The sequence below is a fragment of the Eumetopias jubatus genome, unplaced genomic scaffold (genome assembly GCF_037043125.1).
Source record: "Eumetopias jubatus isolate StellerSeaLion01/CBP00866 unplaced genomic scaffold, mEumJub1_p1.0 scaffold_3, whole genome shotgun sequence".
In the NCBI taxonomy this organism is placed as follows: domain Eukaryota; kingdom Metazoa; phylum Chordata; class Mammalia; order Carnivora; family Otariidae; genus Eumetopias; species Eumetopias jubatus.
In genome coordinates this window covers 82,280,595-82,424,773 of record NW_028274809.1, presented here as the reverse complement: position 1 = coordinate 82,424,773, position 144,179 = coordinate 82,280,595, and positions in this window count along the sequence as shown.

Below are 144,179 nucleotides of genomic sequence, written 5' to 3'. Positions count from 1 at the left end.
GAAACAAAAAAAAAAAAACCTCAAACATGTAACCTTATGACTAAAAGAACTAAAAAAAGAAAAAAAAAAACCCAAAGTTAGTAGAAGGAAGGAAATAATAAAGATCAGACCAGAAATAAATCGAGACTAAAAACAAAACAAAACAAAACAAAAAACAGAAAGAACAATGAAACCAAGAGCCTGGTTCTTTGAAAAGATAAACGATATATCAATAAAGATTTAGTGTGACTCATCAAGAAAAAAAGAGAGAAGACCCAAATAAAATTGGAAAATGAAATAAGAGAAGCAACAACTGACACCACTGAAATAAAAGGAACCATAAGAGACTACTATCAAAAATTATATGCCAAAATTGGAAATTTTAGATGAAATAGATAAATTTCTGGAAACATACAATCTTCCAAAATGGAATTTGGAGGAAAAAGAAATCTTAAATATTAATAAGTAGAAATGAAATGAAATCGGTAATCAAAAACCCAACAAACAAAAGTCTACAACCAAATAGGTTCACAGGTGAATTTTACCAAACACTTTAGAAGACTTAATATCCATTCTCTTCAAAATATTCCAAAACAATAGATGATGAATGAAAGCTTCAAAACATACACCATGAAGCCAGAATTACCCTGATACCAAAACAAGACATAGATAGCACAAAAAAAGAAAACTATAGGCCAATATCCTTGACCAACAAATATGCAAAAATCCTCAACAAAATATTAGCAAACTGAACGTAACAATACATTGTAAGGATCATTTAGCATGATCAAGTGGGATTTATTCTGGATATACAAGGATGGCTCAATATCCAAATCAACTTGACATACCACATTAACAAAAGGATAAAAATCATATTTCAATAGATGCAGAAAAAGCATTTGATGAAATTTAACATCTGCTCATGAGGAAAACTTCCAACAATATGGGTTTAAAGGAAACATACCTCAACATAATAAAGGCCATATATGACAAACCCACAGCTAACATCATACTCAAAGGTGAGAAATTGAAAGCTTTTATCATAATATCATAAAGAAGACAAGGATGCACACTCTTGCCACTTTTATTCAACATAGTACTGAAAGTCCTAGCCACAACGATCAGGAAAGGAAAAGAAAGAAAAGGCATCCAAACTGGGAGGGGAAAAGTAGAATTTTCACTATTTGCAGATAACATAATACTATACATAGAAACCCTAAAGACTCTACTAAAAAAACTATTAGAAGTAAAAAGTAAATTCAGGAAAGTTACAGGATAATAAATTAATATACAGAAACCTGTTGAATTTCTCTACAATAACAAAATAGCAGAAAGAGATATTAGGAAAACAATTCCCTTTACCTAGGAATAAATTTAACCAAGGAGGTGAAAGACCTGTACTCTGAATACTGTAAGACGCTGATGAAAAAAACTGAAGATGACACAAATAAAAACATATCATGCTTATGAATTGGAAGAATTAATATTGATAAATGTTTGTTTTACCCAAAACAATCTAGGAATTCAATGCAATCCTATCAAAATAACAATAGTACTTTTCAGAGAACTAGAATAATCCTAAAATTTGTATGGAACCACAAAAGACCATGAATAGAAAAATCAATCTTGAAGAGGAACAAAGCTCAAGGTATCACAATCCCATATTTCAAGATACACTATAAAGCTATAGTAATCAAGACTGTATGATAGTGGCACAAACATAGGCACATAAATCAATAGAATAGAATAGAGAGCCCAGGAATAAACCCACACTTATATGGTCAACTAATCTATGAGAAAGGAGGTAATAATATACAATGGGGAAAAAGCAGTCTTTTCAACAAAGGATGTTGGGAAAACTGGACAGCTACATGCAAAAGAATGAAACTGGACTATTTTCTTACACACACACAAAAATAAACTCAAGATGGATTAAAGACCTAAATGGGAGACCTGAAAACATAAAACACCTAGAAGAAAACATAGGCAGTAATTTCTTTGACATTGGCTGCAGAAACATTTTTCTAGACATGTCTCCTCTGGCAAGAGAAACAGAAGCAAAATTAAACTATGGAGATTACACCAAACTAAAAACAAAGCAAAGGAAACAATCAACAAATCAAAAAGGCAACCGACTGAATGGGAAAAGATATTCACAAATGATATATCTGGTAAGGGGTTAATATCCAAAATGTATAAAGAACTTATACAACACCAAAATAATAAAATCTGTTCCAAAATGGGCAGAGGACTTGAATAGACATTTTTCACATGACATTCAGATGGCCAACAAACATATGAAAATATGTTGTACATCACTAATAACCAGGGAAATCAGAACTCCAATGAGATTCACCTCACACCTGTCAGAATGGTTAGAATCAAAAAGAGAAGAAATAAATGCTAGCAAGGATGTGGAGAAAAAGGAACCCTTGTGCACTACTGATGGGAATGTAAATTGGTACAACTACTGTGGAAAAGAGTGTGGAGTAAAAAATAAAAATAGATATACCATATGATCAGTAAGTCCACTGATGGGTATTTACTCAAAACAAAAACTAATTGAAAAAGATATATGCACCCCTATGTCTATTGCAGCATTACTTACAATAGCCAAAATATGGAAGCAACCGAAGTGTCCACTGAGAGATGAATGGATAAAGAAGATATGGAATATATAACAATGCAATATTATTTAGTTATATAAGAGAAATCTTCCATTTGTGACATGGATGGACCTAGAGGGTATGCAGTAAGTGAAATAACGTGTGTTGAACATAGCTTAATGTATAAAGTTGTGGAATCACTTCACTGTACAGCTGAAACTGATGTAACATTATGTATCAACTATACTCAAAAAAATAGGTCAGAGAAGACAAATTCCATGATTTCACTTATATGTGGAATCTAAAAAACAAAAATCAAAAAGCAGAAACAAACTCAAATACTGGTGGTTGCTGTGGGGAGAGGGTTGGGGGGATGGGCAAAAAGTGGTGAAGGAGAGTGGTAGATAGAAGCTTCCAGTTAAGGAATGAATAAGTCATGGGGATGAGAGGTATAGCATGGGGAATATAGTAAATGGTATTGTAATAGTGTTGTATGGTGACAGAAGGTAGCTATACTTTTGGTGAACACAGCATAACCAATGGAGTTGTTCAATCACTATTTTGTATACCTGAAACTAATGTAACATTGTGTGTCAACTATATTTTAAATTAAAAAATTATTTAAAACATTAAAAGATTATTTTCCTTATAAAAGAGACCCAGAGAGCTCCTTCAACCCCTTATGTCATGTGAGGATACAATGAAAAGAGAGCAGTCTGTGAACCAGTAAGTGCTCTCTTCCCAACACCTAATCTGTAGGGACTTGATCTTAGATTTCCCAATCTTCATAACTGTGAGAACTAAATTTCTATCATTTATAAACCACCCAAACTATAGTATCTGTTATAGCAGCCCAAACAAAGACAGACTGGGTCAACTTTGTCCACCCAGAGAGGGTTCCTTAATTTCTAATCTCAAGGATAAGAATTGGGATCTTAGATTCATCCTTACCAGACCATATCCTGGCTTCTGGTCATCTTTCTCCCAAAAGATTTAACTCTGAAAACCAAGAGTCAGATGCTAAAAATGGTTCTTTTAAGAGATTTCCCCAGAACAATAGAACTTTTTTACCTTTCAACTGCTTACCTAAGAAGAATGACCTAAATAAATCCTCCCATAATGAGAGAACTCTTCTCTGAGATGACTTGCAATTTGTACCTCTGAACATAGAAGCTATTAACTTGTAACATATTGCTTTACCTATTGCAGTAATATACTCGAAAATAATTTTATATCATGATATATAAACATACATAATATATTATGTATTGTGAGATGTATTAGTTATTCAGTTTTCACACGCTGCTTACTGCACATGTGCTATCCCCTGGTTGGCAACCACGGACTTGGATCCTGTAGGTTAAAGACAGGTGACAATGATAAACATTTAAGTTGGCACTTCAGGGGGAAGCTCAGTCTGAGTTTTCTGCATATTTGACTAAAATAATAGGATGAGAAGGGTAAGTACAAAGAGGATTTATGAAAATATTATGAGACTGATGGGGCCAGCTACCAGCAATGTAGAGTAGGGGACTGGTAGTAGTGTTAGGGGGGAAAAAAGGAATATTCACTTACCTTTCACCACCTCTGCCATTCTGGACCCTCTACTATAGAGGAGAAGTAGCGTCTACCAAAAGGAGGGGAAAAGATAGTAGAATATGAGGAAAATCCAAAGAGAGTCCACCAACGTGGTAACTGTTTATCTAGAATAACAAAAACACATTAAAAACAGAATTAAGTGCTATTCATAGTTCTTATCAAAAGTTCAATAGAGAATGGAGAAATGTGTTGTTACTTCTCTCTCCCATAATTTTTGTTTCCCTCAGGTATTTCTTCTCCTTGCAAGTTTCCCAGTATTTTACAGAATAAGGTGGCATTTTATCTGAAAGCATTTGGTAAATGTTCTTTGAGTCTAGAAGGCCGCAATTTAACAAATGGCTTCCTCACACAAACTCTAAGCATGATACAGAATGATTGACACCTATGCCAGCATTTGAAAAGCAGCGAAGAGCTTTAAAGCATATAGTAGCTGAGACCAGGATGGAGTTTATCATCAGCCTTGAAGATTGTGGTTTATGTTGGCAATATAAAATATCTGTCATTTTAATACAGCTCTTACAGAGATTTTTAAACATGTCATTAAATAAACATACCAGAAAGATGGGCCCAGAGAAAACCAGTTTTAAGATAACAACAATAGAATCAAAATACATTATCACCAGATAATAGTCTCCTACTGTTTGATAAAGGACTCAGCTTCCAAAGCCAAAACAAACACAGTGGCACAGCAAAGATGTTTGTTTTAGAAGTAGAAGACACTGATCTTATGACACGTTTCTATTACAATGGTTTTATTTCTGTTACAGAGCAGGCTAAACTTAAAATTATTCTAAATTCCAAAGTGTTCAGAGAAAGTCAGTCAGTGCATCATAGCGTAGCTACCACCTGTATGCAGACATAGTGAGGTCCTCCCTCCCCTCCACCATTCATTACCCTTCCTAGTACTGCCCAAAATATGATCTGCACCATAGAGAGACTAAAACAATAGGAACATGAGTCAATAAGTACAGGAGATATATGAGGGGTGGGATAATGTTCAGAAGTGATATTTTTTTATTTACAGCATTTTGAAAACTCACATTCAAAGATAAAATCCTCTACCTATCTCTTTTGAAGAGCTCAGGACTTGCTTGGAGAGGTAATTAAAAGGTACTTAAAGCCATCTCCATTTCCATTGTTTTAATATTCAAGTGTCTTTATAGTATGGAAGAGACCTGGCCTGTGTGGTTGGGGGATAGGCATGAGAATAATGTATGAATAACAACGTGGACACTGAAGCTTCATTCTTGCTGTAATCCTGGAATAACACTCTTCTCTCATCCCTATACTTTACCCAATGTTATGATGGAAACGCAACTCCTCTCTTTCAACCAAACCTCAATGAGTTTTGCTTCTTCATGAAACTATACCTTCGTATCTTCCTAATTTGTTCATTCAGAGACCACCTGAAGAGTGGATAAGTAGCATTGTGGAAGAGCTGCTAGGAAAATGAACCTGCTCAAATTATCTCCCCAGTCTAACATTCCCACCACCTGTCAAGCTTTTGCACTTATTTAATTCATTCCTCCTATGTGATTAGCAGTAGGCCTCCCAAATCATCCAGTCTTCCAGCAGGTATCAGATAGCACCTCTATTTTCAGCATTACCATGGGCTAAGTATTGTAAAGACAACAATGATACAAAGATTAATGGATCAGAGATTCAGACATAAAGAAGCTCACCATTAAGGTAGGGAGACAGATAAACAGACAAACTAACAACTATGACAAATGCTAACACCACTCTCCTCGAGAGTGCTGAATTAAATTGAAAAGAAAAAGTCCCTCACAATGGCAATTAGATCTTTTTCTTTTAAGATTTTATTTATTTATTTGTCAGAGAGACAGAGTACAAGCAGGGGGAACAGCAGAGGGAGAAGCAGGCTCCCTGACAAGCAAGGAGCCCAATGTGGGACTTGATCCTAGGACCCTGGGATCATGATCTGAGCTAAAGGCAGATGCTTAACCAACTGAGCCACACAGGCATCTGAGCAATTAGATCTTAATGATGGCAACCTTAAAGAGAATAGTTTCAGGAGAGAAGATGAAAACCAGATTACTTTAGAGTTGTACTGACTGGGAGGTTGGTAGAAGAGACAACTGTTCTATTGTAAATTTCGCATAAAAATTGATCACCACTAGTTGGTAGCTAATGGGAACTCAGGTGTCAAGAGAGCATTTGTTTATTTAGTATAAAGATGGTAGAGTTGTACTATGAACTGGCTATTGTGAAGGAACTTTATGCCTCAAATCTCAGAAGTATGGGTAGCTTTTTTTGTTTGTTTGTTTTTTAGTCTTTAAGTCAACTTTTAAAATGCAAATACTACTGAGAAGAGTAGGCTCTTAGTAAAATCTGTCCGTTGTCAGTTAGCACCTTAGCAGGGCACAGGATGCTAGGGGGTGCCAAGAGCAGACAGGAGAAACGCTGCTCCTGACGAGGTGGGAGAGCACCCAATATCCGTTTCTTCACAGTTGCGCCTGGGAGTCAGCCAGAGAATCCCAGCTGGTCCTAGTTTGACAAACAATCCTCATTCTCATTCAATTGCCCAGAATATAGGAACATAAACAGGACTCAAATAAATGCTTTTGCAAAGTGCTCTTCCTTGCTGGGATTAGTTTTTAAGTCAATGAAAATACAGATTATAGGGAAGCTATAAGGGATTATATAAATATAATTTTGATTACTTCAAATAATACTAAAATGATGCATGCTTATGAAAAGTTAAAAAAATATAAAAGTTAGAATAAAAATGAAATCTGCCGTCATCTCCTCCCTACTTCATTATCCCCCAATGGTAATCACAGTTACCAGCTTGGTGAAGGGCCTTCTTCACTTGTACTGTGCATTTATAGCCACACACATACACATTATGTATAGGTCATCAGGTTGCCTGGCCCTCTTGCAGTTTTCCCTTGTCTAATTTATACCTGTCAGCAGGAATCTGATTTGGTAAGTTATCATCTATCCTTAATGATAATAATAGCAACTGTTAATATTTAATAGGTGCTCTCTATTCCAGATATGATACCAAGCACTTTATATTTTAGTTTTACAAATACTAATTACTTGACTGTATTCTCATAAATGGCCAAAAACCCACAAATAAGGCAAAAGTCCCCATAGTTAATCCTCCTAATCCCAGACCCTTCCTTTGACATAACCACTGTTGCCAGCTAGGTAGGTATCCTAGACATTTTTAAAACGTGTATACATACCTGTATGCATATGCAGAAATATAATTGGTTTGCTTTTTCTCTAACATCATTCCATAAATACTGTATACAACTTATATTTTCCATTTTAGTCATGGAGATCTTTCCATTTCAAACCGTGTAAATATAATTCATCTTTTTAAACATTTGCATAGAAGGCATGCTAATCCATTCTGTGGTTTCATCACAGATGAGCCAGTCATTCTTCTGGCCAGCATTGAGGTTGATCCCACTTTTTCACTGTAAGTAAGTGGCCTAATAAAAATCTCATACAGGTCTTTTAGACATATATGTCACTATTTCCTCTTATTAGTGAGAAGAGGAGTTGCAGGATGAAAAACAGAGAAGACATTTGCCTGGCATCCATTCCCACCTCCTCCATTTGCAATAGCCCTCATTTTCCATTCAAGCTTTTTTGGTGCTGGGGCATCAGACTGCAAAAGAAGTGGAGCTTAGGACTTAGGCTAAGGCAATGAGTCCATTTAATAACTCGGACCACAGCAATGATGAACATAGAGGATGGCACATGTCTTAGAACTGTTCTAATCAAAATGAAACTCAAGGATTTTGATAGGAATTCTGAGATACTTATTCTTTCTTACTGTACATATACAGGAATTATGTAGACCTGGGAGATGTTGGTGCCATCTGTATTTGTTTTGCTAGGGCTGCCATAACAAAGTGCCACAAACTGGGTGGCTTGAATACCAGAAATTTATTTTCTCACCAGTCTGAAGCCTAAAAGTCCCAGAGCAAGGTGTTAGCAAAGTTGGTTCCTTGTGAAGACTATGAAGGAAGAATCTGTCCCAGGCCTTTCTCCTTTGTTTATAGACAGCTATCCTCTCCCTGAGTCTTTACATTGTCTTCCTTCTGTGTGTTGTGTCCAAATTTTCACTTCTTGTAAGGATACCAGTCATAATGGATTGGGGCCCACTCTGAAGACTTCATGTTAACTAATTCTCCAAAGATCCTATCTCCAAATACAGTTACATTCTGAGATACTTACGGTTAGGACTTCCACATATAAATTTGGAGGATATAATTCAGCTTATAATACCATCTCAGGATAACAGTGGGAGGCAACCCTAGGACAGAAGGGAAAGCTGAGGATCAGTAGGAAATGGGTGCTTCCTGATTGAGCTTCACTTAAAGCTAATGTTCCTTCGCTGAATCCCTTTCAACTGAAGTTTTCAGTTGAAATAGTCAACAATTTGTTTGAACTGCATAAGCAAGTTTAAATAGGACTTGTTTCTTGTGACAAAAGGAATTGAGGGTTTAAAAATATATATATATATGTATGTGAAAGTCTGAAAGATACTGCTCAGTTAACCTCCTACAAGGCATTTTATTTTTTTAAAGATTTTATTTATTTATTTGACAGAGAAAGAGACAGCAAGAAAGGGAACACAAGCAGGGGGAGTGGGAGAGGGAGAAGCAGGCTCCCCATGGAGCAGGGAGCCCGATGCAGGGCTTGATCCCAGGACCCTGGAATCATGACCTGAGCTGAAGGCAAATGCTTTACCCACTGAGCCACCCAGGTGCCCCTTAAAAGGCATTTTAAACATACTTTCTCATCAACAGAACATAAAAGTTCCAGGTCCTTTCACTGTCATTAACAAGAATTGTTTATAAGCTTCTTTAAAAATTGCCATTCTTTTGAGTGGAAGCTGCTATCTTATCATTTTAATTCCCCCCCCCCCCGATTGTCAGGAAGTTGAATATCTTATCCTTTGTTTATTGGCCATTTCAGTTCTGGGAATTGTCAATTTATATCTTTTGCCAATTATTGTATTTGGCTAATTGGTAATTTTCTTATTAATTTGTGGAGTCCTATAGAAAAAGCTAATAGAAGAAAATGTTTTCTCCTGTCTTGTACCTGTTTTTAAAACTCCTTTTTTAGTGTTTCATGTTATACAGACATTTCTAAAATATTAGTTGGTTAGAATTTTTAGTCTTTGTAGTGTCTGGGTTGTGTCTTCCTTAGAAACACTGTTTCTATGCCAAGATTACAAAAACATTCTCCTATAATTTTATACATATAATACCTTTATTGTTAGTTTCCCTTATATTTAGATCTTAAGTATATTTGGAATCTCTTGTTGTGAATGTTGTGATATAGAAAATATAATTTATTGTTCTAAAGGATAGCCAATTGTCCCTGAATCTTTTAGTAAACTGTGTGTGTCTCTGGTGATTTGAATTATCTTCTTTATCAATTATTAAGTTATCATATTTATACTCTGTTTCTGAAAAATCAATTCTGTTCCATTGATCTGTTGTGCTTATTTCTCTACCCAAATCACACTGTTTAAGGTAGCTATATAACATAATAAAATATTATTTAAAACATAATAAGGTAACTTTTAATATAATGTTTGAAGGAAACTCTTACCTTACCTGCTCTTTTTAAAAAATTTTCTTGGCTAGTCTTTTTCATTTATAGGAAATCAAGTATTCTGGTTTCTGAAAAATCTTAGTAGAGTAATTCCAGCTTCCACCTGAGACACAGAAGTGAAAGGAGATCACACCCATACTTGCTACAAAAAAGAGCCAGATTAACTTCAATTTTATTACATTTTTTGAGCCCATCAGACAGCTGAGTTCCAATGAATAGTCCCAAATATCTAAGGAGAGATGGTGCCTGCAGGGAGACAGGAGAACAAGCATTCATCTTAGGTAGATAGAAACCAGATACAGTAATAAAAGTTAAGCTAGAATATTTGAAAAATTGGTAAGGGTGAGTGTTGGCTGGCAGAACAGTGTGAAACCAATAGAGACCATAGAAATTGTCTCTGTGCTATTGGAGGCTGTCTCTCCATGAACCTCATGGGGTGTACTCACAGAAAAGATTGAACCACGGGGCGCCTGGGTGGCTCAGTCATTGGGCATCTGCCTTCAGCTCAGGCCATGGTCTTGGGGTCCTGGCATCAAGCCCTGCATCCGGCTCCTTGCTCCGTGGGAGGCCTGCTTCTCCCTCTCCCACTCCCCCTGCTTGTATGCCCTTTCTCACTGTCTCTGTCAAATAAATAAATAAAATCTTTAAAGAAAAGATTGAACCAAGCCCTAAGAAGTGTGTATTGTAGGAAAAAGTAGCTGTGTGAGAAGGCAAGAAACTCTGAGCATTTTCTATCTACATTAAGAAACAAGAATAATCAACAATCACCAGAGAAAAGCTGCATGACATTGGGTTAGGCAAAGAAGTTTTATATATAACTTCAAAATTCCACAAAGGAAACAATAAATTGAACTTCTTTAAAATTAATTTTTTCTACATGGAAGATCCTATTAAGAAAATGAAATGACAAGCTATAGACTGGGAGCATATATCACAATTCTGAAAAGGACTTGTGTACAGAATATATAAAAGCCCTCAAAACTTAATAATGAAAAAAAATGGACAATCTAATAAAAAATGAGTAAAAGACTTAAACACATCCTTCATTAAGATAGCTGAGATGTTCAACATTAGTAAATAGGGAAATGTAAATTAATACTACAATGTGATAATACTTATTACACAATTATTACAATGTCTAAAAAAAGAAAAAATGAAACAAAAAATTTGTCATACCATGTGCTGAGAAGAATTTGGAACAATTGGAACTCTCATAGTTACTGTGGGAATTCAAAATGCTGGTCAATTTGGTAATATTATGTCAATTTCTTATGAACTTAATACGCAACTACCCCACTCCTAGTTATCTACCCATGAAGAAATAAAAACCATATTTATACAAAAAGCTGTATACAAATACTTACAGGAACTTTAGTCATAAGTACCAAAAACTGGGGGAAAAAATCCATATCTCGTTCAGCTGGTGAATAAACAATGTGTAAAATATCCATACAGTAGAATATTACTCAGTAATAAAAATAGCAAACTATGGATTCACATGACATGCATGAATCATAAAACATATCTTGCTAAATTAAAGAATTCAAACCCAAAAAGCTACATAGTGCATAATTCCATTTATGTGATACTCTGGAGAAGGCAAACATAGTTGCTGGGTTGGGGTTTAGGGAGAGGGTTTGTCTACATGAGAAAATTTTGAGGAACTGTGGTGATTACATGATTGTATACAATTTTCAGAGAAATACAAACCACAAAGGGTAAAGTTCATCGTATAAGAACTTTTAAAAAAGAAGTCAACCAGGATGTATGTGGGACTGGGGGGAGGAGAAAGACAGAATAAAAATTAATGAATCTAACTGTATTATAAATAAATAACACGATCATATTAAAAGAAATGGGAAGAAACAAGATAATTTAGAAAATAGTACTTTGGATACCATAATGCTAAAGATTAAAAAAAAAAAAAACCTGTACTCAAATACTGTAGTTGTTACATTGTTTTTCATAGAGATATGAGTTAGAAATTCTAATTCTACTTCATTTTTATACTTGGATAAACAAATAAATGTACTGTAGATAACAAGAGCCAGAGTAAGTAACTACAATTAAGGAAAGGAAGATAGTAGAATGAACCCTAGAGTGCTAGGTAAGAGACAAAGGTATCAACACAGATGTATGGTTAAAACATACACATAAGATAGGTGTGTGTGTGTGTGTGTGTGTGTGTGTGTGTGTGTGTGTGTGTGTGTGTGTGTGTCTCCTAGCTCTACTGACAGGACTAGAAGTAGTAACACCCCAGTAGCAATGAGTTTACTTGGCCCTCAGATCTTAGTTTCTAAAAACTATTCTCTAGTGAGAGAATTCTTTGGAGAACTGGTTTAGTCCAAAGTGAAGGAAGGCAAAATACAAGCTGAACCCAAAGCATCTTGTGGTGTCAGGAAGCAAGGAAGTGCTAAAAAAAGGAAAAAAATAAGTAGTGTATCAAAAGTCTACAGATCCCACCTGAAAACTTCCAATGGTCAACGGTCAAACATCTTGAGCAATAAAGTAAATAATTAAATTATAATATTGTATTATACACCAAATAATAAAATATTCATTAATCCATGCTATACAGATATAAATGAAAATGAAAAAATAAATAACTCTTCCTTAGGCAAATACCAATTGACAAATGCAGAAGAAATGGAGGCAACTGAAAATCACTGTTAGAATACCACAGTAATTACTTTAGGCAAGACCCACCAAAGGATTCCAAATTAATGGATGAAAGTTTAAGGAGAGACAAACTAAGTGTGTGAAGGAGAAAAAATGAGTCACATGATCATAATTAAATAACATTAAAGATCTGATTAAATAATGTGGGAAAACAATGTTTTTTTTAGTAGATATTGTAAAGCTTAAACAATACTCAAACGCTATACATAATAAATGTTTAATTACAAAGGGGTAAATAATTAGAGTTCAGAATCCTAGCAGATACCACTTAATCAAATGATCAAGGTTAATATAACTAGTGATATATATCAACCTCATGTACCTCTGAGATGATGCAGTGAAAAAGGCATATCACCTCTGTGGTATCCTTCCCAATAATGCAGAACCACAATCTAATGAAGAAAAAAATTCAGACAGACCCAGATTGAGGGACAGTCTACAAAATAATTGACTCTTCAAAGTGTCAAGGTCATGAAAGACAAGAAAAAAATGAGGGTCTTTCACAGATTAGAGAAGACTAAGGAGAAATGATAACTAAATTCAGTGTAGTATCCTGTATTAAACCCTGGAAGACAAAAATTATTCACAAAAAAAATCAGTGAAATCTAAGAAGTTCTCTATTTAAGTTACTGGTATATACTAAGGTTAATTTCTTACCTTTTTTTAGGGTGGGGAGGGGCAGAGGGACAGGAAGAGAGAGAATCTCAAGCAGGCTCTACACCCAGCATGGAGCCTGATGCAGGGCTTGATCTCACGATCCTGAGATCATGACTTGAGCTAAAATCAAGAGGTGGATGCTTAACTGCCTGAGCCACCCAGGTGCCCCTAATTTCTTACTTCTGATATAGATTCTAACTTTAAGTACATTAAGAGGCAACTGAGTGAAAAATATATGAGAAATCTGTATTATATTTGTAAACTCTTCTACATGTTTAAAATTATCTCAACAGGGGCACCTGAGTGGCTCAGTCAGTTAAGCGTCTGCCTTCGGCTCAGGTCATGATCCCAGGGTCCTGAGATTCAGCCCCGCATCGGGCTCCCTGCTCAGCAGGGAACCCGCTTCTCCCTCTCCCACTCTCTCTACTTGTGTTCCTTCTCTCGATGTGTCTCTCTCTGTCAAATAAATAAATAAATAAATAAATAAATAAATAAATAAATAATCTTTAAAAAATAAATAAAAATAAAATTATCTCAACATAAAGTAAATTAAAAAAAAGAAAACCCCCATTGCCCATGGGATGTTAATTGAAGCTAACTTGAAATCACAGATTAATTTGAGAACTGATATTTTTTAATAGTGAATCCTACCTCCAGATATCATGTTTCTTTCCATTAACTCAGTGTTTTCTGTTTTGTCTTTTTATCAGGCATAATGGATGACTTTAATATATATTATATTATATATTATATTATATTATATTTATTATATTATATTATATTATATTATATTATATTATATATATTACTTCTAGTAGGTTTTGGTGGAGTCTTTAGGGTTTTCTATGTAGAGTATCATGTCCCCTGCAAATAGTGAAAATTTTAGTTCTTCCCTACCAATTTGGAGGCCTTTTATTTCTTTTTCTTGTCTGACTGCTATAACCAGTACTATGTTGAATAAAAGTGGTGAGAGTGGACATCTTTATCTTATTCCTGGTCTTAGAGGAAAAGCTTTCAGTTTTCCACCACTGAGTACGATGGTAGTTGTGAGTTTTATATATGGCCCTTATTAGGTTGAGTTATATTCCCTCTAATCCCACTTTGTTGAGAATTTTCATCATGAACAGAGGTTGAATTCTGTCAAATACTTTTTCTTTATATATTGGAAATATCATATGATTTTTTTTCATTTTGTTAATGTGGTGTTTTACATTGATTGTGATATAGTGCATACACTGACCCATTCTTGCATCCTTGGAATAAATCCCACTTGACTGTGGTTAATAATACATTTAATGTATTGTTGAATTCACTTTGCTAATATTTTGTTGAGGATTTCTGGTCTACATTGATCAGAGACATTGGGCTGTAGTTTTCTTTTTTTGTAGTAATTATATCTGGTTTTGGTATCAGGATAATGCTGGCTTCAGAGAATGTATTTGGAAACTCCTTCCTCTTCTATTTTTCTGGAATAATTTCAGGAGAATAGGTATTAACTCTTCTTTAAATGTTTGATAGAATTCATGTGTGAAGCCATCTGGTCCTGGACTTGTGTTTGTTGGGAGTTTTTTTTTCTTTTTTTTTTATTACCAGTTCAATTTTTTTACTAGTAATCAGTCTACTTAGATTTTTTGTTTCTTCTTGATTCAGTTCTGGAATATTGTATGTTTCTAGTAATTTATCCATTTCTTCTAGGTTGTCCAATTTTTTGGCACATAATTTTTCATAGTAGGAAGATGGCAGAGTAGGAGGACCCTAAGCTTGTCTTGTTGCACAGATACAACTAGATAACAGTCACATCAGTGTAAATAACCCAGAGAATGTCATAAAGACAGGCAGAACAAACTCCATAACTAAAGAGAGAGAGGGCCACATCAAAGAAGGTAGGAAGGGTGAAGACATGGTTTGAGGGTGAAACAGACTGTGGCTGTCCACAGTTGTGAGGAAGCTGGGGGGTGCCGTGAAGGGTGAGAAGCAAACTGTTACACCCTAGGGCTCACAAAGAGAAGAGGAATCCCCATAACATTTGGCTTTGAAAGAGGGGCCAAATTTGTGAGTTCTTAAAACGAGCCGGATGTAAAGCCTGAAATTGTAAAAATCAGCAGGCTTGACTCTGGGAAAATCCCAAGGGCATTAGGAAATAGAGTCCATACCCTTAAAGAGACAGCATGAAAAACAGCCAGCAGAGATACAGCATAGAAACAGCAGTTTGAATAACGCTGAGGCCATAGGGGAGGGAGAGTTATTTACTCATCACAGAGTATAGTCTGGAGAGGCAGGGTCCTAGAAAGACCCCTCCAGGAGCAAAGGAATTGACAGACACCATTTCCCTCCCCAACCCCACAGCATAAATACACGGCCATCTGCAGGAACTAGCATAGTGCCAACACTTGCTACCTAACTTGCTTACACCAAACCCTGCCCCCCCATGCTTCAGTGGATCTGCCCTTTCCAGTCATCCTTGCCTCTGTCCCCATGATTGGGGTGCCCTCCCCCAGAAGACCCACCCAAACTTCACTAACACCTCATCTCACAACCAGTGCATTTTGTGGGACCTCAGTTCTGGCAGCAGCAGGAAGTCTCATTTCACAAGCAGAACAGTGCACACCTTGTTAAAATGCAGCTCACTCACCTAGGGACCAAACACTACCCACAACACGCAGAGATGCTCTTCAGACAACTGGACTGAAAGAAAAAATTCTCAGGCATCAACAGCAGGGCACATACCATGCACATAGGAGACACTCTGAAGCTCTAGGTCCTAGCGAACAGAGGACACTGTACTGCAGGGCACTACAGGAGCTCTTATTCATAAAGCCATCACTGTAAAGAGCAAGAGACATAGCTGACCTTTCTCATACAAAAGCAGACAGGCAGTCAAACAAAATGAGGACACAGAGGAATATATCCAAATGAAAGAAAAGGACAAAGCCATAGCAAGAGATGTAAGTAAATGGTTATAAGTAATATGCTGCATAGAGAATTTAAAGTAATGATTATAAAGATACTCACTGGACTTGAGAAAGGAATAGAGGACATCAGTGAGACCCTTAACAAAAAGATTTTAAAAAATCAGAGATGAAGAACACAATAAATGAAATTAAAAATAAACCAATCAGAATAAATAGCATGATGGAGAAAGCAGAGGAATGAATTAATTAATGGCCTGACAGATGTAGTAATGGAAAGTAATCAAGCTGTCCAAATGAAAGAACTAGAATTATGCAAAATGAGAATAGACTTAGGGAAATCAGTGACTCCATAAAGCATAATAACATTCGCATTATAGGGATCCCAAAAAGAGAAGAGAGAGAAGAGGTGGCAGAGAATTTATGTGAAGAAATAATAGCTGAAAACTTCCCTAATCTGAGGAAGGAAACAGATATCCAGATCCAAGAGACACAGAGATCCCCCAACAAAATCAACCCAAGGAAGTCCAACCAAGAAACATAGTAATTAAAATGGCGAAAAGTGGAGATAAAGAAAAAAAATTAAATGCAGCAAGAGCAAAGAAGATAGTTACATGCAAGGGAAAGGCCATAAGGCTGTGAGCAGATATTTCAGCAGAAACTTTGCAGGCCAGAAGAGAGTGGCATGGTATATTCAAAATGCTGAAAAAAAATCTGGAGTCAAAATACACTATCCAGCAAGGCTATCATTCAGCATTGAAGGAGAGAGAAATTTCTCAGACAAACAAAAATTAAAGGAGTTCATGACCACTAAGCCAGCCTTACAAGAAATATTAAAGGAACTCTTTGAGTGGAAAGGAAAGACCATATGTGAGAGTTTGAAAAGTTGGAGCACAAAAGCAGTAAACGTAAGTATATCTGTAAAAATCAGTCAACAGATTCACAAAATGAAAGATGTAAAATATGACACTATATACCTAAAAGATGTTGGGGAAAAGGAGTAAAGAATGGTTTCAAACTTAAGCAACCATCAACTTAATGTAGATGGCTATATGCAGAATATGTTATGTATAAACTGAAAAAACATTATATATAAACTGAATGTTAATTAGAAATCAAAACCTAGTAATAGATATGCACAGAATAAAGAAAAGGAATCCAAGTATATTAGTAAGAAAAGCTAACAATGAAAGAGAGCAAGAGAAGAAAGGATTAGAGAAAAACTACAAAAAAAAAAACAACCACAAAACCAGTATCAAAATGGCAGTACATAACATATCTATCAATAATTACCTTGAATGTAGGTGGACTAAACACTATCATCAAAAGACATAGGGTAACAGGGTAGATTAGAAAAACAAGACACATCTGTATGCTACCTACAAGAGATTTATTTCAGACCTAAGGGCACCTGCAGATGGAAGATGAGGGGATGAAGAAATATTTAGCATACAAACTGTTGTCAAAAGAAAGCTGAGAAAGCAATACTTATATCAAACAAAATAGACTTTAAAACAAAGACTTAATAAGAGACAAAGAGGGACACCATATAATAATTAAAGGAGACAACCCAACAAGAAGATATAACATAGTAAATATTTATGCACCCAAAATGGGAACACCCAGATACATAAAGCAGCTAATAACAAACATAAAGGAACTAATCAACAGTAATACAAAAATAGTAGGGGACTTTAACACCCTATTCACATTAATGGACAGATCATCCAAACAGAAAATCAACAAGAAAACAGTGGCTTGGAATGACACATTGGACCAGATGGATTTACCAGATATATTCAAAACATTCCATCCTAAAACAGCAGAATACACATTCTTTTCAAGTGCACATGGAACATTTTCCAGAAGAGATCACATTTTAGGCCACAAAACAGGTCTCAATAAATTTAAAAAAATCAGTCATACTATGCATCCTTTCTGACAGTGCTATGCAATTAGAACCCAACCACAAGAAAAAATATGGAAGAGGCACAAATACATAGGAGTTAAATAACATGCTACTAAACAATGAATAGTTTCACAAAGAAATCAAAGAAGAAATAAAAAAATTACATGGAAATAAATGAAAATGAAAAAAACAATCCCAAATCTTTGGGATGCCTGAAAAGCTGTTCTAAGAGGGAAGTTTATCGCAATACAGGCCTACCTCCAGAAGCAAGAAAATCTCAAACAGCCAAACCTTACCTAAAGGAGCTAGAAAAAGAAGAACAAAACACAAAACTAGCACAAACTAGTAAAAGGAAGGAAATAATAATTAGAGCAAAAATAAATGATACAGAAATGAAAAAACAATAGAACAGATCAAAGAAACGAGAAGTTGCTTTATTGAAAAGATCAACAAAATTGACAAACCTCTAGCCAGACTCATTAAAGAAAAGGAGAGGGGACTCAAATAAACAAAATCACAAATGAAAGAGGAGAAATAACCACCAACACTACAGGAATACAAAGTATTGTAAGAGAATGTAAGAGAATATTATGAAAAAACAGATGCCCCAAAATTGGAAGACCTAGAAGAAGTAGATAAATTTCTAGAGAATATAACCTAAACTGAAGCATGAAAAAGTAGAAAATTTGAACAGATTGATTACCAGCAATGAAATTGAATTAGAAATCAAAAAAATCCAAACAAAAAAAAAAGTACAGGATCAGACAGCTTCACAGGAGAATTATATCAAACATTTAAAGAAGAGTTAATATCTATTCTCAAACTATTCCAAAAAAATAGAGAGGGAAAGCTTCCAAATTCGTTCTATGAGGCCAGCATTATCCTGATACTAAAACCAGACAAAGACCCTAGAGAAAAAGAGAAAGGTTAACATACCTCAACATAATAAAGACCACGTATGACAAACCCACAGCTAACATCATACTCAATGCTGAAAAACTGACAGCTTTTCCCCTAAGGTCAAGAACAACATCTGGATGTTCACTCTCACCACTTTTATTCAACATAGTACTGGAAGTCCTAGCCATAGCAAACAGACAAAAAGAAATAAAAAGCATCCAAACTGGGAAGGAAGATAATATGGTATTATTTGCAGATGATATGATACTATATAGAGAAAACCCTTAAGACTCCATCAAGAAACTACTAGAACTGAAAAATGAATTCAGTAAAGTTGCAGGATACAAATTCAATATGCAGACATTTTTAAAATTTCTATACACTAATAATGAAGTAGCAGAAAGAGAAATTAAGAATAAATTCTCTGAAATCCTTTTATGATTGAGCATGTTTTCCTTGGCCTCTTCTCTCAAATGTTAGTTTAACATTTCTGCTCGTCCTTTACCACCTGTACTGTAAATGAGAAGTCTGATGTCCATCTGAGGATCAATCTTTAGAGTAAAAAAAAAATTTTTTTCAAAGGATAGGATTTTCTATCATGGTATGCTGAAATTTCACTAGGGAGATTCTAGGTATTCCCTTTTTGTCTTTTTTCTTATTGATATCCAAAAAATTCTTTAAGTATTAAGGCAAATCTGTCTTCAGTTCAGGAATGGTTTCTTCTTTTACATTTTCAACTATTACTCCCCCCCATCTTTTCTAAAACATTTCTTTGACTTATAATGAAGCTACTGTATTTTCTGTCTCCTAATGTTTCTTTTGCATCTTTTCTTTTACCTTTGTTCTTTTTATTCTAGAATAATTTATTGGTTTTGTTTTTATTTCACCAATTCATACATTGGTTCTGTATATTCTGGTATTCAGCTTACCTATTACATTTTTAAAATCAATGATTTTGTCTGTTTCATGAATTTAGAGAACTTCCTTTTTTACAGCAATCTGTTATTGTTTTTCAGTGGATTTAATGCATTTTCTCATGTCTCCAAAAATTTATTTAAGGGTAATAATTACATTTGTATTAATTTAACCATTTGTTCCCATCACCAACAGTTTCCCTTAATATTTTAATTTCTTTTACTGCATGTGGCCTCTTTCATGCTCTTAGCTTTCCTAACTTATTTGTGTGTTAGGAAATCATGTATGTGTTCTAACTCCCACGTGAAGATAGTTCTTCAAATAGCAGAGAATCAAAACTGTGATTACAGATACCTGAGACATGCTGTGTTTGTGTGTGCAGGAGGTGAAATGGAGCACATAAGCGTACTAGGGTTTCTTAACAAGTAATTTCTTAACAAGTAATTGTTGGTAATTACTCTTCTGGTTATCAGCTTCTTTTTCCTCTTAGCAGCTCTGAGTGGGATAGAGAACTGGCCTGTTTTGATAGCCCTGAGTACTCATTCTTGGAATCTCTTGCATTAGGACCACCAAATGTATTTCGCGATTAAGGTGTACTCCAGTTTATACTTGACAAGTAATGGAACCAGCTCATCTTAGCAAGAGGTACTGATAAAGCCATTATACAGCCAACTCTTTATAGCCATCCCTTTTTCCCATCCTACACTTTCTTGACCTTGGATAACTTTAGAGATCTATTTTAAAAATTTAAAAACATTTTGGAACTGATTCCATCTGCTTATTATCTTACAGACATCACTCAGTTGTTTTGGTCTGAGAATAACACCCCATCTAACTTCTCTTCAGTGATGCCAAAGAAGCATTATTTTTATATTACTGAATGTTGTTTTATTAAAACTTGGAGAGGAACAAAAGGTAACGTGTTAGGACAACTATTTTGAACCGAAAATCATTTGTTTGTTTTTGGAAAAAGAAAAGACATATTGTACTTTAGTTCTATGACCTTGTGGTCAGTAAAACAAAAAGATGATATGAAGGAGACGGGCAAAGTGTATAAAATTAGAGAGCTATTGTTAAGAGAGAAATTTAGAGAAAAGGGCTTTAAAATAATAATTTATAAATGTGAATATACCCTGAACTTCACATGGAAAAAGAGATAGAGAAAAATAGAAAAAGGGAAAGGCATATACAGAGGAGAAATTGAAAAGGTATCTTCAGATACAAATGGAAAGACAATGATAAAAGACACATACATGCAAACACAAATACACACATGGACGCACATGGCATGCAACCAAATACATGGAGTAATTTAGCAGCATCAGGCATTTCCAGGGCAAGAAGGTCGTTTCATACTTTCTCTAGTTCATGGGTGCTAGAAACTTTAGTACTAGGTGTGATTTTTTTTTGATAATTAAAAAAATTTCAATTCTAGTAAACATAGAGTGTTATATTAGTTTCAGGTATACAATATAGTGACTCAACAATTCTATACATTACTCAGTACTCTTCATGATAAGTGATAAGTACTTAATCCCCTTCACCTATTTCACCCATCACTCCACCCACCTCCCTTCTGGTAACCAACGGTTTGTTCTCTATGGTTAAGAGTCTCTTTTTTGTTTGTCTCCTTTTTTCTTGGTTTATTTCTTAAATTCTACATAAAAATGAAATCATATGGTGTTTGTCTTTCTCTGACTGACATATCACTTAGCATTTTACTATCTAGATCCACTCGTGTTGCAAATGGCAAAGCTCATTTTTTAATGGTAATATTCCATTGTGTATATATATATCTTCTTCCTTATCCATTCATTTATCAATGGACACTAGGGCTACTTCCATAATTTGGCTATTGTAAATAATGCTGCAATAAACATAGAGGCGCACATATCTTTTCAAATTAGTGTTTTTGTATTCCTTGGGTAAATACCCAGTAGTGAAATAATTGCTGGATCATATGGTAGTTCTATTTTTAACTCTTAGAGGAACCTGCATACTGTTTCTACAGTGACTGCACCGATTTGCATTTCCACCAACAGTGCACAGGTGTTCCTTTTTCTCCACGTCCTCACCAACACTTGTTGTTTCCTGTGTTTTGATTCTGACAGGTGTGAGGTGATATCTCATCATGGTTTTGATTTGCATTTCCCTGATGATGAGTGATGTTGAGCATCTTTCCATGTGTCTGTTGGCCATCTGTATGCCTTCTTTGGAGAAATGTCTGTTCAAGTCTTCTGCCCATTTTTTAATTTGATTATTTGGTTTTGGATTGTTGAGTTGTATCAGTTTTTTTAATATATTTTGGATACTAACCCTTTATAGATATGAAATTTGCAAGTAACTTCTCCCACTCAGTAGGTTGCCTTTTAGTTTCATTGTTTCCTTTGCTGTGCAGAACCTTTTATATTGTAGTTCCAATAGTTTATTTTTGCCATTGTTTCCCTTGCCTCAAGAAACATATCTAGAAAACTGTTGCTATGGTCGATGTCAGAGAATTACTGCCTGTGCTCTCTTCTATGATTGTAATGGTTTCAGGAGTCACATTTAGATCTTTGGTCCATTCTGAGTTTATTTTTTTGTATGTTGAAAAATAGTGGTCCAATTTCATTCTTCTGTATGTCGGTATCATTTTTCCAATACCATTTGTTGAGGAGACTCTCTTTTTCCAATGCCTATTCTTACTTCTTTTGTGGAATATAACTGTGGATTTATTGTTGGAGTTTTATTTTGTTCCATGACTTATGTGTCAATTTTTGCACAAGTACCATATTGTCTTGATTACTACAGCTCTGTAGTATATTTTGAAATCTGGAATTGTGGTACCTCCAATTTTGTTTTCCTTTTTCAAGATTGCTTTCACTATTCAGGTTCTTTTGCAGCTCCACAGATATTTTAGAATTGTTTGTTCTTGTTCTGTGAAAAATGCTGTTGGTATTTTGATAGAGATTGCACTAAATCTGTAGATTGCTTGGGTAGTATGGGCATTTTAACAATATCGATTCTTCCAATCCATGATCATTAAATATCTTTCCACTTGTTTGGATTGTCTTCAATTTCTTTCATCAGTATTTTACAATTTTTGGTGTATATGTCTCTCACTTCCTTGGGTTAGTTTATTTTTAGGGATTTTATTATTTTTTGGTGTAACTCTAAATGGGATTGTTTTCTTAATTTCTCTTTCTGCTACTTCATCATTAGTGAATAGAAATGCTACAGATTTGTGTACATTGATTTTTTTTTAAGATTTTATTTATTTGAGAGAGAGACACACAGCGAGAGAGGGAACACATGCAGGGGGAGTGGGAGAGGGAGAAGCAGGCTTCCCGTGGAGCAGGGAGCCTGATGCGGGGCTTGATCCCAGGACCCTGGGATCATGGACCTGAGCCGAAGGCAGATGCTTAATGACTGAGCCACCCAGCATCCCTGTGTATATTGATTTTGTATCCTGTGACTTTACTGAATTCATTTATCAGTTCTAGTGGTTTTTGGTGGAGTCTTAAGGGTTTTCCATACATAGTATCATGTCATCTGCAAATAGTGAACATTTTACTTCTTCCTTCCCAATGTGAATGCTTTTTATTGTCTGCTATGGCTAGGACTCGAGTTCTATGTTGAATAAAAGTGATGAGAGTGGACATCCATGTGTTGTTCTTGACCTTAGGGGAAAAGCTATCAGTTTTTCAGCAATAAGTATGATGTTAGCTATGGGTTTGTCATATATGGTCTTTACTATGTTGAGGTATGTTCCCCGTAAACCTACTTTGGGTGTGTGTGTGTGTGTGTGTGTGTGTGTGTGTGTGTGTGTGTGTGTGTGTATGGATGTTATATTTTGTAAAACGCATTTTCTGCATCTATTGAAATGATCATGTGGTTTTTATCCTTTCTCTTGATGATGTAATATATCATGTTGATTGATTTGCAAATATTGAACCACCCTTACATTCGAGGAGTAAATCCTACTTGATTGTGGTGAAAGATTTTTGAATGTATTGTTGGATTCTGTTTGCTCATATTTTGTAGAGGATTTTTGCATCTATGTTCATCAGAGACATTGGCCTATAGTTCTCTTCTCTAGGGTCTTTATCTGGTTTTGGTATCAGGGTAATGGCCACATAAAATGAATTTGGAAGCTTTTCTTCTTCTCCTCCCCTATTATTTGGCATAGTCTGAGAAGCATAGGTATTAACTCTTCTTTAAATGTTTGGTATAATTCATCTGTGAAGCTCTCTGGTCCTGTACTTTTGTTTGGAAATTTTTGATTACTGATTCAATGTCATTTCTGGTAATCAGTCTGTTTAAATTTCTATTTCTTCCACATTTAATTTTGAGAGGTTATAGTTTCTTGGAATTCATCCATTTCTTCTAGGTCTTCTAATTTGTTGGTATGTAATTTTTCATAATATTCTCCTATAATCCTTTGTATTCCTGTGGTATTGGTTGTTATTTCTTCTCCTTCATTTATGATTTGTTTGAGTCACCTCCCTTTTTTTAATGAGTCTGGCTAAAGGTTTATCAGTTTTTTTGATGTTTTCAAAGAACCAGCTCTTTGTTTCATTGATCTGTTTTATTGTTTTCTAGTTTTTAAATTTCATTTATTTTTGCTCTAATATTTTTTTTATTTCCTCCCTTTACTGGTTTTGGGTCTTGTTTTTTCTTCTTTTTCTAGCTCCTTTAGGTGTAACGTTAGGTTGAGATTCTTTTTTTGCTTCTGGAGGTAGGCCTGTATTGCTATAAACTTCCCTTTTAGAACAGCTTTTGTTGCATTCCAAAGATTTTGGACCACTGTTTTCATTTCCATTTGCCTCCATCTATTTTTTTTAATTGCCTCTTTGGTTTCTTGGTCTACACATTCATTGTTTAGTATCAAGTTATTTAACTTCCACGTATTTGTGATCTTTCCAGATTTTTTTCCTTGTGGTTGATTTCTAATTGTATATCACTGTGGTCAGAAAAGATCCATAATATGACTTCAATTTTCTTTAATTTGTTGAGACTTGCTTTGTGGCCTAAAATGTGATCTCTTCTGGAGAATATTCCATGTGCACTTGAAAAGAATATGTATTCTGCTGTTTTAGGATGGAATGTTCTGAATATATCTGATAAATCCATCTGGTTCAGTGTGTTATTCAAAGTCACTATTTTTTTCTTTTTTTTACTCTCTGTTTGGATAATCTGTCCATTGATGTAAATGGGGTATTAAGTCTCCTGTTATTGTGTTACTATCAGTTAGTTCCTTTATGTTTGTTATTAGCTGCTTTATGTATTTGGGTGCTCCCATGTTGGGTGTATAAATATTTGCAATTGTTATATCTTCTTGTTAGGTTGTCCCCTTTATATATCACATGTATTACATATATGTAATATATATATATTATATATACAATATATATATATTATATATATAATATATATATATTCCTTCTTTGTCTCTTGTTACAGTCTGTTCTACCATGTATTTTGCCTAATAGAAATATTGCTACCCCATCTTACTTTTCACTTCCTTTTGCATAATAAATAGCTTTCCATTCCCTCACTTTCAATCTGCATGTGTCTTTAGATCTGAAATGAGTTTCCTGTAGGCAGACTATAGGTGGGTCTTGCTTTTTGTCCATTCTCTTACCCTGTGTCTTTTGATTGGAGCATTTAGTCCATTGACATTCAAAGTAACTATTGATAGGTATGTACTTATATCATTTTTTTTACTTGTTTTATGGTTGTTTTTGTAGTTCTCTGTTCTTTTGCTCTCTTCTCTTATGGTTTGTTGGATTTCTTTAGTGATACACTTGGATTCCTTTCTCTTTGTTTTTTTGCATATCTATAATCGGCTTTTGCTATGTGGCTACCAGTAGGTTTATATATAACATCTTATACATATAGTAGTCTATAGTAAGTTTTTGGTTGCTTAAGTTTAATCCATTCTTTACTCTTCTCTCCTCCACCCGATATTTTAGGTATATACTGTCATACCTTATATCCTTTTATTTTGTGAATCCTCTGATTTTTATTTTTTATTATTTAATTTTATTTTATTATGCTAGTCACCATACACTACATCATTAGTTTTTGATGTAGTGTTCCATGATTCATTGTTTTCATATAAGAGCCAGTGCTCCATATAGTACATGCCCTCCTTAATACTTAATTTTACTGCTTTTGTGCTTCCTACTTTTCTTACTCCTCTTTGTGGTCCTTCCTTTCCACTCAGAAAGTCCCTTTAGTATTCCTTGTAGGGCTGGTTTAGTGGTCATGAATTCCTTTAACTTTTGTCTGGGAAACTCTTTACCTCTCCTATTCTGAATGATAGCCTTGCTGGATAGAGTATTCTTGGCCGCAGTCTTTTTTTTTTTTTCTTTCAGCACTTTGAATATATTATGCTACTTTTTGTGACCTGCAACGTTTCTCCTGAAAAATGAGCCCTATGGGCTTTCCCTTACATGTGTTTTCTTTTCTCTTGCTGATTAAATTTTTTTATCACTTCTTTTTCCATTTTAATTACTATGTTTCTTGGTGTGGACATCCCTGGGTTGATGTTGGGAGCTGTCTGTGCCTCCTGGATCTGGATTTCTGTTTCCCTCCCTAGGTTAGGGAAGTTTTCAGCTATTATTTCTTGAAATTTTCTGCCCCCTTTTCTCACTCTTTTCCTCCTGGGATTCTATAATACAAATATTATTACATTTGATGGTGTCAGTGAATTCTCTATTTTTTTTTTTTTTTTGCTTTTTCTCTCTTTTGTAACTTAATTACTCTTCATTACCTTATCTTCCAGGTACCTGATCCATTTTTCTGCTTCCTCTAAGCTACTGTTTATTCACTCTAGTATATTTTAAATTTCAGTTATTAGGGCACCTGTGTGGCTTAGTCCATTGAGCATCTGACTCTTAGTTTCAGTTCAGGTCATGATCTCATGGGTCATGGGGTGGAGCCCTGCATTGGGCTCCACACTCAGTGGGGAAATCTGCTTGAAGATTCTCTCCTTCTGCCCCTTCCCCTACTTGTATGTACACACACTCTAAAATAAATAAATCTTAAAGAAATAAATTTCAGTAATTGAGTTCTTCATCTCTGACTGGTTCTTTTGTATGTTTTCTGTCTCTTTTTTGAGGGTCCCACTGAAATCCTCTACTCTTAAGTTCAGTGAGTATATTTATGATTGTTACTTTAAATTTTCTATCAGGCATATTACTTATCTGTTTCATTTAGGTATCTTGCTATGATTTTGTCCTGTTCTTTCATTTTGGATATTTTTCTCTGTCCCTTCATTTTTGTCTAACACTCTGTTTCTATATGTTAGGAAAGTTAGCTACATCTCCTGTTCTTAAAAGTAGTAGCCTTGTGAAGAAGAGGTCCTGAAATGCCCTGTAGTACTGCGTCCCCTGTTCACCAGAACCTGGCCCTTCAATTGTATCACCTATGTGTGTTGCATGCACCCTACTATTGTGGCTAAGCCACACTTGCCTTCAGTCCAGCTGTCTGCAATGGCTCTCTTTGCCTATTATGGGCACAGTTTGGTCTTTGTTGTTAGTGGGCCAGTCTGGGGTTTTCTTGGGCTTGATTTGAAACAGACCAGGTATTTACCAGAGATGCAGTAGCATTGAACTTTAGGGCACTTTCCTTGTATTGTTTCCTGAGAAGCTTTCATTGGTGTGCAGAGCCTGCACTCAGTCCAGCTATTGGTCCCCAGCCCACTGCTGGGGTGACAGATGGACCAGTATGAAAGGTTGTCTTCCTCTCTCTGCAGGGCAGGAGTTACTTTGGAGTGGTACTGGCCCCTGTCAGGGATGCTTGCATGCTGACAGGCTCATGACACCATTTTGGAGGGGCTCCAGGCCAACGGTAAATTTCAGTTATTAGGGCACCTGTGCAGGGGGCAGGTCTGCAGATGCCAGCAAGATTTGCACTGGTAGCTGCCATTGGAGATCTGCAGCGACCCCAAACTCCCACTAGGCTGGTGGGTTGGAGGGCACTGATCCACAGAAGAGCACAGGGCCTGGGTGTGCTGGTACAAGTTAGTCAGAGAGTGTTGGTGCTGTACTGGTTCCCATAGGTGTCTGTGTGTCTAGAGTTGGGGGTGGGTGGGAAGGGAATAGGTACCTGCCAGCTCCTCTGTTCATGGAGAAGTCTCCCAATGATCTCTGCCCCTCCAGCACATGCTCTGAGATTAGTAAATAAATATCCCTACTGTATACCACAAGTGATTTTCCAATGCTATTCATTGTGCTGTCTCTTTAAGGGTGGGGACTCAGTTTCCCCTTGCCCTCCTGGCTCTACCAGAGCCAAGTCTGATTTTTAAAATTCCAAATGTTAAGACCCACTGATTATACTAACTTGCAAAATTATGCTCCTCTGGTTTTCAAAGCCAAATATTTTGGGAATTTGTCGTCCCCTGTGTGGGTTCCCTCTGCCTGGGGTTTGTGATATATCTGTTTCTTTCCCCTCTCAATGCCCATGGTGTACCTCTCTTCTATGGACAGTCCTGTGATTACATTACCTCCTGACCATGTCTCTGCCCTTCCTGTCCTCTTTGATGTGGCCTCTTCTCTACTTTTATAGCTACAGAGAGTCTTTGCTTTGCCAGTCTCCAGGTTGTTTTCTGGATTATTTACAGATGTGGGTGTTATCTAGTTTTATCTGTGGAACGAGGTGAGCTTAGGATCCTCCTACTCTGCCATCTTCCCTGGAAATCCTTAGCTATTGTTTTACTTTTATTCTTCATGTTAAACTGTGGAGCTTTTTAATTTTAACTTCAGGTTGTCAATATGAAAGAAAATATAAAAGGAAAAAATTTGTTAAAATCATTGAAAATAACACCGTAGTAGAGATAAGGAATTGCTAAGGCATTTTCCCAGCAGTTTTTCCAGATGTTCCTGGTGCATCCAACAGTGATCCATCCAGTCCCCAGTGCACTCCCGCTGGTTATAGGCAGTTCCCTCAGGACCTGGTACATGGTTCCATCTGTGGCATAGACACAGGATAAAGAAGCTGCTGGGCTTCTGATGATTAGGCAAGTTATATGCCACTGGCCCCAGTAATACACATGTACAACCCCAGAGTTTTTGTGTGGCTCAGTTTTTATACTTTCTAGGAGGTGGGGAATTACTGAGTTCATCAATGGCTGGTTACCTGGCCAGTGTCAAAAGTGACTAACAAATCAATTATTGGTTGCAGATGTATTCTTAGCACTGCACATGGAAATTAGATAAGAGAAATGGGAGAATATTAATGTAGAAGGTAAATATTATTGTTGGTTGTGCTAGATATTCCAAAGGTAATCAGAATATGCCCAGGTACTCAGAAAGTAGAGCCACAAGTTAAAACCTCAACTACAAAAGCAGCCTTTCTCCCATATTTGGTGCTAAGACATTAAATCCATTTTCTTAGTTAGGCAATAGCACATATATTCAGGAGTCTATATTTAATATATGAACAATGAAGGGAAAAAATTCAGCATCTCCTGAACTAAATACATTTCTGTCTTTTGGCTACCTCATTTCTGGTTTGCAATAAAAAACAAGAAATTTCCATGTAAAAGAAAAGCTAAAAATAGCTTATACAAGGTGTAGTTTTATTTCTTCCTCACATAAAAGAACTCTGGGGCTAGGCAGTCGAGAGTCATTTATCAGCTCTGTGGTTCTCAAAGACACAGGTTTGGATTTTATTCAAACCGTCTTCAGAATGTGACTTTTAATCTCATTGATACTCTAGAATAGCTGCTGGAGCTCCATCCATTGCATCTACATTCCAGGCTATAGAATGAATTACAGAGGCTATGTGTGCAAAAGCTTGCCTTTGTTTTTTGTTAACCTTCCTAGGAGCCACACTGAACAATTTCATTTTTCTTCTCTATGGTCAGACTTAGTGATATGGCTACCACTTCCTGTAAGACTGGGAATCGTAGTCTAAAGGGCCCCAGTGATATTCCAAATTACATAGTAAAGTTGTTACTAAAGAGGAAAAGGAGATGAAAGTCACTACTATATTATCTGATTCAAAAATTTAAAATCAGATTTAAAATTGATCCTAGGTGAAACAATGTAACTTCCTCAAATATCAGTTCAGCATTTCAGGTGAATTTGAGCTTGGAGATGGAAAAAAAAAAAAAAAGGACTGCTCACGTAATAGGTTCTTGATTTATTTAGAAAATATTCTAAAAGTTAGTGCAAGTGAGGAAACCAAAAACCGATAAAGTGTATCAGCGCAGCATTCTTGGGTGGGCCCCATTCAACCTAACAGAAGGGACATGGTAACAATGTAACTATCTGTGCAGAGTGTGGCAAGACTTAATTCTGTGCTTTGCCACAGCCCCTTTACACCTTGGGCTTATACCACTATTCAGAAAGAATTTATATAATTTATGCCCCGGACACTTGCAGTTAAGAAAGTTTACAGGCATGATATCTTCTTGTTCCCTGAACCAAACTTACAGTGCTTGGGTATCATACCCTTATGAGAGCAAGGGGGAAGAAAAAGTCATCATCCCATTGTCCCTGATCTCTTTCTCAGCTTCCAGTTGCCTTCATTCTGGAAAGCATACAATGACAAATAATCCAAACACTACTCCTAGCTTTAATGGCCTTTGGAGTAAGTAAAATGGAAAGATAGGGTATTGGGTATACTTCCTATGAAGATTCTGCTTCTACAAACCCACCACTCTGCCAACCCTAGGATTCACTGTATGAGAAGTGAGAGCAAATAAGTGACACACTTAATGGCTTCTGATAAAATCTGATGAATATTTGATCATGTTAAAGTTCATATACTTCTTCATTAAGCAATGAAACAGATGCACAAGGATGGGAAGAAGAGAGTGTAACTTAGTAATGACTATTTCTTACAGGTGTCAGTCCAGAGATTTGAGTATATAAGATTAAAAATATAAATGGAAGGCTTAATTAGGATGGCAGCATGAGAAATGGTGAATTGACCATTAAAATATTATAGTATTAACATTAAAATAACCATATTAATGTTTGAATGCATAACACCATTTTTTCATTCTAAAAACACATCATTCTCAAGAGCTTCAAACTTTATGTTATAAATCATTTTTCACAACATCTCTGAAAGACACGCCCTCTCAGGATTAAGGGGCTTTTCCTTAGTTCTGGGCTTTTCCTAAAGTTCTTTTAGACAAATGAAATAAGACCCCCAAATTATGCCACTAGCACAATATACAACATTAGGCACAGCAACTGGTATTGAGACAGAGTTAGAGCTGTGCATTAGGTCATTTGTTCGGACTGTATATTATTTAGCTGGCTGTTATGGAAATTTTAGTGCTAATCACAGCTTGGATAGTTTTGATATTATTTATATCAGAGATTAGTCTATGCTACCAATTAATTAGACCTAATAAAGATAAGCGGTCAAGGGGGGTGGGAATCCGGAAAGAAACTATTTTTTTTTAAAGATTTTATTTATTTATTTGAGAGACAGAGAGAACGAGAGATAGAAAGCACGAGAGGGAAGAGGGTCAGAGGGAGAAGCAGACTCCCTGCCGAGCAGGAAGCCCGATGTGGGACTCGATCCTGGGACTCCAGGATCATGACCTGAGCCGAAGGCAGTCGCTTAACCAACTGAGCCACCCAGGCACCCGAAACTATTTAAAGGGCATACAACAAAGGATTAATAAATGCAAAACAAAGAATTTCTAAAAATAAAAAAAAATAAAAGAGATACATTTGCAATGTTATTCATTACAGCATTGTTTATGGTAGTAAAAATTGGAAAAAGTCCAAATATTTATCAATAGAAAATAAATTTAAAAAACAAAGAATGGTACATTCATACTATGTAAAATGTAGGTAACCATTAAGGATTTGGGGGGTTTTCTTTCAGGATTTTAATATTTGTTGACTGAATCAATGATATGCTGGAGAAGGAAGTAGAAAATAATAGCTTAAATAAAATTAGCAGTTCATTAATTTATCACTTTATATAATAGTTACAGTCTTTAGAATAGGTATCATAAACCCATGTTGATTCATAAATGCTAATTTGTCCTGATATGCAAGCAACATGGAACCCCAAAATATGACCTTGACCACAAAGTAAAGGGCATAAGGTATGAAGTGTTTTTTGTTTTTTGTTTTTTTTTTAATCTTGGTAAGAAATAAATCTCTTGAGGTAGAAAACATGACAAACTTGGGCACCTGGGTGGCTCAGTTGGTTAAGCAACTGCTTTCGGCTCAGGTCATGATCCCAGAGTCCCGGGATCGAGTCCTGCATCAGGCTCCCTGCCGAGCAGGGAGTCTGGTTCTCCCTCTGACCCTACCCCCTCTTGTGCTCTCTCTCTCTCTTAAATAAATAAGTAAAATCTTAAAAAAAAAGAAAACATGACAAACAACAATGATTAATCCTCAAGAGGAAATTTTAATAATAAAATAAAATCTTAAGAATTACCCATGGCACTCCCTGATAACTGCCAAGACAACTGAAGATTTCTTCCCAATTATCAGATTACCAGCCCAGTTGCCACCTCTTACTATTCATCATATGTTGAGAGGACTGATCACAAATTTTGACAGGAAGTACAATAACTTAAGAACGCCTAGTTACATTGTCATCTCATGAAAGAAAAACAAAACAACAACAACAACTGCTCTTTCTCCCAAAGAGTTTGTAATCTGTTGGAGACCCTATAAACATACAGGGCAACACTACTCTAAATTTAAATCCATTTAATGAGAAAAAAGAAGAGCTTTAATTCTGACAGTAAAATGGCCAATCAATAGCCAATAAGGGTCACTTACCACAATGATGACATAATCAAATTTTCAAATAACAACTGCCTTCCTAAACAGTGTCTGCTCATCTGTTAGCATATATGTATAGCTGTTTTCTACTCTCTAGATCTTTAGTTTAGGGAGCACAGTCATAAGCAATAGTCTTAGATGCTTAATTTTCCCCTCAGGTTCCTCTTCCACTAAGACTCAACACTATTCCAGACTTTCATTCTCCTGATCCTTCAGTGCCCTGACAGCAAACTCCAGCTCCTGATATTAGTCTCAGAGGCTACAGAGCAGTCCTCAATCTTATTTAGATGACCAGTTAGGCTCTATTTTCTGGAAAAATTATTTTCACTTCTCCAATCAGAGGAACACTTACAGTGGACAGATTGGTTGTTGCCTTTCTGTCAGAGAGATTTCTACGGTCCACCATAATATGATAAACTCAGAACACAACGTCTCCATTTAGGATGGGATAGTGACATAGCATACAACTATACTGTGACTTCTTCAATGGTGGTTAAAAGAGGGAAGAAAAAATGAACATGCTGGTCCAATCTGTGCAAGTGTCAGGATGATGAACTGATCATGCAATCAAAGTCAAACTCCCACTCTCACATACAACCTCCCCCATCTCTGTGGAAATATACAACCTTGTAATTCCAGTAGTATATCTCTTCTCCCTTCCCTTAGTGACTCCAAATATTTCCCTTTCACTTTCTCTTAAGTCTACTCCAGTCAGATCTTTGTTTCCCAAAGAATCCCACATATCAACCAATTCCTTTCAAGGTCACCAATGAACTCTATGTTAAGTCAAAACGGTTAAGTGCCACTCTTCATCTTGTTCTATGGCAGCATTTTGACACAGTTAAATACCACCCTTCTCTTTAACACACTTTTTGCACTTAGCTTCCCACCACAATCCTTATTTTTTCTCCCTCCTATTCATTGGCCATTCTTTCTCATTCAACTTTGTGGATTCCTCCTCTTTCCCCCAATTTCTAAGAGGTGAGGCCCAAGGCTCTGTCTTTGATCTTCTTCTCTTTTCTACCTATATTCACTCCCTAAGGTGATTTCTTGAAGGCTTGTGTCTTTAAAAATATCTATGTGCCAGAGTCCTAAATTTCCGTCTCTACCCAAGACTTCACTTTTGACTTTGAGATAGTTTACTTGACATCTCCATGTGGATGTTGAATATACATCTCAAACATAACAGGTCCCAAGCAGAACTCCTGTTCTTTCTCTCTAAACCCACAACTCCTGCAGGCTTTCCCATCTCAGTGGCGGCAATTTCAATTGTCTACTTCTTCAAGCCAACATACTTAGATACCCTCTTTATTCCTTACCTTTTCCCCTTACCCACACCGATTCTGTCAGGAATTCCTGTTAGTTCAACCTTCAAAATGTATCCAGGATCGGAAAATTTCTTACCATCTCCACTGTTTCCACCTTAGTCTAAGCTATAATCATGTCTTATCTAGAGCTGCTGTAGCCTCCTAGCTGGTCCCACTGACTTCATTCTTGTCCCCTATTTATTTCAGAATGACACTTTTCAATCCAGTCAGTACATGTAGTATCCTGTAGCAAATAATATAATCTCTCTGAGGAGTACATTGATCAGATGAACAAAAAAAATGAATCTAATAAAATATTTACCCTTTTTTTTGGTTGATCTAAGGACCAAGATGATAGATAAAAACAACTGTAGCATTCAGCACACAGTATATATTAAATTATAGTGGCATAAACATGAGATTAATTTTTAGTAATTTCTGAAATCTGTTATATCCATGAATTATTTATTTTCCAAATATTCCAGAATATGATTCAAAATTTTCCTCATCTACAAATTCTAAACTACTGTCTGAAGAAGTCCTGGACCCCTATGAATACCATGACCAACTTAGAACCTGATTTAGTGGGCCATGGGAATAGCCAAGGGAAAGTGTTTCCAATCTCAGGACAATATTAGAATGTGTCAAGACTTTCCAGTAGGTGAACTAAAGGAAGTGTTAAATTATACAAATAGGGAAAAGAATGGGTTGTTCATCATGGCTGCTCTGCCCCTTCTTCTTTCAATGTAGTTAACCCACCCCCATGCCACATTAAAAATTCCCTGGAACTAGCCCCTGATGTCATTCCATAATTCCCTATTATGATGCATATGACTCTTTTCTCTCCTCCATCACTTTTCTCACACCAGTTCACCTGCCGAAATTGCTTTTGTAACTTCTGTGAATCCTGTTCTTTAATATTCCAATTACTTCCAACATGTCATGCTGCCTTGTACCCAGCAAACCCACAGCTCTGAGTACAAGAAGATTCCCCCATTCCTATCTCTGCAGATGCCAGCCTAACCTCCAATCCTACTTGTAATCAGGGAGATCAATACAATCACCTCTGAGATTTTAGAACTGAATACAACAGAACTGTGAGTACAATTTGATTAGTGCTCTTTCCTAGAAAAGGAGGAGGCAGCCTATTTTATATGCACAACAATAATTATAACAGGTAACACTTCTGTATCAGTTATGTTTCAGAAACTGTTTTTAGTATACATATGAACTTATTTAATTCATACAAGCATTCTTTGAAGATGAGTAACTTGAGGTTCAGAGGGGTTAAATAACTTGTCTTAGGTCACATTCATAGTAAGTGATAGTTCTGGGATTAGAACCTGAAAAATCTGCTTCAGTATTTATGCTCTTAACCACTATACTGTGCCATATAGAGCCTCATAAGAATAAGGTAGTTAGTAAAACACATCACCTCACAATTAAAGTCCTTGTTTTGTATACTAAGACATTTAGAGAACAGGAGCCAATTAGTTAATTCAGGGTTGGGAATGACGGGAGTTAGTGCTTAATATCTTACAAGTTTCACCGTTGGGAAACTAAGACACAGTAGCCAGAACATCAGAAAGCTGATGAATAAAATCATAACACCAATGTCAGTAAACACTTAAAATAACTTAAGACCAATTCAAATGGCAAGAAAAAAGGTTCTTTATAATGGTACACAGGGCATGTGGTAACACGTATTTCCAAGCCTGACAGACATCTGTGGGTGTATCTGTTAAGTCATTCAAATAAAATTGAGGCAGGGAGTGGGTAACACCACATTTTACAATGAGGCACTGGCACCAGCCATGATGGGGTTCAAAGTCAATGCTTCAATAAGGCCTTGTTTCCCTAGGTCATTTGCCAAAGCTGGTGTCTGGTATTTGGTAGGAAGCAAGCCCTGGTTCAATGTTTCTCTGCAGATTCCCATCAATCAAAAGCTCTATAAAAGCCTGGATAAGACTAAGAAGGCAGGCAGGTAGGCCCCAGGTAAGACAATACTCTCCACATGGAATTTTATTATAAATACTATTTATTGAGCAATCACCATACCAGGGACTGTCCTTGATACTTTACTTCATTGTATTTAATCCTCATAAGAAACATGCAAGGGATATTTGATTATCCCTGCTACATGTAAGGAAACTCAGGCTCTTACCCGTAAGCCAAGACCTCACAGCTAGTAAGTATTCAAGTAAGAATTCAAATCCAGTTTTTATGACACCCCTACAACTTATGCTCTTTACCACAAAGCTATTGAGAAATAAATGATTGTTGATATTAAGTGTAATTCTTTTGCCTTATTTGTTCAGAATGTTGAGGCAGAGGGGTCAAACTTCTCTTTAAAAGATCCCTATCAGGGCACCTGGGTGGCTCACTCAGTTAAGTGTCTGCCTTCAGGTCAGGTCATGATCTTGGGGTCCTGGGTTTGAGCCCTGTGTCAGGCTCCCTGCTCAGTGGGGAATCGGCTTCTCTCTCTGCCCCTCCCCCCACTCATGCTGGCTGCTCTCTCTCTCTCTCTCTCTCTCTCTCTCTAATGGTAAATAAAATCTTTAAAAAAAATAAAAAATATCCATATCATTGTCTTCATTCACTACCACTTAGCAATAATTGTGTACAATCTTTAAAAATAATCATATCTTTTTACCTCTACCCCAGTCCTTTTACTTTCCTTTCTGTAATATATAAGCCTTGTAGGTTAGATGGACCTGAAAAGGATTTGTAGAATTGAAATACTTCCTGAAATATCATTGACTTAAGCTACTGTGAACTGCCTTTATATGACTCTTGCTAAAACAGATGTAGGCTCTGTGTTCTTTCAAGCCATTGATATGTTTCCTAACAGGCTAGAAAACAGGAAGATTGATGGTCTAGCATGACCAGAGCTTAGGGACAAAGGAGAGTCTTGACCTCTAGGCAGTCTGTGACTTTAAACTGACGTCATGCCTTCTACCCAAATGCACACTGCAGAATACTTTCCCAGGCAAGGTACCATGGGAAGAAACTAAATTCTGATAGGTTACATTTAAAAGTATCCTAAAAACTATGCAGAAAGAAAATGGCCCCTCAGACAGCTCTGGTGTCTCTGTACATAGCCGTCACAAAGTGCGTGAGAGCCCAAGGCTATGGCAAGCTTACTGTGTTGCTTGGAACAATGCCGTGATTGTGTGGGTATCACCCTCTTAGGATTCATATCACAAGCAAGATATGAATGGGTCCCAAGCAGGGTTTGACAGCCATTTCTGAGCTTTTTAGATCAGAGACAGAAACAGATATGATCTACGTAGCCTTCTTTTGCATTACATTTCCAGATGAGGAGGTTGCCTTTCATGTTACACAACCAATCCCAACAAGTTACCCACACACCTACCTCATTCATGCTTCCCCAGCCCCACCTTGCTAGTCACTGCCATCTTTTCATAACCATTTCCAAGATACTCAGAATCATGTAAACACCCTGAAGACCAGCTAGGCTCCATGTTGTGTAGCAGAATCACTAATACAAATATCTGTTATGGATTAACAGAGGAAGAAAATCAGGCTCCTGGAAATTGTTTTAACATAGTCAAAGAATTTGCTGGTTATCTTGGAGGCCATCTTCATTTAAATAATATTTACTAAAGATCTCCTATGAGCTGGCTAGATAGATGCCTGTGATACCACATTAAGCAATCATAATCCCATTCCTTAGAGAGCTTGCAGTCTAATGATGGTTACCCTCTTTACTGGAGCAATCTCAGTAGAATGTAATGATAGTTAAGCATGAAGTAGAGCCAAGAAATAACTACAGAACTAGAAATAACAAGTCAGACACATGTGTAAAAATATTTCTTCTGCAGGGGCCAAAACAGACAAGAAAAAAAAATACTGAATGCGTTTACCAAAAGCAAGATCTAGCCACAGGCTTCCATCTTCCCTCTCACATCCATATGACTTTTATAACACAGAGGTCAACCTTCTAAGCAGTAGGTTGTATCAGAGGAGTGAGCATCTGATAGATATCTTTGTAGTCCACATACACTAAAAAGAATAATGTTTTATAAGGTGTCACATTGAGAGAAATTATCTTTGTGAATCCAATTCTCTTCCTCTCAGGAATTTTAACTGAGAAAATTGGAAAGAATTTGTCACTTGGTAGTGGGACAGTTATGGAAGATACCACAGGGAGTATGGCTCTAGGGCTAAAAGTGAGCACAAGAATGAGGCTCAGGCAGGTTCTCCTGAAGTTCTGAAAGTCTTCTTGAATCCAGAGTTCACCCTCTGGGTTAAGTTCCTGGGAAGCCAGGTTGTACTTGTACACCTGTCCCTGGGTCCTATGTAGTCATGGCTCACTTATTAATATAGCAAATCTCATTTACATGTGCTAGTCTGAGTCATTTCTGTTCCTTAGGATAAAGATACAGAGTATATGAGCCTGGATGAAAATAATGTGTTCAAAGGTCAAATTTAGTCAATGAAGATTTGTAAATTTTTTGTTAATTTTTGTGGGAAACCACACAAATATGAATATTAGTAAAAAAGTCAGTAATTTCCAATTGAAATTTCCAATCCTACCATTCTTTCTCCAAAGCAGACAATATGATCATCTACATCTTTCTCCATACTTGTAAAACATGTGTGTGTGTGTGTGTGTGTGTGTACCGATACACACACACACACAAGGTCTTTTTGGTTTGGCTGTAGGCATTGTCTTTTTTTTTTAATTTTATTATGTTATGTTAATCACCATACATTACATCATCATTTTTTTGATGTAGTGTTCCATGATTCACTGTTTGCCTATCACACCCAGTGCTCCATTCAGTACGTGCCCTCTTTAATACCCATCACCAGGCTAACCCATCCCCCCACCACCCTCCCCTCTAGAACCCTCAGTTTGTTTTTCAGAGTCCATTGTCTCTCATGGTTCGTCTCCCCTTCCGATTTCCCCCCCTTCATTTTTCCCTTCCTGCTACCTTTTTCTTCTTTTTTTGAACATATGTAATCATTGCTTTTTAAAGCATTTGTGTTCATAGCATTTATAACATATTTGTTTTAAGCTCTTTTTGAGATTATTCAGGGTATGGTTCAACATGGTTAGAGCTTAAAGAAAAAAAAAAACACTAGGGGCGAATGGGTGGCTCTGTCAGTCGATCCTCTGACTTTTTTTTGTTTTTTTTATTTATCTATTTGACAGAGAGAGACATGCTCTCGCTCTCTCTGTCAAATAGATAAATAAAAAAACAATCATGACCTGAGCTGAAGGCAGACGCTTAAGGACTGAGCCACCCAGGCGCCCTTGATCCTCTGACTCTTGCTTTCAGCTCAGGTCATGATCTCAGGGTCGTGGGATCCAGCCCCAGGTCAGACTCTGTGCTCAGGGCAGAGTCTGCTTGTCCTCATCCCTCTGCTCCTCGCCCCCCCCAGCACTCCATCTCTACAATAGATAAAATCTTTAAAAACAACAACAACAACAACAACCCTAAATTCTAACTTTGTCACTGGTTCTCTAAAACAAGCAAACAAAAAAACCCAGAATCTTAAACACAGAGAACAAACACTTGGTTGCCAGAGGGGAGATGGGTAGAGCGGTGGGTGAGATAGGTGAAGGGGGTCAGGAGGCACAAACTTCCAGTTATACAGTAAATAAGTCACAGAGATGTTTCAAAGTATAGCATAAGGAATATTGTCAATAATATTGTAATAATGTATTAGGGTGACAGATGATGACTATCTTACTGTGGTGAACACTGAGTAATGTATAGAATCATTGAATTGTTATGTTGTACACCTGAAACTATTATAACATTGTATGTCAACTATGCTTCAATAATAAATTTTTAAAAAGATTATATAAAAATCAATTCAGCTTCTCCTCAATTAGGGTTCTGATCTTTCTATCAAAGACAAAAGGCAATAAAGTAGCCCCGTGCTTGATGCTGTGCTAAGCAAATTTTTTAAATTCCACCCTTGTTTTGTGGGTGCCAACACAGCGGAAAAACAACACTGAAGAATAACCTGAGAGTGATAACAGTATGCTCAGAGGAGCATGGTTTGAAAGTCAATTCCCCCTCACATACCTCATTCAAAGAGAGAGAAATATCCCAGATGAGGGTCATAGTATTATAAATTATGAGTAGGAGAAATCTTTCTTGGTCCCTGCTATGAATCTACATGTGACTTAGGCAAATTACTTAATATTTTAGAACTTAGTCATATATGAAATTCAATTCAATAAATTTTGAGAACTACACATTCCTCTGTGTTAGGTACTAGTACTAAGAAAAAAGGGTTAAGGCAGAATTTCTGCCTTGAGATAGCTTGCAACCCCAATAATGACAGAATCGGTGACAGAGCCATGAACTATAACGCATAATGAAATACAACCAATACACACAGCCATAAGGAAAAATGTGGAGCTCCAAAGAAAGAGCAAGTCCTCTGCCTGGGAGCCCTGAAGTTGGGAAAGGCTGGCAGAAGTTTCTATTCAGAACGGGATAGAGTTTGGAAGTCATTTATCAGAGTAAGAGAGCAGGGGTAGGGAGTCTCTAAGGACCCTTCCAGCTTGGACTGTCTGAGCTCAGGAGACAGTGATGTAGGTTATATATGCTTCCCGTCTCTACATACACAAAATCAGAATACAGGTGTATGGGTACCATCTTAAATTAGGGATAATATCTAATGAGCAAGACAAGCTCTGCTCACCCATTATAGTACAGTAGTCCCTCCGGATGCATGGTGGATACATTCTAAGACCCTCAGTGAATGCCTAAAACCAGATAGTACTGAACCCTATATATACCATGAGGTTTTTTTCCCCCTACATACATACTTCTGACAAAGTTGAACTTTTAAATTAGGCACAGTAAGAGATTAACAACAATAAAAATAAAATAGAACAATTATAACAATATACTATAATAAAAGTTATGTAAAGGTGGTCTGTCTCTCTTTCAAAATATATCAGACTGTACTCACCCTTATGATGATGATGATGATGTGAGATGAAAAAATACCTATGTGAAGAGATAAAGTAAGGTGAATGATGTAGGCACTATAACATAGCGTCATGTAGCACCCCCCCACCCGCCAAAGAGGGATTATCTGCTTCTGGACTATGATTGCCTGCAAATAACTGAAACCACAGATAAGCAGGGGAAGAGACTACCTTATGTCAATTCCCTCCCCATATCCTCCTACCCTTTTATCTATAAACCATAATCATGACTATTTGAGACAAGGATACGGTAAGCTCCTTTTAGTTTTTATGCAACTCCCACTGCATTTTATTATCTCTCATACCAATGGGTAAGAGATGCGAAGGAGACAGTGTCTGGTTATTAAGGACACAGACTGTAGAGTAGGCTTTGAGTAAACAGCTTCATTATTTACTACCTGCATATCTTTGACCAAGTTATCTAACTATGCTGAGATTTAGTTTATTTATATGAAAGTGAGATAAAACTAAAAGTATAGGACTATTTATATATATTATATAGTTATTATATAGTATATACATGTATACACACATATGTTTAGGTTTTTAGTTTTTGGAATGTAAATTAGGTACTAATAAATGGTGCAAACTGTGATGATGATGGTGCTGGTGATGACAGTCCCAACTCTTAGGTGCAGTCTCATAGTTCTCTAAGATCCCCAGAAAAGCAGGGACAGGTCTCAGTGAATGTAGCCAATGGCTCCTATACCTTATGGGTCCTACCTTCCTTCTCAGAATCTGCTTCCAGGCTTTGCTGAACTTTAACAATCACACCTAGATTTTGATCCAAACTTACATGCGGTTAACTCCTGAATATTATACTTTGTGTCCTCACCTCCATTTCTCAGCCCTGAGTCCACTAGCATTGCATAGGGTTCATTCTGGATTTCTGTTAGTCAATTCAGGCTTTTATCCTGAGTGCTCTCTCCTCATGGATCTCTGACTTACCCAAGATCACTTTTAATTTAGCTTTAGTTCTTCCTCTTGGACACCTTCCTCGCCAACACTCATTCATCTGTGCTTCTGTTCTGCTGTTCTGTTTCTTTACCTACTGCTCTTGGCCTGTGATATCGGCCTTCAGGAACTTATATTTATATGGTATCCCCTTCAAGACCTCCAGTAGTAGTAACTCTGGAAGTGGAAATCTAAGGCTTAACCTCTTTAATTCTGGCTATAATTATTGCCCCTAGGTTCTAGCACCTTACATCATTGTCTCCATAGAAGGAGTTGTAAACCATCTCACAGGAAAATCAATAGGAAAGGCAAAATTTTGATCACAATGCCAAACCAGTACATACAACCTCCACGTAACTGGACTCTACCCAGTCCTCTAAACTTAAATATCAATTCTATATTTTAAAGATGCAGAAAACACTAATTATCCTATTATGTTATTGGCATAAAAATACTTTTCAAATTGATACCCATCTTGTTTTTTAATACACACACATGTGTATTAAATACACATGTATGTGTATTAAACACATTTTTAATACACACTATGTGTGTATTTACACACACATACACATATATATGCACATGCACACATATGTACGTGTAGTCTGATAATTTGATACTATTTACATTTCTCATCTGTATATAGTTTATATAAATATTACATATTAATTTCATTATTTTCAAACCAATGAATAACAAAAAACTAGAACAAAATGTTTTTAGAAAAATTTTTATATAAATTCACTTTTTTAACTGAAGAGTGGATTGAGAAGTGATTTAAGAAAAAAATTTAGAAACTTAAAAAACAAACATACACTTATAACAAAACCACATCAAAATAATGTCCAAACCAACTTTCAACCAAACTTGTATTTTCATGCTGCTAACGTACATGCTGACTGTGCTTGGGAAGCACAGTAGCAGTAAGGCAGAAAGCCAGGGAAGTGTGTGGTTCACTTCTAGGCTGGTGGCAAAGAGGACTACATTTAGCTCTTAGCTTATCCTTCTTTCACTGAAGCCCACCCCAGGTTCTTTGAGGGTCCATCACCATACTTGCAGATTTTCTTGCCAAGACTTTTTTCCCCTCGATACCATAAAAGTTGTTAGGAATTGGCACATACGGTTTTAACTCCAGGATAAGAATCATACTAAGATGCCAGGAAAAGAAGAGAATTTAAGATACTTTCTCTGGGCAGCAAGAACTTGGCCTGGTTCTCCTAGAATTCTCTCTCAACTCTTTGAAAATACCTATTGAGAAATGGGTGTATGAGAAAACAGATACCAAACAAGGGGTGTATCTGGCTCAGTCCTGTGATTCACTAAGATAAGCCTGCACCTTCATTTCTGCCCTGAACAAGCCTTGTTCCAGATACGGTTGAAAGGGTTTACATTGTGTAATTTATGCAAATCTATACTCACTTATGCAATAAGAACCATCAGTGAAACACATCTGAGGGTGAAAAGGAGAAACTATTTTAATACCTTATGTAATTATTCTATTGAAATTATAATCACTTTCCTAATGAAAAATAAATACCACTACTTACTGTTCCCAACATCACTTGTTTGTTTCATCAGCCAAGGTTTCCTGAACAAGAGCTAACACTGAAATTCTCAGTCTCATGCAAATCTTTTTTTAATAACACTTTACTGAGATATAATTCACATACCATAAAATTCACACTGTTAGAGTGTAAAATTAAGCATTTTTTAGTATATTCATAGAGTAGTGCAACAATCACCTCTATCTAACTTCAGAATATTTTCATCACTGCAAAAAGAAACCCCATACCTAGTAGAATGACTATTTCTTCTCCCCTCAAGCCCCTCACAACCAATAATCTACTTTCTATTTTTTTAGATTTTATTATTCTAGACATTTCAGATAAATAGAATAATATAGTCAGTCTTTTGTGCCTGACTTATTTCATGTAAGTGCTTTCAAGGTTCATACCTATTATAGCATGTATCAGTATTTCATTATTTTTATAGCTGAATAATATTCTATTTTATGAATATACCACATGTGGTTTATCCATTTCATCAGTCGATGTACATTTGGGTTTTTTCCCAGTTATGTGATTACTATGAGTAATGCTGATATGAACAATCATGTATAGATTTTTGTGTGGACCTATGTTTTCAATTCTCTTGATTATATAACTAAAAAATTGTGGTATTTCTGTGTCATATGGTAACTGTATGTTTAACATTTTGAGGAACTGCTAAGGGTTTATCTTTCCCAAAGTAGCTGAAACATTTTATGATCCCACCAGGAATGTACAAGTGTTCAATTTCTCTGCATTTTCATCAATACCTGTTATTATCGTTAAGTTTTAGGCATCATAGCAAGCATGAAGTAGTATTTCAGTGCATTTTTAAAATTACTTTTTTGTAAATTGTGATATGATATACATAACATAAAATTTACCATTTTAAGTGTGTAGTTCATTGTACATTCATATTGTCATATAACCATCACCACCATCCATCCCCAGAAAATTATTCAGTTTACAAAGCTAAAACTCTGCACTCATTAGATAATAACTCCCCAAACTTCTCAGTCTCTGGCAACCACATTATACTTTTTGTCCTTATAAGTTTGAGTTCTATAGCTGGGGTGTGTGTGTGTGTGTGTGTGTGTGTGTGTGTGTGTGTGTGTGTGTGTGTGTGGTTACTATGGGGATTACATTTAACATCCTAAAGTTATGACTTTAATATCAGTTTATACCATCTTAATGTCAATAAAAAAGCTCTGCTCCTAGATAGCTATCTTCCCACTCCTTTCAGCTACTGATGTCACAAAATTACATCTTTATACATTATATGACTAAAGCAAGACTAATAATTGTTTTTTTATGCGTTAGTCTCTTAAATTATGTAGAAAACAAAAAGTGGACTTATAAACCAAAAATTAGAATAAAACCAACTTTTATAGTCTGTCTTAGTCCATTCTGGCTACTGTAACAAAATACCACAGATTGGGAAGCTTGTAAATAAAACAAATTTATTTCTCATAGTTCTGGAAGCTGGAAATCTAAGATCAAGTTTCCAGGATGGTCATGTTCTGATAAAGGCTCTATTCCTGGGTCATAGCTAGTGTCTTCTGACTGCGTCCTCACATGGTAGAAAGGGCAGGGGATCTCTCTCATGTCTCTTTTATAATCTCATTCATGAGGGCTTTGCCCTAATGGCCTAATATCTCCCATAGGCCTGATCTCCTAATAAACATTATGTTGGCATTAGGATTTCAACTTATGAGTTGGAGAGAGAGACACAAACATTCAAACCATAGCATACTTGTTCATCTATTTACCTTTACCAGAAAACTTTATTTCTTCCTAGGGCTTCAAGTTATTGTCTAGTGTCCTTTCATTTCAACCTGAAGGACTCCCTTTTGCATTTCTTATAGGGCAGGTCTAGTGGTAACAAACTCCCTCAGCTTTTGTTTATCTGGGAATGTCTTAATTTCTCCCTTAGTTTTGCTATATATAGAATTCTTGGCTGATAATATTTCCCCTTCAGCACTCTGAATAGGTCAACCCATTTCCTTCTGCCCTCCAAGGTTTCTGATGAGAAATTTGCTGATATTCTTATTGGGAATCACTTTATGTGGCAAGTACCTTCTCTCTTACTGCTTTCAAAATTCTCTTTGTCTTTGGCTTTCAACAGTTTGATTATAATGTGCCTTGGTATGGGTCTCTGAGTTTATCATGTTTGGAGTTTGTTGAGACTCTTGTATGTCTGAATCAATGTATTTTATCAAATTTGAGTTTTCAACCATTATTTCTTCAAATGTTTTGCCCTTTTATCTCTTCTCCTTTTGGGACTCTCAAAATACATATGTTGGTCTAGTTGATAGTATTCCACAGAGCCCTTAGGCTCTGTTCACTTTATTTCTTCTGCATACTCAAATATGTTTTTGAGTCCCTCTAGTGATTTTTCATTTCAGTTACTGTACTTTTCAGCTCCAGAATGTTTTTAATGTTTTCTATCTTTTTTATTGATTTTCTGATTTGTTCATACATAATTTTATTGACTTTCTCCATGTTTTCTTTTAGGTCTTTAAGCATCTATAAAGCAGTTGTATGACTCCTAAGTCTACCATCTGGTTTTTTCTCAGGGGCAGTTTCTGTTGATTTATTTATTTTTCCCTTTAAATGAGCCATGCTTATTTCTTTGTATGCCTTGTTATTTTTTGTTGTTGTTGAAAACCGGACATTTGGAATTTATATTGTGGTAACTGGAGATCCAATTCTCCCTTTCCCCAGGGTTTACTATTTTGGTTTTGTTTGTTTGCTTATTGTTGTAGAGTGGCTGTGTCCCATAGATCAGTCTGAGGTATAGACTTAAGGTCTTCTCAGGTCTTCCCTGAGACAATACCTTTCCTTAGGCAAGCATGGTGACTTTCTACATTCCCTCATATATGTGGTTACTTCTGAATGTCTTTGTCCTTAAATATCAGAATGGAACACGAAAAGGAGAAAAAGAGAAAAGTGAAGGGAGAAAAAAGCGTAACAATCCTTCATATCCCATGGAATTTCTCTATAGCTGGAGATGGAGGGGCCTGCAACAAGGGCTGCCCAACACTCTATCTGCCCCTCCATAATCAGAAGCAGAATTAGTGATAAGAGCAGAGATCCTCAACATTTGGAGGACAGAGTCCTTATTGTCCACCCCGGCTCCCATAAGCTGTGGATAAGCTGCTCCATTTACAGGACATTTAAAGGCTCATTTAAAGGACAAACATATGCGTAAGTTTGCCTACCATACCCTGAGAATGGGAGACAGGTGATTATTACCATGCTAAGAGCTGAAAATGACCAAAATTAATGACAAGTTACTGTCCAAGCTTTCTCCTAGAAAGTGCAAGACTTCAGTAGATTATAGAGTTCCAAAATAGTTACATCAGTCAGATTCTGTCAGTACAAATATTCTCTAGTTGGGGAGACTGATTTCTGGTGTCTCCTACTCAGCAATCTTCCCAGAATCCACCTTCAATGTAGTTCTGATTTTTATTTGCCTAATAACTAATGATATTGAGCATCATTACATTTGATCCTCAATCTAGTTAGACTTTTCAGTACTGAAAGTGAAATACTGAAGTCTTCAGAAATTATTTCTGAATGATATATATTTTCCCTTCAGTTCTATCAGCTTTTGTTTCATGTCTTTTGAGGCTCTGTTGTTAGGTGCATATATTTTTATATTTGTGATTTTTTTTCCAAATGGACACTTTCTTCATTATAAAATATCTTTTTTTTTTCTGGTCTCAAGTAATTTTTTGTCTTAAATTCTATTTTATCCGATCTTAATATAGCCACTCCAGCTCTTTTTGCATGGTATATCTTTTTTCCTTTTAAACTCATTTGTCTCTTTGATTCTAAAGTGTGTTTCTTATGGATAGCATGTAGTTAAGTAATGTGTTTTTTTGTTCTTCCAATCTCTGATTTGTGATTGCAGTGTTTAATCTATTTACATTTCATATAATTACTTATAAGGAAGGGTTTACAGATGACATTTTTTAATTTTCTATGTCTTATGTATTTTTATTGCTTTATTACTGCCTACTTTTATGTTAAATAGTGCTTTTGTCAGTTTGATTATAATGTATCTCCATGTGGATCTCATCAAGTGTATCCTACTTGGACTTCATTGAGCTTCATGGATGTGCAGATTAATGTTTTTCATCCAATTTTGAAAGTTTTCAATTCAAATCACCTCCAATGAATTTTTTCCTTTCACTTATTGTATACCTTTCAACTGAATTAAAAAAATTAATTTCTTTTTGATATTCTATATTGGCAAGTTGTCATTCTCACACTCTTCTACTTTTATTTGGTGACATAGACATGGCTTTCTTTAGATCTTTGAACTTTGGGGAGATCCAAGTTGGTTCTGCCCTTTCCTATGGATGTTAGACTGTTGTTTTCATAGCTATAGTGATTGCAAGGTTGTTGCCTTTCAAGATTACTGTGGAACTAAGGAGAGAGCTATTAAAATAGGGCATGTTAAAATTCCAGAAAGCTCACTGTGTTTACCAAGATTCACTGGGTTTCTTGGATAAACTCTCTGTCGATTGTTTCAAGACTTTGGTTAATTTCCAGAACTTTAAAAATTTGATTTTGATAATTTTTGCAATGTTCATGTTGCTTTTATGAAGGAGTGAATTTTCGTAGGTCTTTACTCCACCATTCTGGAAGTCTAATCACCTTCACTTGAATTTTGTTAAGATCACAGCCTTCAGTAACTTGGTGCAAAATCCCACCCATGTTTAATCCCACATGTGGCTAGGTAATACCTTGAATATTGTTTTTCATACTAAAAGCTACAGCATTCTTTCCTAAGCACTGTCACATTTAGGAGTTAAAAGAAAATAGAACAGAGAAGTCCCCATTTTAGTTTGTACAAGTCTGTCCCACATTCTCCAGTATTAAAGTGATTATACCATTTGCTTCTATCCAATAGTAGCTCCACAATTTCTTTTTATTTTTTTATTAAAGATTTTATTTATTTATTTGACAGAGAGAGACAGACAGCGAGAGCAGGGAACACAAGCAGGGGGAGAGGGAGAGGGAGAAGCAGGCTTCCTGCTGAGCAGGATGTCTGATGCAGGGCTCTATCCAGGACCCTGGGATCATGACCTGAGTCGAAGGCAGACGCTTAATGACTGAGCCACCCAGGCGCCCCTCCACAATTTCTTTTTAGATTGGCAGTGAGTGGTTATCAGGTTGGAACTAGAGCACCAGGGAATCTGTCTTGAAACCAAGTCTACATAGCTAAGACACTGTTTTTTATTTATATTAAATGTTTATTTGGGGTGACTTAGGAGAGGCTTTGACTAGAAGCTGTACTTATATTGAAAATATATTTTACTTAGCGTGACTTTTTATTGAAGGCCTTTATATGAGTGCAATTGATGATTTTCCAGGAACCACCCCTTGGCATAGCTACTGCCTCTATTTACCTCACATTATTACTGTAAGGATGAAAGAGAGAGCAGGGGCTATTTTATAATAATAAAGCTACACAAAATATAGTGTAGCTGGAGACTGTAATTATGTAATGGCTTTAGCAGCTCCCATAAATGTAACAACTAAGACTAAATATTCACTGTTGCAAAGGGCACGGCCTAACTGAAGGCTATACTGCATTCTTTATATAGACTGTTTCTGGGATAGAGCAGCCATCCAAGGACCCATCACTTTTGTGCTGTTATCTTTACAAGTAAATGGGCAATTGTTAGCACACGATTTCCTAAAGATAATCGCAATTGACATTACTGTATCAACAGCTGAACAGACTGCCTTCAAAAATACATGAATAAACATGGTCAACAAGTAAAACATTAACTTTTTCTTTCATATATTATCATGTATTCAGAAAATGAAAGAACAGACCACTTGTAATACATGAAAACACATTGAGCGAGATGAGGGGATACTAAGATGGACACAAAGGCTTTTCATGTTTTATCCCACCATTCCCAAAGATTCTGATGTTCTGTGAGAAATTGGTATGGCCCTGTGATCACTCCTAAGAAACCAGCATAACGAAATTTCGTAACTTGGCTGAGGAAAGTGTCCACAGTGCCTAAGCCAGGTTAAATGTTTTCATGACTGGTCAAATGGTTGAATTGTTCCTTTAATTTAGATTCAATTCAGTAGATCTTTTGAGTTGAATATTATGGAGGGGTTGAAAAATTATTTTGAGGGTTAATAGGTCAATACTGCTTTACTTGGAGGTTTCAAATTTCCATTAGAAAATGATTTTCTTAAGTTTTTTCTGATTACAACCAGCTACTCTGATTTCTTAATACTTGTCAACCTCAACAGTGTTAGTTTTTATGACCTTTTGCCCTTGTTTCTTATTGAACCTGTGTCAGATTTGTATCTAAATGTCTGTATTCTCAATACTATGGTGAAGCACATGACAGAAGGGGCCAGATCTGCTCTGATATCCACTTTAAGGATTTAAGACAGTGTTGTGCTTTTATTGAGTCCCTAGAACAAGTCATTGACCCAATCACATTGAATTTTCACTGTGCTTTGTCATTTCAAAAACATTTTCACTTCCACCACTTTCCTTGATTAGATTCCAAGTGATACCAATATTGCAGAGTACCTCAGCTAGTTGTATAAATTACTAAGATTATTGACATCCTTTACTTTGTCTTATAAGAGACAACCAAATTATTCCCTTTTGATTATTGGTGCGAGTGGTTTAACAGGGAGAAGATCTCATCTAAGCCTTTAAATAAGGACACATGACCCAGCTATGTCCAATCAATGTTTTCTATCCCCTGACCATGGTAATAAAGCTCATGGATGGTGTTTAACAATAATGATCATTAAAACTTGTTACGTGCTTGGCACATATAGCATAAACTTTCAACAAGCTAAAAAAGTAGAAACTATTATTATCTTCAATTTGCAGATGAGGAAACTGAAGCACAGAGGGTCAGTTTCCTGTCAGATGTCAAATAGCTTGTAGGTGGTAGAATTGAATAGAAACCTCAGCAGTCCACATCAGGCTGTATTCAAACCAAGGTACTGAGAGTCTAGCCCTTTGCTAGAATCACAGGAAAGGAAGTACTGCAAAGGTAGATCGAAGCAGGAGCTGCTTGACACCATTATGTAGAAACACCTGCCTGAAGAAAAGTCATTGTAGAGGAAAGCAAATGAAAGAACAGACCAAGTTCCAATGATATTGATGGAGGCCTTGGCTCTAGCAGTTTCTGAAGTCTTTAACCTGGGAGTTGACAGTTCTGTTAGCTAATAAATTTCCCTTTTCTTCTTAACTTGCTTTTCAATGGATTATTCTCATAACCAAAACATCCTCACTATTAAGACCAGGAAATGGCAAGCCCAAAGCCTAAAGAAAATTAGGTTGAAAGCCAAATTTTAAATTAAATTTGCATAAGCAGCTATCACTTACTGCCCTCAGAAGAGTCACCACAAAATTGGTAAGTGTGGAAAGAATTAGTGAGGTATACATTCATACATATATATACATACACACATGCATATATATACATATATATTTGATATATATTTTAATTCTATAAATATTTCTTTAGGCAAAGGGACTAGGACCTGGGAGATGCATGCTCTATTTATATTATGGATTAGGTAGAACAAAGTTAAATCTTGTTAAGCCCTGGGGAGGGTGATAGTTCTTAGCAATCACAGACAAAACCACATTCTTTGAAAGGAAAATTAAAAAAAAAAAAGAAAACATAGTGGGTCAATATGAAATACTACGCTGGAGTAGAACACATAAACACTGCAGTCCAATAGGAAAGCTTTGTGTAAAATGGGTGCATGCTGAGGGTAGAGGCATAGGAAAGGATTCTTTTTTTTTTCCTTATGATGTGTAAATCTCCAAAAGTAAGTAGTGAATTGTAAGAGAGTTTCCAGAGTAGAGAGAAACATTCTAAATTTGGTGTGCAACATGGGATTCTGTATTCTAAACCTGTGTAAAGGCTAGATTCTGGTCTACAAAGATCCTGTCATTCAAAAAATACTCCTTGCCGCATTAACCTAGATGATCTCTGCCCACCCTCCAAGAGGGCAAAGAGTGCCCAGCCAATAATAGAAGTGTCTAGAAACAGTCTTAATACTATCAGAGAATCATTCCCTCATGCTGTCCAGCAATCTCCCTTGGTACCTGCTACTTGAAAGTGCCCCTCTTATAATCAGCCTCTCTGATATACTCGTGCTGCCAAAGAGGGTGCCCCTGAAGGCACTTAAGGGGCTTGAAGGCTATATGGTTACAGAATCGGTTTCATATTTGAAGGATTTCTACCTACCATTGTGTCAGTGTTTGAAGAGGGGGGAAAATACCCAATAAAAGTGCTTTTATGAAAACTAGAGAAAGGCTGCCTCCTCCCTTTCTAACCCAATCTTAAGCAATTTGTGCAGTAACAATGCCTACAACCTGCTTTCCAATTTCGTTTATTACTTTTTCCCTTTCTGATTGGACAATTTTATCTAGACTAGTTATAACAGCACAGCATTGGGTCCTCTAATTTATGTGTTAATGTGGTATTCTGGAAGCTTGATGTTCAAATGATGAATATCACCTGGGAAGAAGACTGGAGAGCAAAAGAACTGGCAAGTTGCCTTGTGGAAATAGCTTTCAACTTTATCAAACCATGGGGTAACATGTCAGATTATATTACGTATAATTAATTATTAATGCAGGCTGGGCCTTAGTTTGAAAAGCACAAACATGCACTTCCAATAATTTCCTTCCCATGGAAAATCTGTTGTGTCCCTCAAATTGAGCAGCAAAATACCCCTCACAAAATACCTTAAAGCTTTCATTTCTCCAGATTTAGCATGCATCTGAGACAAGAAAGCTTTCACAAGCCTCCTTGCCATGGACAAAACAGAGATGTGTTTTTGCTTAATTAAAATTCTTTTTTGGCAACAGATGTCCTTGCAAAAATAGCTCAGAGCTCGGTGAAGCATTTTTATAGGCTGGAGTTCAGTGACTAGGAGCCCGTCATCTGCCTTCTCTGCTCTGAGAGCAACACAAGAGACCAGGTGGCTGGTCACAGTTTGAAAAGTGAACAAATGTATTTATTCACTCTGAGCAATTTGCAACCCACTGGGAGAGCAGGAGCCCTCTCCCAGCCCTTAGCTTCTGAGAACTAGGACTGTAGGAGAAAGGGGCTGTTTAATTGCTTTGCACAGTCTCTCTCACTAAAGCAATTAGCACCCAGAGGAAAGTCCGGGAGAAGAACACAGCCAGGCCTCACACCCATATGGTGGCCTGAAATCAGCCTGCCTGCTGTCCAGGCACACGGATGATTCAATCAGTGATGCAGCCATAGGCCCTAGAGCTCTGCTTCCTGGTATGCTGCTGGTGAAATCTTGTCTTCCTATTCCTGAGCTTCTAATCCACCGAAGAACTAGTGTATACTGGGTAGCAGCTCATCAGCTTCACCCTAGCTAACTGTACTGGGAAAAAGAAAAAAAAAAATTCTTAACTTTGAGAGTTAAAAAAAGACCACCTAGATCTGTGCTCAGGACTAAATGATTGCTGCCTCGCAGGTGAGAAGTCAGACCAATAGCAGTCAACTGGCCAAGTATCTGAATGGAATCAGAAACTTGGTCTTAAATAAATCAGACAGAGGATGAGACTTTTAAAAATAAAAAAAGATACTTGCTAAGGATTGTGTGGTTAGGACACATAGCTGCTATGCATAACAACATCCACTGGAAATTATGTGAATCAATTTTGTGTATTTTTTTTAAGCTAGTTGCAAGGCTAGGTTAGAGCAAAGTCATACTGTTTATTTTTAGTATGCCCTGTCAGGGACTGAGCCAGATAATTCAATAGAGAACAACTCATTCATTAACCAAGTTAATTACATAAAGTTATATTTTATGTTAGTAAATTTTTACTGATCACTGAAGCTTTTCTTAAAGCTTAAGGCTTTCTAAAAATATTTAACCACTTTTGTTGGAGATCATTCTAAAATGTATTATACACTTCCCTGTATTGTCACCCAAGATCCAGAGAACACTCATAATTCACAAAAGGATAGATTCATTATTCTTCCTTTTGGGCAAATTATATATATTTATGTTCTATGTGTGGTTAAGCTACTTATTTTTCATTTTTAAAGAATATAATAAAAAATATTACTTCCTTGAATGGGGAAAGCATCAGAGCCATTCATTCCAAATAACTGAGAAGGTAGATGGGGTTACTGAGTAGCATTATTCATACATTAATTTAACAACTACTTAGTGATCACTTACTTTGTCAGATACTATTCCAAGGGCTGCGGATTCAAGAGTGAATAAAATATACAAAGTTCTGGACACCATGAAGCTTACATTTTAATAAGGCAGATAGCTAATACAACATTAAATTCATATGCAATACAAGATCAGAGCTAAGTGTTACAAAGAAAAATAAAGAGGATGAGAGAGTGATATGGTGGTCAGGGAAGTCATCTCTAATTAGGTGACATTTGAACAATGATCTGATTGAAATAAAGGAGAAAGTCATGTAGATATTTAGGAGAGGAGAATTTCAGACAGAAGGAGTATTGATTGGGAAACAATTTCCTATGATGTTTCTACATGTCTTGTGACAACTTTGTTGAAAAGGACTTTCAAGGACGTTTGTATAGCAAACAGCCTTGGAAGCTAGAGACAGTGTCTCCTTCTGGGGCAAAGGGCAGATTTGTTTACAGACTAGGACAAGAAATATCATCTCTCCCTCCAGGGCAAAGGTTGGGCAAGTTTGCTAGTAGCCACTTTTAAAGATGTGGGTTTTCTGAGCTCAAAGTTCCAGAGATGAGACACAGACCAGTGTGTGTACACCACCCACTCAGGCTTGACTTTGCAACAACTCCAAGGAACTTGAAGGACAAGAGAAACTGATGCAAACAAAAAGCTCAAACTTCCTGCTGTGCCAGGAATAACAAAATGTCTAGATCCTTTTGGGTGCATTGTGAGAAAAAGAAAAGTATTTCAAGAAGGAGGAAATGACAACTGGGTCAAAGACTGAGTATGAGTAAATGAGGACTGAGCACTGACTATGTGATTTGGCAATATGGGGACCATGTTGTCAAATAATAGTTTCTATGGGCAAAATCCCGACTGGAGGAGGTTATAGAGAGAATGAAATAAGGTAGAGACAGTAAGTATAGAAAGTCCCTTCAAGAAGTTTTGCTGTACACCAGAGTAGAGAAAAGGGACGTTGGCTGGAAAAAGAATATGAGAATCAAGAAAGGGCTTTTTTGTTGTTGTTCTTTTTTTAATACAAGAGATAAATATATTTGTATGCTGGGAAATTTTCTAGTAGACAATGAAAAATTAATGACATAAGAAAGAACTAGCATCATTGTAAGAAGAAAAGTCTCAATTAGCCAGAAAGGGATGGGCTTCACTGTGCCAGTTGCAGCATTGGCCTGATACCAGAGTGTGGGCAACTGATTCGCTAACAAGAAAGAAGAGCATGTAAGGCCCAGGTACAAGTCATGTGCTAAATTTGGTGATGGATGATATAAAAGTTTTCTTCTGATAGCTTCCGTTTTCTCAGTGAGTAAAGTCAGAATCAAGTCATTAGTACAGAGTAAGAGTGGAAGGGCTACTGCAGCTTTGAGGAAAGAGACAATGGAGGGAAACAATCACCTAGGAAGGTGAGAAAGGGCACTGATTGGGAAAAGTAGTAGTACTGCAAGATAACACCATAAAGCATTAAATCCATGTTTCCTCATCTATGGTCTACAGAATAGTAAAAGATGTTAAAAGGTATTTCTGTGGGGGGAAAAAAAGAGTTATTCCATGGACAATTAGGTTGGGATATACGTGGTAGAAAAACTAATCAAATATCTTTACTGGAGGACATCAGAGGACCTTTAATGAGTTATATAAATGGTGACTTTCCCTAAAGCGCTACAGTATGCAATGTATCATAAATTTATTTGATTGTGGGATATTAGTAGGGTTCTAGGAAACATGACTTGAAAAATTGTTGGGTTAATCACTTGATGATTTCTACAATCATTTGTGTGGTCTGGTCAAGTAAGCCTCTGCTCCTCTGAAGTAGAAACAGAAGAATCAGCCATGGCCCATCAGAGAACGGGGTTATAAAACTAGTAATTGATGAATCTGATGAGACACTCTAGTCATTGTGAGATGTGTCATAGCCGGCCTTCTGGGAACTCCATGTCTTCTAAGGAGGCTAAGATTAGATGTGGATTTTAAATAAGTGAAAAAACCTGAGCAATATGGAAAGACAAAAAGCAGCTTCAACAACGCACTAGTGAAATTACACCTGACAGAAAGACCTGGGCCGAGGGAGATTTCTGTTGGCGTTTCCAGAAAGGTGACTGTAGGACAGTCTGAGGATCAGGAGAGGGAGCTTTAGACCAGATAGAAAAGGACCTTTCCCACCTTGAGGGATCTCCAAGGGAAGTGATTATAGAATACGTAGGAGCCCTGAGAGAAGAGCCCTCAGGACAAGGGTGAAAAGTAATTTCCTCCTTCAGGAACCTTGAGGGGCAACAAAAGGGGTTCCAGAATAGGAGCAAGATTAGTAAACAGGGTTTATCAGAGATAGAGTCTTCCACTGAGCCAGCAGCAGTTCTAATCTGATTCTACTTTGGGCTGAAGTCTACATAGCTTAGCGTAACAAGATCTAAAATAAAATCCTTTCTATATTATTAAAAGTTTTCAGTACTATGTAAGAAGAGAATTCTGAAAAAAAACTGAAAAAGCTGGCTAGAATTTCAATAAAATTTTAATTTCTTCAAGTATTGTGACTTTATTTTGACTAATTTTGTCATTATCCCCTGTATTAGAGGTTGGAAATAAATACACACACACAAACACACACACATACACACACACACACACACACACACACACACACACCATGTCCACAAACTGAGAATGTTCTGCACTCTGAAGAGCAACAAGACCAGGCCGATTGGGAAGACTCTCCTCAACCAGACTTAGAGTGAATGAAAGTAACCTCCAAAAACATTGGCTACTGCTTTAGAAAAGAAAGATGTCCATTGAAAGAAAGGTATGGTGAGACATGATCTTGTCCAACACAGAAAGGTGGGTGATAACAACAGGTCCCAAAGATCTTTGCAAATGAAAAAAGTAAGTTGGCATTTATTCCTTTTATGAAATACTTTTTGGACTCATCTCTACAGAGGTCTTCCTTTTCTTCTGAATCCCATAAAGCTATTTAAAACAAGGGATGTGGATTACATTTAAATGTAATCCACAAAATAACTCTCTGAGTTAAGTATTGTTATTGTTGTTGTTATCATTCCCATTAAATGGGTAAGGAAACCGAGCTACAGGGGCAAGGTGAATAGCTCAAAGTCACTCACCGGTAAGTTGCAGAGCCTAAGTTCGAGCACAGGCTTCCTGATTACAGAACCCACCTTCTGAAACACTGTATTATATCTTTAATGAACTAAGATAGCATAGATACTTAATAAAGCTTTGTTACTGTTTTCAAAAAAAACATAAAAAATAGGAGGCGGAGCAAGATGGCAGAGAAGTAGGAGACCTGGATTTCGTCTAGTCTCAGGAATTCAGCTGCATGGGGATCAAACCATTCTGAACACCTACGAACTCAACAGGAGGTCAAAGAAGAGAGTAGCAACAACTCTCTGAACAGAGAAGCGACCACTTACTGGAAGGTAGGACGTGCGGAGAAGTGAATCCGAGGCGATATTCGGGAGGATAGACGGCAGGGGAGGGGGCCTCCACAGCTTCTGGCAAGTGATAGAGCCACGGAGCACAAAATCAGAACTTTTAGAAGTCGGGTCCGCTGAGGGACTTCACTCCAGTGGCTAAGCAGGAGGTGGAACCTTCGCGGGACAGTGTGGTCTCAGGACCCTCGGGGTCACAGAAAGACCGGGGGTGCCTGAGTGTGGCAGAGCTCCCAGGGATCAGAGCGGGGAAGCCGGCTGCAGAGATGGAGCTGTGGTGCAGGCTCTCAGCTCAGGGTCGCCATAAACTGGGATCTGCAGCCCAGTCAGCCCACTGGTCCCCCAGCAGGGACCCAACAAGCGGCAGAGCCGGGGAGACTCCCCTTCCTCCCCCGGGAGGAGCGGCGCGGGAGCGCAGCGCAGGGATCTGCTGGGTTTGGAGACTCCACACGGGGTTGGGTGCCAGAAATAGAAACTCTTGGTCACAGGCCAGGTGAGCACGGAGTGCGGCCAAAGACCAGGGAGATGGGAGTGACTGACTGCTTTTCTCTGAGGGCGCACTGAGGAGCGGGGCCCCAAGTTCTCGGCTCCTCCAGGCAGAGATTGGGAGGCCACCATTTTCAGTCTCATCCTCCAAAGCTGTACCGAGAGCTTGCAGGAACAAAAGCTCCCGAGAGCAAACCTCAGCAGATTGCTTAGCCGGGACTCACAAGGGCGGGGCAATTCCGCCTCTAGCAAAGACATCTGGGAACCACGGCAACAGGCCCCTCCCCCAGAAGATCAGCACAAATGGCCAGCAAGCCAAGACCAAGTTTACCGATCAAGGAGAACGGGAGAACTCCAGTGCTAGGGGAATACTGCACATAGAATTCATGGCTTTTTTACCATGATTCATTAGTTTTTCAAAGTTAATTTTTTTAACTGTTTTTTTTTTTGAATTTTTCTTTTTCGCTTTTTCAACCAACATCTAATCAATCCCTTTTTTAAAAAAAAACATTTTTATTTTTCATTTTTAGAGTCATATTCTATCCCTTCATAGTAGTTACACTTATTTTTGGCATATATATATATATATATATATATATATATATATATATATATATATATATAGTTCTCTCTTTAAAATTTTGAAATACAGTTTCTTCTAACAGATCAAAATATACCCTAAATCTCTAGTGTATGGCTTTGTTCTAGTCTCCTGCCTGATCACATTCTCTCCCCCCCTTTTTTTTTAAATCTCCCTTTTTTGCAAACAACTTCTTATCAATTCCTTTTACAAAATCTTTTATAATTTTCATTTTTACAGTCATCTTCCATCCCTTCATTGTATCAACCCTTATTTTGTACATATATGTCTTTCTTTCTTTACAATTTTAGGAGGCACTATCTTCTAACAGACCAAAATATGCCCAAAATCTAGTGTGTGGCACTGATCTATGCACTAGCCTGATCATATTTGATCATATTGTTTTTTGTTTTGTTTTGTTCTGTTTTTGTTTGTTTTTATCCTTCTCTTTTTCTTTTTTCTTCTGTTTCTTTTTTCCTTCTTTCCTTTTATTTATCCCTGGTTTCAGGTCTTTTCTGATTTGTTTAGAGTATATTTTCTGGGGACGTTGTTAAGCTGTTACCATTTTGTTCTCTCATTCATCTATTCTCCTCTGGACAAAATGACAAGACGAAAGAAATCACCTCAGCAAAAAGAACAAGAGGTAGTACCATCTGCCAGGGACCTACTCAATACGGACATTAGTACGATGTCAGAACTAGAGTTCAGAATCATGATTTTAAAGATACTAGCTGGGCTTGAAAAAAGCATGGAAGTTATTAGAGACACCCTGCCTGGAGAAATAAAAAAACTAAAATCTAACCAAATAGAAATCAAAAAGGCTATTAATGAGGTGCAGTCAAAAATGGGGGCACTAACTGGTAGGATAAATGAGGCAGAAGAGAAAATCAGCAATATAGAAGACCAAATGATGGAAAATAAAGAAGCTGAGAAAAAGAGAGATAAACAACTACTGGATCACGAGGGCAGAATTCGAGAGATAAGTGATACCATAAGACAAAACAACATTAGAATAATTGGGATCCCAGAAGAAGAAGAAAGAGAGAAAGAGGTAGAAGGTATATTGGAGCAAATTATAGAAGAGAACTTCCTTAATGTGGGGAAGGAAACAGGCATCAAAATCCAGGAGGCACAGAGAAACCCTCTCAAAATCAATAAAAATAGGTCAACACCCCGACATCTAATAGTAAAACTTACGAGTCTCAGAGACAAAGAGAAAATCTTGAAAGCAGCTCGGGAGAAGAGATATGTAACCTATAAAGGTAGAAACATTAAATTGGCAACAGACCTATCCACAGAGACCTGGCAGGCCAGAAAGGACTGGCATGATATCTTCAGAGCACTAAACGAGAAAAATATGCAGCCAAGAATACTATATCCAGCTAGGCTGTCATTGAAAAGAGAAGGAGAGATCAAAAGCTTCCAGGACAAACAAAAACTAAAGGAATTTGCAAACACGAAACCAGCCCTCCAAGAAATATTGAAAGGGGTCCTCTAAGCAAAGAGAGAGCCTAAAAGCAGCATAGACCAGAAAGGACCACAGACAATAAACAGTAACAGTCATCTCACAGGCAATACAATGGCACTAAATTCATATCTTTCAATAGTTACCCTGAATGTAAATGGGCTAAGTGCCCCAATCAAAAGACACAGGCTATCAGACTGGATCAAAAAACAAGACCCATCGATATGCTGTCTGCAAGAGACTCATTTTAGACCCAAAGTCACCCCCACATTGAAAGTGAAGGGATGGAAAACCATTTACCATGCGAATGGACACCAAAAGAAAGCTGGGGTGGCAATCCTTATATCAGACAAATTAGATTTTAAACCAAAGACTGTAATAAGAGATGAGGAAGGACACTATGTCCTACTTAAAGGGTCTATCCACCAAGAACATCTAACAATTGTAAATATCTATGCCCCTAACATGGGAGCAGCCAATTATATAAGGTAATTAATAACAAAAGCAAAGAAACACATTGAGAACAATACAATAATAGTGGGGGACTTTAACACCCCCCTGACTGAAATGGACAGATCAACAAGGAAATAAAGACTTTAAATGACACAGTGGACCAAATGGACGTCACAGACATATTCAGAACATTTCATCCCAAAGCAACAGCATACACATTCTTCTCTAGTGCCCATGGAACATTCTCCAGACTAGATCACATCCTAGGTCACAAATCAGGTCTCAACCACTACCAAAAGAATGGGATTATTCCCTGCATATTTTCAGACCATAATGCTTTGAAACTAGAACTCAAACACAAGAGGAAAGTCGGAAAGAACTCAAATACATGGAGGCTAAAGAGCATCCTACTAAAGAATGAATGGGTCAACCAGGAAATTAAAGAAGAATTAAAAAAATTCATGGAAACCAATGAAAATGATAACATAACTGTTCAAAATCTTTGGGATACAGCAAAGGGAGTCCTAAGAGGAAAGTATATAGCAATACAAGCCTTTCTAAAGAAACAAGAAAGGTCTCAAATACACAACCTAACCCTACACCTGAAGGAGCTAGAGAAAAAACAGCAAATAAAGCCTAAACCCAGCAGGAGAAGAGAAATAAGAAAGATCAGATCAGAAATCAATGAAATAGAAACCAAAAGAACAGTAGAAGAGATCAACGAAACAAGAGCTGGTTCTTTGAAAGAATGAACAAGATTGATAAACCCTTGGCTAGACTTATCAAAAAAAAAAAGAGAAATGACCCAAATCAACAAAATCATGAATGAAAGAGGAGAGATCACAACCAACACCAAAGAAATACAAACAATTATAAGAACATATTATGAGCAACTCTGTGCAAGCAAATTAGATAACCTGGAAGAAATGGGTGCATTCCTAGAGATGTATCAACTACCACAATTGAACCAGGAAGAAATAGAAAACCTGAACAGACCTATAACCACCAAGGAAATTGAAGCAGTCATCAAAAATCTCCCAACAAACAAAAGCCCAGGGCCAGATGGCTTCCCAGGGGAATTCTACCAAACACTTAAAGAAGAATTAATACCTATTCTCCTGAAACTGTTCCAAAAAATAGAAATGGAAGGAAAACTTCCACTCATTTTATGAGGCCAGCATTACCTTGATCCCAAAACCAGACAAAGACCCCATCAAAAAGGAGAACTACAGACCAAAATCCTTGATGAACATGGATGCAAAAATTCTCACCAAAATCCTAGCCAATAGGATCCAACAGTACATTAAAAGGATTATTCACCATGACCAAGTGGGATTTATCCCTGGGCTGCAAGGTTGGTTCAACATCTGCCAATCAATCAATATGATACAGTACATTAACAAACGAAAGAACAAGAATCATATGATCCTCTCAATAGATGCAGAAAAAGCATTTGACCAAGTACAGCACCCTTTCTTGATCAAAACTCTTCAGAGTATAGGGATAGAGGGTACATACCTCAATATCATAAAAGCCATCTATGAAAAACCTACAGCGAACATCACTGTAAATGGGGAAAAGCTGAGAGCTTTTCCCCTAAGGTCAGGAACGCGGCAGGGATGTCCACTATCACCACTGCTATTCAACATAGTATTAGAAGTCCTAGCCACAGCAATCAGACAACAAAAAGAAATCAAAGGCATCCAAATCGGCAAAGAGGAAGTCAAACTCTCACTCTTTGCAGATGATATGATACTTTACGTGGAAAACACAAAAGACTCCACCCCAAGACTGTCAGAACTCATACAGGAATTCAGTAAAGTGGCAGGATATAAAATCAATGCACAGAAATCAGTGGCATTCCTATACACCAACAACAAGACAGAAGAGAGACAAATCAAGGAGTCGATCCCATTTACAATTGCACCCAAAACCATAAGATACCTAGGAATAAATTTAACCAAAGATGCAAAGGATCTGTACTCAAAAACTATAAAATACTCATGAAAGAAACTGAGGAGGCCACAAAGAAATGGAAAAACGTTCCATGCTCATGGATTGGAAGAACAAACATTGTGAAGATGTCAATGCTACCTAGAGCAATCTACACATTCAATGCAATCCCCATCAAAATACCAAACACTTTTTTCAAAGAAATGGGACAAATAATCCTAAAATTTGCATGGAACCAGAAGAGACCCCGAATAGCCAGAGGAATCTTGAAAAAGAAAAGCAAAGCTGGCGGCATCACAATTCCGGACTTCCAGCTCTATTACAAAGCTGTCATCATCAAGACAATATGGTACTGGCACAAAAACAGACACGTAGATCAATGGAACAGAATCGAGAGCCCAGAAATTGACCCTCAACTCTATGGGCAACTAATCTTTGACAAAACAGGAAAGAATGTCCAATGGAAAAAAAACAGTCTCTTCAACAAATGGTGTTGGGAAAATTGGAAGCCACATGCAGAAGAATGAAACTGGACCATTTCCTTACACCACACACAAAAATAGACTCCAAATGATTGAAAGACCTAAACGTGAGACAGGAGTCCATCAAAATCCTAAAGGAGAACACAGGTAGCAACCTCTTCGTCCTCAGCCACAATAACTTCTTCCTAGAAACATCGCCAAAGGCAAGGGAAGCCAGGGCAAAAATGAACTCTTGGGATTTCATCAAGATAAAAAGCTTTTGCACAGCAAAAGAAACAGTCCACAAAACCAAAAGACAACGGACAGAATGGGAGAAAATATTTGCAAATGACATATCAGATAAAGGGCTAGTATCCAAAATCTATAAAGAACTTATCAAACTCAACACCCAAAGAACAAATAATCCAATCAAGAAATGGGCAGATGACATGAACAGACATTTTTCCAAAAAAGACATCCAAATGGCCAAGAGACACATGAAAAAGTGCTCAACATCACTCGTCATCAGGGAAATCCAAATCAAAACCTCAATGACATACCACCTCACACCCGTCAGAATGGATAAAATTAACAAGTCAGGAAACGACAGATGTTGGCGGGGATGCGGAGAAAGTGGAACCCTCCTACACTGTTGGTGGGAATGCAAGCTGGTGCAACCACTCTGGAAAACAGTATGGAGGTTCCTCAAACAGTTGAAAATAGAGCTACGATCTATTGATCTATGATCTAGATCTATACGATCTATGCCAGAGATACGATCTAGATCTATACGATCTATGCCAGAGATACGATCCAGCAATTGCACTACTGGGTATTTACCACAAAGATACAAATGTAGGGATCCGAAGGGTTACGTGCACCCCAATGTTTATAGCAGCAATGTCCACAATAGCCAAACTGTGGAAAGAGCCAAGATGTCCATCGACAGATGAATGGCTAAAGAAGATGTGGTATATATACACAATGGAATATTATGCAGCCATCAAAAGGAATGAGATCTTGCCATTTGCAACAACGTGGATGGAACTGGAGGGTATTATGCTGAGTGAAATAAGTCAATCAGAGAAAGACATGTATCATATGACCTCAATGATATGAGGAATTCTTAAGCTCAGGAAACAAACTGAGGGTTGCTGGAGCGGTGGGGGTGTGGGAGGGATGGGGTTGCTGGGTGATAGACATTGGGGAGGGTATGTGCTGTGGTGAGCGCTGTGAAGTGTACAAGACCGTTGAATCACAGATCTGTACCTCTGAAACAAATAATGCAATATATGTTAAGAAAAAAAAAAAGAAGAAGAAGATAGCAGGAGGGGAAAAATAAAGGGGAGTAAATCGGAGGGGGAGACGAACCATGAGAGACGATGGACTCTGAGGAACAAACTGAGGGTTCTAGAGGGGTGGGAGGTGGGGGGATGGGTTAGCCTGGTGATGGGTATTGAGGAGGGCGCGTTCTGGTGGAGCACTGGGTTTTATGCACAATGAATCATGGAACACTACATCAAAAACTAATGATGTAATGTATGGTGATTAACATAACAATAAAAAATACAAAATAAATACAAAATACTTAAATTTAAAAAATAAAACAAGGGATGCAAATTCAAATGCCTTCAAAGGCCTGTTGTATAATTTAAGTAAGGAAAGTTTTGGCTGGTATTACAATAGTTAGGTCAATAAAACTGGAAAGGCATTAGATTCAAATCACTTAAGAACATTATAATTGGGCCTGCAAACTAACAGTTGAAGATCTCTGCTTTAATTCCTGCCCACCTCCTTTTGAAAAGTTAGATGTGCAAACTCCTAAGGAGTCATCCTAGCTCCCAATCTTTCCACTGTGCTCCTTCCAATGGGCTACCTTACTTTATACATGACTGTCTAGAAGATGACAATTATTTTTCTTCCAAAGGAAGTGCAAAGGTTTTATGACAGTTTTTAACTTTTTTCCCCAAGTTCATAATTATATTCTAAATGCTTGTGTTGCCAAATACCTGATTTCCAAATGAAGGAGAAAGTAGGGAGAATAATTGTCTATTTCAAACCACTTATACATATATGATTAGCTATTATATGTGATTATTCTTATACAATATATGCAAATATGTTATGACATTATATACGCATGTGTATGCATTTAATATTCATGTAACACACATATAATGGAATATATAACCATATTATGATTAACCAGCAAGATACAATTCTTTACATTATTATCTTAAGAAAGCAAAATGGAAGTAAGGTAGAAGAAAAGGCAAAAGAAAGCAAAGTTGTTTTGAGAATGATTAGAACATTTCTTCAAAAGAAATTTCTAGGACATTATCATCACATTTTATCCCACTTAATAGAACATGTCAAAGAAAAGATCATTTCCAAATACAGGTCACAAAATAGAGGATCATGAGCCCAATCTAATTTCCAAAATTTGGTCCATGTCTTTTAAAAGATGTTTGATTAAGAAACTTTATTTCTAAATTGGAATGCTACACACAAACTCATATTTTCCCTGCTCCCTTCTGACAGAACATGGGTTCTACAGCACAAGTACCTCATCACCACCAGGACATACACACCCATTTATGTCATCTAACCTGATCCTGTTAGACATTGGAGTTTATAGACTCTACATCCAGCCTCATATGTAGGGACCCATCAGTTCTCTAAAAACATTATCTGGTAGATAAAGTCCAGAGAGTGGTACAGAGAGAGAGAAGCCTAGAACCTTGGAGGTAGGTCTCCAAGGAACTGAGGGACCAGTAAGGCATTGTCACTACCTCTTTGAAATAAGACACGGACTTCTGGGAAATATGGCAGAGTAGGAGAACACTAAGCTCACCTCATACTACAGATACAACTAGATAACACCTACATCAGCCTAAATAACCCAGAAAATGATCCAAAGACTGGCAGAACACTCTCCACAGCTAAATGTAGAAAAGAGTCTGTACTGAAGGAGGGTAGGAAAGGACACGGATATGGTCAGGAGCCAAAGGGACCTGTGGGACTGTCTTCTGGAGGTAGGGATGCTGTGGGAGCAGAGAGGCAAAGGAGAGGATCCCACGTTGGGTATCCTATCCATGGCCAGAGCACAGACTGGGAGAACAAATTCCTATTAACATTGGGCTCTGAAGTCCAGAGGGACCTGACTTCACAAGTTTTTACACTCAGTGGGGCTTAATACCTGGGACTTTAAAAATCAGCAGGCTCAGTTCTGGAAAAACTGAGAGAGCAATAGGAAACTGAGCTCCTGCCCTTAAAGAGAGAGCACAACAACAAGCTCCACTGAGATACAGCTTGGAAGCAGCAGTTTGAAAAACACCTGAGTAATATAGGAAGGAGACGTATTTAATAATTTCAGAGCATATTCTGGAAGGGGCATGTAACTTTGGGAGACTTTTCCAAGAACAAAAGAGCTGACAGTTGCCGTTTCACTACCCCACCTCCTGCCTAGGTACACAGACATGCAAGAACCAGTGTAGCACCACCACTCTCCACCTAGCTCACTGACAGCATGCCCCCACCCCCTACCCCAGTTCTATGGGCCACATCCAACCTGACCAATATCAGCAGCTTTCCCTAGCTGGCTGAAGCTCCCCTCCCGCAGCAGCCCAGCATGGACCTTGCTGGCACCAACCATCCTAGTCCTGCATTCTCCTGTGCCCTTGGCCACTCCAATACGCCCTTGGCCAGAGAGCATCCAAAGTGGTGCCATAAGCCTGACAGTGTGTAAGCAGCCTGACAGCAGCCACTTAATTCAACAGTGTTTCCTGCCCTGGGAGAGGGGAATATAACCACACGCACCAGTTTGTGCCCCAGCAGTGCAATGTGGGCAGACATCTGGTCTGACCACAGGCCACACCCATTAATGAAATCCTCCCAGGGGACACCACAGGGAGAGCATCCTGCAGTTCAGTGCAACAGAGCTCTGGCAAATGCCTAGTCTGACCCAAATCAAGCCCAAGGTGACCCCATACTGGCATACTAAAACCACAGGGACCAAAAACTGCTCACAACAGGCAAAGAAAGCTATTGTAAATGACTGGATTGAAGGCAAATATGGCTCAGCAACAATAGGGCACATGCAACACACATAGGACACCCCTGAAGTTCCAGATTCTGGTGCACATGGGACATTGTACTACAGGAGCTCCTCTTCAAAAGGCCACTCCTTTCAAGAGCAGGAGATGTAGATGACTTTCCTATCACATAGAAATGGACACGAGAGTTAGACAAAGTAAGAAGACAGAGGAATATGTGCCAAATGAAAGAACAGGAAAATCACAGCAAGACAGCTAAATGAAACAGAGATAAGTAATATGCCTGATGGAGAATTTAAAGGAATCATCATGAAGATAGTCACGGGACTTGAGAAAAGAACAGAGGACCTCAGTGAGACCCTCAACAAAGAGATAGAAAACAAACCAAAAAACAAGTAAGAGTTGAAGAGCTCAAAAACAGAAATTAAATATACACAGTAGACTAGAGGAAGCGGAAGAATGGATCAGTGACCTGGAAGACAGAGTAATGGAAAACAATCAAGCTGAACAGGAGAGAGAAAAAAATAATAAAAAATGAAAATAGACTTCAGGAACACATCAGCACCATCAAGAGTAATAGCATTTACATTATAGGGATTCTAAAAGGAGAAGAGAGAGAAAAGGGGGCAAGAAAAACTTAGTGTAGGAGATAATAGATGAAAATGTCCAAAATCTGGAGAAGGAAACAGAAATACAGATGCAGAGGGCACAGAGAGCCTCCCCAAAAGTCAACACAATGAGGTCCACACCAAGACACATAGTAATTAAAATAGCAAAAAGTAGTAATAAGGAGAGAATTTTAAAAGCAGCAAGAGAAAAGAAGACACTTACATACAAAGGAAAGCCCATAAGGCTATCAGCTCATTTTTCAGCAGAAACTGCAGGCCACAGGTAGCATAGAATATTCAAAGTGCTGAAAGAAAGAGAAAAACTGCAACCAACAATACTCTATCCAGCAAGGTTATCTTTCAGAATAGGAGAGGTAGTGTTTCTCAGACAAAAATTAAAGAAATTTATGACCACTAAATCAGCCCTATAAGAAATATTAAAGGGGACTCTGAATGGAAGGGAAAGACCATTAGGAGGAGTGAGAAAGATAGGAAGCATGGAAGTAGTAAAATTAAGTATATCTGTATCAATCAGTCAAGGAATTCACAAAATAAAACAATGTAAAGTATGACACCATATATCTAAAATGTGGGGGGGATGATAGAGGAGTAAAAAATGGGTTCAAACTTAAGCAATCACCAACTTAATATAGACTGCTGTATGCATAAGATGTTATATACAAACCTAATGGTAACCACAAATAAAAAATCAGTAACAGATATGTAAAACATAAAGAGAAAGGAATTCAAGTATATCACAAAAGAAAGCCTACAAAGCATGACAGAAGAGAGCAAAGAAAGGAACAGAGAAAAACTACAAAAATAACCATAAAACAAGTAACAAAATGGCAATAACTATATACTTATCAATAATTACTTTGAATGCAAATGGACTATACACTGTAATCAAAAGACAGTGTGATGGAATAGATAAAAAAGCAAGACCCATCTATATGTTGCCTATAAGAGACCATTTCAGACCTAAAGACACATGCAGATTGAAAGTGAAGGGATGGGAAAACATCTATCATGCAAATAGCAGTGAAAAGAAAGACAGGGTAGCAATACTTATGTTGGACAAAATAGAGTTTAAAACAAAGACTATAACAAGAGATAAAGAGGGACTCTATATAATCATAATTGGAACAATCCAACAAAAAGATATAATTATAAATATTTATGCACCCAACATGAGACCACCCAGATACATAAAGCAGTTAATAACAAAAATAAAGGAAGTAACAGATAATAATACAATAATAGTAGGATACTTTAACACCCCACTTACAATGGACATATCATCCAAACAGAAAATCAATAACAAAAAAGTGGCTTTGAATAACACCTTGGACAAAATGGACTTGCCAGATAAATTTAGTTCAAGCCTACAACAGAAGAATATACATTTTTTCAAGTGCACATGGAACATTATTCAGAAGAGATCACATATTAAGGCACAAAACAAGTATCAAAAAATTCAAAAAGATCAAATTCATGCCACGTACCTTTTCTGACCACATCACAATGAAACTAGAAATCAACCACAAGAAACATCTGAAAAGAGCACAAATCCATGAAGGTTAAATAGCATGCTACTAAACAATGAATGGGTCAACCAAAAATCAAAGAGGAAATGAAAAAAATACATGGAGACAAATATAAATGAAAACACAAAAATCTAAAATCTTTGGGATGCAGCAAAAGCAATTCTAAGAGGTTAAGTTTATAGCAATATGGGCCTACCTCAAGATGCAAAAAGAAAAAAAATCTCAAACAACCTAACCTTGTACCTTAAGAAGCTAGAAAAAGAAGAACAAACAAAACCCAAAGCCAGAAGAAGGAAGGAAACCCTAAAGATCAGAGCAGAAATAAATGAAATAGAAACTGAAAAGCATTAGAACAAATCAATGAGACCAGAGCTGGTTCTTTGAAAAGGTGAACAAAATTGATAAACCTTGAGCCAGTCTCATTAAAAATAAAAGAGAGAGAGAACCTAAATTTAGAAATGAAAGAGGGGAAATAACAACCAACATCACAGAAATACAAACAATGTTAAGAGAATATGAAAAGTTATATGCCAACAAATTGAACAACATCAAAGATCGATCAATTCCTAGAAACATAACCTCCCAAAACTGAATCAGGAAAAAATAGAAAATTTGAACAGACCGATTACCAACAATGAAATTGAATCACTAATAAAAAACTCCCAACAAACAGAAGTCCAGGACCAGATGGCTTCATGGCTGAATTCTACCAAACATTTAAAGAAGAAAAGGGGAGTATGTCAGAGGGGGAGACGAACCATGAGAGATGATGGACTCTGAAAAACAAACTGAGGGTTCTAGAGGGGAGGGGGTAGGGGGATGGGTTAGCCTGGTGATGGGTATTGAGGAGGGCACGTTCTGCATGGAGCACTGGGTGTTATGAACAAACAATGAATCATGGAACACTGCACCAAAAAACTAATGATGTAATATATGGTGATTAACATAACAATAAAAAGTTAAAAAAAAAAAGAAGAGTTAATACCTATTCTTCTCAAACTATTCCAAAAAATAAAAGAGGAAGTAAAGTTTCCAAATTCATTCTGTGAGGCTGCATTACCCTGATTCTAAGACCAGATAAAGACATTACAAAGAAAGAAAACAACAGGCCAATGTCTCTGATGAACATAGATACAAAAATTCTCAATAAAATATTAAAAAACGAATCTAGGGGCACCTGGGTGGCTCAGTCAGTTGAGCGACCAACTTTGGGTTTTGGCTCAGGTCATGATCTCAGGGTTCTGAGACTGAGCCCTGCACTGGGCTTTGTGCTGAGCATGGAGCCTGCTTAAGATCCTCTCTCTCCCTCTTCTTCTGCCTCTCCAACCGACCCCCCACACACTGATTACAGGTGCACTTTCTCTCTCTCTTAAAACAAAACAACATAACAACAACAACAACAAATGGAATCTGACAATACATTAAAAAATCATGCACCATGGGGCACCTGGGTGGCTCAGTCATTAAGCATCTGCCTTCGGCTCAGGTCATGATCCCAGGGTCCTGGGATCGAGCCCTGCATTGGGCTCCCTGCTCCATGGGAAGCCTGCTTCTCCCTCTCCCACTCGCCCTGCTTGTGTTCCTTCTCTCGCTGTGTCTCTCTGTCAAATTAATAAATAAAATCTTTAAAAAAACATCCACCATGATTAAGTGGATTTATTCCTGGGATGCAAGAGTGGTTCAATATTCACAAAATCAATGTGACATATCACACCAATAAGAGAAAAGATAAAAACCATATGATCATTCGACAGATGCACAAAAAGTATTCAACATAGTACAACATCCATTCTTGAGAAAAAGCCCTCAACAAAGTAGGTTTAGAGGGAACATAACTCAACATATTAAGGGCCATATATGACAAGCCCACAGCTAACATACTCAGTGCTGAAAAACAGAGATTTCCCCCTAAGATCAGGAACAAGACAAGAATGTACACTCTCACCTCTTTTATTCAACATAGTACTGGAGGTCTTAGCTGCAATAATCAGACAAGAAATAAAAAGCATCCAAACTGGTAAGGAAGAAATAAAACTTTCACTATTTGTGATTACATGATACTATATATAGAAGACTCTAAGGACTCCACTAAAAAACTATTAAAGTTGATAAATGAATTCAGTAAGGCCACAGGATACAAAATACAATTACAGAAATCCATTGCATTTCTATACACTAATAATAAAGTAGCAGAAAGAGAAATTAAGAAAACAATGCTGTTTATAATTGTACCAAAAATAATAAAATATTTAGGAATAAACTTAACTAAGGAGGTGAAAGATCTATACTCTGAAAACATTAAAACATTGATGGAAGAAATTGAAAATAACACAAATGGAAAGATATTTCATGTTCATGGAATGAAAGAATATTGTTAAAATGTCTATATTACCCAAAGCAATCTACAGAGATAATGCAATACCTATCAAAAAACCAATAGAATTTGAGACATTCTTTATAGATCTTGGATACCAGCCCTTTATCTGTAGTGTCACTTGCAAATATCTTCTCCCATTCTGTGGGTTGCCTCTTTGTTTTGTTGACTGTTTGCTTTGCTGTGCAGAAGCTTTTCATCTTAAAGTCCCAAAAGTTCGTTTTTGCTTTTGTTTCACTAGCCTTTGGAGACATGTCTTGAAAGAAGTGGCTGTGGCCAATGTCAAAGAGGTTACTGCCTATGTTCTCCTCTAGGACTTTGATGGACTCCTCTCTCATGTTGAGATCTTTCATCCATTTTGAGTTTATCTTTGTGTACGGTGTAAGTGAATGGTCACGTTTCATTCTTCTTCATATAGCTGTCCAATTTTCCCAGCACCATTTATTGAAGAGACTGTCTTTTTTCCATTGCATATTTTTCCTGCTTTGTCGAAGATTATTTGACCATAGAGTAGAGGGTCCATATCTGGGCTCTCTATTCTGTTCCATTGATCTATGTGTCTTTTTTTGTGCCAGTACCATGCTGTCTTGGTGATCACTCCTTTGTAATATAGCTTGAAATCAGGCAACGTGATGTCCTCAGCTTTTTTTTTTTTCCCCCAACATTTCCTTGGTGATTCGGGGTCTTTTCTGATTCCATACAAATTTTAGGATTGTTTTTCCAGAACTTTGAAAAATGCCATTGGTATTTTGATCGGGATGGCATTGAAGGTATAGATTGCTCTGGGCAGCATAGATATTTTAACAATGTTTATTCTTCCGATCCATGAGCATGGAATGTTTTTCCATCTTTTTGTGTCTTCTTCAATTTCTTTAATGAGTGTTCTGTAGTTTCTAGAGTATAGATCCTTTACCTCATTAGTTAGATTTATTCCAAGGTATCTTATGGTTTCTGGTGCCATTGTAAATGGAATTGATTCACTAATTTCTCTCTTTCTACAGTTACATTGCTAGTGTGTAGGAAAGCAGCTGATTTCTGTGCATTGATTTTGTTTCCTGTGGTGAGAGTGGGCATCCTTGACATGTTCCTGATCTTAAGGGAAAGGCTCTCATATTTTCCCCATTGAGGATGATATTTGCTGTGGGTTTTTCATAGATGGTTTTTATGAAATTGAGGAATGTTCCTTCTATCCCTATGCTCTGAAGAGTTTTAATCAGGAAAGGATGCTGTATTTTGTAAAATGCTTTTTCTGCATCAATTGAGAGGACCGTATGATTCTTCTCTCTCCTCTTATTAATGTGTTCTATCACATTGATTTGTGAATCAAACTCTACACCCCCAAAACAAATAACCAAGTCAAAAAATGGGCAGAAGACAAGAACAGACACTTCTCCAAAGAAGACATACAAATGGCTAACAGACACATGAAAAAATGTTCATCATCATTAGCCATTAGGGAAATTCAAATCAAAACCACATTGAGATACCACCTTACACCAGTTAGAATGGCAAAAATTGACAAGGCAAGAAACAATAAATGTTGGAGAGGTTGTGGAGAAAGGGGAACCCTCTTACACTGTTGGTGGGAATGCAAGTTGGTACAGTCACTTTGGAAAACAGTATGAGGTTCCTCAAAAAATTAAAAATAGAGCTATCCTATGACCTAGCAATTGTGCTACTGGGTATTTACGCCAAAGACACAGATGTAGTGAAAAAAAGGGCCATATGTGCCCTAATGTTCATAGCAGCAATGCCTGCAATAGCCAAACTGTGGAAAGAGCCAAGATGCCCTTCAACAGATGAATGGATAAAGAAGATGTGGTCCATATATACAATGGAATATTACTCAGCCATCAAAAGGATGAATACCCAACTTTTACATCAACATGGATGGGACTGGAGGAGATTATGCTAAGTGAAATAAGTCAAGCAGAGAAAGTCAGTTATCATATGGTTTCACTTATTTGTGGCACATAAGGAATAGCATGGAGGACATTAGGAGAAGGAAGGGAAAAATGAAGGGGGAGAAGTCGGAGGGAGCAACGAACATGAGAGACGATGGACTCTGAGAAACAAACTGAGGGTTTTAGAGGGGAGGGGTGTGCAGGGATGGGTTAGCTGGGTGATGGGTATTAAGGAGGACACATATTGCGTGCAGCACTAGGTGTTATACGCAAACAATGAATCGTGGATCACTACATCAAAAACTAAACTGTATGGTGACTAACATAACATTAAAAAAATAGCTATTTTGCACAGAACCATAACAAACAATCCTAAAATTTGTATGGAACCACAAAAATACCCTAAATAATCAAAGCAATCTTGAAAAAGTAGAACAAAACTTGAGGTACCAAAATCCCAGATTTCCAGATATACTACAAAGCGGTATTGATCAAAACAGCATGGTACTAGGACAAAAATAGACACATAGATCAATGCAACAGAATAGACAACCTAGAAATAAAACCACAATTATAAATCAATTAATCTTTGATAAAGAAGGCAAGAACTTGTAATGGGAGACAGTCTCTTCAACAAATGGTGTGGGGAAAACTGGACAGCAACATGCAAAAGAATGAACCTGGACCACTTTCTTACTCCACACACAAAAATAAACTCAAAATGGATTAAAGACCTAAATGTGAGACTTGAAACCATAAAACTCCTACAAGAGAGCAGTAATTTCTCTGACATTGGCCATAGCAACACTTTTTCTAGCTATGTCTCCTGAGGCAAGGGGAAAAAAAGCAAATATAAACTGGAACTACATCAAAGTAAAAACCTTCTTCACAGCAATGGGAACAATCAGCAAAACCAAAAGACAACCTATTGAATGTCAGAAGATATTTGCAAATGCTATATCTAATAAAGGATAAGTATCCAAAATATGTAAAGAACTTATACAACCCAACACACACACACACACACACACACACACACACACACACACACACACACACACACAAAAACTCCAAGTGATCCAATTAAAAAATGGGCATAAGATATGAACAGGTATTTCTCCAAAGAAGATCTACAGATGGCCAACAGACACATGAAAATATGCTCACCGTCACTTATTATTAGGGAAATGCAAATCAAAATCCCAATGAGATATCACCTCACACCTGTCAGATGGCTAAAATCAAAAACACAAGAAACAAGTGTTGGTGAAGATGTGGAGAAAATGGAATGCTTCTGCACTGTTGGTCAGAATACATGTTGGTGCAGTCACTATGGAAAACAGTATGGAAGTTCCTAAAAAAATTAAAAATAGAATTACCATATAATCCAGTAATTCCACTACTGGATATTTACCCAAGGAATACAAAAACACTAATTTGAAATTATATATGCACTATGTTTATTGCAGCATTATTTACAATAGCCAAATTATGGAAGCAGCCCAAGTGTCCATGGATAGATGAATAGATAATATATACAATGAAATATTACTCAGCCATAAAAAAAAAGAATGAAATCTTGCCATTTACAACAACATGGATGGAGCTAGAGAATATAATGCTAAGCAAAATAAGTCAGTCAGAGAAAGAAAAATACCATCTGATTTTACTCATATGTAGAATTTAAGAAACAAAACAAATGAATAAAGGAGAAAAAATGAGAGAAACCAAAAACAGACTCTTAACAATAATAGAGAACAAACTGATGGCTACCAGAGAGGAGATGGGTGGGTGGGTGGGTGAAATATGAAGGGGGATTAAGAGAACAGTTATTATGATGAGCACTTAATAATGTATAGAATTGTTGAATCACTATATTGTACACCTGAAATTATAATAACACTGTATGTTAACTATACTGGGATTAAAATGAAAAATAATAATAAGATAAAAATATATGGAAGATCTTTAAAAAAGCATGAAAAATTAAAACTGTGGGGTGGAGGACCACCCTGTCCTTGGCATGTGGGGTGGGTCATGTGGGGTGGGTGTCTTTATGATAATCACCTGTGACCAACAAAGAATAACCAGACCCCAAAAAGGAAGTAAGTCATTGAAAGTGTTATAAATAGAGATGTTAAAAGGATTTAAGTTCCCTGGTTAGCTTTCTATAAAGACCAACCCTAAAGGGGGTTATCCGCAACGCTTTTGGGACCCCTCCCACTCCTGAGAGATTTTTCTATATCTTTACTTAATAAACTTCTATTGTTTTACTCACTAAACAAATAAATAACAAATAATAAAACTAACAAATAAAAACATAAAATATTCAAGCATTAGAAGATGCTGTCTCCTCTCTTGAGAGCAAGGGATCATTCTTAAGTGAGAAAGAAATCACTGAAAGAACTGGTGCACATCTAGATCTGGGCCATGTGGCCAAAGGAGGAGCCACCAAGGAATTCTATCTCCAGCTCGGAGGTGTTGAGTGTCGAATTAAATGTAACCACCTTCTAATAATCAGATTCCAGTTTCTTTTCTGCAAGCGCTATGTGGCTTATCACAATCCCAATGAATCCCTGGCTAGAAGAGCCCAGAAACATGTCAAAGTCCTGGTAAAGGATCAATGTTCCTTCTAGAATGTGTTGTAGCTTTTTAGTTTGGCATTCTTCTATGCAGTTAAAATATAGGAAAATGTGATGAGAGAAGGTAGACGGACTGAAACATCTCATTTCATTTTTTCCAATACTGTTTCATGAGACTGAAAAATTTGCCTTGGAACATGTTATCTAAGTCAAAACAAATTAGAAATTGACAAAGAAATACTTTCTATAAGACCTTCTTTAAAAATACCTCAATTTATTCCCATTTCTAACATTTGAATTATTTAGGAATGTTAAAACCATAAGAGGCTTAAATACATAGTTATATTTCAGGGTGAAGGTGAGGGATAAATAGAAAAAGAAGAGACTATGCAGGGGAAATAATAATTCACCCCTGAATGGGCCGTTTTTAGGTGTAAGAAATTTAGGGGCCGCTCCTCACATATGTTTGAAAGTTCCCTTGCACGTATTTTAGGCAAGTCCAAACAACTATAATCTTGATTTGAGTTGCCTCCTTTCTTGAACGAATGCCACAGGGAAGAGGTGGGAGGGATTTGTGAATCATTCAGACCCTCCTCCCTTCCTCTGGGAGGGAAGCTTCCCCAAAGCCACTCTTAAAGCCCCATTGCTAAGCAAGTTTCCAGAAGCATATCATATCCTGACAGGTTTTTTGGGTACTTTATTAGTCAGTTTTCCAAAGAAATAGAACCAATAGGAGATATATATACTTATACACATATATATAACGTATACATTTATTATTTATACATTATAAATACACTAATACATAACATATTTTATATTTACATATATTTAATACATAATATACAAAATATAAAGTATATTTTACATACATATTAAATGCAATATATAAATATATATATAAATATAAAATCAAGGAATTGGCTCATGTGATTAAGGAGGCTGAAAAGTACCAAGATCTGCAGTCAGCTAGTTGGACACCCAAGAGAGACAGTGATGTAGTTTCAATTCTAGCTGGCAGTCTTCAAGATCCAAGAGCAGCTGATGATTCAGTTTGAGTCTGAAGGCAGGTCAAGACCAATGTGAATGTCCCAGCTCAAACAATCAAGCAGGCAGAGTTCTCTCTTAGTCATGGTATGGTCAGCTTTTGTTTGTTTGTTTTCATTCTATTTAGGCCTTCAACTAATTAAATGAAGGTCACCCACATGGGGAGAACAATCTGCTTTACTCGGTCTACTGATTCAAACGTTAATCTAATCCCCCAAACCCCTCAGATATACCCAGAATAATGTTTGACCAAACATCCGGACACCATGTGTCCCAGACAAGTTGACACATAAAATTAACCATCATCACAGTTGCTATCAACTTTGATTCACTCCATGACAATTCCCAAGGTTTGACAGTTCCAAGCATGGCCAGAAGCAAGAAAGCAAGTCAGACATTCATCTGCTTGACTCCAGTGAGGTCACAGGATGAGGGAGAGACTTCTTCCCACTAATCAGCAGTGCAACCATGCATATAGAGTGCAACAAATAAACACACAGAATACATTTACACCAGATATACACTGACATAGATGAACACAGAATCACAGTTATAGAACTCCAGACCTTGAAGAGGTCTCAGAATTCACTTGGATGAACCCATTTGTTCTTCACATAAATATGTGAAAACACAAAACACACATACATAGGCAGGAAGACACAAATACACAAGCATGTACAAGAGGTAAAAGACATTCAGACATGCAATGATGCACACACATTTTCAGTAGCACTGCTTTACTCTGCACAGTATCAGTTATTATCTGCTTATACACTCTGACTTCCTCTCACTTTTGCTTCTGCCTTTATTCTGTGATAAATCCAATCATATCCCATTCACAGTTAATAGTCTCTCCTAAACCTCCCATACATGCATCTCTCCCATTTACCTGCAAATGTGCATCAAAGGCCAAGTTGAAGGTAAACCTTGTACTTACGGAGGATCTGAATTCAATACTTGACAGACCAAAGTCTATGTATTGACCTAAAATAATTGCTTTTCTCTGGAATGTAATAGATAAAAGAAAAAATGCTACGAAGATAGGGTATATATAAGAACCAAAATCTTAAAAGAATTGATACCATAATTAACTGAAATAAATAATGCCTGCGTATATACATACAAAGTAAAGCTGTTGATGATTCTGAATCAGTACAGCAACCCTTTGGAATGAATTCAAAGTATATCTATGCTACTAATTGGAGTCCCCCTTCTATCTCAAGAATATCTGTAACCCCTTCCAAGTGTTCCAGACTCTTACCAACCTGCCAATAAATCTGTCTTCTTTCAGTCAGTTCCAGCCTACTTCCATGTCTCTACACCTGCTTCTGAAAACTTCCTTTCCCCCAGAATTGCTTCCTCATCTTAAAATTCAAATGCTAAAGGGGTTGGCAGGTTGCACTCATCTAATTTAGTTAAACATATAAAAACAAAACAACTGTTTATTTCTCAGATCATCATAAGCCCTGAAATAATGTATTTAATTGTATTCTTTAAGATCTAACTGCTGTGTAATTTAAAAATTTGGAGAAGATGACAAGAGGGGGAATAAAGAGGTTAGATCATTTTCTAAGGGTTATACTTTGAATTGGAACCAGAGTTCATAGCCTATTCTGCTAGCCTTAGGAACAAGACAAATATTGTCCTGAAGGCTACCTTCAATGTCACCCTTTAATAAAAGTCAAGTGCCAAATGAATCAGAAATCAGAAAGAAAAACTTGTCCACCCAATTGTTTGTTTTTAAGACTCTTTAGTTAACAAATCAACCCTCAGCTTTCTGATTTTGCCCCTTGCCACATATTAAATCCCACATTAAGTATATGCTTGCAATGGCATATGGATGAGGTCACCAGTAATCATTTAGCTTGGTAGGACTCTGAGGTAGAGATCTCCTTTACTCCTTCCAATAATATAAAATGGTTCTACCAGTTAAAAATTGCAGTCATTAAAGGGAATGAAAGAATGAATTATGTCTGTATGGTCTGACATGGAAATAAACTGATGATGTTATATATATTTCTAAAACAATCAGAATCCTATAGATGATCCCATTTTCATATTTTGATGTTTGTATATGTGTGCTTATTTATATCCAAATATTTGTGTGTATATCTATGATGCGTATATGTATACATATATACATATATAGATAACATGTGTATATACATGTGTGCGTGTGAATATAGACATACATACAGAGATAGAGACATATCTATATCTAGATATTTCAAAATGACTAAATAATGTAAGCATTTAAGCAAACTAAAAATTATGGTTCCCTCTTTCCCCTGAGGAGAGAATATTTTAAAAAAATAATGGAATTATTTTTATTGTTTAAAAATCTAATAAAAATTAAAAAGGTAATTTAAAAATATTCCAGGTTCTGGCTCTTTCATGATCAAAATCAATCAAATCAATCAACAAATGTGCATATAAATTATGGTATGTAAATCACCATACAATACATCATTAGTTTTTGATGTAGTGATCCACAATTCATTGCTTTTGTATAACACACAGTGCTCCATGCAGTACGTGCCCTCCTTAATACCCATCACCAGGCTAACCCGTCCCCCCACACCCCTCCCCTCTAAAACCCTGTTTGTTTCTCAGAGTCCATAGTCTCTCATGGTTCATCTCTCCCTCCGATTTCCCCCCCTTCATTTTTCCCTTCCTTCTCCTAATGTCCTCCATGCTATTCCTTCTGTTCCACAGATAAGTGAAACCATATGATAATTGACTTTCTCTGCTTGACTTATTTCACTTAGCATAATCTCCTCCAGTCCCATCCACGTTGATGTAAAAGTTGGGTATTCATCCTTTCCGAAAGCTGACTAATATTCCATGGTATATATGGACCACATCTTCTTTATCCATTTGTCTGTTGAAGGGCGTCTCAGTTCTTTCCACAGTTTGGCTATTGTGGACATTGCTGCTATGAACATTGGGGTGCATATGGCCCTTCTTTTCACTACGTCTGTGTCTTTGGGGTAAATACCCAGTATCGAAATTGCTGAGTCATAGGGTAGGTCTATTTTTAATTTTTTGAGGAAACTCACTCCATACTGTTTTCCAAAGCGCTGTACCAACTTGCATTTCCAAAAACAGAGTAAGAGGGTTCCCCTTTCTCCACAACCTCTCCAACATTTGTTGTTTCTTGCCTTGTCAATTTTTTCCATTGTAACTGGTGTAAGGTGGTACCTCAATGTGGTTTTGACTTGAATTTCCCTGATGGTTAATGATGATGAATATGTTTTCAGGTGTCTCTTAGCCATTTGTATGTCTTCTTTGGAGAAGTGTCTGTTCATATCTCCTGTCCATTTTTTATGTAGAAAATCCAAAAGACTCCACCCCCAACTTACTAGAACTCATATAGCAATTCAGTAATGTGGCAGGATACAATATCAATGCACAGAAATCAGTTGCTTTCTTATACACTAAAAATGCAGAGGTATGGTAGAAAAACCAAGAAAGTGAGATATTTTAGAAGCCAAAAGAATAGATTTTTTCTGAAAAGTCATGAGAAAATATGACAAATTTCACTGACAGGTTGAATAAGATAAAAAGAAAAAGAATCACTCAATTTGGCAACATGGTGGTCATTGTTGACATTAACCAAGCCATTTAAGTGGAATAGTAAGGGTGAAAACAAGATTAGAGATAAGTTATGGAACATATGAAAAATGGAAAATGCTGAAACAAATTCATTCAGCTAGTTTTAAGGCAAGACTTTCTTTTTATGTTTGGAAAGCTTTGATTATACTAGTATGGGAGTAACGTCTTGGTGCTCTCAACCACCATACTAAAATTATCTCTACATGTTTTGCCCCTTTTATAGTGAGAGCTCCTTAAATTTTTTATTGTTATATTAATCACCATATATTACATCATTAGTTTTTGATGTAGTGTTCCATGATTCATTGTTTGTGCATAACACCCAGTGCTCCATGCAGAATGTGCCCTCTTTAATACCCATCACCAGGCTAACCCATCCCCCCACCCCCCTCCCCTCTAGGACCCTCAGTTTGTTTTTCAGAGTCCATCATCTCTCATGGTTCGTCTCCCCCTCCGATTTCCCCCCCCTTCATTCTTCTCCCACTGCTATCTTCTTCTTTTTTTTTTCTTAACATATATTGAATTATTTGTTTCAGAGGTACAGATCTGTGATTCAACAGTCTTGCACAATTCACAGCACTCACCACAGCACATACCCTCCCCAATGTCTATCACCCAGCCACCTCATCCCTCCCACCCCACCCCCACTCCAGCAACCCTCAGGTTGTTTCCTGAGATTAAGAATTCATATCAGTGAAGTCATATGATACATATCTTTCTCTGATTGACTTATTTCACTCAGCATAACACCCTCCAGTTCCATCCACGTCATTGCAAATGGCAAGATCTCATTCCGTTTGATGGCTGCATAATATTCCATTGTATATGTGTGTATACACACACACACACACACACACACACACACACACACACACACACACACACATCTTTATCCATTCACCTGGACCATTTCCTTACACCACACACAAATATAGTGAGAGTTCCTTCTGATTCAGGACAAGGACTGCATGGAAGATACTGAGTAAATATCTGTTGAATGAATGAATGCCTTTCAGATATAATTAAGTCGACCTCTTGTTCTCCAGGAATTTTTTTATGTCTTCTCAAATTGAAGGAAAAAAGTTTACTCTTTAAAAAGAGAAATAAATAGGATCTCACATCTTTGATTTTTCTAAGTGATATAAAAAAGAAAGAGAAATGAGATTAAAAAATTTGTTCTTATGAAACTCAATTTAGCTAGAAGCTACTGAGCACTACTTTGTTGATCCAAAAATTCAAAATAAAAAAAGATATTGTCCAGATGAAAAATGAAGAGTTTAACATTATTTGAGAAACAGTAAGATAGAAGCCCAATAATTCCATGTTGGAGCAGAGGAGTGGGTGGGGTATGAAGAAGACTCCCTGGAGAGGTGTAACCTGAGCTGAAGTTTTAAGAAAGTGGAATTTATTCCTCCAAGTGAAGGAAATTTTGTTCCAAGGAAATTGTACATGTTTCAGGAACACAAGAAAGTTGGTAACATGAGAGGCAAAAGATGGCAGGATGAATCTGAAAAAGTTTCAGGAGCCAGATTGTGAACTAGATTGCAAAGGATGCAAAGAAACTCGGAAATTAGCCTGAAAATGACAGGAAAACATTGAAGAAGTTAAACAAGTCAGAATTATATGAGAAGCAGAAGTTTGGCTTCCAAGTCTGTTGAAAATAAAAAATATTCTACTTATTCACTAGGGACCTTGCCTCATATATCCTGTTCCCAAAAAATTAAGAGTCTTTGCTCCCTTCTAAGAAATTAGCCTGTCCAGGTAACCTCTGCTATTCACTGCCCCATGGTCCTGAAAAGTTATAGAAGTAAATCAGCTGCAGTACAGTTGCAGTGTGTGTGCTGACTACCAGAGAATGAAAACAAATAGCAGCCATGTGCTGGCCACACATTCCAGTGGGGATCCTGCCATCTGTCTTTGTGTTCACATAGTCACTCAAATTTCCAGTTCATACCAGCTCAATACCACTTCCAAGCAGAATCTTGAACAGTTAGAACAGAGAGAAAGTTTATGAGCAGCATCAAGCTTTGCAAAGAGCTGACACACCCAAACAGAAGCAGCGATGTTAAGGCAACATTATAAGTCATGAATCACGATAACGATAATAATAATTTGCCAAGATAACAAGTGGAGTTGAGCTGTGGTAGCAGAGCTGTGGTGTGGATAAAGCCTTGAGTCTGTCTATATTACAAAGTCAAACATGACGGATTTGGGGAGCCCATAAACTGTTTTTTTCATGGACACAAACCTGTTCTCAGTGGTCTTTGCATCATTAATTTATTTAATCCTTCCCTTACTGCTCTGAGGAAGGTGTTTGATTATTAACCACTGTTATGGTTGAATTTGTGTCCCCCAAGATATATGTTGAAGTCCTAACCCCCATACTTGTGAATGTGAATTTATTTGGAAATAGAGAAATTGCAAATGTAATCAGGTTAAGGTTCGGTCATTAGGGTGGACCTTAGTTCAACATAACTGGTGTCCTTATAAAAAGAGGGGAAATTTAGACACATACACAGGGCAAATGCCATGTGAAGACAGAGGCAGAGATTGGAGTGATGCATCTACAGACAAGGAATGCCAATGATTGCTAGTCCAGACTAGAGTCTAGGAGGAATGCATGAAACAGATTACCCCTCAAAGCGCTCACAAAGAACCCACCTGTTGATACTTTGATTTTGGACTTCTAGCTTCCAGAATGGAGACAATAAATTTCTGTTGTTTTAAACCACCCAGTTCTGATACTTTGTTATGGCAGTCCTAGTAAATCCATACATCCCTTGTAACAGATAAGGAAATAATATCTAGGTTGCCAAGTACCTTGCTTAGGGTGATGGATAATGAAGAACCAAGTTTGGAACTCTGCCTGACTATAGGGCCAAAGTGTCCCCTGGCTCACAATGTTGCCTTCTAATGGGGTCCTGCTTTTATGCAAAGAAGATATTCAGGTTCCCAGTGTCCTCTTTTAAATACACGTGTGTTTTAATTTTTTTTTACCACCTACAATATCTAAATTGGTTGCAGTAATTTTGAAGACAATGGGAAAGAATGTTACATATGTTCTGATATTCTTCATATGAGACTGAATATCAAGATTAAATATTGTCTTAATACTTATTAACAATTATTAACAACTTTTAATACTTAAGTCTCTCCATCTTCTTAAAAAGAACACCTCTTAATTTTGAATACATTTAACTTAGTATAATCACACACAACTATGAAAATTATGCAATTGTATGGTATCAACTTCCAGTGAGAAACACTTAAAAATAACCATTAACCAGTGTGCTCTGGTCTAGTGTGTTCCCTGCAGTTCTACACTCTATTTGGTATTTATTGGTCTAAGGGCATAAACTGGGCTTGGGGGAAAAACTCCTTTCCAAGCCTTGTCTTGAAATTTTCCCTAATGATGTTCCTCCCTTGAACGTGATTTGCAAAATGCTGGCTTCTGCTTTCCTAGCTGAGTCAGAAATGGCTTTTCTTTCTGTATAATCCGACTGTTGTGTTTTTCTATGTTCTTGGAGCTCTTCAGCCTACTCCTTTCCTCTTGGAGGGATAGGGATAAGACGTGTTGAACTCCACTGCTGAAAAAAAGAGCCTCCTTTGTAAGAATCTGAAATAATTTTCTCTCTGCCCAGCACCAGACTTCTGTGTTCCACCATTAAACCTCCTTCTGGAAACAATAGCTCATGTTGTGTTTGTGTAATTCCTGAATGCTCACTATAATTTGTGCTATAATTCTTCACCTCTCATCAGAGTTTCTAATAGTGTCATCATTACAAACCACAGTAAAAACTCAACATTCAGGTCCCTCCATCCTGAAGATTTCGAGACTTAAAATTCTAACATTGAAGGGTGATGTTAAACACTTTGTTTATTCTCAAAGTCATTCCTTCTCTGTTAGGAAAAGAGGAGAGAATGGCAGATGGGCTACTAAACCTGTAACAATGCTGTTTGAAATTTTTGTTGTTTCTGTTTCACACAAATTGGAATTTAATGAAAACATTTAAACATAAAATATACACAAATAGATAAATCTTGGGAAAATCTTTTCCCTGAGTAAAATGGAAAATAGATTACAAAAAAAAATTAGAGTCTCAAGACCTTTGGTAGAAACTAAGAGCACAAAAGTCTTTACATAATTTAACTATATTTAGTCATAGTTTGCCACTACCACCAACACTCCTCAATATTATCCTTCTACTGAATAAAATGTTTTTAGATTGCTGAAATCATGGATCTTAGAAAGCTAGAGATTTTAAAATGCCAAACATACATCTAGTCATGTATTCTTTTTGAATATAAGACTTGCAAATGAATGTGTGTGTGTGTCCTGTGTGTGTATATGCATGGATGTACGTGAGTGTATGTATGTGGTGCTTGCTGTGAAGCTGCCAATTCTCATTCTTTCAGAATGAGGTGCTTCCATTTATTGTCTCAATTTCAATCTGCCTGGGGCCTAAAATAAAGAGAGTCACAATTGATTTCAGTTGGATATTTAGAAACTCCTTCAGATTCTTTCTGAGTCAATTAGATGATCTTAAGTTGGCAGCTCAGTAAATTTCCTGCTGGGAACTAGATTGCAAGGGGAAAAAAAAAACAAATAAAGATATTATGTGCAATTGTCCATCAAGAATCAAGAGTCCTGGATAAGACCATAATTGAAGCACCTGTTCTCATACTTGCTGGGGCCCATTTTGAGTACAAAGATGAGGAAAATATATTGATACTATGTTTATCAATGTATCTGTTATACACAAAGTGGCCATGGATAGTAATGGTTTTTATATAACAGTAGTCTTTACTTCATAAGGCAAATGGTGAGATTGAAGTAAAAGTGCCTTAATACCCTTTCTTGTTGTTGCTGCACACTGAGGTGAATAAAAGGTCCTATATAAAGTTTTGAAGATATTCAGAAGCACTACTAAATATAAGGTACCATGTCATATGCCATACTTGATAACCAAACAAGAGAATGACCTCTAAACAATTTCATATGATTCTATCATCTTCCCAGCTATGGCTCTTGCTGTGGGAGTAATGCTGGCATACCTCTTATCCTTTATAAAACTATTGGTAAAAAAAACATGGGATGATAATTTGAAAATCTTTGATTCAATAGATACCAAGAGATTTTCAGTTAGAATATTTTAGGTAAAGAAAAACTACATTTGGTTACCTCAACCAAGGTCAGCAAACTTTTCTGTAAAGGGCCAGAGATTTTTACATTTTGCAGTCTCTGCCTCAACTACTCAATGCTGCCATTACACTGTGAAAGCAGCTATGGATATGTAATCGATGAATGTGGTTTGCATTCTAATAAAACTTTATTTATGGACACTGAAATTTGAATTTCATATCATTTTCATATTATAAAATTAATTTTTAATTTGATTTAACAAAAATATAAAACCATTCTTAGCCCAGAGGTCATATAAAAACAGGCAGGATTTGACCCATGGCCCACAGTTTACCATCCACTGATCTAAAGAAATAACACTGATTTGCCTGGTGATGGGTATTAAAGAGGGCACAGACTGCATGGAGCACTGGGTGTTATATGCAAACAATGAATCATGGAACACTACATCAAAAACTAATGATGTAATGTATGGTGATTAACATAACATAATAATAAAAAATAAAAAAATGAAATAACACTGATTTGGAAAATATTTCACTAAATATTAATACCCTATAGTGCCTGAAGTTCAGTTTTAAATGTCATAGGAATAAAAGGTCATGGCAGTCAGAAAAGCAACACTGCTTTGCGTGCCAGAAAGTGTTAAAAATTCCTTTCATTGCATTCCTCCAAATCACATAATTTATTGACCATCCCTTTGTCCATGACTGAAGGATCTAAGGAAGAAAATTAATACCTCAATTATTTGACAAGTTCAAGGTGAGATATGTTCAGACTAATGAAGTATTCTAATCAAGTAAAGGTTGTCCCATTTATGTGTGAAATCACTATAAGGACTGCAAGGACATGTGGAGGTCTCTTGAACATGAAAACAAATATTTCAACAGCCATAAAACTTCCATCTAGAAATCTGGTTATCGATGATTTTACTAACACACTTTATAAGAATACTCAAATTAATAACTAAGAAGGCTAAACCTAAAAATACATAAACCATAGCCTATGTAAGGGAACCCTTGTGTGCTCTTGGTGGGAATGTAAACTGGTGTAGCCACTGTGGAAAACAGTATGGAGGTTCCTCAAAAAGTTAAAAATAGAAATACCATATGATCCAGCAATTTCACTTCTGGGAATTTATCCAAAGAAAATGAAAACATTAATTTGGAAAGATAAATGACCCCCCTATCTTCACTGAAGCATGATTTACAAAAGCCAAGATACGGAAACAACCTAAGCGCTTGTTGATTGTTGAATGGATAAAGAAGATGTGGTATATACATACATGATGAAATATTCCTCAACCATAAGAAAGAATGAAATCTTGCCCTTTGTGACAACATGGGTGGAATTTGAGGGTATTATGCTAAGTGAAATAAGTCAGAAAGAGAAAGACAAATACTATATAATTTCACTTATATGTGGAATCTAAAATACAAATGAACAAACAAAATTCACAATTATAAAGAACAGATTTGTGGTTGCCAAAGGGGAGAGAGTTTGGAGATGTGAGCAAAATAGGTAAAGGGGATCAAAAGATGCAAATTTCCATTTATAAAATAAATAAGACATGGGGATATAATGTACAGCATGGTGACTTCAATCATATTCTATTGCATATTCTAAAATTGCTAAAAAGAGTAAATCTTAAAAGTTTCATCACAAGAAAAAATTTTATAAGTTTCTATGGTCACAGATGGTAACTATACTTATTGTGGTGATCATTTCACAGTGTATACAAATATCAAATCATTATGTTATATACCTGGAACTAGTATGTTATACATCAATTATGCCATAATAAAAAAGAAAATTAAAATAAAAAAGAATAGACTATATTCTATGTAAGTACACAAATATAAATATAATACATATAAAATATATAAATATAATATATAATATAAATAAATATATAAGTAGAATGTTTCAAATTTCTCTCCAAACAAGTAGTTAGTAGAGGCTTCTGATATTCATGGAAAAGAAAAGGTATTTTCATAATTGAATCTGATTTAAAATGCAAAAGACAAACAGTGACTTAAAAAAATCATGAGCTATGTCAGAAGAAGCATTTAAATATTGTACAAATTAGAGAGTTTTTGCTAGAAAACTTTAATGTGCAAAGTTGTCCCTGCTGTTAACTAAAAATCCAAAATGTGACATATTTTTCCATGTAAATGGAAGGAGACGATAGTGTCTCCTCTCACCCCTAAATTATATGGAAAGGGAGAGATAATTACTTTATCACAATCAGTGAATGGGGAGCAGATGGTCAGTGTCCATGTCATAGTAGGCTTTTCTAAGTCAAGATGCTATTTTACTGTCTCTGTCCTGGGTGTGAGGTGGTTAGTTACATCCTGAGATGGTCTTGCCAGAAGGATATTTAGTGATGTTACACAGGAAATGTTCTAGAGGTTTGTAATGGGAGAGCTGTTTTCATCTCAGATCCCAGCAAGGAAAAGATGTTCTGAAGTAAACAGAGAATGAAAATCTTCCTCTCACCGCCAACATCACCATAGTCCCCGGATTGCTGTTCATGGCAGAGATTTCAGCAGGCAGACCATGACAGCAATTATAGTTAGAGAATTTAAAGCAAACAGCAAAAAAATCTATGTTGTAAGAGAAAGGAGAACCTAAAGAATATCCTCTGAATACCTTCAGTAGATTTTAAAAACATAAATTAAGGCCCTGGCAGAAACAAAAATGGCACACTCAAACTACAAAATTAAAGAGAATTTAAGAAAGTGGTTATTTATTATAGTGTGGGAAGAGCTTAGGAAAAGCAACAAGGGAGATAAAATATCTGAGGTTCACACCCATGCTTACAAACCTCCGACCAGAAGGAGAAGGGAAAGAATCAGTTACTAGAAACTTAGAGGGAAACTTCATGGTATAGGCTTTATGCCAGGACCTGTACACTTCAACAGAGGAATGTGGCCAACCTATAACAACCTGGCAGGGAGGATGCTGGGGAATAAATACATTAACCTCACATCACTTCCTCTTTCCAACTTCCTGGTGTCCCCCACTGGCTAAACCAAATTGTAAGCTAACAGGGAAGAAAGCTCTTTGCAGTAATCCTTGCCTCTTGGGGCAAGGGCAGTGTGAAAAAAGACCAAGGGAGAGTGGGTCTGCAAGGGCAAATGGAAGATATCAGCACCTATGGTGTATAAAATGGAATGTGAAATGGTGCGGCCACTCTGGAAAATAGTATGGAAGTTCCTCAAAAAGTAATGAAAAATAGAATTACCCTATAATCCAGCGATTGTACTACTAGGTATTTAACCAAAGGATAAAAATATATTGATTCTAATATTTATAGCACTACTATCTACAATGGCCAGATTATGGAAAGAGCCCGAATGTCTACTGACTGATGAATGGATAAAGAAGATGTGGTATACATATACAGTGAGATATTAATCAGCCATAAAAAAAGAATGAAATCTTGCCATTTGCAATGATGTGGATGGAGCTAGAGAGTATTATGCTAAGCGTAATAAGTCAGTCAGAGAAAGAAAAAGACCAAATAATTTCACTTCTATATGGGATTGAAGAAACAAAACAGATGTATATAGCAGGAAAAAAATACAGAGGCAAACCAGGAGACAAACTCTTAACTAGAGGACAAACAGGGTTATTGGAGGGGAGGTGGGCCGGGATAGGTTAAGTAGGTGATGGGTATTAAGGAGTGCACTTGTGATGAGTACTGGGTGTTGCATGTAAGTAATGAATCACTAAATTCTACACCTGAAACCAATACTGCACTGTATGTTAACTAACTGGAATTTAAATGAAAACTTGAAACTATGAAATGAATGATGAATGAACAAATGAATGAATGATTTCCCAAATGCCAAATGGAAATTTGTCTGGAAATTGCATGGCAAAAAGAGGTCATATATGAGATCTTTGTGTAAAGGTTGATTAAACGCATATCCTGAAATGCAAAGACACACCATTAGGGTCATAGAGATCTTAGATTATAAAATGGAGATATACACAGATGAATTAAAAAAAATTGTTTCCAAGACAGTAGAGATAGCATATTTAGAAGCACAATTCTCCACGTCCTTAAAACTTGAAGACACATTAAAAGAACCAAATTAGAAGAAACAAATTAGAAGAGCAAATTAGAAGAAATCTCAAGACAAAATTTGAGATTCAGCTAAATTGATAGGAAAAATCCTTCGAAAGGGAAGTAAAAAATTAAGATTTTGATGTAGTATCCCATGATTCATTATTCGTGTATAACCCCCGGTGAGTGCTCACTACATCAAAAACTAATGATGTACTATATGGTGACTAACAACATAATAAAGAAAATTAACAAGATTTTAAAAGTAGTGTCATAATAGATGAAGGACAAAAAATGTTTCAGAAGGAGAAATGCAAAGTTTTGAAAGCAAAAGAGAAAAGGACAAGAAAGATGAAGACCAGTGCCTTTTAAGAAATTTAACTGGTAGAATTAGAGAGACATCCAAAACTATCACTCTGCATTCTCATACTTAGCTATTATTTGAGGGATTTTTTTCCCAAAAGCATGTTCTATTTTCATAATAAAAACCCAACAACACAACAAAAACAACTAATTGAACTCTAATTTTAACCCCCAAATTTCAGAGTACCTGCTCTTAGAATCTGTAGGCAATAAGGGAGTACATGGCAAAGCTCCTGGCACAAAGGAGGCCCTCAACAAGTGTTTGCTAAATTCACTGCATGAACAAAAGTGGTCACAGGTGAAATAAATAACTCTTCAGGAAAATGAGTAGATAGGAAAGTGAGAGGAATAGCATAGTGGAACCCAGAGCTCTAACTCAGGTTTGCATTGCCACAGAGAAATATAAAATTGTTTTCTAAGATACAGAATTTACTCATAATAGCCTATGTTTTTGGCCTGCATCATCTTGCCAGCAGTCAGAGAATAAACAGTAGACTCCTCAGGGAGGGATGTTGCAATGCCACTGAAAGACGTAGGGAAAAAAGAAAATCAGGCCTAAGAGGGACTGTCCATAGGGTTGGCCTTATTGGAAAATAATATGAGGGCACAAATAACAGAGATGAATAACCCAAGTGTACTCCAGGCCCGTGTCAGTATCTGAGGGGGTCATATTTAAGGACTGTGTGAGGCATTGGATGTTCTTATCAAGAAGCAGTGCTTGGAATTAGGTAGCAGAGCCATGGTTGTGGGTGATCTTTCTCAGTAAAAATACATCATCAGTTGGCAGCTGATTGTTTTGGCAGAACCCCACACAAAATGCTTTGCAGGGTTTGAGCAGGGTTGGGGCTTGACAGTAGGGAAAAGCTATAGTTTAAATGACAGAACAAAGAAAAATGTATTTGGTCAAATATATGATGGCAGGATATACTTATCCTTTAAGCACAGTGCCTGGGACCCATAATACTTTTATGGGCTCCTATTTTTTTCATTTTATTTTAAAATTAGAAGAAAAATGAACATAATAGTAATAAATATACACTAATGAATTTAGCCTGGATTATATTTGTCTTTATACCAATACAGTTGTAAAACAAATTGTTAATATAATTTTTCTTTTTTTTAATGGAAGAAGGGACCATGAAGGCAAAAGTGCCTAGAATCCACTGAAGTCTAATGAAGTTATAGACAGAAGACTAAGAGTTAGTAGCCTCGTGGGTTCCTGGGGCTCACCCAGGGAAACTGGATTCCAGCTTTTGGTAGGATTTAAGTCTCAACTGACTACCTTTTCAAACTCAGAACTGGATCCAGAGAGAGTGGCACACAATCCTTCACCCGTTCAGGATTTAAGGAGGCTAGAGCTGTTGGTCCAGATTCCTGATGGACTAGAGATATCTAAGGGCAACAATTTAAATATTTGGAGCAGACTGACCTTAAGACACAGGTCTGAGTAACCACCAACCACTGCATGACCTTATAAAACACATACTAATCTTCACAGATCTCCCTGTCCATTTGAACTAATTTGCAAAATCAAAGGGAATAATAAAATCTCAAATGTGATTTTTCCCACATCTCTGGTGTTCAAAGTGAGAGCAGTTAATTGTCCAAGAACTCTGGGACGAAAAATGAGGAGCTGATGATGAAGTAACAATCAAGAAAGATTATAGGAGAGGACAGTTTTCTTACTGAAAGATTTATATGTTTTTTTTTTAAACTTGCTCCCTGAACCTCTTCCCACCCATGAAAATACAAAAGGGAATAAGTAAGGCAGTGTTAGCCTTATCAATCATAAAACCTATCAACAAGAAGCCTCCTGTGTTCCACATCTGCAGGGAGAAAAGCATTCTGACTGTTCTGAGAACATGCTAAGGAGAAACTGAATCCTCCTTACTGGAATCACTTTTCAGCTCAGTGTACACTCAAATTGCATGATGCTCCAAGTGGGAAATGAGGATGTCAAAGTCTCTCAAGACACAGAAAGATCACATTACAACAGACACCTACACCAAAGGCTAGAATGGATATTTCATGACCATTTCTAGGCACTCGGTAATATTTTGAATGAGAAACTAAGTACTCAAATTCAGTGGCTTAATGGCATGTGTCATTCATTCAAAAAGGAATCATCAATGGAACCAAAGAACACTGTTTCCTTAATGAAACCCATGCCTCAAGGTATTGTAATTACATATAGCAAGAAGTATATTACAAGTATAGCAAGAAGGTTTCATATTGAACCTATGTTTGTATATGCTTTTTTTAGCTGAATAAAATATAAAAATCAAAATAAGTTATTTTTGTACTCTTCAAAAAATTCATGACACAACAAAATATCCAAGCATTTTAACACTGAGAGTTTTATGGGGTTCCACCAAGAAACCAAGCCAGCTCTACATTTGTGAACTTTCAATTGTCTTTTTACCTGACAGCATCAGACTGCACAGAAATCCAGCTAAAATCCCCTTCAGATGGTCAGTGTTAGAAAGTAAACTCTGTTTGATCTCCAGACAGTAGAATAACAATCCAGGTTGTCAGCATGGCAGCTGATCTGTCAATGATGCTTTTTCTCAATGAAAACTCTCTAGTGTAATGAAACTTTTTCTAGGGCAAAACAGAGTCATGAGTCATCCTACTAGAAACAATATCAAAGAGGATGGCAGAGAATGCCATTTACCAGGATCCCTTGTCACTCACAGTAAGCCTATATTTAGATAAGTTAAAGCTGAAATCTGAGCTGTGTTTGATGATGGATCCTTGGGCACAACTGGGCTGCATTTGCTTGAAATGAAAAACGGATAGCATCTTATCCACTGTAGGCAAAAAACAACTCAGCACCTAGAATTCCAAGTTATCAGACCCTATCCATCAAACCTTTTGATGAACCTAGTCTGGTAACTTCAAACCAAACAGCTTAATTTGGGGAGTTCTAAGATAAAACTGATCTGGGATGGCCTATCTTTTGACATTAAAAAATTCTGAGGCTAGAAGCCAGAGGAGAAGAGTCTTACGAAGTCTCTAAAAATTGCATGTGGATCATTAATCACTACTTAATGATAAATGCATGTAAAATGTTTTAAAATTGTATTTGAAGAAAGTTAGTTATCAATAACAGAATATATAATGGGATACTCTTTGAAGGAAGAAGTTAGAAATAAAAATTAAATTTGCACAACTGAACATACTCTAATAAAACACACAACACTTAACTAACATTAGCTATGTCTATATCATGAAAGAGACTAGGTTTAAAATTAAATGGATAAGGGGGGGGTTCAAGATGGCAATCTAAGAAGACTCTGAACTCACTTTCTCCATGGACACACTGAATCTATACCTGCATATAGAGCATTCCTCCTGGATAAAAAAGGCTAACTGAACAGCTTCTGCACAATAAAGGATGGGGAACCACACAGAGAACAGCTAGGGACACCGAGACACAGTAACCCCTAGAATCCTTCCCCCCAGCTGCAATCTGCAGTGGAGAGGAACAGTACTGAGTGACTGGGAGCAGATTCATCCACCCTGGGGTGCAGAACAAAAGCTGCAGTTTAAAATGGCAAGGATATTTAAAGGAACCAGCATTTCAATGTATGCCAAACAGTGGGGGAACTATAAAATACTCTTTGGAGTTGGAGGAGCTGGCAAGCACCACTATTTATGCTTCCTCTCCATGTTGATAGCACGAACTAAGCAAGGTCAAGGCACCCCAGTTGGCCTGGTCACAGCAACTCTAGCCACTCTGGGGCACAGAAAAAACAAACAAACAAACAAATAAACAGACAGACAGACAGACACACACACACACACACACACACACACACACGGTTTCAAAGAACTAGTAGATAAAGGAAAGAACCCTAGAGAGCTGAGGTAATGCTCTCTAGAGTTGGAAGGGCTAGTGAAAGCCATTGTATATGCTCCTCCACCAATGTGATAGTGAATATGGGAGCAGGTTATGCGCACCACAGCCAGGCAACCACCTCTGGGAGCTCCAGGTCCCTAATATACACCAGATACAGCCATCCTCTCAAGGCAGACACCTTCACTGACCCCAGTTCCAGCTGTCCCACCAAGGCCCTCCAGTATCGCATGCATACCAGGACTCCCCAGGACAACGCCCCCTACAGCTCCAGCCATCTCACCAAAGCAACACAAGTATCCCAGGACATACCAGGCCTACACCTGCATCAGCTCCAGCCATCCCACCAAGGTGGCCATGGTGCAGAGCACCCCAGAATACCCTGCCCATGCTTGCTACAGACCCAGTCAGTCAGACAAACCACCAGTCACAAGCAATCTACACAGAAAATGTCCTATACAAGTCCATTCCTTTAAGACTAGGAGAAGTAGCTCTTCTAATTCATAGAAACTTAGGAAGTAAATCAAAATGACAGAGGAATATTCTCCAAATGAAAACACAAGACATAACCAGATAAAAGAACTAAGCAAAATGGAGATAAGCAATCTACCTGATAAAAAGTTCAAAGTAGTCATCATAAAGATGCTCACTGAACTGGAGAAAGAGTAAATAAACTCAGTGAAAACTTCAACAAAGAGAAAGAGAAAATTAAAAAAAATCTAATCAAAATTGAAGAATACAAAACTGAAATGAAAATACACTAGAGGGACCCAACAGCAGATTAGAGGATGCAGAAGAATGGATCAATGACTTCAAAGAGAGGATATAACAAAGCACCTAAGCTGAAGAACAAAAAGAAAATAGGATTTTAAAAATGAGAATAGGTTAAAGGATCTCTAGGACAATATCAAGCATACTAACATTTGCATTATAGAAGTTCCAGAAGGAGAAGAGAGAGCCAAAGAGGCAGAAAAAATATTTAAAGAAATACAGAGGACTGAAAATGAAGGAATGAATAAAGATATTCTATTCAAATAGAAGTGGGGGGGGGGAAGGCCATGGTAGCAATACTTATATCACACAAAAAAGGATTATAAACCAAAACTGTAACAAGAGACAACAAAAGGCATTGCATAATAAGGGATCAATTCAACAAGAGGATATGATAATTATAAATATCTATGCACCTAACATAGGAGCACCTAAATACATAAGGCAAATACTAACAGACATAAAGGGAGAAAGTGATAGTAAGACAATAATAGTTGGGGACAGTAACACCCCACTTACATCAATAGATAGATCATGCTGAGAAAAAAAATCAATAAGGAAACAATAGCTTTGAATGGAACTTTAGACCAGCTAAACTTAACAGATACATACAGAATGTTCCATCCCCAAATAGCAGAATATACATTCTTTTCAAATGCACAAAGAACAGATTTTCTTTCTTTTCCTTCCTTCCTTCCTTTTCTTTCCTCCTTTCCTTTCCTCTCCTTTCCTTTCCTTCCTTCCTAAAGATTTTTATTGATTTATTTGAGAGACAGAGCGAGAAAGATCACAGAGGGAGAGGGAGAAGCAGACTTGTTGCTGAGCAGGGAGCGCGATGCAGGTCTTGATCAGGACCCTGAGATCATGGACCTGAGCCAAAGGCAGATGCTTAACCTCCTGAGCCACCCAGGTGCCCCAGGGAACATTCTCCAGGATAGATCATATGTGAGACCACAAACAAGTCTCAATACATTTAGAAAGATTGAAATAATATCAAGCATCTTTTCCTACCACAATGGTATAAGACTACAAATCAATTACAAGGAAAAAAAAACTAGAAAAAAACCACATATACATGTAAATAACATGCTACTAAATAACAAATGAGTCAATGAGGAAACCAACAAATAAATTAAAAAATACATAAAAACTAATGAAAATGAAAGCATAACAGTCAAAAAAAAAAAAAACCTTTCGGAAACCTCAAAAACAACTCTAAGAAGGAAGTTTGTAGTGATATAGACCTACCTCAAGAAACAAGAAAGATCTCAAATAAACAATCTACCTTACACCTAAAGGAATTAAAAAAAGAACAAAGCCTGAAGTTAGTACAAGAAAAAATAATAATAAAGATCAGAGTGGCAATAAACAAAATAGAGACTTAAAAAATAGAAAAGATCAATGAAACCAAGAGCTTATTCTTTGAAAAGAGAAACAAAATTGATAAACCTTCAGCCCGATTCATCAAAAAAGAGAAAATTCAAATAAAATCAGAAATGAAAGAGGAGAAATAACAACTGACACCACAGAAATAACAATTGATACCAATACAAAAGAAATAAAAAAGAATACTATGAAAAATTATATGCCAACAAACTGGACAACCTAGAAGAAATGGATAAATTCCTAGAACATATAATCTTCCAAAACTGAATTAGGAAGAAATAGAAAATTTAACAGACCCATTACTAGTAACAAAATTGAATCAATAATCAAAAATGTCCTAAGAAACAAAAGTCTAGGATGATGGCCTCACAGGGGAATTCTACCAAACATTTAAAGAAGAGTTAACACCTATTCTCAAACTATTCCAAAAAATAGAGGAGGAAGTAAAGCTTCCAAATTCTATAAGGCTGGGTCTACCTTGCAACCAAGATCAGATAAAAACAGTACAAACAAAAGAAAACTACAGGGCAATGTCTCTGATGAAAACAGATGCAAAAATCCTCAAAAAAATATGAGCAAACCAAATACAACAATACATTAAAAAAATCATTCACCATGATCAAGTGGATTTATTCCAGGGATGGAAGTATGGTTCAATATTCACAATCAATCATCATGTTACATTACAAATAAGAGAAAGGATAAAAATCATATGATCATTTCAAGAGATGCAGAAAAAGCATTTGACAAAGTACAACATCCATTCGTGATAAAAACTCTCAACAAACTAGTTTTAGAGGGAACATACCACAACATAATAAAGGCCACATGTGGAAAACCCCACAGCCTATATCATACTCAATGCTGGAAAACTGAGAGCCTTTCCTCTAAGATCAGGAATAAAACAAGGATGTCCACTCTCACCAGTTTTATTTCATACAGTATTGGAAGTACGAGTAACAACAATCAGACCAGAAAAAGAAATAAAATGCATCCAAATTGGTAAGGAAAAAGTAAAATGTTCACTATTTACAGATGACATAATACTATACACAGAAAACCCTCCAGACTCCACCAAAACCTACAAGAACTGATAAATAAATTCAGTAAAGTCACAGAATACTGAATCAATATACAAAAATGCATTGCATTTCTATATACTAATAATAAAGTAGCAGAAAGAGAAATTAAGAAAACAATCCCATTTACAACTGCACCAAAAAAAATAAAAGAAGCAGGTATAAATTTAACCAAGGAGGTGAAAGACCTATATTCTGAAAACTATGAAGCACTGATGAAAGACATTGAAAATGACACAAATGGAAAAATATGCCATGCTCATAGATTGGAAGAAACAATACTGTTAAAATGTCCATACTACCTAAGGAAATCTACAGATTCAATGCAATCCCTATCAAAATACCAACAATACTTTTCACAGAACTAGAACAAATAATCCTAAAATTTGTATGGTACCCCAAAAGACCCCAAACAGCTAAAGACATCTTGAGAACAAAACTGGGGATATCACAATCCCAGATTTCAAGATATACTACAAAGCTGTAGTAATTAAAACAGTATAGAAGTGGCACAAAAAATAGAGACATAGATCAATAGAACTAGAGTCTAGAAATAAACCCACATTTATATAGCCAAACTATGACAAAGGAGGCAAGAATATACAACGGGAAAAAGTCTCTTCAACAAACGGTATTGGGAAAACTGGACAGCTACATGCAAGAGAATGAAATTTGACCACTTATTTACACTATACATTAAAATAAACTCAAGACCTAAAGGTAAGACCTGAAACCACAAAACTCCTAGAAGAAAACATACGTAGTAATTTCTCTGACATCAGCTATAGAAATACTTTTCTAGGTATGTCTCCTCAGTCAAGGGAAACAAAAGAAAATATAAACTATTGGGATTATACCAAAAGAAAAAGCTTTTGCACAGCAAAGGAAGCCATCAAAAAAAGAACAAGACAACCTACTAAATGAGAGAAGATACCTGCAAATGATACACCTAATAAGAGTTTAGTATAAAACTATATAAAGAACTTACACAACTCAATACCATAAAACCGCAAATAATCTGATTAAAATAGGCAGAGAACCCGAATAGACATTTTTCCAAAGACAGGCAGATGGCCAGCAGACACATGAAAAGATGCTCAACACATCACTAATCATCAGGGGAATGCAAACCAAAATCCAGTGACATCACCTCACACCAGTCAGAAAGGTTAGTACAAAAAAAAGACAAGAAATAACATGTGTTGGTGAGGATGTGGAGGAAAAGGAACCCTCATGAACTTTTGGTGGAATTGGTGAAGCACTCTAGAAAACAGTATGGATATTCCTCAAAAAATTAGAAATAGAAATACCATATGGTCCATTAATTCTACTACTTAGTATTTAGTCAAAAACAATGAAAACATTAATTTAAAAAGATATACGTAGCCTTATGTTTCTTGCAGTATTATTAACAATACCCAAGATATGAAAGCAACCTAAGCTTCCATCAACAGATGGATGGGTAAAGACATGATACACACTACACACACACACACATACACACACACACCACACACACACCCAATGGAATATTACTCAGCCACTAATTAGAATGAACTCTTGCCATTGTGACAACATGGATGGACCTAAAGTATATTATGCTAAGTGAAATAAGACACACAGAGGAAGACAAATACCATATGATTTCACTTATATGAGGAATCTAAAATGGAAAACAAAAACAGAAGCAGACTCATAAATCCGGAGAACTTGTGGGTGCTAGAGGTGAGGGGGTTAGGGGAAATGGGTGAAATTGGTAAAGGGGTTTAGGAGGTACAAATTTCCAGTTATAAAATAAGTCATGGGGATGGAAACACAGTCAATAATATTGTATTAATGTTGTATAGTGACACATGATATTTTGTGTAATGTATAGAACTGTCTAATCACCTTGTTGTACACCAAAATTAATATAACATGTGTGTCAATTATACTTCAACAATAAATGTTTTTAATGATAATTTAAAAAATTTAAATAATTGTAAGTCCTGTTTATGTTTAAAAGCAATTGAAAAGAAAATTTATACATTTGACTACAAATGTATATATTTACTCCATAAAACAATATAAAACCAATTTATAAAACATCAAATCAGGACATCTTTACCAAATGGGCAATGATCTGTGTCAATTTGTACATGTTTTTAATTAATCTAAATTATATGTAGATAAAAGATAAACTATTGAAAGCATAATAGATGAAATGGCATAAATATATATTTCACAAAAGTAGAAATACAAATGATGTAAATTTTTAACAAATAAATAAATGTAAACTAAAATGAGAATACACTGTCATTTTTAAAATGTTAATTTATCGTGTTATGCACAAACAATGAATCATGGAACACTACATCAAAAACTAATGATGTAATGTATGGTGATTAACATAACAATAAAATAAAAATTTTAAAGAAAAAAATAAAAAAATAAAATGTTAATTTATCAAAATTTCTAAGGAAATCATAATATCCAATAATGGTTACAATAATACTGGTGGGAGTATAAGTTGAAACAACATTTCTAAAACTAACTTTATTATAGTTTTCAGAAGCCTGAAAAAAATCTTTAAATCATGCAAATGGATCTTGGAACTTGTTGATAGGTTCCGGTAAGGGAGCACAACTATCCCTATAACCCTGAAGGAAAAATGGTCATCTTTTTCAACTTTTAGGGAAGTGCCATTAGAATTGATGAGGGAATAAAGAAATAGCCAGCTCCTTGGACCAGCAAAATCCTGGAAATAATTTAGGAGATGGAGGCTACAAATAAATCATTTATACAACTCCTTTTTGAACTGTTGATTCTACTTCTCTGAATAACCCCCTAGGAAATAATCAGAATATACCCCCATATATTTATTTGCAAAGATGTTGGTTGTACTGTAATTTATAAGAGAAAAGAGAAAAACAAAATTTTCCCATAGAAGGGACAAGTGTCTGTTCATATTAATACACATTAAAGGTCTACTGAAAATTTTTTTTTTCTTAAGTAGGTTCCACTAGTGCAGAGCCCAATGTGAGGCTTGAACTAACAACCATGAGATCAAGATCTGAGCTGAGATCAGGAGTTGGATGTCTGAGTGAGCCACCCAGGTGTTCCTACTAAAGTATATTTTAAAGATACAACATTAAATAAAATCTGTTGATAAAAGTATATGATCTTACAACAGAAAAATATATCTAGGCAAGAAAACTACAATGCTTCAGATATTGACCACTGAATTGTACAATTATGGGATTTCTAACTTTTTTACAATGAATATATGTTTTAAACAAGTCAGAAGAGTCTGTTACACTACCTTTTAGAAACTACAGTACCAAATTTTTATTAGATAAAAATGATTTAATGCCAATTTATCATAATAACCAAAGTTAGACTTCCTTTAAATGACATTGTAAAGGCCATAAAATCTTTGTTATAATCTTTCAAAAATGAATCTAAATTGCTTAGTTATGCTTCATTCAGCTTCCTCTTCTATAACATAGAAAGTTGTCAATAGAATAGCACCCTTCATGAATTCAATATCATATCAGCTCTTGATGTTACAAACAATCTGTGCACAGTGGGCAGATAAAGAACTAGGCAAATGCTGTTTTCACTATTGGCTTCCTATGATTTTGTACTATCTAATGTTCTGAAAAGAGTTTCAGACCACCTCTAAATAACAGCTGAGGAAGGAACTGTGGTACTTCAATCCTTGTCTTTGGCAGTATTTGTTTTTTGTTTTTTACATTTTTTAAATTTTATTATGTTATGTTAATCACCATACATTACATCATTAGTTTTTGATGTAGCGTTCCATGATTCATTGTTTGCGTATAACACCCAGTCCTCCATTCAGTACGTGCCCTCTTTAATACCCATCACCAGGCTCACCCCACCCCTAGAACACTCAGTTTGTTTCTCAGAGTCCATAGTCTCTCATGGTTTGTCTCCCCCTCCAATTCTGGCAGTATTTGTTTTTAATGGGAAAGCAAACAATAATAGAAAAACTTTCCCATCTGCTTTTATCAGCCAGAAAGTCGAATCAAAGTCATATTATCCTCAGCAAATAGCACTTGACTTTAGTACACAAATGCATCTTTCATTTATAGACACTACCTCCTAAAGTGTTAAGTCAACAATAGAATGATAAATAGTCAGGGGTCAGGTTGCCTAGGAAGATTTTAGGTGATTTTGAGGAGGGCTCTCCTATATTCTCATTTTGGGGTTTTTTTGTCTATTGAGTTGAATCTCCAGGTAGAGATTCTGAAACATCAATCCCATTTCTTGCAAACACAAACATGTTGAAGTAATATTCTTTCCGAAGTTGCCTGTACCTTAGAGATCAATCTACTGTCTACCATTTTGAACTTGTCAAATATCTATCATACAAATAGCAAGAATGCAGGTCAATAGACCATTATACGGGGTCACATAAATGTAATAATGAGAGTCATTAAGGTACATCAGTATGTAAAGTATCAACAAAGCTGCTAATTAAAAGTGACTTCGGGAATTGGATCAAGATAGCAAATAGAGCAAATGTGTTTTTCTCTAAGTCTCCACAAATGACAGAAAACACACCCATTTTCCTTAATTGTAAGTTCATTACAGCACTGAAAAAGCATAAGGTAGTTAATTTGGGCCAGAAATTTTAGGAAATCTGCACCACATGGAAAGCAGTTAAAATAAATATGCATGAAGAAAATTGCTACAGAAGGTAGAAGGAGCTTCAAGGTTGTTTCACACCCAGAGAGCTGAGCAACCATCAGGGTGATTTGGCGTGTAAACACATTTGAAGTAGTGTAGCAGATTAACCAATCTCTCTCTGCCCCCAACAACAACAACAACAACAACAAAAAAACATACACAGATACACACGCACACAGCAACAACAGAGATCTTTGGAAGACTGCAGCATTGACTGCGTGCATGTGGACCAAAGGAGCAGTGAGGAATCCCCACTGTCATAGGGAGGAAAGAATCTCATTGTTGAGAAATGAGCTACTAGTATATACCACCAACAGTATGTATGTCATAACCATTGCTCTACAATTAGGCAGGCACTAGTAAACAGAACCACACATACACATAGGTAAATAAAGACTCTCTTATACAAAGATGACTTCCAACCACAAGTCATTAAAGATTTCAAGCAAATCAACTTCATAAAATAAAAGCACCAAATTAAGAATTACAAGAATTAACACGTGAAGAAACAAACTTAATAGAGCAAACAGGAAGCCCCCACAAACTTTTTAAAATTAAGGAATAATTTACATAGACACCTAGATCTTAAGAATTCAGTTTGATGAATTTTTATAATTGTATATACTTGTGTAACTAACACCCAAAAAAGATTTGAAACATTTATATCATTTCAGAAGTTCTCTTGCTCCTTTCAATTTGCCCATTGTAGGCAACAACTTTCTGATTTAAATTACCATAGAATAGTTTCATCTGTTGTTGATGTAATACAAAGGAAATCATTAAGTATATAATCTTTCAACCAAAAGCTTTTGACATTCACCTATATTGTGTACTTTTTTAGTCAAAAAATAGTATTCTGTTGTATAATTATAACATATATTACTGATCCATTCTCCTGCTGTAGGACATTTGACTTGTTTCCAATTTGAGGCTATTGTGACCAGAGCTGCTATGAACATTCCTGTAGAAGTATTTTTGGTTAAGAATGGAATTTCAAGGCTACAGGGTAGATAGAAGTTTAACCCTATTTTAAAAAATGCCAAACAGTTCTCAAAAATGTCTGTACCATTTTACACTCCAACCCACAATGCATTAGGTATCTGTTTGCCCTACATCTAACCAACATTTGGTATTGTCAATCATTTTTGTTTTAGCAGTTCAAATGGGATGGGTATATATTTCACCTGGTACCTTGTTCAATAGTCAATTGTGTATATATGGACTCATTTCTTGACTACCTACTTACATAGAAGTAGCCAATAGCACACTGTCTTTATGATTGTGGCTTTATAATAAGTATCGTAAGTCTTAAAAACAGATAATGTAAAGTTTGCCATTTTATTCTTCTTTTCCAAGATTGCTTGGTGTAGTCTAGATTCTTTATAAGTCCATATAAATTTAGAAATTGTTAGTTTCCAAGGGGAAAATATCTATTGGGGTTCTGAATGAGCTTGCTTTGAATCTAAAGATCAATTTGAAGAAAATTGATATCTTAACAATATGGTTTTTGAACCACAAACATGGTCTAGCTCTCCATTTACTTAGGTTTTCTTTACTTTTTCCCATTAATGTTTTATAATTTTCAGGGCAGACGTCCCACACCTTTCACTAAACTTATTACTATGTATTCAATGTTTTCTAACACTATTATAAATGTTGAGCATTTTAATTTTCTATTTGTTCATTGCTAGTATGCAGAAATAAAATAATTGTTTATATTGAACTTCAATACCGTGAACATGCTAAATTTAGTTATTAGTAACAGCTTTTGGTTGGTTCCTTTGGATTTTCTGTGTAAACAATTATACCGTCTGCAAATAACACTTTTATTATTATGTTATGTTAATCACCATACATTACATCATTAGTTTTTGATGTAGTGTTCCATGATTCATTGTTTGCGTATGACACCCAGTGCTCCATGCAGTATGTGCCCTCTTTGATACCCATCACCAGGCTAACTCATTCCCCCACCTCCCTCCCCTCTAATGTCAAATGGAAGTAGTGAAAACATATATTTTTGCTTTGATCCCAATCTCAGGGGGCAAAGCTCACTATTCCATTATTAAGAATGAAACTATCTCCAAGATTTTTTTAATAGCTGTTCTTTGTCAGATTTAGGATGTTTCCTTATATTCCTCATTTGCTGACACTGTGTTTTGAAGGAGTGCTGAATTTGGTCAAAAATTTTTTTGCATCTGTTGAGATAATGACATCTTTCTTCTGATTTATTCCAATAATGTTGTGAATTAAATTTACTGAAAACTAATTAAAATAAAATCTAATTGAAATGAACATTTAAAAATGTTAAATAAAACTTGCATTTCTGAATACTTTAGCATAATATATTGTTGTATTCAATTTGCTAATATTTTGTTACGCATTTTTACATTTGTAATCATGAGGGATATTGGACTTAAATTTTCTTTTGTCATAGTTTTATCAGGTTCTGGTATCAGTATAATTCTGGCCTCATGAAGAAAGGAAGAAAGTGCTCATTTACTCTATTTTTTGAGAGTTTAAGTTTGGGGTTATATATTCATTAAATATTTGACAAAATTAACCAATGAGGGCTTTAGTCCTGGGGTTTTCTTTGTGGTAAGTTTTTGAATTACTAATTCAAGTTCGCGAATAGATTTTCAACTATTCATATTGTCTCTATTTCTTCTTGATTCAGTTGTAATAAATTGTAGAAACTGTAGTGATATTTCCTTTCTCCTTTTTTAATTCTCCAATAGGTATTTTTTGTTTTTTCTCCTTTCTTCTTGATCAACCTTGCCACAGCTTTATCAATTCTATTACTGACTACAAAGAACCAGATTTGTTTGTCCATTTCTATTTTATTAATTTCTTCTCTTATTTTTGATACTGCATTTGTTCTGACATTGGGTTTAATTTCTTTTTTTTTTTAGTGTTGTAAGGTTGAATTTTAGTGTTAATTTCATACCTTTCTTCTTTTAGAATATATACATTTGAATCTATAAATATTTCTCTAAGTAATGGTTTAACAGTAGCAGCATCCCACAGTTTTTATGTGTTGTTTTTTTATTATAATTCAGTTTGAAATATTTTCTATCTCCCTTTATAGTTTCATCTTTAATCCATGGATTATTTGACTATACATTTTCTAAATTGAAAATATTTGGCATTTGCAGATAATTCACCATTACTGATGTCTAACTTAAGTTCATACTGGTCAAAGAATAGCTACATATGATTTTACTCCTTTGATATGTATTAAAATTTGTTTTGTTACTAAGTATATGTTCTCTCTTAGTGAATGTTGCATTTGCAATTATAAAGAATGGGTAATCTGAAATTGTTGGCTATGATGCTCTATAAGTATTAATCAAGTTGGTTAAAATGGTTAATAATATATAAACTTATTTTTTAAAAATTTTTACTCCTCATTCTAGCAATTACTAATAAAGAGGTGTTAAAATCTCTAATTATATTTGTGGATTTGTTCTATTTGTCCTTTTACTTTTATCAAGTTTTGTGGCCTGAACGTAGGAGGGAAAATACTGCTCCTGTTTCTCCTTTACACTAACACTCCACTCACTACTCACAAAATATTTTAATTCTGATACCTCTGGTCTCCAAATGTGTTTGTGGGGGTTCCCCACACCAAGTAATTCTCACACAATGGCTAGGTGTACGCCAATTTAATCCAGTGCTGACAGTATTTACCTGGAGATAGTGTCAGACGCCACATGTTAAGAGTTCCACAGGACTACTCCTTTTTGGCTTCAGATGCCAATCACAAATCCAGCTTTTTACCTGTGTTTCTGAACAACAAGCTATAAATCAGAGGCTCGCATAGCCCTTATTGTATTAACTTGCTAGAGTTGCTCAGAGAAATCAGGAAAACATTTTACTTACTAGGTTACCCATTTATTATAAAAGAATATAACTTAGTGGCAGCCAGGTAGAAGAAATGTATAGGGCAAAGTATATGGGAATCAGCACAGAGATTCCAGGCCCTCTCCAGATGCACCACTCTCAGCACCTCTATGTGTTCAGCCAACCTGGAAGCTCTCCAAACCCCATTGTCGTGTGTTTTTTTTTTTTTTAAGAGGGCTTTAATAAATACACACAATTGATTAAATCATTAGCCATTGGCGATTGATTTAACCTTCAACCCCTCTCCCTTTCCCAGAGATTGAGGGGTGGGACTGAAAGTTCCAACCCTCTTATCATGGTTGGCTCCTGTGGCAATGAGCTCCCATCCTTAGGGGCTTTCCAAAAGTCACCTCATTGGCATAAACTCAAGTGTGATTAAAGTAGTTGATTATGAATAACAAGATACTTTTTACCTTTATGGCTTTGGAGCTATTTTGGACAAAAGGCCAAATATAAGTATTTTATAAGTATTTTAGGATATCTGTGGCAGAAATGGCAAAGAAGACCACATATTTCTTATTATAGTCACGATATCACAATTTTTAAGTTCTGCTATTAGGTATATACACATTTAGGATTACTATGTCTTCTTGATAAATTGATTCTATTATAAAATTTTTCTTTATTTCTGTTAAGACACTTGTAGGTTTTTTTTTTTTTTTTTGGTCTGAGCTTTCTTATTTTTGGTGTGCTTTTCAAATACTTTTACTTTCACTGTGAAGGTATCTTTCTATGTAAAGTGTTTTTCTTATAGGCAGCATAGAGTACATCTTGCCTTAAAAAGTCTGATAGTATTTGTCTTATTTACATGGTGTTTAATTCTTATATATTTAACATAATTATCGATCGTTTTGTGACTTTTATCATTATTTTATATTTGTATTATCTGATATTTCTTCCATTGTGTTTCTTTTTTTCCCTTTTTTTTGGTGAATCAGCATTTTTTAAAACATTTGTATCTCCTTTATTGAATTTTAAGCTACACTTCTTTGTGTTACTTTTTCAATGTTGCTTTAATGATTATAATAGATACAGTATCTTTTCACATTCTGTCTTGAAATAAGATACTTAAAGAAATGTAAAAACATTACAGTATTATAATAAGATTTATTCCTTCTCACTTTGAGTTCTTTTTGTCATAGATCTTAATTTTACATGTGCTATATATTCTAAAATGTTATTATTTGATTTAACCAGTAAATAATAAAGTAAATTAAAATATGCAAAATTGAAAAATAGCAAAAATATATTTTTTATTAAGCTACATATTTACCATTTCCATGCTTTTCATTCATTTCCACATATATGGACTTCCATTCTCACATCATTTCCTTATAGCTAGAACAATTTTCTTTACAATTTCTTATAGAAAATATCTGTGGAAAGACTTCTTTCAGCTTTTGTCTGTTTGAAAAATCTAACCCATTTTCATTTTTGAAGGATATTTTTGCTGAATGTAGAATTTTGTGCTGACAGTTATTTTTTTTAAAACTTTAAAAATGTTATTTCATTTTATTTTGGTCTCCATTGTTTGTGATAAGAAACCAGCTGTCATTGGTATCATTTCTCCACTATACATATATTTTTTTCTTCTCTAATTGCTCTTTAAATTTCCCTTTCATGTTTGGTTTTCAGCAGTTTGACTATAGTGAGTCTATATATGGTTTTCTCTGTTTTTATTATGCTTGGGATTTGTTAAACTTCTCAGATCTGCAAGGTGATCTTTTATTAATTATGGAAAACTCTCAGCCATTATATCTTAAAATATTTCTTCTGCCCCATTATTAATCTTTCCTTCTGAAACTCTAAATACTTATTTCTGGGACTCCAAATACAGGTGGCTAGATGCTCTGTTCCTTTTCTTTTTTTACGTTTTTAATGTTTATTTGGAAATTTTCTAGTGACCTATCTTTAAATTCACTGCTGTTAATCCTATCAGTGTATGCTTCATTTCTGGTAAGTGTGTATGTATATTTCATTTTTATACCTTTATTCCCTAGTGAAATTGCCCATCTCTTCTCATATGATGTCCAAATTTTTCACTGGACCCCAATATCTATACTCATATCTTAATGTTTCTGTTTGATCACTACAATAGCTGGTCTATCTCTGGGGATGCTGCTATTGGCTGCTTCTTCTCTTTCATGGGTCACATGTTTCTGCTTCCTTGTGCATCTTGGAACTTTTGATTTATATAAGCCATTTTATGATAAAAAATAAAGCAGTGTGGAGATTAAAGAAATAAGATTTACTCACAGTATAAAGCATGCCCTACTTCTGTCAGGCATTATTGATAAGCTTGATTGGTGTACTGTTTGTACTTTATTGCTTAAGTGTAAACTTTCCAAACCAGGAGAGGTCTCTTTTTATACATTTTCCACTCTACTGCCATCCTCCCAGTTTTCAGTGTTTGGTGAAGATGTGAATTACTTTGGAGAGATTTGTCTAAACTCTGTTGTTTTATACCCACCCTTCAAGGGGCTACTGCCTTGCACTTGGTAAAGCTTCCATATGCCTCAAACGTGTCCTGCCCCCAGCCCTCAGTGTATGATCCACGCACTTATTGAAGGTTCATAGAAAAAAGAGTTAGTAGAACAGTACAGATTCATCTATGGCTATGGATAATTATTATCCATTATTCAAGCCCACACATGACTAATAATAGTTAATGAAAAGTTTAGCCAGTTTCGCCCTATACCCATCTATCATAGTATTCTTCTGTCCCACAGCTTCAGTAGGGATGAAAGAAGCCATGCTTCTCTACTCTACCAAGAAGTATTCACTGCTTTGTGGAATTTCATTTATTTATTTTTCTTTGCATTTTCACTCCATTGTGGTTAAAACAAAACCAAACAAAAAACTATGATTCTATAGGTTATCTAGTTTGCTTTAGTTGCTAGGGTGGGAGCAATTATCTCTTCCTAATTGTAAAATCCAAAGAATACTAATTACAGAATACTAATGCTACTTTTAAAAAGTAACTAATTTTATACCCTGGAAATGAAAAATGTGATTGCCGAAATAAAAACAAAATAAACCCCTCCATAGATGACATCTACAGAATGACAAAAAAGCCACAACTGAAGGATAAACATATTAAGTGGGAGGATGTCACTGTGCTATACTTCCAAAATATTGCACAAATATAGAATAATATAGAAATTATGGCAGAAAAGTTCAGATAAATGAAGCATAAACTCAGAAGTTTATTAACTACTGAAAATAATTAAATTATAGAAAAAGGTGGAAGGAAAAAAAAGAGAATAGAAGAAAGAAAAGTCAATTAAATGATATAGAAAAATTCCCTGAGCTGAAAAAAGACATACATCTTCAAGCAATCTGAAAGGATCTATCAAGTGTAGAGAAGGACCTTGGATAAAGACAAACATGCTAAAATGCTCTAGATATGATATTAAATTAACTCTTACAACTGAAGCAATAAAAATCAAGTTAACATCAGACTTCTCATTGCCAGTCCTGTGAATAAAGACAAGGGAGTAATATCAAAGTCCTAAGAGAAAACAATTTTGAATTTTGAATTGTATAACCAAACTTTGAAGGATATATATTTGTTTGCTTATTTTATGTTTTTACATATTTATTTTAGTTTACCAAAATCTACTGTCTATTCATCTGATACTGATTCTCCAAAATTCCTCTTGAATATCAGTCTTTCCCCATAATTAAACAATTTAGTTTGGTGAAACAGATTCTAATCTCTAGATCGGGTATGGGTATATTTTTTATCCTTAGGCAATTAAATACATCATATACCCTTACCCATAGTGATACCTCAGAAGTAGACTCATGGAAGAACTCAAATCAGTTATAGTAAGGACAAGGATTTTTGTTTTAACTTTGGAAAGAGCAAACATTTCTTCTCTGCTGATCTTAATTAAGGGAAAATTAGACCAGAAGCAAAGAGCACTCATCTTGCCACTATGTAAAGTCTAGAAATTAAGTTAACACAGAGGGAAGCAAAACCAAGAGATGTAGAAAGTTTGATAGCTAACCCCACTGGAGTCATTGTATCAAGTAGTGCCTAAAGCTGGATATTTCTGGGTTTTGCATATAAAAGAGCCAATAAATTCTTCCTTTGGTTTAAGCTGGTTTGCATTAGATATTCTGTTATATGCCAGTGCAAGATCCTAACTGATCCAAAACCAAATAAGTATTAAAAGAGGGAAAGCAATATGTATAAAGAGGCATAATAATATACTGTACTTTGTATTGTCTCTCTTCCAGATTTTTCCATCATTTTTTTAGGATCAAATCCATTTACCTAAATAATTTCTCCAGTTTCTCCTCACTATGTGTGGTCAATTAGGAGCACAATAGAGAAGAAACTAGGATAATTACCTTTTTCTTGTCCCACACATTAGCTAACTCCTTCAAGATGTTCCAAAGATGACTAAAATCACATGCAATCATTCCATTATTTATTGAGCTCTGACACTCAGCAAATGTAAACCAGCAGAAGTTATACATTTCACATTTTTAGGCCACAGTGTAATGTCTATAGAAACAAATAATAAAAATGTAAGTTAAAAATATTCTTGGGAACTTTTATACTGTAACAAGCACATGTAAAAAGTGGACCAAAAAGAACTGTTTTGTTGAGGGGCAGGGAGGAACAAGATGAGTTTAACAAAGGAAATATGCTTCCGATGATGCTTTGGTTGTATATAATAGGATCTGACATGTCCTAGTCTCAAAGAAATAAAGGAAATATTTCACAGATATTCAAATAACTTTAAAAAGGAAAATTAACTTATTCCTTAAGAAATAGATAATGATATAAAAAATAATCGCTGAATTTTATGACACTAAATGTTTGTTAGAGCAGTCATTCACAAACTTCAACTTCATCAACATCACCAGGAGGGCTTGCTAAGGTACAGATTACAGGATTGCACCCCCAGAGTTTCTGATTCAGATCTGGGATGGGGCCCCAGAATTATATTTCAAATATGTTTCCAGATAAGGCTGATGTTGCTAGTCTCAAAACACCATTTTACAAGCCACTGTTTGAGGAGGTTAAGGACCATGTGAACTAAAAAGTAATTATGATTTTTAAAAAATGACCATTAAAAACAAGAGAAAATCTTCGCTTTTAGGGAACCTATTTCCTAGCAGTAGGAGATGAGGAAGAGACATATAAACTAATCAAACATAATATCTGATATTAATAAGTGCCGTGGACATAAAAAGATGTGTATAGAAAATGACTAAGATGGGACAGAAAGAGTAGATATTGCAGACAAGGAATGTCTTTCTGGGGTGATAAGTGAGCTGAGAGGTGAAGGATGAGAAGGGGTTGCCCTTTCAAAGATCTCAGGGAGAATGGCACAGAGAAAGCAGCAAGTCAAAGGCTTTAAGATGACAAGATATTTGATGCATTCAAAGAAGGAAATGCAAATAGTAAACAAGGAAAGTGTTTTAAAAAAATAATAATGAGGTTTAAATGGTAGGTAGGAAGCATACCATGTAGGCTTGTAGAAAATGAGTATGGAAAAAATTTCATTTTATTCTACAGAATGGAGAAGCTTTGGAAGGTTTGAACTGTCAGAATAACCTATTGGGAATTTTAGGAAGATCACTTCGACTGTTATTTGGAGAATAGACTGTGGGGGGAGAGGGGAGGAATGGCCAAAAAAAAAAAAAAAAAAAAAAAAAGAGAGAGAGAGAGAGATAGGAATAAATGTTACAAGAATATTGCAGGATTCCAGGTAAGACATGTTTATGGCTTTATCTAGATGAAAACAGTAGACATACATAAAGGTAGAAATAGTAAACTACTAATTCTTCAAATTGGCTATATCAGAATCAGCTCCATCTTGGACATAAAGAATCATATACTCTAAGCTGTGTCCCCAAGTGATTCAAGGAGCAGTCAGATTTAGGGTGTACTTTATTATATGGATTACTGTAATAGATAGACTGCATGAAACCAACCTAAGTTTCTAAGTAGGGAATGTCCTAATGAAAGCAGAATTTAAAAATGATTAATCTGGTGTTGTATAAGAAAGACTGAAGACAAACATCCTGCCTATGAGAAGAGCAGCCAACAGGTTATCACAGTAATTAAGTCATAAGCATTTGACTACACTAAATAAATATGATAACCACTAGCTATGTGTGTATTTAATTTTAAATTAAATTAAAAATTCAGTTTCCCAATTACACTAGACACATTTCAAGTGCTTAATAGACACATGTGGCTATTGTCTAGTGCACTGGACAGTGCAGATATAAAACATTTCCACCATCACAGAAAGTGTTTTGGACAGCAGTGGCCTGGATTATGATGTTGGTAGGGGTTACAGAATCTAAGGGGCACAACTGTGCAGATAGTGGGGTGAAAATGAGGATTAATAGGGCACAGTGATAAGTGAAGCAGCATTACTGTATAATCATGTGGATTTTGATTGAAAAATTAAAAATCTGTATAAAAATACACTCAAGTCAAGGGCACTATAAAATCAGTACTTGCTGTGTTACACAATTCACCACAATATTTTTTTCAATATAGGAAAATACCATAACTGATAAGATAAATATTATGATAGCAAGTTTTTTTTCTCCCTCTCCTTTTCTGTGGGTAATTACCAATGTCTGTAATTGACAACAGTTGATCAAATCAAAATAGGAAAACTAATAATGAGCCAGATTCTCCCACCACATTCCACCCGCTGAAGTCAGTGAAAGCTCTGTGCACATAGGGAGACACATGGCGAGCTAATCTGGCCCAGTATTTACACAGCACTTTCAATTTGAGGATCTTAAAATGTTGAACAAATATGCACTTTTATAGGCCATCCCAGGAGATAGAACCATCATTTGTACATCTGACTATATTGGGTTTTAAAAGTTTGAGCTAAAGACTTTATGCTACCTAAAATAGTGGTATTTAAAAAGTGTGTTTCCTTCTTTCCATATATGTATGTGTCAGAATTCACAAGATCTGAACCTTCTGTTTTAAATTAAGTTTGGATAAACTTCATGGCTTCACTCAGCTTAGCCTTTCAAATACCATCTTCTTCCTGCTACCCATCTGACTTTAGGTAAGAAAGTCAATCACTCACTCATATTAACCCAAATTAAGTAACTTCACTCACTTAGGAACATATTCATGCACCATGCATCAGAGTTGTATAATTTCTTCATGATTTGAAATTTCTTGGAATTTTTCAGATGCACAGTGTACAAATGTGTTAATTGAATCTTGTTCTCAATTAACCACAAGTGGATTATCCAATTGATAGGGCATTCAGACATCCTGGGCCTCTTCTCTACCCCTTACTAGTAATTTGCAGACAGCTGTCTCCATCATTCTGCAGCTGGCCCTTGTGCCATTAATAGCAAGACAGGCTGGGGAGGGAGGAATGGAGAGAGCTGTTTGGCATTAGGTCACTTGGTTAATTAGAGAAAGAGATAATGCTGCCAATTTGTCCGCTAATTCAACAAATATGTATTCAAGGCCTGCAATACACATGGGGAACATCAAGATATAGTTGTAGGCAGAGTCTCTGTCCTAGAGAAATAAAAGATAAAGAAAAAAAATAAGATTTTTCCTAGTTATTACAGGTCTACTTCTGCACATAGACATTGGATAGGCCTCTCCAACTCCTCTCCACCACTGTTCCCTCCAGGTCTCAGTTTTCACACCCCCCAAATTACCTGTGATGACGAAATGTAAGGCAACTTCTATGGTACATGAGGCCTGTGGCAACCTGGAGCTTCAGTTAAATACTACAGGCACATGAGAATGTCACAATTTTGGCTTTTTATGTTCCTGGAAAGCACTGATGTAAACAGAGTAGTAAAGATTAATTACATGATTTTGTTGATGCCAAAATTCAGTTCTAATCATAGGGTGAAGGTGTTTTGAGGTGTTTCTGTAAGGGGTAGAATTGTAGAGCATCAAGAATATTGCTCTGAGAGTTATGGAGACCTGAGTTCCAGCCTTAGATTTGCTTCTAATCATGTAAGCTTTCTGACCTCATCTACATACTGAGGATAGTAAGTGTCTACATCATGGAATTGATGTGGAGGTTGGTTGCTTTAAGCCATGCCAAGTGCTTAGAAGAGTGCCTACTTTGGGTCAATCACTCAGTATGTGTTAGCTATGAGCACTTATTATTAACTAACTATGGGCAATTATTTACTCAAATTGGACCTCAGATCTTTCACATTATGAGGAGTGGGATATGTTTTTCTGAATTTTAGATTTTCTTGAAAGCTCCTCAGAAACTACTTTAGAGAAGGAAAAAGGGACAGTGAAGGGGTGGAAGGATGACTGGGGTACCACAACCCCCAACTCTCTTTAATTTAAACCATAATAGCTCTGCTTTTGTACATTTTATATATTTGAAACCAATTTTATTTAGTTGAAATATAAATTTAGAGAGAGAAATAATCAGGTTGATTTTTTTTTAAGTCGAAAAACACCGGGCCAGACATTCCCAAAGTCTGAGCTTTAAAGTCATTCGATTTTTCAACACATGCATTAATTCACTTGTACCAGATACAAGGTGTTAATATAAAAATAAACTTTATATGACCAAAAGGACGAAATTATGCCTTCTCTTCCCAAAACACAGACAGAGAAGAGCCTTTAGATACTCATCTAATTAAATCTCTTACGGAAATTCCAGAATTTTTATTTGGTCTATTTCTTCTTCTTTCTTCTTTGTTTCTAATGGCTTGGATATTAACATATATTTGGTTTAGCAAAAGTCTAATTTCTTATTCTCAAACTGAGAGAACATAATATATAAAGACTGGTAAAATGGAGAAGATGGGATTAAGTAACAAAGATTGTTTCACATGAAAATATAAAATAATAATTCCATTCTGAGAGAAGACCCTTGTCAATTATAGAAAATGTCAGGAAAGTATTTCTTCCTCCTTACAAATTGTACTATCTTACAGAATCAATATATGCCTTGAAGAAGTGTGCCGATGTGTCTATATCAATATTTACCTACTGGGCAATCAGAAGAATAAAAAGTTAAGTTTATAATTCATGACCTGACTTGAATGAATCACTCAAACTTTGCTAAATATACTTTCAGAAAGTCAGGGGTGGAATGGTGTGGGGGTGGAGGAACCTACTTGGTAGTCTTTAGTTTAAAATTACCAAAAGATAAAATGGTAAATGTGTGAGTTTAAAAGACCCCCATCTCCTTGAACATCCTTGCATCTAGAAATGAGGTCTATATTTCCTTCTCTTGGCTTCTGGGAAAGCCCTGTGACTTATATGGCCAATAGGATATGGCAAAAGTCATATCAGTGTCTGAGTACCCTGAGACTGCCATACTGTACAGAAGCCCAAGGAAGCCACATGGCAGGTCCTGGAAAATGAAATGCATGTGAAGAGAGAGAATGAGTAAGAGAGGCACCAGACATGTGAATGAAGAAGCCAACTTCAAAGTGAATCCTAAATGGTTAAGTGATGAACCTCCCAGTTGAGTACTTTCTAAATTCCTCACCCACAAAATTGTGAATAACAGTTATTTTAAGCCATCCTGTTTTGAAATCATTATGCTGTAACAAATAGCCTATTACTGTCTCTAGATAGTAGAGATTTGAAGGAGGGAATTTCAGAGAGGTATGAATGTGAAGAATAAGGAACAAGGTTAGAAACTGGGTATATCCATTGAGAATTTCTTGGTTCCCTTTCCTATGAAATATGGGGGGGGGGGGTATTTAACATACACATATCAATTTTCTCTTCTTCCTTTTTTTTCTTCCAATTTTCTCTTCTAAGTGGGAATTCCTTTGGTTATCCCAACTTTTAGTAATCTCTGATAAACTAAGCACATCTACCTGGATTAAAGTACTTTGAAAGATAAAAGGACAGGGTCACTAGAGAAGAGGTATCATCCCTACATTTGCTCCTTTGCTGAGGCTAATTCTTAGGATCCAGTCTTCCACAGAAGGAATTATGCACAGACAGTCACCAGCCTGCTGGTCTACCCCACAACTGGAACAGTGTGCAAAAAAAGTACAGGATGCTGAGGAAGAGCTCCCTCTGGGACAAATTAGCCATGCAAATTCAGTAGGTCTCTCTGTTTTCAAATATACTGAAAAGAAGTAGCCCATAAGGAAAGAGAGACATTTAGATTGAAGATTTTGTTTTGTTGTTAAGCACACACTTTAATCCCTAGGAAACCCAAAGACTTTCACATGAGTGTACTCAATACAAGAAACCTTTGGATCAGAAAGCACAAGTTGCTCTTTGCCCTTGGCCTTCCTGTGTGTTTCACATTCTCCTCCCAGCAGCAAAATGAGTCCCACTGCCATCATGTGGCTTCCACTTCAGTGATTCTACACTCTACCTTCAGCTGCTATATCATTTCTTCTTCCAACTCTCAACAAACTGCTCTGATGGTCCTCTAATCTTTTAAAGTCTCTCAGGCAAGGAACTTAATTTTCTTATGCATTCTTTCATTGAGTCACTTAAATATTTATCAAGTTTTATTAAGCTCTACAATGCTAAAGCTGCAAATATGAATAAAGCATACATTTCTTTTCCAAAATATCTTGGTATATAGAGGTGGTGAGAAAAGTACACCAGTAGCTCAAATAAAAGGCGTAAAGAGATTAGTATCAAAAGACAAAATCTTTTTAATAAAAGGACAGTTTCCTTCAAAAAAGGATAAAACTAACATTTCTTGAATATCTCCATGGATCGTATGTTTTAAATATATTATCTCATTTATAATCTTCCACCACCTTATAATGGAATTATTCTTTATTTTACATATGAAAAAACTTAGATTCAAAAATGTTACATAATTGAAGGCTGTAAGTATTTAAAGACCTGTAACTATTCTTTGACATAAAAATCCTATATTCTTTCCATTAGCTGCCAAGCTTCCATAATGCTATAATTCTCAAACTAAAAACATTTTCTGTAAAACCATCTCATTTGACTTTCTCAAGAACACTATGAAGAAGGATGATCCTCACATTTCACTTTACACCAAGGAAAGCAAAACCTGGAGAGGTCAATTGACTTCTCGTCAGTGAGCAAAATTCAAATCCTATTCTGACCTCAGAACTCCAGTATGGCTTTTCTTTCCCACTCCTCTGTGCTGTCTTCATCAGATTGGGTAATTATAAAAGTTTCATGACAAAGGATGCACTTGATACTGAGCTTTGAAGAATGGTAAGATTTGGACAGGTGGCCACTGAGGTGCAAGGAGGCACTATAGGTGGAGGATTTACATGTGGAAGAAACAATGAGCTAGTATTAAGAACAAAGTAGCTTAGTTACAGTCCAAGATAATTCACTGCATATAATCTATTACAACCAGATCAAAAAACACATTACAGTGTGTGCAATATGCCCACATATTGAAGTGGTTGCATATACGGAATATTTTCTTTACAACAATGTCTATCATATACATAACTCAAATATTCCCAGAGAACATAACCTGGGAATTCAGATGGAGTTATATTTTCTATAACATCCAAATTTGCTGATTCTTCTCTCTACAAGTTGAACCCCTTACTTCAAAGTTTTCCCATCAAATATTCCTGGGAATACACAAGAGTTGCTTGACACATGCTCACAGCAATAATGTTTATGCTGAGCATTGCTTCTGCTCTGTCTGGTTTCAGAGCTTCTGGCTTGGTCCCAGAGGGACCAGAGCCTCCTTTCATACTCACTGGGTACTATTACTGATTTGGTGGAACCTGCCTGAGATGAAAGGGTGGAAATGGAAGTTGCCTCTTGCTTTTGAGATACACACTGTTAGAAGGGTCCCAAGCACTGCTATCTGTTTCCAGTCCTCCACCTCTGCCCCAACACGGATCAGGGTTTGAAAAATTCTTGCTGAAACTGTTCTTCCAGTTTTTGGTTTTATACTCCTCCTTGGGGCATTAGTTCAAGTGAGGCAAATGCAACTAATAGACACTTTTGCATATCAATAATTCCTTGAAGTCCATCCCAGATAGCTAAGCCTTTCTTGGCATGTCAAGTTCAGTTCAGGGATCTTTCTACCTTCAGAATGAGTTCTCTGAAGAAACTCCTCAGAGCTCATCTAAATGGACATCTGGCAGTCATTCTTGTCATTGGCCATAAATATTTAATTTCTCAAGTATGGGACCCTCATCCTCACTTAATGTATTTTTTTCTTTGTGAAAGTGTTTGGGATAACAGGTATTCCATATTCCTGAAATATTTTATATCATATGCCCCCAGATTACACATACACATCTGAGTCACTGATAGGAAAACCTCTTAAGGTAACCAGGTGATGGATATTAACAAGGGCATGTGTTATGATGAGCATTGGGTGTTAAACGCAACTAATGAATCATTGAATGCTACATCAAAAACTAATGATGTACTATATGTTGGCTAACTGAACATAAAAAGAAAAAGATCTGACCAGCAGGATAGTGTGTACTAAGAATAGAAATGGATGGGGTTCAGGTTTTAAGTCTGAAAAAAAGGGCTTTGCTTGAATCTAGGCAATGCCATTTCCAGTTTTTTAACTACACTAAATCCTGGCATCTATATTGTAAAACATGAAAAACCATAATACCGTCTATTTTGCCTAACCAACAGCATTGTTGTGTTACATAATATGATATTAGTTTTGGGCGCCTGGGTGGCTCAGTTGGTTGAGCGACTGCCTTCGGCTCAGGTCATGATCCTGGAGTCCCGGGATCGAGTCCCGCATCGGGCTCCCTGCTCAGCAGGGAGTCTGCTTCTCCCTCTGACCCTCTTCCTTCTCATGCTTTCTATCTCTCATTCTCTCTCTCAAATAAATAAATAAAATCTTTAAAAAAATATATGATATTAGTTTTTCCGACAGGTAGACAAACCAAAAGCCTAGTAAGATAGGTATAAATTTCGTGATTTCCTTGTACTCTGTGTGCCACTGTTTGAAGCCCTGGGCATTCATTACTGATCATCCTCATTTGTATCCTGTAAGGGATGTATTATTAAATGTTGAGGCTTATTCTTTGTCCAAGAACATACAGCCAGTACATGGCAGAATATATAATAACTATTTAAGCCAGAATTGCCTGACATCAGAGCCATCCTCTTTTTACTATATGTTGCTGCTTCTATATAAATATGTCTTGCTTGTTACTGGTGTTTGTCAGCTGGACTGAGAGATCTTGAAAGCAGTATCTGGACTACAGTATCTTGAAGCTTTTGAAACCACTATCAGTACCTACAGTACTTAGAAGCATAAGGCCTGGCCAAAAAAAAAAAATAATAATTAATACATGTCTGTTGGCTTTATGAACAAATGAACAAACAGTAAATTGTTTCTACTCTATTTTGAACTCTAGGTTACATAAATAATACGATACCATCATCAGTACCTTGAAATGTGAAAAGGACATCCTCAACATAAAGGAATGTATTAAAGTAACCATAGATGCACTGTTTGAAACATAGCAACTCTGACAATCATTGCCAAATAGAGCCAATTCCATTAATCAGAAGGAAAACAAACAAACAAAAAAAGCTTTTACGTCTGCTGCCTGAGAAACAAAATTGATTTGATACCTTTTGAAAATTTTAAAGCTATCTTAAAATCTCACATAAAAACAAAAAACCATGCATTGGCATTTTAAACTAATGTAAGAAATAATGCATATGTTCGTGTGGTGTCAAGGCTGTGATTTTCCAATAGTTTTGCATTCCTTTAAGTAAATGCTACCTACATCTCACAACTGGTGGGTGTAAAGATTGTGAAACAAAGTTGGGCATAATCCATCTCACAACCCATGCCAACTTCAACTTCAACTTCAGGGATACAGGAACTAGGTAAAATTTATGGGGAAAGGTTTAAATCAAAACTGACTGCTACTGATGCATATCTTCCAGGAGAGTTAGCTCTTTCCTGTGATTTAAGTCCACGTGTAGCATTAAGGCATTTCTATTCATCTTCTCTATCAGGCCAAAGCAAAGGTTAGTGTTTTTGAGTAGCTGTTATACATAGGTATGGAATGACATACTTCCTTTGCTCATCATAAGACCCATAAGAGACAGATGATCCAGTCCCATTTTAAAGATGAGAACACTGAAACTGGGAGAAGCAAAGTAATCTGATCAAGTTCCTGCATTCAGTGAATGATGGAACTGGGATTTAAATCCAGTCTGATTGATTCCAAAGCTACAGCTGTTCCTCCAGAAGGAGAAGGGATGGCTTAGCAGTACTAGAAATTTTTAAAACATTGAATTAAAAGTAAAACATAAGGTGGAATAAGAGAAAACAGTTGTTTAAATATTGTTTCAGGATAAGAAATTTAAGGGAGAGAATGAGAACTGGGGGGGTGAGAGGGATTATTCTTGAGGCTATTTGAAATTGGGTCTACTGATTACTGATATTCTATATGAACTGTGGGAGGGGAGAAGGGATTGCTTTAAAAAATGCTTTTCTGGGGCACCTGGGTGGCACCGTTGGTTGAGCGGCTGACTCTAGGTTACAGCTCATGTCATGATCTCAGAGATCTCCAGGGATCTCCTGGGATCGAGCCTGTGTCAGCTCCACACTCCTCATGGAGTCTGCTTAAGATTCTCTCTCTCCCTCTTGTCCCTCCCCCCCACCCGCTTGCACTCGCTCTTTCAAATGGGTAAAATCTTTAAAAATGGTTTTCCAACTGCAGCATATTTAAATGCATTCCTTGCTCTATACACTCTGCAATAACATGATTTTTTAGCATTCTACAGCTCAAGCCATTGCTAGTGGCATCCCACCTGCCTATAATTTTATTGCCTGCACAACATGAAGGGGAAATACTAGGTAAGAGAAACTGCACTCACAGTCTAGTGCTGAACTCGGGCCTGAGAATCTCTCCTACATATTTTTCACACCTTACTATTCATTGGCCTCACTCTTGCCTACTCAGCTTGCTCCTCTTTCCTCCATTTTTGCCCCAAGTTAATTTTTAGATATTTTCATGCTTTCCCTAACTACAAGCTTGATTTCTCTTCATAGTACTTATAGATTCTTATTTTCTAAACCTAGTTATGCTACTTCAAGATACCTCTCCCCTTCCCTACCTCAGATGCAAGAATCTTCTAATTTAGAGTCACCTGTTCAGGCAACTATCCATCTTTGTTCACATCAGACACCTGAATAAGAAGCAATTGAGTGTTAATGACTTAGATCAATAGTTCTCAAACCTGGCTAGATAATCATGTAGGGAACTTAAAAAAAAAAAAAAATTGATACCTGGGACTACCCCAGACCAATTAAACCACAATCTCTAAAGATGGTGTTCAGGCAGAAATATAGTTAGATCTTTCAACTACAGAGCAATGCTTATATTATGATGACTCTCTTGAAAAGCTCATTAAAGCTGGCTGGTGTCCTAGAGAAAACTCTCCTAACCGGTGAGTCCATGTTCTCATCTGAATTGTGTTTTGCCTCAGGCTATTTCTCTGGCATGCCAACACAATGAATGGCAAGTTCAGTCAATAACATGACAACTTTATGGCAGTTGTTGTGTATCATTCAAAACAACCAGTAAGGTGAATAACTGGCATTTTCCTGTTACTGGGTGACTAGTGGCCCACTCACTGATAGAGATGCATAATGATTTGCTCACTTGGTTATCCACCCGTCAGGAGGACAAGCCTTTGAGGATCATCTGTCATCTGAAGAACTAACTGACATGAGTGCCAAATCCCACTCTTTTTTTTAATTTAAATCCAATTAGCTAACATGTAGTACATCATTAGTTTTTAATACCGTGTTCAATGATTATTTGTGTATAACACCAGTGCTCATCACATCACGTGCCTTCCTTAATGCCCATCACCCAATTACCCCATCACATCCCCCCCACCTCCTTTTCCACAGCCCTCAATTTGTTTCCCGGGAAGAAAAGAGAGAGGGACACAAACCATGAGAGACTCTTGACTCCAGGAACCAAATCCTACTCTTTTTCCTTACAACTCTTTAGGACAGGACAGGCCTTGCAAACTCAATACCAAGAAGTGTCAAGAAGTTAATGTAAATGACTAAGAGGCTAAATGCGTATGACCCTGACTACCTAGGGAGCACATGCTCCACCAAGTGGTCTGGTAACACTCATTTCCCAATTGTTATGATGCAGGAATGTGGGCTTAATGTTGCCTCTGGATTAATTTTACTATTTTTTTGCATAGTTATTTACACAGATTCTTCCAATAGCAACTTCTGGTGACCATATCACCTACTGAAAAATCTGAATTTTACAATCTAGAATTCAAAGCCCTCCATCAAATGACTCTCACATAATATCTAACCTCACTAATTGTTACTCTAATTTGGATTTCTGACTTTTTTTCAAATACACCTTCTTTCTGATTATGCAGTGACTTGATTTCCATCTCAATGCTTTACTTGTATCAGTTTTTCCAGCTGAAATGAGCTCTCCATTCCCTTCTACACCACTGATCCAGGGCTTCACCTCTTCCGTACTTTCCTCTTGTCTTGCCATTCCTCCCACTACCCACTCTTTTGTCACTTTCCCCCAAGACCTTCCAAGTGTTCTGTTCCTTTTGCTCAACTCTAAAGTTCCATTCCCTTGAAAAGCTACCACCTAAACTACCAAGAGGACACCTCCACCCTCTGACTTGGTGCAGAATATCATTAACATTGTTATATAAAGAAAATTTACTGGAATAAACATAGCAAAGCTCTATTGCAACCTGCTCTGTATTCAATAATGCCACAAATTTAGTCACATCCTTCATATATCTGTGATGTATACCACATTTTTATGTGGTGAAGGTCATCCATAATGCATTTATATCCTCATCCCCAAACAATAGTGACCCAGCAAAAGCTCTCTCCTCTAACATACAGCTCACAGATTTTTTTTTCTTTTTAAGTCACACCCAAAAGTGTCACAGAGGTATTAAAACATTGTTTTCGTGCATCTCTGGGAATCTCTTCCTTTAGCAAGGCTTGTGATAAAAGCCTCAAGAGAAAAAATTCTCTAAAGCCCACCTAAGCAAAATTAAAATTAAGTGATGACCTTTGGATTGCCCTATTCTTCAAATCATAAGTCATTATTAACATTGCTATAGTTTGCCTAGCTACTCACCACAGAAATATGGCTTCTCAGTCTAGATGCTAAATCAAATAAAATCTGATATCCTTTTGGAATTACCATAATTTCAGAGTAAATGTAAATGGAAAAACCATAAGTTACACTCATTAATTTGAGCATGTGCAATTTTTATAGGAAGTCTTGCTTAGACAAAAAAACTACCTTAAGGGCGCCTGGGTTGCACATGACCTTGGTTAAGCGACTGCCTTTGGCTCAGGTCATGATCCTGGAGTCCCAGGATCAAGTCCCACATCGGGCTCCCTGCTCGGCAGGCAGTCTGCTTCTCCCTCTGACCATCTTCCCTCTTGTGCTCTCTATCTCTCATTCTCTCTGTCTCAAATAAATAAATAAAATCTTTAAAAAAAAACTACTTTAAGTTCATGAATTGATATACATAGCATTCAGTTGTTTTTTTTAAACAATGGAATTCTAAAAATTGGATTCTGTTTTTTAAAGTATAACATTACATAAATGTGTTTCTAGATCAGGTAAAACACAAAATAAACATGGAAATTTTCTTTTTGTTTTCAGGACACTATTCTGGAAGCTCATAAAATGTCTCTTTTTATTTGCTTATTTTCTGTAGGCATTTTTAAATTTCTCACATTTTCAGGCCAAATTCTGCTCAGGATTTGAAGCAAGAACACTGGACTTTTCTTAGGTTTTTCTCTGCTAAGAAATAAGATATATTCAGTAAAATAATATTGTTTTTAAAAGACAGAAATGAGTTTAACAATATATTAAGGGCTCCCCAAATTATTGTCAAAATATTTCACCTCTCTTTTTCAGACTGGTAGATTAAATTATGCAATTAATTATTTAACTTTTTTTTTAAGATTTCAAATAACTTTTGCATACTTTCTATGGTGCTTTAAGATGTTTTTTTCTTTACAAGCAGGAAAAAGCATGATTAACCCAGAATACTGTAATAAGTCTTCTGAAGAAAGGAGCTTATCTGTTTGCCACAAACAAGTGGCAGGTCTAGAGTATACAGTTTTTACTCAAATCTTCAAGTAGTTTCAGATCACTGGGGGTTTTCAAGATAGTGAACATGTCTCAGTGATACTCAAAATATGGCAATCTAAGGGCTCCAGTGTAAGCAAGAGGCTTGTAGAAGAGAGAAAAAAGAGAAGGGTTTGGGGGTTGTGTTAAGAAAAGTCAGTGCAACTTCACAGAATAGAGTGCAGCTGATGCTTCTGGGTCTCAGGAGCAGTTTGGAAAGAAAAAAAAAGATGCCCTATTCCAACACATGTGTTTACACAGTTGGGTACAATCAAAAGACAATATAGAGCAGTATTTCTAAGGCTGGCTCTCTAACCATCTGAATTAGCGTCATCCATGACACTTTGTCCCAAACCTATGAAACCAGAATTTCTTTGCACAGAACCCAGGAATCAGCATTTTCAAAAGCTCCCTTGGGGATTTCTAAGTACATCAAACTTTGAAAAGCACTATAATGCACATAACTCAACATCACTAAACACCAGGGGGGTTGCAAATCAAAACTAAATATCACTTCACACTTGTTAGAATGTGTATCAACAAAAAGACAAGAGATAAGTGTCGATGAGGATGTGTAAAGAAACAGGAACCTGTGTACACTCTTGGTGGGAATACAATTTGGTGCAACCACTATGGAAAAAAAATATGGAGGTCCCTCAAAAAATTAAAAAGAGAACTACCATATGATCCCACTTCTTGGTATATATCCAAGACAGAATATCAAAGAGATATCTGCTCTCCCGTGTTTATTGCAACATTATTCACAATATCTAAGATGTGGAAACAACCCAAGTGTCCATCAATGAACGAGTGGAAAAGGAAGATGTGATATATCTACAATGGAATATTATTTAGCTATTAGAAAAATGAAATCCTGCCATTTGCCACAACATGAATGGGATTCGAGGGCATTATACTATGTGAAATAAGCCAGAAAGAGAAAGACAAATACTGCATGGGATCATTTATTTGTAGAATCCAAAAAATAAAGTCAAACTCACAGAAACAGAGAGTAGAAAAGTAGTAGCTAGGGATGGTGGGGAGAGGTTGTAAAAGGGCACAAACTATCAACTGTAAGATAAATAATGTCTGAGGATCTAGTGTAAAGCATGGTGACTATACTTAACCCTGTGTTGTATAATTGAAATTTACTGGGAGAAGGGAACTTAAATGCTCTCAATCAATACAATAAAACAAAATAAAATAATTTGAGGTAATGGGTGTCTTAATTAACTTCATGGGGGAATTCTTTCATGATGTATATGTGTTGAATCACCACAATGTACACTTCACATTCTTACAATTTTATATGTCAATTATGCTTCAATCAAGCGAATTTTTTTTAAATTATAAGCTTCAGCATTTTGGGAAACCTGGTTGGAACCTCAGCTCTCAGAGACAAAAATGGAAATAACAGTAATACCTGCTTCACAGAACCACTGTGAGGAATAACTTAAATGAGATAATACCCATGAGGCATGAAAAGTAGTCTCTCCATAAATGGTGCTGTTAATATTCCACATCAGCTTCCTCAATGCACAAATACACTCACAGACTGGCAGTTCCTGAGCCATGATAGGAATGAGAACCAGAATTGTGAGAAAGGTGTTAAAATACCTGGGGTTTCTGCCTGCTGCTATAGGTACTGAAGCATGGCCAGAGCAGCACCATTTAATGTTGTTTTTGCAAACCAAAGTTCAATTTGACATGAATCAGGGCACTAATACATTTATAGACGTAGTACAAGTGATGGACCTACCTCTGTGCTTCTGTGAATTAGAAATCAAGGCTGATTTACATAATGTTTAGAAAGCTCACAAACTTTGTATTTTGTTTAAAATAATTGTGATTCTCCAAGGTTTTCCCAACTGTGCCAGTTTGGCTGGAGCCATTGCTTGGATTGCCAGCCTGCATCCAGATTTCTCAGTCTAATCTTTGGCAGGATCCTACTCACTCCAGTTTCAGGACCAAGTGACTGGCAGCAGCCCAACAACCCAAGTGCACACTCCTGCCAAATCTACGCCAGCCAGGAAAAGCCTTCAAGAATGTGACACAAAAGAGAGTTCAGCCCTTTCCCTCCATGCAGAACTTAACTGAGTTGGCCACCCTGCAGCTAGTCAAGGGTCATCCCCACTCTTACAGTACCTTGGAGGTCATAACGAAAGATGCTTTACAGGCAACATGGAAACATTGTGGAAAAAGTTTCGTCACGTCCTGTAATTGATATTAAAAAAGGAAGATGAAAAAGTTGGGTCAAAGGGGTTCATGTCATAAAAATAACATCCCTGTAATTGGTTAGTCTTTTTTTATGTGTCTCCGTCATATATGTGTGGGGAATATGCAGATGGGAGGAAGGGAAGTGATTATCTGAATAACTGATCAGTAGTTACAGTCCAACAATTCAGTTCAATTTAAGTCCTAAATTATCTTTCTGTGCTATCTACCCTGATCAATAGACCATAAAATTGTCAAATCCCCACTTCATTTTATAATCTACGCTTATAAATATAACCTGCTAATAAATATAACAGTGGCAGCATAGCTAGTAAACTTTACAGATCTGAGTGTAATTATTTTATATTGCCACTTCCAACATCAAAATACTAAAGATACATATGCTTAGCTAAAAGCATTATGTTAAGAAATCATCTTGATTCAGCTACTAGCAATATATTCTGGAAAAGTGGAATCCAGAACAGCACCACCAAACCTGGAATTTAGCCAGAATTAGAATGTACAAGTCATTCTTTGCCCTTCCTTATAAAATATATCAGCTATTTAATCATAAACAGGGAAAAATGATATTATTTCTTTCTGTTTCATCACCATTCAAGTAAATTGGCAAATTACTAACAACTTCTCTCCAAAGGTTTTGTTCCAGGACTATTTTCAACACTTTCCCTGAAAGGTAACATTTGATCTGTTAGCTCCAATAGTCTCAGATTTGTCAAATTAGGTTATCTTGTTACAGGCCTAATAATGTTTTCTCCTGCATCTACTCTAAGACCCCTGCTAAGGCAGAAAAAGTTTTCTGAAGCTCACCATTATGAATAAATGGTATTTCATATACATGTAGCAAATTAAATACACAAATAGATTATGTATAAATATTAGAGGATAGATATGCATAGTGTAAAATGCATCCAGGTTAATTAAAAGAGAAGAGCTGTAGAAGTTATCAATGTTTGGTTCACGTCTTTGGGATTCAGGGCACGGAATGCCCTGTACCCTATATAGTCAGAAAAGCAAATTGGGTCAAGCCAGAGAGAAAAAGTGCTGTTGAAAACACCTGAAACTAACTACCCTAGGGGATATCAATAGAACTACTTGTACAATGCAAAATTTAGTCAAATTCCAGTTTGCCATAATGCCAAGTAACTACCTAGACTCATTTAAGCACAGTTTTGGCCAAATGACATGCACTGAACACCTGAGGTGCCCAAGGTAACCAGTTGCCCAGTTGCTTTGACATCATCTTAACTCAAACACAATATGTATATTTTCAATCAATTTACTTTGGATTCATTTTTATATATGAAACATGGTCAGTGTTCCATGAACACATTTTCAGAGGAAAGACTGCTATAAATATGATGTGATAATGACTGGAATGTTTCAGGAAGGACAGGAGGAGAGAAGAAGACAAGTGCAAACTCTCATAAAATTTAAAATAAACTGTGAACTAAGACTTGGCATTTCATCATTTTTAAACCAAAATCTAATTTGTAAGTTCTGTCCTTTAAAGGAATGTTGCAAGCTTTTTTCTTAAATAAATATTCAATTTGAGCTTTGAAAGAGTAATGCTAAAGACTTGCTATGACAAGAAGTTCAGCTTTCAAAATCTGAAAAAAAAAAAAAACAAGATGGGGTAAGAACAACATAGGTAGGTACATGAGAGATTTGAGAACTCTCACTTTAAAAGTACGGGTTTTGCTTCTGAATCTATATCAATTATTTATAATTTAAACCTCTCTTTAAAACTGAATTTCGGACTTTGAATAAAAGAAGACGGTCGATATGAGAATTTTTTAAGTGATGAAGAAGAAAATGCAACAACCTCTTAACCTACTACAGTAATTTCCATGATTGAGCTTTAAAATTTAGTCTAGAGTTTTCTGGAAGCAAAGCAAGCAAGTAAGCAATCAAGAAAGCAAGCAAACAAGAAATAAAAACGCACATACTTCTATTCGTTATAATAAAACATTAGTTCTTTAAGAAGTAAAGCTTTTTCCTCAAACCAAATTTGGAAGTAGTTTATTTTATCAGTTCCCCTATAATGCACAATCAACAAATAGAAAAAACTTTCGATGGTGATTTTACAGAGAATTAAGAAATAAATATTCTATTACCATGCCCTATATTGAGTCTCAATAAAACAAAGAACATAATCCTAATTCATTGTTTTATGTCAGTATGACATATATAGGCCAAAGCAAGACTTGCGTATGAAGAATATACATGTTCAAAGTCTGTGTCCATTCACTGCTAGCTAAATGACATTGTAAAAATGTCCCTAACTTCTCAAGGCCTGTTCACTATTTGTAAAATGGGACGATAATATCTACAATGTGAATATAATGCTTGATTTTTGATTAAATGAAATAAATCATAAAGCATCTTGTCTTTTGCCTGGTAGAAAATAAAAACTTTCTGGTAAAAGCTCAATGAAGGACAAAACATGGAATATATTAAGAGACAGATGGATAGAGGGTCATTTTGACTGTTCCTGAATATCATTCCTTTCTGTGGGAAGCTATTAAATTGTCAGTTCAGGCAAAACCCTGGAAAATTCCTAGAGCATCAGTATTCTTTTTGGCTAGTTGAAAGCAAAAGATCTGAGCCTTCTTTATCTAACAAATATACAAGTCCAGAGATTCTGGTTTGAGTTCAGGGGCAACAAACATTTTAGGCCTTTAACTTGCAAAAATAATTCTCTTGAAAATACAGTTCCGTTTTCTCTAATTATATCATAGCCACACCTAACAACACTTTGATCCCTTACTTCCTTTGTATGATCTCCCTTGGGGAGCCCTCATAGAACGGCAGGAGGGCCATGTCCAAGTGATCAAGGTAGACTTTGAGTATTCTTATCATCATCCCAATTTCTGGGAATGGAGGGAAACCAGGAGAAAAGCCCAATTCTGTGACCACAGGCTATGGAAAGAGAAACGTTGGTATGGATAACCTGACAAGTAGAAGTTGATGCAAGGTTGAGGCAATATGTTTTATTCATTTCAGAGTTAAAAAAAAAAGTACTCTCCATTTTCAAAAAACATAAAATCCAATAGAGAAAACTAGACAGTAAAATAGTCTCACTTGTAATCTACAGATAGAAGCAAGGTATCATCAAAAGAATGTGAAATGTAGAGAAAAACAAAACTATATTTTTAACCCAATTTAGTTGTTTTCTAGGACTTGACCAAAATTACAGATGGTTTGGCAGCATGTTAAGAAGCCGGAATCAATCATCAAAAATAATCAATGGGAGTAGATGCTTACCTAAGAGCCTTGAGTAAAAGAAATGGGCTTAGGGAGCAACTTTTTTTTTTTTCCACAGTCCAGGTTATAGCAGATAAATGTCACTTATGTAATAGCTTAGTAGGTAAATGTCACTCGGTAACAGCTTCTGGCATCAGGGATTTTCACCAAAATTTTAGTTTTCATTTGTTTTGTTGTTGTAGTTGTTGAATTCAGAAAACTCTCAGCCTCCTAAGAATTTTTATAATAAATTTCTTGCATTCAGGAAACAATTTCCTTTGCCCCTGTGAACACATGATGAGTGAGGTTAATTGGGGAGACTTTCATTGAAAACACAGGTTCAGAGATTCTTAATGCTCATTTGATTTATATATATATATATATATATATATGTGGGAAAAATTATCAATGTCAATGTTGACTATGGTATTTTCTTCTAGTCCTTTCTTTGGCTTTAATCCCAATAGATTTCTCTGAAGCATCAGACCTTGGAAAAAAGTTGACATGGCCTCATGCACAAAACAACAAACCTGGCAGGCTTCTAAGGTAGAGCAGCCTTAAAATATCCCTGTGCCTGCAAGTTGCCTCAAGTTTGACTGCCAAGGGAATTGCCCTGGTTGGCATTCATGTCCAGTGACCTACCAGTGAGAACACAGTGACAGAAGCTTGCCGGCCTGCCTATAGCTAAATAGGTGGTTTCTATCCAGGGCATCTGCTGCATTGTTAAGCAAAACCATATGGAGAGGCAAGTTTAGAGGGACTGGAGTTATTTATATTCACAATGGAATGTCCCTATATTGGGGTCTTAACATAGCATAGGAAATCCTCTTATGATGCTATGCCTAAGTCCCATTTGTTCGCATAGATGAGTGAAGAGTCATTTTTACCAAAAAAGTTATACTCAAATTCAGAACGCCGTGATAAATTGGATCTAAGGAAAAAAGTCTAAGCTATTTTGCGACAGCAGCACTTTCCACGTGTTTTATGTTAATATCCCATGCTGGCAAAGTACTTTGTCCTATTTTTTTATATGATTTTAAAGAGAAAAGTGCCTACTTTCTCTATAAGCTTTATAAAAAAGGCCTCCTTAGACTCTCTTCTTGAAGAAATTGGGTCAATGAAGGAGAATGAAATATTAAAAGCACTTTAAGAGGAAAGGGAGTATAGCTATACAAATTAATGTCATGATCATTTTATTATATCTATTATTGGTTACAGTAAATGCACAGACCTTGTAATAAATATATCTGAAAGAAAGACACATAACCTTACCTGAAATTTTATTATAGATGTGTTTATAATGTGTTTTTCCAATTATTGGAAAAGATACTGATACTTTGTTATGACTGACTCATTCTCATTTCATTAATGGTGATGAGCATATATTATTGCATTTTATCTATTTGTACTATCCATGCTGGGCCTCCATACAGCAAAACTTAGAGAACAAGTGATTGGAAAATACTCCTTCCCTTGATTCTTTGATTGTGGAAATTAAACTTTGATCACATCTATTCTTAAGAATGGCTTTTCCTGGGTAGCTTATTCCCTTACTTTCCTCACCTTTGAAGTTTTAAGTTTATCTGAGAAGTGAGTAGCAAAAGAGTAAAATATATTTCCTATCACTCTGTCTTGCCATGTTCCTAATTTTTTTTTTTTAACTCCTTGAAGTCACTCACATTCTTCAAGGCCATTCCTCTTTGGAATTGCAATCTACTTTGTATGATAGTTATGTGTGTATAAAGCAATCTCCTCCAGTTACATCATAAATCTTCACAGCACAGAGAACATACTTTAGTCGTCTTTGGGAGCTGAACAAAGTTTGTAAGGGAAGCCACAGAAAGGCACAGAGAAGAGCAAGACCTTTCTTGAATTATAATCCAAGTAAGATAGTTACTGCTATTCTGTAATATTTCTTATACCACTTTATTTTTTAGGAATAAATGTGTTTTGGATGCAAATTATGTAATTATTAACCCCCCTTTATCTCAGTTGTGGTATAACAATAGCCAACATTCACTGAGTACTTGGTACATATTAGAAACTCTCTTAAGTACTTGATAGAGATTTTCATTTGAGACTCACACACAAAAAAATCCTTTGGAAGGGCTCTTCTTATGCCCTTTTTACAGGTGAGGAAATTGAGGATACAAATATGTAAAGCAAAATTGGTAGAGGTAGAATTAGATTCCAGGTCTGTCAACTCCAAAATCCTATACATCAAAATAATAATAATAATAATAATAATAATAATAATAATAATAATAAAAACAGTGTTGTGATGGTTTCCTAAAACTATACTCTAATAATAAAATGCAATTTAAATATTTAACTGAAGTGCTGGCAAATCATCTTCCACATGATATAAGAAAGGCATATTTATCTAAAAAAAGAAATAATACATATTATGGGAGGCAGAGGGATTATTTTTGAATGGATGAAATCAGGGAAGATTTCTTGAGACACGTGGAAAATATAAAGGATTAGCAATAGGTAGAACTATGACACTTGGGAATTGGGGCATTCCAGAATGAACGTAAATACACATAGATGGAACACTATGAAATATATATTCTGAGAGTTCCTGGTTCTGTTTGCAGGAGTTTAGAGTAGTTAGAGGGATAGGGGAGTCTTAAACACATGCTAAGGAATGTGAATTGTATTCCATTGGTAATGTGGACTAAGTAAGGTCAAGCTGTGCTTTAAAATAAACCTGATGTGATTTAAAATAAAATAATTCATCTGGTACTTGTGTTAAGTTAATGCTAGGAGTGGCTGAAGGAGAGAAAAATCATTTAATCCAACTCTCTAAATAAAAATAGGGCAAGTCTGGTTTGCAGCAGAGGAATGAAAGGAAGGATGACACCTTGCAGAAATAAATTCTATATGGCTAGCGATATAGGAAGAGAGTCAATTCAAAGAAAATAGCAAGATTTTGCCCTGAGAAACTGGTCAATATTTTGTTTGAGAAGAAAATATTAAGTGTATTTGGTATGTGTTAAATTTAAGTTGCCAACCAGACACTCAGGACTATCTGGCCAGTCACTGGGATTGAATCATTAGTCACTGGTCAGGTGATTTGAGAAAAAGGAATGTAAAAGTGATCTGGAGAGAGATAATCCCTGAAATCCAGGCAATGCATTATATGGTGACTTACACCAACGTGCCTTTCCTTTCTTCATCTTATTTCTATATTATTGTGTATTGAGTGTGTTCCAAAAACTGATTTGAGTTTTTAAAATAAGCTTTCACTAACTTTAATACAGAAAAGGAAATACATCCATTTTTGAATAATAAAATATAAATACATTCTATATTCCTGATATTTAGAAAAGAAAACAGGACCTAGACCTATGAACTTCAAAGTTCATGAAAACATTGAAAATCATGTCTTGAAGCAATAGGAGAAAGCGTGTTAATTGATAATTTGCAGAATTCCCAGCACCAATCCACAAGTGAGGAACACTAGAGAAACAATGTGCCCTTCCATATTAATTGACTTCAATCCTTTGAGCATACCGTCTAATGAATAGATCAGGGTGAAACAGTGGACAGCTGGATATCAGAGAAGCATGTGATGCAACTGCATGACACATGGATTGATTTACAAGATCAAAAACATAGCTTAGGGGAAGAACTCTTGGAACGGATTACAGATTGGCTTGGGGACAGGAAACCAGTGTCAGCCAGAGGGAGGGGACTTAATGGCAGGCCACTAATAAGCAGGGGACAGTCATTTGGTCTTCCCATGCATGTCCCTGAGAGTTGTATGCAGGATTTTTGGAGATTTAAACTTTGTCATAGAAATTGAACTGAAGTAGTAACTGTTGCTAGGCGGAAGGGAAATAGAATTGTTCGGCTGGCAATAAGAATCCCAAAGAAGGCCCTCCACTGCAGCCCCAATGAGCTGTCTGCCACAATCCCCAATGAGATTAATATAGAAATTCAGAGTAAGGAAGTTAGAACCCTTTATAGCAATTTGAAAGAATATCTTATGTCTGTCAAACCTAGTAAAATAAAAATTTAGAGGTTTTATTATGCGTGTCTTTTTATATTTTCTATTAATTCAATTTTATAGTATTTTATATTTAAAAAACTGTGACAGTTTGGAAGTTAAAAAAAACTGGTCCTTCCCCCCAGATAGCTTGAGAAACATTGGCCTCAGAGTACATCTTTTTTATTGTTATGTTAATCACCATACATTACATCATTAGTTTTTGATGTAGTGTTCCATGATTCATTGTTTGGGCATAACACCCAGTGCTCCACGCAGAACGTGCTCTCTTTAATACCCATCACCAGGCTAACTCATCCCCCCACCCCCCTCCCCTCTAGAACCCTCAGTTTGTTTTTCAGAGTCCATCGTCTCTCATGGTTCATCTCCCCCTCCGAATTACTCCCCTTCATTCTTCCCCTCCTGCTAACTTCTCAGAGTACATCTTTTGATTAGTAATTGGGATTGGGGCACTTGGTCTTGACTGAGATAACCGGTTGAGATTTTGGAGCAAGATATTTTTCAGGGAAATTCCAATGGAAAGCCAAAAAACAAGACTAATATATTTTGGGAATCTTGTGAAGGAATGATTCTGATTTGGTGGATCTTAGGCCCAGAAATCTGTATTTTGTTTTAAACTCTTTGAATGACTCCTATGATCATAGAGCTTTGGAAACACATCAAAAAAAGCTAGCATTGGGGCACCTGGGTGGCTCAGTCGTTAAGCGTCTGCCTTCGGCTCAGGTCATGATCTCAGGGTCCTGGGTTCGAGCCCCTTGTCAGGCTCTCTGCTCAGTGGGGAGCTTGCTTCTCCCTCTCCCTCTGCCCCTCTCCCCTACTTGTGCCCCTCTCCCCTACTTGAGAAAAAGGGAGAAAGAGAGAGGAGCCAGCAGTGGTGGCTCCTTTGTTAGAATCATGAAAAAATGTCTCAAAATTGTAAATCATACAGATGTGATTTGTGTGTATATTTTTGTGTGTGTGTTTGTGTGTGTGAGAGAGAAAGATTCTTTGCTTAAAGTCAAAGTCATAGAAAGTATCAGGCACTCTGTAAAAAAATAAAACGAAGTGTCCCAACGATGGGGTAAAGGGGTTGTGGTGACTGCCATCAGCTGAAAAAGTGGGAGCCCAACATAACTTATTGAGTTGGGTCTCTCACAGGCACTCTGGGACCTGTGAACATGAGTTCCCTGCCCCAGTCTCCCCACACTCATGCTCCCGATGCTGTGGTAGAGATAACCACCTCTTTCTTCTCTTTTTTCTTCTCCCCTTCCCATTTCCCCTTTCTTCTTATCTCTCTTCTCCTTGTTCTCTCTTCCTATACTTCTTTCATCCATTTTCCTTTGATTTTCTTACACTAACTCCTCTTTCCCCATCCTCCTTCCCGCTATTTCTTCATTTCCCTTTCTTTATTAATTTACTTTTCCAATAACTATGCATTGGTACCACCTCAGGGCAAGACAGTGTAAAAGCTGGGGATGAGATGAGCCTTCTGGCTATTAGGATGATGGTCCAAGCTATAGATACATTGATAAAGCAGTCAGCTATTCCTCCAATACTAGATTAACACCTGCTTCTTTTTTTCTCCTTTCCCTTGCTGACCAAGCACAATAAAATTGACTCTTGCAAAGACCCACATTTCAAACTATAGGATAATAAGATTTAACCCTAGATCCACATTTTTGTGTATATAAATTCTCAATTGCCATTTGCTTCACTAGGATAGAGAATTTTTATCTTTAGCTTTTACCAACCGAGATCTTTCCCTTCTTTTTCCCTCATGGTAACTGAACTGGCTCACACCTCTGTCCTTCTACCTTGCCGTATACATAGTAATGGTCAGCCCCGAAGCTTTGCTTTTGTCCTAAGGTTGAGATCCCAAGTCTTGCAGATTATGTCTTGAAACTGCTCTGACATGTATGTAGGCATTCATACTGTGCAATTATAAGCCCAGAGATGTGTATTTCTGTTTGATTACCTGTGGCTAGGTCAAAAATTATCCCCAAATTTAGAAGCTTGAAACAACAAATACACATTGTCACAGTTTCTGTGTGTCAGAAATTCCAGAAACATCTTAGCTAATTTGTTCTGGCTCAGGGGCTCTCATGAGGTTGCATCAAGATATCAGGTGGGGCTGCAATCATCTGAAGGCTTGACTGAGGCTAAAGTATTCATTTCTAAGCTGGCTTAATTTTATGATTTTTGTCTGGAGGCCTCAGTTTAATGCAGACTGTTGATAGGAGGCCTCCATACCTTGATACTTCTTATAGAGCTGCTTAAGTGTTCTCACCATATGGCAGCTAGCATTCCCCAGAGCAGAAGATCAAGAAAAAAGACAAGGGGAAAGGCTCAACACCTTTTATGACCAAGTTTCAGAAGTTGTGCACCATCACTTCTACTTTATTGGTTGTGTGTGACTCGCTAAATTCAATCTATACTCAAAGTGGGGGAAATTAGGCTCTTCCACCTAAAGGGAGAAATATCAATAATAGTAAAGAATAAATCATATTTCAGTGTACTTGACTCCCTTATATCATTATATTCTATATCTAAATCAATGTCAATTTTTTTTTTAAATCTCCTGTTCAAAATTCATTCAGTTCATATGTAACTCTAGGATAAAAATCTCATTCATTTTTTGAATATATCTTTCTTTTATAATCTCTTTATGTCTGATATAAGTCCTCTTCAATAAGCCCATATCAACTTGATAAAAATATTAGTACTTCCATTTACTAAAAAACCACAACATCCTATCTATCTTAGTTTTTTCATTAGCTCACCAATTCTTTGCAAATCAAGCATATATAGTTACTTCTTAGAATCAAGGTTAGCCCTTAAACTAAAACTCTTATTTCTCTTTTCTTTCTCATGATAACAAAAGAATTGTTAGCCTTTGCTTCTGTAAATCTCAGCAGAAGCCATGATCAATCAACCTGAAGTTCAGACAAAATAGGGGTAGCATAGGAAATATTGGTTTAAGCCTAAAGGAGTCTCTCCTGACTGGACACTAAGTGAAAGGAAGACTATATCTGTTCTGTTGACTGATGTATGCCCAGTACCTGAAATAATGCCTGGCACACAGGGGCTCATAAACAACATTTACTAACCATAACAATAAATAAAAGGGAGTGGATAAGTGAGCTGAATGAAATATCCTCTGTGGAGTTCTCCCTAAAAGATTGTCACTGACAAGTTTGATGTTTTCATTCTTCAACATTGCTCAGGCCACAATACTGGTTCTTGTCAAAGTGCCAACATCTGTTTATCCATTTTCATTTACTCATTATTTATTCATTTTAAAGCAGGTACATGTAAATCCTTGAACTTACTTAGAAGCCATTTTGTTCTCAATTTAAAAAATAAATTCTCATAATTTTAATTGTGATACCCAAGAGAAAAATATGTACTATTAGAAATATTGTATTTGTGGTGAAAAATAGTATAGATAGTCTAAACACCAATCACATCATTGATACCCTTATCATGAACCCACTTAGTAACATAAGCCAAATTACTTTGATCCTTTGTCCAGACAAGAGGTTAGTCTCCCCAACAAAATCCCACCAGCTACTTATCATGGCCATGTTCTAAAATCTGAAACCTAAATCATGAGCCATAGCCAGGTCTTTTTCCATAAAAGGTAGGAAGGAAGGCGAAGAGAAGGAGAGGGGGTAAAGAGGCAATTAATTAACATAAAGTGAGCAGCTACTGTCTCTTCCAAAGCTGGTCACAAGGTCTACATTAGTAACTATAGCTGTCACTATCTACTTGTACCCTGTCAGAACCTCAGTTAGATGGAGTTCTTTAGATAGTGAGATGACCCAAATCATTATTCCTGGAAGAATATGAATCCTTAGTGATCTCTTTATTAGGTTTTTATGGCTTTCCATTGACCAGGACTACTGAGCAAGAAAACATAGTAAGAGATTCCTTGTGAGTCAGCTGGGTTCCAAATATAGTTCTCTTTACACTAATTGGGTAGCAGCAACCCCATTTACCCCTGGTAATTGCTGTATCTACCTCAACCAGGCCAGAATAAGGATTCCTTTTTCTCTGTGTGAGGATTCAGAAACATGAAAACTCAGGTGGCAGATACAGCTTCCACCAGAAAATACAGCTATCATTTTGGGTGATGGGCACATTATAAGACCAGTCATGCTTTCTTTGCTGTAAAATATGTTCTCTGATCAGAGGTATCTTGGATGGAATATCATGATAAGGCAGAAATGTAAATCAACAAATGGTAATGCTGGCCAAATTTCCGCAGGCAGGAAAGGCAAAACTGTTCCCAAAATTTGAGAATGTTCCTATGAAAACAAAGCACTGATTTGGCCATGAGGGAAAGGCTACCAGGTAGCCAGATGAATCCTCCACAATTGTATCATATCAGGGCACAACTTTAGGCTATCTTGGTAGGGAGGCAATCAACAGTGGCAGTAGCAAGAAGAGCTACTGTAGCAAGAAGTAGCAAAAAGAGGTGAGGGCATGCAGTTGAGTTTATAGAGCTTACTTCTGACTGAGAAGTAGTCTTAGAAGACAAAAGATATTCAGAGAAAAAGTTAAGGAGCTGCTTACTGAATCTGGCTTAACTTAGGCTTTAAGGAAAATCTAACTTCTTTCCTAGACTATAATACCCAGACACTCCAAAGTTTTCCAAGAAAGGAGATGGTGGACTAATGCAAGTAAAGGAAAGTAAAGGAAAATGTATGAAGATTCTGCAGACTCTTGCCCATGAGAAGGATCTCTTTCTCTTGCAAATTTTGGAAGTTATGAGTTTTTATTAAAAGAGAGGGTAAATAAAAGATAATGCACATTAGATTACTTACAACCCCCCTGACCTCCTTTCTAACATATATTTCTGTAATATAAAATTTTCTACTCAAATTGTGGTCCATGGAGCAGTATTGGCGCCACCTGTGATCTTGTTGGCAATGACCACCAGACCTAAGTCTGAATCCGCATTTTAACAAGATGATAAGTGATTCATATATACTTTAAATTTTGAGAAGTACTGCTATAGACTCCTTTACTTTCCTTTTTGGGTAGAGGTTCTCACATGACCTATGTTCTGCCCAAGCAGATATACCTGTATATGCATAAGATTTAGAGTAATGAAGTGAACAATACACAGCAGATTTCAAACTTTAGCTTGCATCAGAAACACAAATCATCAGGTCTTACCCCCACAACATTTGAGTCAATAGGTTTGGGGTGGAGTCTGAGAATGTGCATTTCTAACAAGTTACCAGGCGATGCCAATGCTCTGCCAGGGACCACATTTTGAAAACCAATCTCAAACAGCATACCGGCAGGGGGTGTTTGATTCGTCTGAAGCTAGCAGCAGTGGGAACACTTGCCCAATGCAACATCTTCCTGATCATGGCAAAGGCATTAGGTTCTAAGGCCAATGGCAACAACAACTTCTTTAGTGAGCCAGTTTTCAGTGTGGTTCTGGGCATTGTTCCCAGAAGCTCAGCCTAGAGTCTGTACTTTTAGCTCTCCCAATAATTCTGTGAACTGTCATAAATCCCTTTCCAAGTAAACTTGCTAGGTCAGATTCTGTTGCCTACAACTAAAACACTGGCCAAAGGAGATCTTATATAAACTTAACAAAGGAATTTTAGGGACTACATTTATTATTTAGCTCAGTTCACTTCTTAGTCCATTCAGGCTGCAATAACAAAATACAAAGACTAGGTGACCTATAAACCACAGAAATGTATTTCTCACAGGTCTGGAGGTTAGAGGTCTGAAATCAGACTGTTAGCATAGTCAGGTGAGGGCCTTCGTCCAGGTCAGACTTCTCACAAGCAATCTGAGCTTCTTTAATAAAGACACTAGTTACCTTCCAAACGTCCCTCATCTTAAGTCCATCAACTCCCTCAGGAGCTGGAGTTTTAACATATACATTTTGAGGGGATACATTCAGACTATAACACCTGGGTAGGTCAGGAGATAGAAGGAACAAATAAAGTTAGTCAAAATAAAATAAACAGTCAAAAATTTAAAAATGCATAAAAATAATGTCTCCTGTGTCAGATGTTTTAGGAACCTAATCACATAGCAGGAGACTGAATGTAGCATGGGTTCAGGACAGGTGAGGAGCACTCAGCATCTGGTATTATCAAGAGGGCCTAAACTCAATACCTGAGGCATGAGTAGAACTTGCATTAAATCTTAACATGGTGATTAACAAAAACCACATTTTTTAAAACAAAGATCACATTTTTAATGTACATTAAGAAATAGTCAATGGTATTTGGTTTGGGTATTCAAACATATCATGAAGTAGCAATGAAAGGACTGACTTCTGATCATGCATAAACATACATTTAAAATAATCTTTCACAGCAATTAGAGCTAATTATATGTACTAAATATACCTTCTCTTAGAAGCAAGGCTTGCTACTGAGTTATGATGATACCATTGTCAAGTGCTGGCTCCCTGAATACCACCAACATAGCCTGTTGATTTGTTGAGGCAAAGCAAGTTTGTTGCTTACCCTGTAAGGGAAGATACCACCCTGACAGTGCTTTGGCAGTGTCTCAGACGAGATCAGAATTTATTGAGAATTGAAAGTTTGGTTTAAGGTAGTCTTTTCATTTAGGAGGTAGGGTTGGAGATGGGGTATTGGTTAGAATTGGGTAAGGTTCACAAAACAAGGCAAGGATTTCTGAGATAAGGGGTTCAAAGAATTTGAGGGTACAAACTGTTGAAGTTTTCCATTGAAGAGGTAAAGCCATTAGCCTGGGAAGAGTTTTATAAAACAATGAAGTTATGTTAATATAGAGAGTATGCTGTGGGGCAAAGTAGTTTTAGTCTTCAGTGTCCAAGCTTTGTGTGTGTTGGGAGAGAGGTAGATTATTTTGATTCTCACATCCCACTAGCAAGTTAAATTCTCAAATTCTACTGGAAGTAATATTCTTCAGGGAAGGAACCTTTTACTACCAGTGCCTAGCAAATACCGGGCACTGAATTAAATATTAGAAGGAAAGAAAGGAGGGAGGAGGAATTCACTATGGAATTTCTTCAGTCTCATAAAAGTACTGAAGGGTCCAGTAAGAATCAGGGGCTACCAAATATTTTCTCGGCAAAGAATTTCCTGAATGTATATTACAAACCAACAGGGAAGATCCTGGTGGTCACCTGGAGAATAAGTTGCTACAATGTAGATCATGCAATTCGAGTCTAAAAGGGGAACGGTGCTCCCTCCCAAAACAACAGTTTGGAGGATTCCCAAATTCTAGACATGCAGACAACCAACACCTATGACGGGATTATTGTCCATCTGAATTGAAGTCAGCACAGGGCAAATCAGTATGGAGAGAAGGATGCGTCTTTCAAAAGTGGTACATCCTGGCACACATTTATGATTAACATCAGCCCCAGGGAGAATCAGAGGAGGGAAATCTTAAATTTGACTGGATTTAAATTTGAAATCACTGAGAAATGACTAAAACTATAAGTTACTAAATGAAGTGTTCTGCTTAGACTGAAAAGGGGGCTCAAGATTAAAATTAAGTCTAGTTATGGAAAGATAAAGTAATAATTTGCATCTCTGTGGCTTATGCAATTTTTACATTGCTATACAAACATATATTTTTTTCCTTTCCAATAAAAGGATTAGGCTCCAAAAATCCCTGTTCCAGCAGAATTCACATTTCCAAAAATAAATAAATAAACAAATGAATAAAAAATAAGCCTCTAAAGGAAAAGTTTGGGCCACTAAGGTTGAATGAAGCTATGAAAGTTAGTATAAATAGGCTTTTTCATTCTTGAAAGCCAAACAATGAAGATAGCATACTAAAATCTCTTTCCAGCGTCTTCAACAACATACCTGTATATATATTTTCTGCTTTGTAGCAGATAATATACCTCTCCTGGCCCTATACATGTTGTATTCCACATTACATGCTTTTCTGGGTAGATGAATAACTTGTTGAACCTTGCCTCCCGGGTTACATGGTGACCCCAAATACGTACAGTAACTTGACTGAGAAAGCCCTATGCAACTTTTATTCAAGCAACTAGGCATATACCATATAGGTACCTCTTAGGCCTTCATACTACCCACTAACAGAACTTTAGGTCTGCTCGTGACCGTTCCAAACTAGAAGACATACATCTCTCTTCCTTCCAGCCAATGGGATGAAGTTCTAACTTTACCTTGGCCACCTTAATTTCTCCCAAAGCTGCATTTTAAAAATATCTCTCCTGCTCTTCCACCTGCTTTAACTCTTTTGTCTCTCTTTTGAGTTCTCAACTCCTTACTCCCTCCTTTTCAATCTATCCCCAACAGGTGTGCATCTAATCAAAGGAAGGTTCTCCTGATTGGGGAAAAGCATACAAAAGCAAGCCACGTATGTACAATTTCATGAAAGGGAAATTGCTTTTGATAAGAGCTTTTCATAAATGAAATTATGTGTGAAAACTGCTACAGTAGTTCTGTGGACAAACTGCTGGAGAAGCACTTGAAATGACTTTGAAACTTCAACACCAGGCAGCTAGAGTCAAAAGGAATTCATTGTAGTAGAAACCTATGCCAGGAAAATTCATATTTCCAAATAACAAGTCTTCGAGGAATAAATAAGATTGGACAACCGAGGTTTTGAGTGAAATTATGAAAGTTATTACAGCTAACTTTCAGTAGAAACTGTTTTTTTGCTTATAAACCCACTAATAAGAAAATCAGTCAGGGGCGCCTGGGTGGCTCAGTCGTTAAGCGTCTGCCTTCAGCTCAGGTCATGATCCCAGGGTCCTGCGATCGAGTCCCACATTGGGCTCCCTGCTCGGCGGGAAGCCTGCTTCTCCCTCTCCCACTGCCCCTGCTTGTGTTCCTGCTCTCGCTGTCTCTCTCTGTCAAATAAATAAAATCTTAAAAAAAAAAAGAAAATCAGTCAGATTAACACGTTTCATTTATTGATTAATTAATTCAACAAATATTATTGAGGGCCTAATATGTTCTTACATCTATGTTAAGCACTGGGAATACAAAACCAAACAAATATACACTCTGGCCCTGCACTCATGATTCTTGGAATTTAGTTTCCCCCATGCAGTCCCCAAGGAGAGAGAAAAAAAACAAAAACAACTATCTTTCTTTAGTTTACTGTGCTTTTAAATCTAATCAAGTCTAAAATGAGATCCAAATTTTTGTTCTCATGATCATTTAACATTTTACAAGTTATTCCATAATTTTTTTCCTTAATGCTTTGTTAGTATTTTAAAATCCAATTTTTAGTACTTGTCCTTCTTTAACAAAGTTCGATACTGGTGAAATATTAAACTACATTCTTTCCACCAATAAAATATAAATGCATTGCTATAATAAGGTCACAATTCTACCATTTCTGTAAGATTCATGATCTAGCTATAATGTGAAAGAAACCGTATTCAGTCTTTACTGGAATTGTTTCATTCATTGATTCATAAGTGTATGCCTACATGCAGAAATTCATTTCAACAAATATTTGATGAGTAATTACTATATAGCTGCCATTGAACTTAGCCATGAAGATACAGAAGATAGTAAGTCATAGGCTCTGCCAAATAACCACTAGACTACTTCTACTATTACAAATAATAATAATTCAATATCAGTGCTATAAAGTATAAACAAATTACTTTTGGAAGAAGGCTTGACCAGTTCAGCCAAAGTATACTGATCAATATTTCACAGAAGATATTTGATCTAGTCCTCAATAAATGCTTAGCATTTTACCTTAAAACATAATTTGCCTTCAAAACAGGATCTTATGAGATGTGTAGCTCCCATTATTCTGAGGTATTGTTTGTTATTATTCTAGTTCTACATTTTCTTTGACCTAAATACCCCATCAGTAATAACATGTTAATAACATGTTCCCCACTATTAATAATTAGGCTAGCCTATTGTGAAGCATGTTTTTAAATACCTTGATTTTTCCTTCAGAATAAGCAACCCACAGGTATCATTGGTTGACCGAGCTGTTTTTAATGAATACCTTGCTGTGAAAAGGTTCTGCATAAAACTAATCAAATCAGATCTCACAATGTTATCTTGTGGTGCCTAGAGTGTCAATAGTGTTTTCTGATAGATGACACTTCTCTGAAAGTAAGGGACATGAAGGTCTAACCAACAGTCCCTTCATTAATAAAGCTTGTGGAACATTGCCCTAACTCTTTTTCTAAGGAAACAATTACAGTACACATTAGTGTTTGGAAAAGAAAATTTAGTCTTAACCCTGAGACTCAACACATAACCATGGTAATTTAGCTTCAAAATTGAGAACTAACATTGAAAAAAAGGGGGGTATTTAACTTTGAAGGAATACTCTGGGTAATTCTAAGCCCTGGTCCTGCTAGAGGGATAGTTTCTCCAGGCAAACTAACCCTGGAGAATTGGCTTTTTTACTCTTATAATATGATTTTGCAAATAGGCTAAAATGTTAGTTGCTTCTGGCCGGTAGGCAGGTAACCCAAGTGTCCTCAGCACTGGGTAATGGACAAGGAGGAAAGAAAATCCTAATGAGAATGGCGAAGTGAGCTTCCCCCAAAAACTTGATAGTATCCTCACCATAGTCAGGTGGTCTCACTGGAACTGGGTCATCATTGTAGAACCTGAAGTCCACAGAAGCTTGCCCGATCGAAAGGCAATGTGCTTCTTCATCTCTTTTGTCTGTGTATTATAAATTGTATTGTTTACCTACAACAAAGGACTTATATTTGTTTCTTCTATTAGCATTTCTCCATGGATCACCATCAGCCTGTGACAACTGCATAGGCTATTATCTGGTGTGTTAAATAATATAGTTGATCTTGATTTAAAGTGGTTCTACACCATTAGTTTCTAATGCAGCCACTCTCAAAATCTCTAAAATATGTATGAAGACACTCCCTCCCAAATGACAAAAATCTTCAACACTGAAAATAATATCTACTGGCAACTCAATGCCAAAACCTTAGACAAATACAAATTAAGTATAAGGAAATAAACCTGAATTGAGAAACTCTATTCAAAGTTTATCTTATTAAAAAGACAACCTGAAAAAGGAGAAAAGCATATTATACTTTACTTTTTGTACCATTATTTTAAGTTTAACCTGTGTAAGTATACTCTACTATATCACTTTCTTGGTTGAAACTTGCTGTTTCTGTAATACACCCTTAAACTCTACAATGTTTCTAAATCTTTTCCATGAGAGAAGTTCACAAGAAATAATTGAGAAGGAAGGGGGAAATTTGAATGCACATTGTATCTTAGAAGGTCTGATCCCCAG